The following is a 144,179-nucleotide window of genomic DNA, read 5'->3' on the forward strand; positions in this document are numbered from 1 at the left end:
GCCAAAGAGTTTTGTATTTGCTCCTGGAGGCATTAGGGAATTACTAAAGTTTATTGAGTAGGGAAGTGACATGGTAGGACCATTGTTGTAGGAAAATCAATTGAGTAGCTGAGTGCAGGAAGCATTAGAAGAGAGACTTGAGCCAGTCTGACCCACCTGCCGGCTACTGCAATAGTTCAGGTATGAGGGGATGAAGGCCTGTATTACAGTGATGGCAGTATCAGAGGAGAGAAGGGGGCATACACCAGAGATGTTGCAAAGGGATTTAAGTAGTAAAAGGAGAGGATAATGTACTTTAGGTATGAAGGTAGGAGATATAATACCACATTCAGGGAATGGTGAGTAAGCTAATCTAGATAAAATGCAGTGTGATGAATAAAATAATGTGAAATCAGCAAGGAAGGCAAGCTGGAGCCAGATAGAATAGGGTTTTCCTTGTTCATTTGAGCAGTTTTTATTTTATCCTAAAGGCAATAGCGAGCCAATGAAGGTGTTTCAGCATGGGAATGATGTAGTCAGACCAATGATTTCAGAAGGGATTGGAGAGAGTAAAAACTGAAAGCCAGGAATCTATGATTAAGCAGACTGAGTGTAAAGAAATGGAAAGATTCAAAAGACATTGTGGAGCTAGAATCAATAAAACTTGGCAATTGATTGGATATGGAAGCCAGAGGAGATGAAAGAATCAGGTATAAAATTGAGGTTGTTAATATGGATAGCAGAAAATTTAGCGGTGCCTTAATAGATATAGGAAAGTTTGGAGGAGGGGGAAGGATGCTACAGAGGTCAGGATAGAGTTTCATTTTGAGCAAATTTAATTAGTGATGTTGGTATCTAATGAGAGATGACCATCATGCAACTGGTGGTAAACTCCAATTTCATAACTCACTTAAGAAATGCTTATTGACTGACTGATTGAGATCTCCTGACCTAGTGCCACCCAATGGAGTTTGTTTCTGGTCAGTTGCTCCATTTAGTGTTTTTTGTGAGAGTCCAGTTAATTCTGGGACCATCGCAAGTGGTTGTGGGTGTTACTCCCAATGCTGGTCAACAGAGGGCACTCAGAGACTAGCCTGACTCTCACCTGGGGCAGCAAAGCTGTGGCTAATGGCAGGGGAGGGATCTGTGACCACAGAGATATTTCCCCATTTGTCACATTGCGCAATAACACTACGAATTTACATTTTTACAGTACAATTTCCATAACAAGCTTGTGAGTGAGGTAGTGGAGGCATTATTATTTCCATTTTACAGATGAAGAAACTGAGGCCTGGAAAGAAGAAGTAACCTTATCTCTAGACACAGGGTTAGTTAGGAGTTGGGCTTTGTTATGAATAAGCCACATTTTGTATCTGGTGGTTCTGTTGTCCCATCCTAATACTATAGAGGAAGTACTACTACGATGTTCTAAATACTTTTCATCTGGGTGAATTAAAAAAAAATTTTTTTCCAGGGGCTGTTTGTGAGGAGTTGGTTGGCCAGACAGGAAACTTCAGGCACTTTAGTTTGCAAGCTGGGTGTGAGTATGGAAATACCCACAATGTCCCAGCTTTCCTTACTGTTTCCTTCTCCACAGAGAATCTGAAAGTGTACCAGTCATCGAGAGCTCTAAGAGTCCTTAACGGAAGGAAGGAAGAGATGAAAGAAGGAAGGAAAGAAGAGAGGAAGGAAGGAGGATAGAAGGTAGGAAGGAGAAAAGAAAGATCTTTATGAGAATGTGTGAGCAATAAGGAACCCGGAAATCCTAGTTATTGACCTTAGGCAAATTGCTTAACTTCTCTGAGATTCATTTTCTGTCATGTAAAATAAGAGAATTAGACATAATCTCTAAGGTCTCTTCCATACGTAACTCCTACACTCCTAATCTGACTTCTTCATTTTACATGGAGAAAAGGAGGACCAGAGAGATTAAGTCTCTTGCCAAATATCACATTTGGTTAGTGGCAGAGTCAATACCCAAGTCTTGTAACTTTTCTTTAGGGTTCCATAGTAACACAATACAATGATTCCACCAAATGGCTTAGATATTCTGTAGGAATCGTTCTTCTCCATGGAGGATGGCTCATGTTATTTACTGTTCCTTTTCTAAACTAAAGCCTTTTGCTTCATGCTTTCAAATCTGGCCTCAGACACTTACTAGCTATGTGACTAAGACAACCTCTCCTTGTCTTAGTTTCCCCAGCTGTTATATTGGGTGGACAACAACATCTCCTGCCTCTCCAGGTTGCTGGAGAATCAAATGAGATAATAAAGTGCTTAGCACAATATATTGCACATAGTAGATACTTAATAAATGTTCCTTCCTCCCTCCCTCCCTCCCTCCTTCCCTCCCTCCCTCCCTCCCTCCCTTCCTCCCTTCCTCCCTTCCTCCCTTCCTCCCTTCCTTCCTTCCTTCCTTCCTTCCTTCCTTCCTTCCTTCCTTCCTTCCTTCCTTCTTCTTTCTTCCTTTTTTCTGTCCCTTCTTCCCTCCCTCTCAATAACAAAGATCATCAGGATGACCATTTCTTGAAGACTATGACTTTGACCTATAACATTGACCACAGTGTTCCTAGCAGTCTGTTGCATTTGGGGAATGCTCTATTTGTCATCAACTTCCAACTTGGCATCAAGGGAAAAATGCTGAGCTTGAAAATAGAAGACCTGGGTTCAAATGTCAGCTGTAGCACAGTGTGACCATGAAGAAATTGCTTAACTTTCCTCCACATCACTTTAATTGTCAGTATAACAGAGCTAAGAAAACTTTACATACTCATACTTAGGGAGGTGTTACAAGGGAGGAGCTTAATAAACTTTGAAACATCTATAACCCAAGTCCCAAGTTCTCTTCAAGAATAGCAGAGTGGCCAGGCTTCTGGCCCCAACCTCCTGCTTCCCCTTCCTAGAAGGAAATAAGTCTCCTTTGGAGAAGGGTCGGGGAAGAAGAGACTAGTGGTGTCTATTTTGCCCCCCTTTGAACCACATGACAATACCCTCCATGCTACGCAGAAGAAACAGATTTGCTCCACAATAATATTTTTATATTGAGCCAAAAGCTGCCTCCGTTGATGCTAGTACTGTCATCAGGGGCAAAGCAGACCAGGTTAATCTGTCTTTCACATGGTAGCCCTTCAGATATTGAAGAAGTGATCATATCCCTTACTCCTCCCTTTTCAGCTTCTAGTTTCTTCAACCACTGCCATGGTCTTCCATCCTTTTACCATCCTATTTGCCACCCCCTGGCTCCTGCTTTTTCAAGGACCTTCCTAAAATATGGCACCCAGAACTGAATATGACATGTAACATATTCCCAACGTGGTCTATCCAGGACAGAGTCCTGAGGGCATTAATACTTCCTTCATTCTAGAAATTAAATTAAACAAATACTATCTAATTTTGTCCCCAAAAGACAATTTTTAAAAAATACAATGAGAAAATCCTTCCTTCTCAGAGAAAAGGAATGCTTAACCAGGCCCCATCAACCCTCTAAAACAAGAGGTCTTAATGTAGGGTCTGTGATTTTTCTTTTAAATATCTTGATTACGATATTTTGATATAATAGATCTCTTTGGTGATGTTATTTACTTTAAAAACAGTATTCTGTGAGACTATAATCCTTATCTAACTATTGAAGGAATCATTAGCAAAAAAGTCGAAGGACACTTACCTTAAAAATAAAACTCAGTTTAGTGCCCACGAAATTAGAGTAGTTTGGCTTACCTCACTGGCTATCAATGGACTCTGAGGATGCTTGCCCCTAGCCTGCCTCCTTTTAGTGTAATGAAATGTTCTTATGAAATTCTTTGGGTTCATTTCTTGAAAGAAGCAGCAGGATTTGGCGATCATTTAGCCTGGCCCATAAGAAGACTTTTGAGGTCAGTAGTCATCATATGAATTAAGAACTACTCCCAGAGCAAGCAGCTGATTCTCTTTATATCAGTCATCTCCGGATGCATTTTTTGGCTCAAATAGGACATCCTCCCAAGATTTTTTTTTACTTCTGGCTGGGTAGAAGTAAAAAGCAACATGTAGGGATATTTCTATTGGGGATTTTCTTTTATGATTCACCATCAGTTTTAGGTACTTGCATTTAGGATACAATGGAACCCAAGTGAATGAAGCAACCCCTTTCACAGAGAACTAGTAGCATTAAATTCCTATTGCTTAGGGCCAGATTTTTTGGGTTGGGAGAGAAGGGGACCAGATCTGTGTTTTATCCATGAGGATTTCTTCACTCCTGATGAGAAAATTACCTCCACTCAGTTTACCTTGTATCTGCTATTTCTCAAGAGAGAGACTTGAATTGGATGTAAGGACTGGGGAATCACTTTCAAAGAGATGCTAACTGATACAAGGAAGCTGATGAGATTACCAAATGAGAGAGTATAAGGAAGAAAGAGGAGAGAACCCAGGGCAGAGTCTTCCAACCTATCATAGTCTGGACAATGGGCGTTCTTCATCCATCAGGGCAGCTGGATGGCACAATAAATGGAGTCAGGAAGACCTGAGTTCAAATCTGCCCTCAAAAACTTACTAGCTATGTGACCCTGGACAAGTCATTTAGCTTCAGCTTGCCTCAGTTTCCTTATTTGTAAAATGGGGATAATAATAGCACCTGTATCTCAGGGTTATTGTAAGAATCAAAATAAGTCAATAATTGTAGTAAGGACAATATAAATTTTAGCTATTCACTATACAGAGTAACAGCAATTCTGTAATGATGATCAGCTATGAAATACTTAGCTAGTCTGATCAGTACAAGGATCTAAGATAATTCCAAAAGACTCATGCTGAAAAGTGCTGTCTACTCCAGAGGTATGACTGACAAAATCTGAATTCAGATTGAAGCTTATTCTTCACTTTTAAATTTTTCTTGCTTTTTAAAAAAATCAACATAGCTGATTTAAATAGGAAATATGTTTTGCACGACTTTACATCTATAATGTGTATCCTATTCAGCTTCTCAGTGGGTCAGGAGCTAGAGGGAGGAAGTTATTTTGGAACTGACAATAAAGAAAAATGTCTTAACAAATAAATTTTAGCTGTTATTATTATCCATTGGCTTTTTCTGTGTTATAATTAGGCCAAAGTCATCTGAATGGTAATGCATCTCACTAAGGAAACTCTGTGATATTACAGGACTTAATACCATCAGTCTAATAAAATCTAGAAACAGGAATCTGGAAGACCTTGAGTACTATTTGAACTCCGTGCTAGAGATCTGCCATGATGATGGTAAACACCTTTATCCTGGTCCCCCTAATTCTATGCCTCTCCTTAAAGCAAGTCAGAGAATTATCAAATAAAGTTATTTTTGTTTTTGCATATTAAGAATCTTGCATGATTTTCACAGATGCATAGGGAGCTTTAAAGAAGTATTTTGTTTTCTGATCAAATATTTTTTAAAAGTCAGTAAGCAATAAGTAGAGAGGAATCTCTTCCGTGCACCAGTCAAGTGTGTGACTGCAAGACTGGGATCTGCTGTAAGAATACTGCTCAAAAATTTCTCCTTCTTTTCTCAAGCTTCATCAAGAAATCTTCATTCCACATGTAGATTGCTTTCATAAACATTTAATGGAGATGAGAAATAGGCAGATGGCTTAGTAGCTAGGAATATTCTCTCATTCATCTCTTTTCTTTGTTTGTTTTGGTAAATCATAAGGTTCAAGATTTTTTCTAAGCCTCTGGTACCTTGAGATACAAGACACCTTGTAGACTGATCCCTCCAAACTCTTAAAATTGTGTCAACATAAGCATGGAACTCTTCGGTGTCTACTTCTACTGTTCTTTCCTCCCTTGTTTTCTTTGGCATTCTTTCTATTTCCTCATGTCAGGAACTGTTATGTTCAAGTCCAAATGTCATGGTTCCAGTATAATTTATTGCAAAAATAGTTTGTTGTAAAATATTTGCAGATCATTTTCAATTTTTTGTCTATTTCTTGTTTCCTCTTCCGGTTTCTTCCCTAAATACCTTTAAAACAGGTTCTTATCATTTAAGGGATCATGCATCCCTTTGGTAAAATAGTGAACTATGAAAAACTCAAAAAGACCCTCCAAATTAAATCAATATATACTTAATGATTTTAATTCAAAGTTGGACATAGGGGAGAATGGTGGAAAATATACTGGAAAATATGATTTACCTGTAAGAAGAAAAGGAAATTCCATGTGCCCTAAGCTGGTCTTTGGACAGTAGTCATACCCTGTTGTTGGAACCAAAGTTGAAGCTTCTCTAGAATGGAGAGACCTGCCTGAGCTTGTATGGCTCTGGCATGGGACAACACAGGATGAAGCACTGGAGTAAGACTTTGTGAAGGCCTTCACTAATTAGATTATAAACACCTTAAAGGCAAGGACTCAGAGTGAAGGGATTTTAGAGCTAGAAAAGATCTCAGAGAGAATCTGTTGAAAAAGGATTTTTGTTTTCATAGCACTCACTGGAGTTTTTACTCCTTTCCCCACTTCCCCATTGCTTGGCTATCACAGGTGCATTGACTCTGCAATAGAAATGGACCAGATTCTGAGATTCCTAAGGAAACTGTAGGTGGAGGGGTAGGAATGTATGGTATAATGGAAATTGATCAGAATAGTCTTTTGATTAATTTAATGAAATTGCAGAACATGGTCCTTTGGTAACAGAGAGTACTTCTCGTAGTTCATATAGGCCTTAGGCCTTTGTACTATTGGCTAGGAGGACTTAAGTGACCCGGCCTGCCTTACTAAAGCCCAGGATGATGGCCCAGGAGCTGTGAAATGGCTACCCTTTCTTAGCTGTCATCCTGTATCTCCTCCTCTTTTGTCTCTTTTGTGGTTTAACTCCTTGAGAAAGTCATCTGCAATATGTGCTTCCACTCTCTTAACTCTTTGCAGTCTGACTTCTGACCTCTTTATTCAACTGAAACTACTCTCTCCTAAGTCACTAATGATCCTTAAATTGCTAAATATAGTTGTCTGCTTTTAACCCTCATCCTTTCGGACATCTCTGCAGTCTTTGACACTATCCATCACCCTCTTCTCTGTGCTCTCTACTTTCTAAGTTTTCATGACAATGTTCTTTCTTAGTTCTTCTCTGCTTGTCTCATCACTACTTCTCCCACTCTTGTGGATCTTTGTCCAAGTCATGTCTGTTAACTGTGTGTTCCCCAAGGCCACTTACCTCCCTCCATGATATTTCTTGGTGATCTCATCAACTTTCAAGGATTTCATTATCATCTTTATGCAACTGAGATCAATTTGTCCAGTCCTAACCTCTCTCCTGAACTCTAGGCTTGCATCTGCAGCTGCCTATCATGAACTGGATGTCCTATACATGTCTTAAACTCAACACATCCAAAACTAAACTCTTTAGTTTTTCCTCCAAACCTCCCTTCTTCCAAATTTCCCTATTAATGTTAAGTGTATCACCATCCTCCCAGTCCTCTAGATCTGGAACCTAGGTGTCATCCTTGACCCTTTACTCCCCCCTCCCCGTCCCACCCCCATATCTAGTCTTCTGCCAAGGCTGGCCAATTTTACCTTTGTAATATCTCTTGTACAGGCCCACTTCTCTCCTCTCACACTGTCAGTACCTTAGTGCAGGGTCTCATCCCTTGACATCTAGACTATTACAAAAGCCAGGTGATTACCATCCCTGCCTCCATGCTCTCCCCACTCCAATCTATCCCTCATTCAGCTGGCAAATTGATCTTTCTAAAACCCAGGTCCTCTGGACTGGTCACCCTCCTCCTCACCCCTACCCCTTATTCAATGAACTCTAGTGTTTCCCTATAACTTCTGAGATCAAACATGAAATCCTCCATTTGGCTTTTAAAGTTCTTCAAAACCTGGTCCCCTAATTTTTGTCTTCTCCTTACTGCCTTCCACATACTAGGAATCCAGTGACAGTGGCATCCTTGCTGTTTTTTGTATGTCTCCTTACTCCAAGCTCTTTGTGGCTGTCCTCCATGCCTAGAATGCTCTTCCTCCTGGTTTCTGCCTCCAGACTTCACTGGCTTCCTTCAAGTTTCAACTACAGATTTGCTCTCTTCAAGAAGTCTCCCCAGTCCTTTTCAATCTTGGGGCCTTCCCTCTGAGATATCACCAATTTATCATCTATCTTTCTATCTATCTATCTATCTATCTATCCACATACATGTATATTTACATATATACATATATACATACACATAAACACACACACATATATATATATTTCAAATATAGTTGTTTGGATATCAACACCTCCCTTAGACTGAGAGCGTCTTGAGCCAATTACCTTTGTGCCTTTCTCTGTGTACTCAGCACTTAGCACAGTGCCTGGCACATAGTAGGTAATAAACACTTGTTGACTTGACTGACCAGAAATTTCTAAAGATTATCCAAATTTTTAACGGTGATCATATCTGGCTACTTCTCAATTACGAACTCATTAAAGATCTTTCTCTTACCATCTTTGCCTGTTCTTCCTCTACCTCCTTGAAAAATGGCCTTTAGCCTCTAGAATTAGATTAATGTGGGACCTGGGGAAGTTTTCTTCCCATTCTCTTATTTATAATGATGGCTGACATTTGTGTAGAGCTTTAAAGTTTACACAATACATTTTGTGCATTATCTCATTTAAGCCTTAGGACAACTTTTTGAGGTAAATGTTTTATGATTCTCATTTTATAGATAAGGAAACTCAGATTCGGGAAATGATTTAATTTTTAAAAGCATTTCTTACATGTTTATTATGTGCCAAGTGCTGGAGATACACACACAAAGGCAAAAGCCAAGATAGTCCTTGCCCTGCTAGAGCTTTCATACTAATGGGGGAGAGCAGTAGCCAAAGAGGGACACTTTGGTCCTGAAAATTACTGGGATGGACCATATAGGAACAAATTTGTAATTCCATCTGGGAAAAATGGTAGGGTTGATTGGATTATGGTTCCAGAATTGAAGTGGGAGATGGGGAGGAAAGGTGCATAGGGGTAGCACTAAACTTTTCTAGGGTTCAGATATGGCCAGAAAGTAGGGAATGAGGTGAAGTATGACTAGGCATGCCTGAAATAATGTGATAGGTGAGACAGATACCAATGAGGACAGGAGGCCTCAGGGAGGAAATTCCAGAGGTGGAAGGGTTGAAACTTCCATGATTAATAACTTGCCCATGGTTATACAGCTAGTAAGTCTCTGAGGGCACATTCGAACCCAGGTCTTCCTGATTCTAGATCCATCACTCTACCTACTACTCCAAGCTTTGTCTCTTGTTGTTTACACATTCTTCGTCAATACTCTGTGTGTTTATGCAAACCTGTTTAGTATTTTCTGACACTGGAAGGTATTTACTTCCTGTATTATTGGGGAGAGCCAACAGGCTCCTATGCCCTATCAAGTCATCTGTATAAACATTCTGTGACTCATGGGAAAAATCTACATATTTGAGTGTCAGGACTATTGACTTGCCCTCCCTACAGATTAAGACATGGCCAGATGTGATGAAATTTCTATTATGTTCATTTTCCCTAATTCTCTTCTCTCTCCATCCCCACCCCCATTGGAGCTGATTTCTGAGACAATATTGGAATGGAGGTCAGAATTTTAAAAAGAAGGAGGGGGTGAAAAACCCTCTTCCTCTAAATTGACGCATTTAGCACATATGTAAATTGTAGCCACCTTCACTTAAAAAATAAATCACTTAATTCATTCTGTGAAATCCAGAGAATCTTCAAGCTTTCTTTCCTTCTCCCACAAGCTTAGTCTAAGAACACTTCTTCAGTGAAAATGAGAAACTTTTGCACTAAACTGAAGTTCGAATTTGCCTTGAAACATTTAATTTATTTAAAAATAGAAACATAATCTGTATGTTTTCCCCCTGCTCAGCAGCTCTCTCTTTACTCTGGACTGACTGACTCATTAACAAATTAACATGTTGTGATTCTGCTGTGAAAAGTTGCAAGATAATTGTTACAGCTCCAGTCCCGGGGCTCAGGAATTGTGGTTCCAAAACACTTTTATAGGCTACAAATTGGATGCTTTTCATATACGCTATCTAATTTTAATTAAAATTCACCCTGAAGCCATCCTCAACTCCTTTGAAGTTATTGGAGTTTTGTCATCTTTGGGTGGTGAACATTTTCAGACGATCTTGTCAAATTATGTACCCATGGAAACTGATTTCCAACAGCTCCTTCATTATACAAGCTCCAATCTGCTGGAGTTTGATTTCAAGTAGGTTAAAGGGGCATTATCTCCACAGTGGAGTTCAGTTTAGGCTTAGACAAAAAAATCCAGTCTGGAATGTTAAATGGATGCAGAGAATTGGTAGCTCAGTGGATCCTCTCACATGGTATGAGAAGTTTTCACTCTAATTTAGAAAGAATGTACTTCCTTCTGCCTTTTCCACCCCCTACCTCTCTGCCCCAATTGCACTTCTATTTCTCCCATCTGTATGCTGCTAAATCTAGTTTTTCCTCACTTTTTAGAAAGAGATTGATTGGTAAAATTTAAAAAGCTTTGGGCTTCAAAGTTTTCAAAAAGTCAAAAAATTATGTTGTCCAAATCCACCAAACCAAACACCTCTTTTCCAAAGGCTGAAAAAATGGCATATTCCAAACATATGTTATACAAAAGGTATTTGCTGGAAAGTGACCATGGGTTCTTGAAGGCTATGTTGGTGCAGGACAAAATCTTATAGGTCATACCAATTGGAAAAATTCTGATGGTCTACATGTCAGTTGTCCAAAGACCTACCTCACTAAGCTGAGAGAAGATCAAAAACATGGCTCTGATACTGTTGCCTTCTATGAGGAGCCTTTCCTGATCCCGAGCACCTTTATGCCCCCAATAGAAGGAAAACTTCTTGAGGGTTGGAATTGTTTTGATTTTGTATTGCAATCCTCATGGCATAACACAGTGCATTCCACTTAATAACTGCTTGATAACTGTGTGCTGAATTGAACTGAAGGTTGGCTTCATTTTTCTGTTCAGAGGGATAAGATTTACTAATACAGAAGTTGGGATACATATCAGTATAGGGAGAGAATTGCCACACTAAAGATATCATATCTCCTTAAATATTGAAGTAGATGTATTAAAATAAGTACCATGGGAAAAAATAATTATCATCTGTACACCAAGTATTTATTAAGCATGCTATACTTAATATTGGTCTGGAAGGATAGGTAGCATTTGTATAGTGTTTTAAGGTTTATGAAGCATTTTACAAATATCATCCCACTTTATCTATCCTCACAACCCTGAGAGGTTGGTGCTATTACACATGAGGATACTGAGGTACTGAACTTGCCCAGGGCCATACAGCTAGTATGATTCTAGGTCCAGAATTCTAACCACTGCATCACCTAAGGTACATTCCAAAATAAAGTATTTTATAATAAGACCTTCCAAAATGTCTCTGTTCTCAGTTAGGTTGCCTGACTAGTGCTTACTGGAATACTTCAAGGATCCATGATTTCATTTCTGGGATTACTCCTTCATCCTATCCAGATCCTAATTCTTCCATATCTTACTTAGTCAATGGTCCTTGTAGCATGCTCTGATCTCCTTCCCAGACCCCAAATATTTAGCAACTTCTAAAGCTTAGATTGAAGAAGAGGTAAAAACATTAATTTCTTTGGAAAAATTTATATGACAACATATGAGTGTATCAGCCTTAGGAAATAAGCAAAGGCAAGATTGGGAAGTACCATTATGGAGTGATGGAAAAGGACTAGGTATCAAATAGCATGGGTTTGAACCCTGGGCTGTATCACTTACTGTCTCTGTATGACTTTGGGCAAATCACTTCTTCTCCTCCGTGCATAAGGTTCCTCCTCTGTAAAATTAGGGGGGTGGACTAAGTGGCCTCTGAGGTCCCTTCAAGCTCCAATGTGTCATTGATTCTGAGATGTTGTATGGCTCTAATTCACTCTACTTCAGTTTTCTGGCTGGTGAACGGGAGCAAAAACACATCCTGGGCTTTGTGAGGCTTAATAAACTGTTGTGAAGTGCCCTAAGGTGAGTGGATGAGAATTGCTCATTATTATCATTATTACTAGATCAATTAATAATCTTCAGGGCATGACCACATAATGTAGAAGGAAGGAGAATGTCTGTTTAGAGCAGCAGAGAAGGCACGATGGTCTCCACTAATCAGAGCTGACATTTATGTAGCTCTCTAAGGTTTGCCAAGTGCTTTAGACAAATTCTCTCATTTGAGCCTCTCAATAGCTCATGAGGTTAGTACTTTAGGCAAATTATCCCCATTTTACAGGAGAAGAAACTGAGACCCAGAGAATGAAAATGACTTGCCTGGAGCCATACAGTTAATTAGTTATCAGAGACAGTGTTTGAACAAGTCATATTGCTCTCCTGTGAAGGGAAATTGCATGAGTTTAGCCTTTAGAAGGTGAGGCATTGGGGAGAGATGACACATGGTGTTTGTTTCAGAGATCCAGAGAGAAGCCTGTGAGGCAATAAAGAGATATTTGCATTTGGAATTTTGAAGGTCTAGGTTTAATTCCTGCTCTTCTAATCCCTAACTTTATGACTTTGGGTGAATAAAAAAAAATTAATTGAAAAACCTTTTTAAGCCTTGGTAAACTCATCCATAAAATGGGGATAATACTTATATTCCCTATCTTATGATGAGGAGAATGTTTTATAAATGTGAGTTATTATTCTTATTCAGGGGCAAAAGAGAACTGAGGAACAACATGGTGTGACATAAGGAACACAAATTTGATCTTAGGATTTGGATTCTTACTTAACTAGTTGGGTGACCATAGCCAAGTCCTTTCACCCTGTCAGCCTTGGTTTCTTTATAAAGTAGGATTGATGAGACCACCTGCATCACCTCATTTACAGGTAAGGTAATGTAGAAAGTGCTACAGAAATGTGAGTTACTATTATTGGCTCTAAGTCTTAAATGTTATCATTAAGGACTGAGGCCCAGAGAGGGCAAACGAGTTGACCTTCTAGATCAGTGGTATCTAAACTTTTTTTTTTTATTGCTTGCCTTATCAACTTAAATATACATGTGCAGATAGATAGATGATAGAAAGGTAGATGAAAGAGAACAAGGCATTCAGATAGAAAGATATAGATAGATGATAGAGAGAGATGAAAGATAGGTAGAAAGATTATAAATTGATAGATAATAGGTGATAGATAAAGATAGATAGAAAGGTTATAGACAGAGGAAAGATAGACAGATATAGATATAATGGATTATTATAGACTATATAGACATAATAGACTATAAGAGATTAGATAGCTAGCTGGATAGATGGATGGATGGATGGATGGATGATAAATGGATAACATTTTTTCCCTGATAAATATGGTGGGAGGGAAGGTAGGACATATTTTTCCCATTGGCACAAGTGCAGCTGCTATAGAAGTTAGAGGATAGGTTGTAACTGCACCGAGGGACTGGTCCCTAGTTTAGAAGACAGGAGATTGGGAATTCATCCATCTATGGGAGGAGGGGTTGGGAGGGAGTATTGGATTATAATGGGTGAAGGGTAGTTGAGTTTGTGATGGAGACAAGTTCCATATTGTGTATTGCAAGAAGGGCGGGATATGCCCCATCATTCCAATTCCAAATGACCGATCACTGGGCTCATGGCATAGACTAGAGACCCTGACTCCCACTATAGGAACTAGGTCTATCAGACCTAAGGTAAAGAGAATGAAATTCTAGTATTCTGTTATTGAGTCCCTGTATCACCTTGGGCCCAGTCATTTTATCTCTCTGGGCCTAAGTCTTTCCATCTGTAAAGTGGGTATACCTGTCCTACCTAAAAGGCAAGTTGGTGCAAAGCTCAAACAGGTATCAAATGTTTTAACTTTCTAGGAGTGAACACTTTTTATGTTATGTTTTAAAGAAGCAAAATAGCATTGTAGATAAAATGTTCAACTTGGAATCAAGAAGGCTTGGGTTCAGGTCCTGCCTCTGACATTTACTAGCTATGTGACCAGGGCAAGTCATTTAATCTTCCGGAGCCTCAGGTAATTCTGTAAGACCTTAATTTATAGATGAATTTCAATCTGATCAGTGCAGATAATTGTTGATGAAATCACAGATTCAGGACTTTGACATAAAGGACTTTTAAGAAAATGTCAAGAGATGGGTCAGGCTTTGGTGTTATGATGTTTCTCCTAAGCCTGTTTTATAGTGTTGGTACTGATATATGAGAGAATTTCTCCAGCAGCAATTATCTTACAGAAATTCATATCACCGCTACCAAGACGTAAAAGATTTGGAGGGAGGGTATGGCCTCCCTACTGGCTCTAAGAAAGTAGCTAAGTAAGGTCTTATTCCAAGAGTAAAACAGAACTTTCATTTATGCATTTTGCTAGCAAGGGTCAGTGTTTCAACTACGATGGCAGCAGGCAAACAGTACACAGCAGTGTGGCATCCTGAATGGGGAGGATGTTGATGGAAGACACTGCCTAAGTCTAGACTTCATTGAAACTTGGGGTGGTCCCACAAGTTTGGGACCATTTTTTATGAAGTTGCCTATGCCTTAAGTGATGGGTACAGATGAAGAAGATGTCCAATCATTCATTCTTCTCTGTCCTACTCAAAGGAGAAAGAGCCCTGGTCTAGTAGTCTCATGATGTGAGTTCAAATCCCAGCTCTACTACTTACATTATTTCTGTGGGCTTTGGTAAAACATTTCGCTCCTCCAGCATCTATTTCTCTTCTCTAAAATGAGAGAATTGGTCTAAATCTCTAAAGTTCCTTTTGAGCTCTAATGATCTGTAAATCTGAGAAAGTTCTTTGTGGCTTCAGAGAAAAGTTCTTCCACTTTTACATAGGATCATAAGATCATAGATTTAGGGTTAAAATGGACCTCAGAGTCAATTTAATCTAACCTTATTACCTAATAGATGAGGAAAATAAAGTCCCATAAAAACCAAACCTACCCAAGGCAGAGGGTAGCAGAGATAAGGTTCCAACATAAAACCTTTAACACTCAATCAAGTAGCTCCTAGATTACCTTACTGAACTGCCCAGTGGTTCCCTCAAACCACATGGTACCATAGGATCATAGGGCTAGAGCTGGAAGAGACTTGAGATATCATCTAGTCAAACTCTTCAATTTTATACATGCTGAGGTTCAAAGAAGTTAGTTGTCTTACCCAAAGTTGCAAAGATGTCAGGGAATGAAAGAAGAAAAGGCATGAAGGGAAAGGGAATAAACATGAATAGAGTGCCTATTATGTGCCAGTCACACTGTGTGAGGTGCTTTTTAAAAATATTATTTCATTTGATCCTTACAACAACCCTGCAAGGTAAGGATTCTTATTATTTTCATTTTACAGTTGAAGAAACTGAGGCAAAGATTAGGTGACAAGACTACAATCACACAGCTAGTGTCTGAGGTCACATCTGAACTCAGGTCTTCCTGATTACAGGCCCAGCACTACAAGCTGCCTCCAGTATAAAGTAGGGGTTTGAAGTCAGGTCCTGAGACTTCAAGCTCAGCATGCTTTTCCATTGTCTCTACCATAGACTATACTTACCCTTGCCCACTGGCCAATCTCTCTTACCCCAAACATGAGATTTCAATCTTCTAGATTCAAGCATTGGCTGGGAACTCTAAAACAGGTAAAGCTCCTAAGCCAATGACACAGAAAGAATTACTAGGAAGGCTATTTTTTATGAGAATTCACTATACTTGACCAAGTTTAGATAATCCAAGAAAACCAAGGAGAGAATATAATGTTTTCTTTGCTTATAAATGAAACATTCCAGGATTCTTCTGGGTCTTCTGGGGATAGGGCAACATGATATAGTAGAAAAACTATGCTATACCTACTTATAGGGTCAGAAGCACTGGGTTCAAATACTGATTCTTTTAATTAATCCCTTCCCTTCTCCATATTCTAGCCTATTATGATTTTGATCCCTTATCTTTAATAATTTATGGGGAAGAATTAAGACTTGCTTTTTTATTTGGATAGTTTTAGTGCTTGAGTCTACCCCATTTGTTTGTAGCAACTTTGCCCAAAAAACAAAAGCCATAAAAGTCACCAAATTCACCTTTGAGAATACAACAGTTATTGAATTGACTGCCTCTTCCACTTCTTTCTCTTTTTCCCCTTTCTTCTCCTTCTCTTCTTCCTCCTCCTTCTTTCCCACTTTACTTTTCATCTCACTAGAAGAACAAAGTACCTGCGAAGAGCAAACTGATCTAACCACAGGGAAGTCAGCTTAGTGCAGTGGGAAGAGCGATGTCTACAATCAGAAGACCTGAGTTTAAATCCTTGATCTAGTGCTTACTGTCTGTGTGATCTTGGGCAAGTCACTTAAGTTCTGTTGACCCCAGTTTCCTCCATCTCTAAAACTATGATCCTGCTTTAGCATTAAAACACCCCTCCCTAACAATAGGGGAATTGACAGTTTGATTTATTTTAGTCCCCTAAACCTGATTGTAGACCACATGATTTTTCAATCAACTTTTACTGAATGTTGTCAAATCCCCTGATGTGTTTTTGATGAGACAATGACAAGCGTGATGATATATGTCTACTGAGTTAATTAGGGTCTCCTATTAGTGGTCTTAGATGCCCCTCCAGCAAAGTCTTTAATGTTGATTGTGGTTGGTGGAATGATTTCTGAGAAAAACCTACTTGAAAGATTGATTCTAAACTCTTTCTAAGCCAAGGTTTGGGAAAGCCAGTTCTTCCAGCAGAAGGAGTTCCAGATCCATGCAACAATTTATTGAAGGGAGGTGACAATAGGTACAGTGGGAGGGGACAGGGAGGTCGATGACACAAAGCTAGGTGAGGAAAGGGAATAATGCATGTTTCTGGAACAGACTACAATTGACTTGTACTGGAAGTAGTGTGGTGAAGAGAAGCAACCCTGGCCATGGAGGCAGGGCACAGGGTTCAAATTTTGGCTCTGCTTTGTGCTACCAGCATGACTCAGTAGATGCCCCTCCCCCTCTCTGGACCTTAGTTTCCTCATTTGTAAAATGAAAGGCTTGGACTAGTTATTCTCTAACATCCCCTTAAAGGCTCCAAATCCATGATTCTATGAAAGTACCAAGATACATTTTGCCAAAATAACTTATTCTTAGCTTTTTTTAAAAAATTAAGCCCTCATGTGAGAAAATCCAGTCCCCATGTTTCTGAATCATTTATATTTAACTCATCAAACAGTGGCTCTTACAAGAGCTATTTCATGTTTGAAAAGCTTTTTTGGAAAAAAAAATAGCATCTTAAATCCTTTTTTTTCCTTAGAAAAAGGAAGTTGGTTTTTGCCAAGAGTAAATGAACTTAAGTCCCCCAAAGTTCATGTGGGGTTGAAAACTTCCAGAGCCCTGGAGGTTTGAGTGAGTTCTCAAGTTGGCTAGAAACTCCCTCCCTCTCCCCTCCCCCATCCTCTCCTTGTACCCCCCAGGGCACCTACAGTTCCCAGTGTCTCCCTTTCCCTTGGCATCCCACAAGTAGCTGTTACCGGGGAGTGGAAGCAAGCTGGTGGAACAGCCATGCATACGGGCCTGCCTCTCCCAGAGACAGATTAACACTGCTGACATAAAAGCCAAAGTGGAGGCTTGAATGTCAATCATCAGAAAAAAAAAATATCTCATAATGAGTACTTAAAAGGAGGGGAAAAAAACCTAGTAGCTTTGGGGTTTGAAAGATTTTCTGTGAGAAGGCTGACCACCCCACTGCTCTGCTTAACCCTTTAATCTTCCCCTCCCCCATAATTAACAGTGTCAACATGTGAATGACATATGTCTTTAAACCAGTGGCCAGCTCATACTTGTTACCTTTTTAGAATAACTTTATGTATCAGTAATTATGCCTTTTTTGGGGGTGGGGAGGAAGCCTGTGAACAAACTACCTGCAATTTATCTCTGGAAACAGGCTGATTCATCTAAGGAAAAGTACAAGTAGTTAGTCCATCAACAAACGTATTTATTAAGTACTTAATATGTGCCAGGTGGTTGATCTATTTCCTTTTAATTCCATTCTCTCAAATCCTTGATGGGAGAAGCTTCCAGTGTAGGATACCTCCTCTTTCCTGTTCCCCACAAATGCCCTTTCTATGTGCAAAGCTCTGTGAGAAGTTCGAAAGATACAAGCATTTGAGGTGAGAATTCATTGTAGAGAGGGTGCCCATCTTTCTCATCAACACCAAAAACAATTGCTGACCAACTGACGCCAACAGGCACAGGAACTCCAGGAGTGGCAACATCTCCCTAATCCTATACTCAGCCTAGCCTTCACTGCCATCCTGGGGGAAGCTGTGCTGTGTTTGTCCTTGGTTTTTGAAGAGGACCATGACATCAGTGAGAGGATGACATGACTTGCAGCTGACTTTGATTTGAGTGAGAGAGGGCTGTGCAAGGTCACCAATCTCATTTTCTCTTCCAGAGCCATCTGGGTCCAGTGACCAGATATTCATCAGGACGACTGGAGATGGCCTAGGATGTAATGGGAGACCCTTGCCCTTTTAGGCTAAAAGGCCTGGGGGAAGCAGCTCCTTTGGAGAAGAAACCAGCCATCCTCACCAACAGTCAACTAACTGCTACAATCAGGGCAAGCAAGTCAGCCTATCTAAAGCTGTAAGACACCATGAGGAAGAGACAGAAGCAGCATGTGCCAGGCAACACAGAAAACTGCTACCACCCACCTTGATCATATTTCTCATCATATCCTAAAAAAGACAGTCCAGGATTCTGAACTCAAGAGCCCTGGCAAGAGCCAAATTTTAAGCCCAATGCCCTTGGCCATCATCTTGGGAAGTAACCCTTGTAGTGATGTGGCTTGGCACCTTGTTGTACAAATGCTACAAGCACGGTGCCTTAAGACCCAGAAAAGAGTACTCTTGCCACCAAAGTCCTTGGCGCTGTTCAGCATCAGAAACTGATGGAAATGACATCAAAGCAGAAGCATTAGCATCTTTATTTTTCCTTTTACACCCTGGGGACCTAGGAACCTTTCATGTGACTTGAGGATGATACCTTTCATATGTATTGTTTCTCCATTAGAATGCAAACTCCTTGAAGGCACAGAATGCCCTAACTTTTCTATTCTGAAAGCTCAGAATGGTGCTTCTGCAAAAGTTATTGGGAGTCACATTATTTTATTCATGCATTCAAGTCAGTCAGTCATTTATTAAATGCCTTCAATGTGCCAGGAATACCAAGACAATCAAACAGTCTCTACCTTCGAAGAGTTTATAGTCTAGTAGGGGAGATAGGCATAGACAGAATTAATCAAAGATTTCTTCTTACTAGTAATTAGATTAGAAGCAAAGCTGACCTAACTGCCTTAAGAGAGGCATCATCCAAGTTCTGAGGCACACTTGGAAATTCCAGAGCACTACAGTGCGATGAAAGGACTTGGAGGTAAAAGTGACCATTTTAATTCCAACTCTGACATTAGCTGTGTAACTTCTGGGAAGTTACTCTATCTCTCTAATCATTAGTTTCTTTAGCTGGAAAATGAGATAATGAGACTTGCACTACCTTCCACATTCTCTGTAAACTCTAAAAAAATATATTTTAAATAGCTTTTTATTTTTTCTAACTACATGTAAAAGCAATTTTTAACATTCATTGAAAAAAAATTAGTTCCAAATTTTTCTCCCTACCTTTCTTCCTTTTCCTCTCCTTAAAATATTAAGCAATTTAATGTAAATTACACATAGGCAATCATGTAAAACATAGTTCTATACTAGTCATGTTGTGAAAGAAGAAAGAGACCAAAAGAAAAAACACAGAAAAAACAGAGTGAAAATGGTATACTTCCTTCTACATTCAGACTTTCATCAGTTCTTTCTCTAAACGTGGGTAGCATTTTCCATCGTGAGTCCTTTGGAATTATCTTGATCATTATATTGCTGAGAAGAGCTAAGTCATTCATAGTTTTACAATATTGCTGTTACTGTATACAGTGTTCTCCTGGTTCTGCTCATTTCGCTTTTTTTTTCACATTTCACTCATTTTCACTTTTGTTCAGGTTTTTCTGAAGTCCCCCTGTTCATTATTTCTTCTAGCACAATAGTATTCCTTTACATTCTTGTGCCACAACTTATTCAGTCATTCCCCAGTTGATGGGCATCCCTTCGATTTTCAGTTCTTGGCCACTACAAAAAGATCTGCTATAAATATTTTTGTACATGTGGGTCCTTTTCCCATTTTTATGGTCTCTTTGGGCTACAGACCTAGTAGTGGTATTGCTGGATCAAAGGGTATGCACAGTTTGATTGCCCTTTGGGCATCTGGAAGTTCTGTAACAGCAATAGGTAGAAATATGATTTGTTATTATTTTTATTTCTAGCCTCTGTGCTTGAACGTGAAAATGAGATTTTTGTGTGTTGAGTTGTTTAACCTATAGCATATCAGCAATGCTTTACTTATTGAGAGAAGTGGTATGAACAATATCAAGGACATTTGTGACCACAAGGGGAAGTGAACAGGCATCCTCTCGTAACTTCTACCTGTTAAAATCCTTATCTTTATTCAATGCCCAGTTTGAGTGCCACTCCCTACATGGAACATTCCTTAATCTCCTCAACCCAAAACGTTCTCTCCTCAATTGTTCCTAAAACTCTTTGTTCAGATCTTTCTCTTTGTTCTTATAATATTCCATACGGTAAAAGGGGGATAATAATACCTACTTCACATAGTTGTTGTGAAGATCAAATAAGCTAATATTTGTAAAGTGCTTATAGGTGCACATAATAGGCTCATGGTAAACTTAATAAATGCTTATTCCCTTCACTTTATCTTCTTGTATTCTCAAGTGTTATATTCTATCTTGATTGTGCTGTGTTCTACGCTGAAGTATTGTATTCTATATTGGTGTATTCTTGAGTAGCTATAATCTCATTTTAGTACGGTGTGGAGGAAATATTTAAACCTGAGTACTGTGAATTCAGGGGAAACATCTTCTCCCCGGAAAAAGTAACCTTAAAGGTCAAAGAAACAGAACTATAGTATTGTGTAAAAAAAGACTCTCAGACTAGCAAGGACAGGATGAGCCTGACTGATCCCATCTTAAAGGTCTCCATTATCTTAGAGATTTTCAGGATATTTTGATAAGATTAACAACAGAGAAAACATCCCCTTGGAATGAATCTGATCTTTGGCAACTACTGAGACCCTGAGAAGGTTAACATATTCCCCCCCCTCCAATCACGTGACAGCCTGTCCCTATTACTCATTCTCTCAAATAAAGTGACTGAGCAGCCTGATAGATTCCTTTTACTGCCCAGAGCATCCCCTTCAGGCTGTGTAAAATCCTATATATGTGTATATTTCCCTTTGTTCAACGCATTGCCAACCACCTGGCAACCACTAGGTTGAGGGATTCTCCATCAACTTCCACCAGTTATCATAGTGTTTTATGCATGGTAGACACAAATGTTTGTGGAGTTGAATTATGGAAAGAAGTGGATACTAGATAGACAGTCTAAGGGTTATAATGAAATATTAAAGGAACCAGGGACAGTCCTTTTTCTGGTGAAGTTGATTTTCTATGAAGGATACGAAGGTGTGGAGAAAATATTTATTATGTTTATAGGCTCTTGACCTTGGATATGTAAGAGACATTCTGGAGGCCAACTGGTCCAACTTCTGTTTTACAAATGAGGAAACTGAAGCCCAGTTCAAGTTCACATGCTAGTAAGTTGTAAAGCTGTGATTCAAATTCAGATCTTTTGCCTGCAAAATTAGTGCTCATTCCATAGTACCATGATGAAAGCATGATCCGTTGGAGTATGTCTGGCATTATTGTGCATAAACTATTTATCTCATAACTTGGAGCTTATCTTCAAATATTTCCTTTTTCTGAACAGACTTAAGAATGCTTAGTATTTATTGCAGTATAAGAAATGACAAGCAGGATGATTTCAGAAAAACCTGGAAAAACTTACATGAACTGATGCAAAGTGAAATGAACAGAACCAGGAGAACACTGTACACAGTAACAACAATATTGTACAATGTCCATCTGTGAATAACCTAGCTATTCTCAACAATGCAATGATCTAAGACAATACCTGAAAGACTTATGAAAAATGCCATCCATCTCCAGAGAAATAACTGATGAAGTCTGAATGAAGATCAAAGCATACTTTTTTAAACTTTTTCTTGTGTTTTGGTCCATGTTTTTTTCACAACATGACTAATATGGAAATATGTTTTGCAAGACTGCACATGTATGACCTATATCCAATTGCTTGCCTTCTCAACGAGGAAGGAGGGGATGGAAGGAGAAAGAGACTGTGGAATTCAAAATTTTTAAAAGCAAAAGTTAAAAAGAAAGAATGCTCAGTATCAATTCATTGAAGACTGATCCATAATAGTGAAAATTCAGCGAGGTACATTAATACCTTAATATATTAAGATAATATATCTTACAGTATAGTGTAGTGGGATGTATATATGTGCATACTCTTGACAAAGTGCCCTTCCTTTCTCCTAAAGTGTATCCTGCTTCCACTCCCCAGTCTTATCCATCCCAAGCTACTTCTTTTAGAAACTTCCCCAAGTACTGCTGGCTAAAGTGAACTCTCCTCTGAGCTGTATTATCTCTTTGGCAATAAATGGTATACTGCCATATCACTTCTCTTGACTGGCTATTAACTCTATATAATCTGTACCTTAGCTTCCCAGCTAGATTGTAAATTCCTTGAAGATAAAGAGTATGCCTTATTCTTCTTCATCTGATCCTTGAGGGCCAGAGGGAGAGGTATAGACTAGATAATAATATCATTACTCTTCTAACTGGTTGAATGACCAGACCCAAAGGGTAGTGATCAGTATTTATTTGGGCAGCATTCTCTAGTAAAGTACAAGGATCTTTCTTTGATCAGATACTATCAACTATTTTTATCAATGATTTATATAAAGGCATGGATAGCACCCTCAGTAGATGTACAGATGACACAAAGTTTGGTGAGACTGCTAACATATTGGTGAAAGCCCCATCTAAGTCCTGTTCTGGTACTTTACTGTGAAATGGAGTCAGCATGATGTAGTGGAAAGAGAAATGGTTGTCAGATCATGGAACCTGTGTTTAAATCCCAGCTCTGTGACTTACAATCTGTATGACTTTGGACAAGTCACTAAACCTTTCTGAGCTTTGATTTCCTCATCTGAAAGTAAGAATGTTCAGCAAATTACATTTAAGGTCCTTTTTAAATCTGGGATCCTGTGACCCTGGATCTTAGTGCCATTCAAGGTCCTCAAAGAAGCTGCCCTTCTAGAAAGGTAAGTGGCACAGTGGATAGAGTAGTGGACCTGACTCAGAAGAAAGAGTCATCTTCCTGAGTTCTAATCTGACCTCTGACGCTTACTAGCTGTGTGACTCTGAGCAAGTTACTTAATCCATTTGGCTCAGTTTCTTCATTTGTAAAATGAGCTGGAGAAATAAATGGCAAAATCACTCCAGTATCTTTGCTAAGAAGATACAAAATGGGGTCACAAAGAGTCAGAGGTGACTGAAATGACTGAACAGCAACAGAAAAAAGATCCTCAAAAACTATCCTAGTAGAGTATAAAGACAGACTTTGGATGCCAACCCAATAGCAGACCATTCCACTCTCCAAGGTCCAGTTTACCTAAGTAAGGGATTCACCTGCAGTGTTCACCTCATTCCTCCACCCTCATCAACACCATGCCTTCCCAATTTGACCCTAACAAAATTAAAGTCACATTTTTAAGAGGCACTGGTGGCAAAGTTGGTGACATCTACTCTGATCCCTTTCCCCAAATTGATCCATTGGATTTGTCTTCCCAAAAGTTTGTTGATAACGTTGCCAAGACAACTGGTGATTGGAAAGGGTTAAGGCTCACAGAGAAACTTATCATTCAAAACAGTCAGACCCAGATTGAAGGTTTACCTTCTGCCTCAACCTTGATAATCAAAAGTCTAAAAGAGCCTCCCCAGGACAGAAAGAAGCAGAGATATATTAAACATAGCAAAAATGTCATTCTTAATAAGGAGAGCAATACTACTCAACAACTGAAACACTGATCTCTGGCTTTGAAGCCACTAAAGAGACACTTGGATGGCCCAGTCTGTAGACTGAAACATTTATGGCAGACAGCTTCATGATGTCCTTATGACATTCATAGTGATGTTGTGCAAGATTCAGCTGGATCCTGCCATTGTCTGAACATAATGAGTAGAAGTTCAAACTTATGGCAGTAAAGGAGAGAGAGCCAAAACACCTCAAAGGGTGCTAGAACTTTGATGTAGCCTTTTTGGCTTTTAGGGCCAAAACTTATTTGCTTCAACTGAATTGATCTAAGCCTTCATGAAATGAGGCTCAGTGTTCAAACTGAGGGAAATGATCATTATTTTTTGTATACTTCCTAATTAGACTGGGATATCATAGCACTTCTGGTGACATATTTTAGGAAAGACATTGGGAAGTTGGAGGAGAGCATCAAGATTAGAGCAACCAAAATATTAGAGACTAAAAGCCATTCATTTATTCATTCCTTCATCGAAAAACCTTGTATTAAGTACCTACCATGTGCCAGGCACTGGGAATACAAATACAAGCACAAAGAAAAGCAGTCCCTATCCTGAAGGAGCTTATATTCTTTTTTTTAATGTAAACAGTATTTTATTTTTTCCAATTACATGTAAGACAGTTTTTAACATTGATTTTTTTTTTTTAAGATTTTGGTTTCAATTTTCTCTCACCTTTTCTCTTCTCTCTCCCTAAGAGAGCAAGCAATCTGATATAAATTATACATGTGCAACCATGTAAAAGATGTTATGTTATGAAAGAAGAAACAGAACAGCAGGAAAAAAATGAAAAAAACCCCTGAAGAATGTGAAAATAGTATACTTTGCAGTCAGACTCCATCATTCTTTCTCTAGATCATCATGAGTCCATGATGAGTTTCCTTCATAAGTCTTTTGGAATTGTCTTGGATCATTGTATTGCTGATGATCAAAGATAAAATGATCATCACACAATGCTGCTGTTACTGTGTACAATGTTCTTCTGGTACTGCTTACTTCACTTTGCATCAGTTCATGTAAGTCTTTCCAGGTTTTTCTGAAATCGGCTTGCTCACCATTTCTTACAGCACAATAATATAAGTTTATATTCTAATGGGAAAGACCGTACAGAAAAGGAAGCTGTAAAGGGTGGGAAGGGGATAAGGAGGGGAATTAAGAGAGTGATAAGTGTAGGCTGAAGAATGAAAAAATGGTGATACAGAGTAATCTCACTATTATACCTGGAAGTAACCTTTGAATCAGAAAAAGATGCAGCCAAGGTGGAGAATAATTTCAATGTCTGAATTCCAGGACTGAGTGAGCTTCCAGGATGAAGAAATTTCTGGAGAATATTAGAGAAAAGTTCTAGAGCAACCCAGAGTTGAGGATGCAAAGACAAAATGTTCTGGCCCTCAAGGAATTGACATTTTAACAGCAGGTACACAAAGAAGGATATACAGAATACATATAGTTTTCAAAAATGATAATAAGTACAAAGCAGTTAATGAGAAGTTTCTTTAGGAGGAGGTCAGAAAGGGTGGTACTTGAGATGTCTTTTTTTTTTTTTAATATAAACTCATTTTATTGCCAAACTACAAAATATGAAGTTGGCACTGGTGGAGGATGATGGCAAATGAGAGCTTAAAGGGAAGGGCACACAAACAATCACATGGCACAAGACTTTTAACATTTGGTAAGTTATTATCGATGTTAAAAAAAAAAAAAGCAAACCAAAATTTAAAATGGCGATAAGAAACAGCAGCAAAAAATACACAATTTCTTTGTACTACAGTATTACTGTTGTCTTTTATTACTTGAGCTGAGTCTTAAAGGAAGAGGAGATTCTATAAGACCAAGGTGAAGAATCAGTGAATTCCACTTCAGATTCAGGGGATGGATGATCAATGCAAGCGCACGAAGACCAGAGATAGGATATCTTGTATGAGGAATAGAGAGATGGCCAATTTTGCTGGATCACAGAGTATAAGAGAAAGCACAATGTACAATAAGCCTGAAAAGATAAGGTGGAAGCAAGCTTGGGAAGAGTCTTAAAAGCTAAAGAAAGGGATTTCTATTGTGTTCTAGAGGTTATATGTAGAGTATTGCTTTCCATAGAGGTATCATTGGAGATTTTCAAGTGGAGGCTCACATAGCATTTAGGTTGTGAGACTGTAAAGGCAGCTATGTGGTGCAGTGGATATATAAAATGCTATGCCTACAGTCAATAACACCTGGGTTCAAATTCAAATTCAGCCTCCAGCACCTTACTATCTGCATGACTCTGGGCAGGTCACTTAGCTTCTCCTAAGCTCAGTTTTTTCCATCCCTGGAACTGTCTTTCTCCTCATCTACACCTCCTAGCTTCCCTGGCTTTCTTAAGTTTCATCTTCCAGGGGGTGAAGCCAAATAACAGAGTAGAAACAAGGACTGTTTGAGCCCTCCCCACAAAGCCCTTATAATACCTGTAAAAAATGACTTTAAACAAATTTTAGATCAGCAGAAGCCACAAAATGACAGAGTGAAACTGATTTTCAACCTGGAAAGGTCTGTTGCACCAGACTTGGAGCAAAGCACAGTCCAGCATGGGTCATTCTAGCACAGAAGAGACTGGAGCAGAATTCAGGACACTGTTTCATGGGCTGCTGCGGCAGTTTCCAAATTTCTCAACTCACAAACACCAAAGACTGCTTCAAAGGTCTGGGTGAGAAAGTAATGTGGTCCGGCCCCAGAACCAGCCCCAGCCCCAAGGTGGAGGAAGCTACTGCCACAGCAGCAGCCACTTCTGGAGCACTCGGCTTACCGATGCTGGGGGAATTGAGTGCTGATATGGGTCTCCGTCCTCAGTGGTGATCCTAGGGTGAGGAGTAGCACTGACATAGTAGAACTGGTGGCAGCCGTTGAGAGGGAATCCTACTAGCAGTGCCAGGGCAGAAAAGAGTGCTTTTGGTTGCTCACAGACCAGAGTATAGGCCAGGAGAGGGGTAAAACACCTCTCTCTAGATTATGCCACTTTGGAGTAACTGAGAACTTACAGGTGCCTAGAGATATGTCAGAGAACAGCTACACAAATCCTCTGAAGCCTGGGATAGTATGTCCTCCACTTGACAAAGGACTCAAAAGTCAACTGAGAAAATGCCCCAAAAGGGGAGAAAAATAAGACTATGCTTACTTTCTTGGTGAAAAGGTATTTTCTTCCATCCTTCTGGATGAGGAAGACCAAAGCATACAACCAGAGGAAGACAGAAAATTCAAGACTCCTACATCCAAAGCCTCCCCCAAAAATATGAAATGGTCTCAGACCATGGAAGAGCTCAAAAAGAATTTTGAAAATCAAGTAAGAGAAGTGGAGGAAAAAATTAGGAAGAGAAATGAGAGTGATGAAAGAAAATCATGAGAAATGAGTCAACAGCTCCAAAAATTGCCAAAGAAAATAACAATTTTAAAAATAGACTAACCCAAATGGCAAAAGAGGTTCAAAAAGCCAATGAGAATAATACCTTAAAGAGCAGAATATTACAAATGGAAAAGGAGGTCCAAAAGCTCACTGAAGAAAACAGCTCTTTAAAAATTAGAATGGATCAGATGGAAGCTAATGACTTTATGAGAAATCAAGAAATTCTAAAACAAAACCAAAAGAATGAAAAAAAATAGAAGACAGTGAAATATCTCATTGAAAAAACAACTGATGTGGAAAACAGATCCAGAAGAGATAATTTAAAAATTATTGGTCTACCTGAAAACCATGATCAAAAAAAGAGCCTAGACATCATCTTCCAAGAAATTATCAAGGAAAACTGCCTTGATATTCTAGAACCAGAGGGTAAAATAAATATTGAAAGAATCCACTGATCACCTCCTGAAAGAGTTGCCAAAAGGAAAAAGCCTAGGAATATTGTAGCCAAATTCCAGAGTTCCAGGTCAAGTAGCCAGAAAGAAACAATTCAAGTATTGTGGAAATACAATGAGGATAACACAGAATTTAGCAGCTTCTACACTAAGGGATCTGAGGGCTTGATATATGATATTCCAGAGGTCAAAGGAGCTAGGATTAAAACCAAGAATCACTCAGCAAAACTTCGAGAATAGTACTTCAGGGGAAAAAATGGAATTTCAGTGAAATAGAGAACTTCCAAGCATTCTTGTTGAAAAAACCAGAGCTGAATAGAAAATTTGACTTTCAAACACAAGAATCAAGAGAAACATGAAAAGATAAACAGGAAAGAGAAACCATAAGGAACTCATTAAAGTTGAACTCTTTATATTCTTGCATGGAAAGATGATATTTGTAACTTGTAAGACCTTTTTTAGTATTAGGGTAGTTAGAGGGAAGATATATATATATATATATTTGTGTGTGTGTGTAGGTGTGTATGTGTATATATGTATATATATATTATATATGTGTATGTATATCGTAGGTACATATTTGTGTGTACATATGTATATATACATATGCATATATAGAGACAGAAAGAGAGGCATATTTTTATGTATATGTGTATATATGTGTATATATGTGTATGTATATATGTACATGTATACATATATATACACACACACATATACACATACACATAGAGGGCACAGGGTGAGCTGAATATGAAGGGAGAATACCTAAAAAATAAAATTTACTGTTGAGTGGAATATACTAGGAGAAAGAGAAAGGGAGAGGCAGAATTTAGCAAAACATCTCACATAAAGGAGACAAGAAAGAGCTTTTACAATGGAGGGGAAGAGGGGGGAGATGAAAGGGAATAAGTGAACCTCACTATAATGCGATTTGAGTCAAGGAGGGAATAACAGGTACTCAAGTGGGTATGGAAATCTATTTTACCCTGCAGGAAGGCAGGGGAGAAGTAGATAGGAGAGGGAAGATGATAGAAGGGACTACAAATTGGGGTAAGGGATAATCAGAAGAAAACACTATTGTGAGGGGACAGGTCAAGGGAGAGAATGGAATAAATGGAGGGCAGGACAAGACAGGGGGAAATGTGGTTAGTCTTTTGTAACATGACTGTTATAGAAGTGTTTTGCATGGTTACACATGTATGACATATATTGAATTGCTTGCTTTCTCAGTGAGGGTGGGTGGGGAGGGAGGAAAGAAAAGAATGTAGAACTCAAAGCTTTAAAAATGAATGTTAATGAATGCATTGTTTTTGCATGAAACTAGGAAATAAGATGTACAGGCAATGGGATATAGAAATCTATTTTTTTCCTGCAGTAAACTAGAGGCCAGGGGAATGGAAGAAAGAGGGTGAAAGAAGGGAAGACAGAGTGGGACAAGGGGTGGATGGGGTACATGCTATCCTGGGGTGGGAGGTGGAAAGAAATGGGGGGAAAATTTTAAATTCAAATTCTTGTGGAAGTGCATGCTGAAAACTTAAAAATAAATAAATTTTATATATATATATAAAGTTTCACCTTCCGCATAAGTCTTTCTTTGTCATCCTTAACCTTAGTGCCTTCCTTCTGATACTACCCTCAATTTATCCTGTCCATATCTTGTTTGTACAAAGTTGCTTGCATGTTGTCTCCATTAACTTGAAGGATCCTTGAGAGCAGGGACTTGCCCCCCTTTTCTTTGTATTCCTAGAGCTATAACTTTCTAGAGTTTCCTTCCTTCCTTCCTTCCTTCCTTTCTTCCTTCCTTCCTTCCTTCCTTCCTTCCTTCCTTCCTTCCTTCCTTCCTCCCTTCCTCCCTTCCTCCCTTCCTCCCTTCCTCCCTTCCTTCCTTCCTTCCTTCCTTCCTTCCTTCCTTCCTTCCTTCCTTCCTTCCTTCCTTCCTTCCTTCCTTCCTTTCTTCCTTCCTTCCTTCCTTCCTTTTTTCCCTCCTCCTCTCCCTTTCTCCTTCACGCCCTCTTCTGTCTCCCTCCTCTCCCTCTGTCCACATAAGGAATCATACCCTTACCTAAGGATACCCTTACCCAAAGGTATATAAGTTTTGATCATGGAAACCTGGCAAGATATCTTGGGGTTTACAGGCTAGATTTCTTTTTGAAGGACCATGCCTTAAATCCAAATCACTCGGGCTCTCGTTGATTGGTCAACAATAGGTTCCAATTCAAGCCTCACTTGGTCATTGTTTGGGCTCTGACGGCTCAAAGTGAAGTAAGTGTAAATAGCAATTGTTTTTGTTTTGGTCAGAAACCCTGAGGGTCTTAATTTTTTTTTTTTTGAGTAGGTAAAAGAGGCCATCTTTGGCCTCATTTCTTACCTAGCCTTAATCACTGAATAGGCATTACTTCAGACAAACTGAAACCTAGGAAAGACCTTAACTTAGAGGCCAAAGTCTCCCACTGCATCTGGAGTCATCTCCAGTCATCCTGATCCATATGTTTTCACCGAACCTAGATGGTTCTAGAGGAGAGAGTGAAACTGGTGACTGTGCATAGCCCTGCTTCACTTAAATCCAATTCACTTGCAGGTCATGGCATCACCTTCATGATGTCGTGGTCCTCTTCAAAAACGAAGGACAAACAACGAACAAACAAAGGAGAGCTATAACACAGTGCTTAGCACATAGTAGACATTTAATGAATGCTAGTCAATGACTACCTCACAGGATTTTTTTGAGAACCAAGTGAGATAACATTTGTAAGTCGTTTTAAAAAGTGTTGTATAAATGCTATTTATCTTCTACTTAGGGATCTATATGAGGTCCTTTCTAACTCTGAGATTCTGAAATCACGTGACTGCACTTCTCACAGGAGGATGCAGCAGAAACTCAATAAACATTTGCTCATTGAACGTCATTTATTTTTACTTTTGTTTTTCCTCTAGCCTCCATTAACTACCACATTACTCCTTGGTTCGACAGAGTTCCATGGCTTCAGGATTCTGAATATTGGGTTGCTGTGACTCCTCAGGGAACAGAGAACAAACTTCTTTAGCAAAGTTGTATGGAGACGGGAGAAAACTCAGTTCCTCCTGCCCAGAAGTGTCACAGGCTTTTTTTTTTCCTTTTTCTGTTACATTTAAAAATTGTAACAATTATAATGGGGGCAGCCAGGTGGCACAGTAGATAGAGCACTGGACTTGGAGTCAGGAACACTCATCTTCCTGAGTTCAAATCTGGTCTCGGACACTTACTAGTTATGTCATCCTGGGCAAGTAATTTAATCCTGTTTGCCTCAGTTTCCTCATCTGTAAAATAGAGAAGGAAATAGCAAACTACTCCAGTATCTCTGCCAAGAAAACCCCAAATGGGGTCACAAAGAGTCAGACGCAACTGAAATTATTGAACAACAACAAAACCTACCTCCATACTAACACCCAATTATAGAGTGGTTATCATCAAAACAACTGGCTAAGAAATAGAATAGTGGAACAGTGGAAAAGATTAGGCACACACAATGCACGGTAGTAAATGACAGTAGTAATCTAGTGTTTGATAAATCCAAAGACCCCGGCTTTGGGGACAAGAACTCACTATTTGAGAAAACCTGCTAGGAAAACTGGAAAACAGTATGGCAGAAACTAGGTATAGACCAACATCTTACACTGTATACCAAGATAAGGTTTAAATGGGTGGATATTTGAACATAAAGGGTAAGACCATAACAGATTAGGAGAGCAAGGAATAGTTTATCTGTCAGATCTATAGATAAGGGGAGAATTTACTACCAAAGAAAAGATAGAGAGGATTATGTGATGCTGTAATGGCAATGAGAGTTAAAGATCTTTCCTACCCATTGATGGACCTGCCCATTAAGGAAAGCTTGATTAGGGGAGGCCCACACTTTTTCTTAATTACTAATGAGGCACTGGTTCTCAAGGGTTGTGATGACCTCTGGCTCTGAAAAATGTATAAATGCTCTGAGATGAGGTTTTACTTTGAGTCTTACTCATTGGAAGTGTTTGTTTGGCCTGATGAGACTCTGGGCAGCTGCTAAGGAGAACTTTAGCTTTGAAAACCCAGATGTTGGTGCTTCTCTCTCTGGTAACCATGTATGTATGGTCAGATGGTTGGATCTCTCTGTTGATCTGTGATGTATGTATTGCTTATGGTGAGACAGTTGGAAGCCCTGTCTGTTGGCTGATCTTTGTTTCTCTGTGTATTTTCTCTGAAGTTCAGGGTGTTTTTTCCCCTGAACTAAGTGAATGATAGATGTGCTTGATTAAAGTAGGTTGTTAATCATTCAAAAGTTGCTTTCCTTTTAGAAAAACATATCTAAGAACCTGTACAGTAGGCCTTCCTGTTTATATTGGGTTCCTTTCTGTTACAGATATAAAATGGATTATTTTAACTATGTTACATTAAAAAGGTTTTGCTCAAACAAAACCAATACAACCAAGATTAGAAGGAAAGCAGAAAGCTAGGGGGAAATTTTTTCAGCAAGTGTCTTAGATAAAGGCTTCTTTTCTTTTCTTTAAGATTTGAATTTATTTACTTATTTTAACTTTTCAACATTCATTTCCACAAGATTTTGAGTTCCAAATTTTCTCCCCATCTTTTCTGTCCCCTGCCCCAAGATGGCACACATTCTGATTACCTCTTACCCCAGTCTGCCCTCTCTTTTATCACGCCCCCCCTCTTATCCCCTTCCCCTTTACTTTCTTGAAGGGCAAGATAGAGTTCTATACCCCGTTGCCTGTATATCTTATTTCCCAGTTGCATATAAAAACAAATTTTTAACATTTTAAAACTTTAAGTTTCAAATTATCTCCCTTCTTCCTTCCCCATCTACCCTCATTGAGAAGGCAAGCAATTCAATATAGATTATACATGTGTAGCTATGCAAAACACTTCCATAATAATGATGTTGTGAAAGACTAACTGTATTTCCCTCCATCCTATCCTACCCCCCAATTATTCTATTTTTTCCTTTGACCTTGTTTCTTTTTTAAGATAAAGACTTCTTTTCTCAAATATATGGAGAACTGAGTCAAAATTATAAGAATTTATATAAGAATACAAGTCATTCCCCAATTGATAAATGGTCAAAGGATATGAATAGACAGTTTTCAGAAGGAGAAATCAATGCTATCTACAATCAGATTAAAAAATGCTCTAAATCACTATTGATTAGAGAAAAGTAAATTAAACCACTCCACATTGATCAGATTGGCTAATGTGATAGAAAAGGAAAATGATAAATATTGGAGGGAATGTGGGAAAATTGGGGCACTAATGTATTGTTGGTGGACTTGTGAATTAATAGAACCATTCTGGAGAACTATTTGGAACTATGATCAAAGGGTGATAAAACTGGGAATTTCAACCAGCAATACCACTACTATGTCTATATCCCAAAAAAGATTTTTTAAAAAGAGAAAAAACAAAAATATTTATAACAGTTCTTTTTGTGGTAGCAAATAATTGAAAACTAAGGGAATGCCCATCAATTGGGGAATGGATGAACAAATGATAAGTAGGATGATTTCAGAAAAACCTGGATAGATTTACAAGAATTGATGCAGAACCAAGAGAATATTGTTCACAATAACAGCAAAATCGTATGATGATCCAAGACAGTTCTAAAGGACTCACAATGAAAAATTCTATCAACCTCCTGATGGAATTCAAATGCAAATCAATGCATACTATTTTTTTTATTTTATATTTTGTGGGATCTTTTTGTCTATTTTCTTTCACAATATGGAAATAGATTTTGCATGATTACAGATGCATAACCTATATTAAATTGATTATCATCTCAAGGAGGGAGAGGAGAAGGATGGAGGTAAAGAATTTGAAACTCAAAATTTTTAAAAATGAATGTAAAAATTGTTTTTACATATCATTGGGAAAAAAATAAAATATTGTTAAAAGAACAACAATAAACAAACCGTAATGATACCCTGTGAAAGAATAGCAAAAGTGATCAAAGACCTATTTCGGTGACTAGAGTCATCTTATCCTTTGCCTACTTGTGAAAAACAAAATTAATTTACAAACAGTTCCTTTATTTACAGAGGGGTCACAAGGACATTGTAGTGTAGTAAAGAGAGTACTAGACTAGGGGGTCCCATGACCTGTTTTTAAACCTTATCTCTATTACTTACTACCTTTATGACCTTGGACAAGTAACTCAACCTCTTTGGGTCTCAATTTTCTCATCTGTAAAATGAGATGATTGGACCGAATGACCTCTAAATCCCTGCCAGCTCTAAATTTTTATTGTTATAGATCCATGATTGACCTAAAGTTCTGGTACACAATGCAATTCAAGTTTAGTCCAATAAATATTTATACAAAGTACTATAACAGGTAAGTACAGGAGAATCCAAAGTTTGACATCATTCCCGCCCTCTCTGAGCTTACTGTTTAGGATTATCTCTTCGAATATTGTTTTTAATGTTATTAAAGCTTTGCCTGTTTCTCTTCAGCCTCAACTACTTCTATTTTGGCTTATCATTGTATTAAATGTTACATTAAATTAAAGTAAATATATAAAATGGGCAATCATTGTATTAAATATTTTATTATAATGTTGAACATCCATATTAGTAACTCTTGCTCAAAAACTATTTCCAGTTAAATTAATTGATTTCAACACAATATAGTGTCATAATATTAGTTCAGTCTCTCTGTTTAAGTCTCCATCAGAATTGTTTCTCCTTTGCTTGTCATTGAGTTTTCCCTCCTATGACTGTAGTTACTCTGTGCTTCAGTCTTTCATTCTACTTTTTTAGGATTTATGTTATTTCATTAAAAGTCTTTCCAGATCTCTTTGGATTTCTTCTGTGTCTTGGTTTGTGAGGACATAATATTATTCCATAACATTAATATTCCCAAACTGACTTACCCATTTCCCTTTTGTTGAACATTTAGAGCTTGTTTTTGCTGTTTGGAAATTAGGGATGTTCTGGAGCTAGCTTTTACCGGAGAATGAGTGAGTGTGAAATTTTCAGTTTGAGTTATTTACATGGCAGAAATCAGCAAATGCTATAAAGTAGGGCTTGATTTATTGTTTTGTTGATTTTCTAGACTTAAAAAAGGGATGGAAAAAATGTTAATGATTCCAAATAAACTTAAAAGTGTGTCGTGTGTACAATTGTTCCCCCTTGAGAGCCAGTCGTTAAACATTTGCCAGCACACATGCTGCTACCTACATTGCGTTAATAGTTACTTGCATACATGCTCTATCCCCATCTGCCCTCAGGCAATATAGAAGCTCATTGAGTGGACAGACTATGTCATTTTAATCTCTATATGGCCAGCCCCTAGCGTAATACCTTGCACATGGTAGACATTAAACAATCTTTTGCTGAAAACATACACTATTAATTAGACCTCACAAGATGAGTACATCAGAGAGGTATAAATTTTGATCTCTAAAGTTCCTTCAAGCTCTAAACCTATGAGCAAATATGAGTAGGCACTATGGAGGGGGCAGAGAGTGAAGGGAAAGGTCTGGTTGGCAAAAAATTGGCTTTACAGGGTAAATAGCTTTTTCTCCTTCAGGCTGTCATTCAGTAACTCTTTTTATTTTTCCTGAAACTCAGATGATCTTGTGAAATGTTAAAGAGTCAGATTTTAGAGTGAGAATATATATATATGTATATATATATACATACACACATATGTATATATATATGTATATGTATGTGTGTATGTGTGTATACATATATACATTTATATATATACATATATATATATTTATACAGGCCATGATCAATTAACTGCAGATATACTTAATAACACATATGCAAAAACCTTGGTTTTCTACCTGTACATACAGATGACTCCATAGGATGCATGTTTTTGCAGGTTGTCTTTGATTTAGACAGTTAAAGATTAAAATCTGTAACTCCTCTTACTCTAGATAGAAACATGTTGAGTGTTCTGAGGATGGGGGTATAAGCTTCGAGCTGTGAACCATTCTGGAGCAGAGGAATGGCTTATGCAGACAGACAAGTTTTGAGAATGACTTCTGACAAATATTGAGCTGTGTGGGGGATTGTCTGTTTTCACACTGTTCGGTGACCTTTGACCTGAACATACCACTTAAGGTCACACTGACATCAAAAACCACATTCAAAAGAATTCTTTCCAACAGCAGGTACTTACTGACCTAGATTAAGTTGCCTCAAACGTCAAAGGCCTAGATGGGAGAAGCTAAATTTGACCCAAATGACTTGAGGCATAAACTGTGACCAAAGAAATCGTATCACATCATACATCGCAAAGAAACCCAAGGCAGAAATTGGAAGGATAAAAGGGAAACTCAAATTTTTGTGACTTGGGGGGGAAGGGTTCTCACTACAATGAATATTCTCACGTTGGTCCTGGTGGAAATAAGACTGTGTTTTAGCTACTGTGCTTAATGTTCTGATTTTTTTTAAATTAAAGAAAAAAGGGGGTTGAAAAGAAGGTCGACAAATCCATTTGTACTTGTTTGTTTCAGAATTTTGTACTGTCTTAAAGAGAATTTAGTACGTAAAAATAATAGTCTATAAAACACTGAATATAAAAGAATTCTGTTAGGATGCCAAAGACTATTTCTATATGAATTCCATTTAGAAAGAGGAAATCAAGATGAGAATATGAATCATAGACACTGAAAAGAAGGCAGAGGATTGATAGACATTGTTAGAGCACATGACAAATAAGTTTTTTTGTTTTTTTTTTTAAGTACAGGAATCCTTTTAAAATGGGTAGACCAATTCAGTAAGCAGTAGTGAATGTTCGTAAAAGATATATGCCCTTGAATCTGTCAACACTAAAAATTCCTCCCAATGAAGCCTATAAAACAACAAAAATCCAAAAATGGAATAAAAAAATCTCTCCATGGGCAACATCTATAAGTATTTGTACAACAACGTGTACACAAGGAGGTGTTAAAAAAATTAGCTGCCTCAGGAGAATTTGTTTGTGGAAACAGAAGGGTTTATGATGGAAATTCAGGGCTGAGTCATTGCTATCAGAAAATACAGAAGGCTTATTCTTAAAGAACCAGAACTTCGTGATCAGTGGGTTATTCAAGTACTGTAGATGCCCTACCACTGTCTTCACTTTCTGAATTGGCTCATTCCCCCCAGTCTATACCCAGAAGATTTCCTAGACAGGGTAATGGCCGCTATACAACTAACTCTCCCAGGATTCTAGGGGTAACTGCTGGACACCTACCATTGCACACTTAAAGCTCTGGAGCCCACACCACTATATTTCTTATTTGACTAATCAGTCAACTGACCCCATTAACTCTTAATCAAATCTCTTAATGAACAGAAGACAAAGCAAGAATGTATGAGAGCATGACATTTCACTCCTAAATCCATTGATTGGTGTACTTTCTCATGGATGCACCTAGTGTTCTTGAGGGAGAATTAACATAAACTGTGAGGCACAGATATAGGGAAAATGGGTCCAGAACAACTCACAAATCTGAAAATGCAAGTCAGTAATAGTCCATACAATAGTCCATACAAAAAAAAGGTCATTGCTAGGCACTGCATTGGTGTTGATAGGTGGCCATGCTGCTAAGCTGAGTTGCTTCATGACCGGACAGCTCCACTGCTAAAATGGGCTGCTCCTCTTTGCTACTGAGGTCATGTTGTGCTCATTCCAAAAGGGCAGAAACACTTAGCCTGAGACTTCAAAGATTTACTTACCACTTCTGACCTCTGAGAGTCATGGAACCTGAGAGGCAGCAGAGAGCAAAGAGAAAGGAAAAGTCAGCTTTTCTAGGCAGTAGATGGAAGTATAGGGAAAGATAAAATGTTTTTTCCATCAGGCTCTGAGATCAGTTATTAGATCCCCCAAAGAGGGGTCACTTCGCTGAGAACCCTCACGTCTAACTCATGCTGACTGACCAAATACTCATTTATGCTAACTAAACAATAACTAAGCAATGCACATTTGTCCAATAATCTCAAAATAGTTCTAGGGTTCAGTGTTTCCCAGTTTTAAATCCCAAAGTTCTCCTATAGGACACTGTAGTTATCTTTACCCTGAGAAAGTGCCTTGTCTGTGATGATTGTTTTCGTAGTTTCCCCCCCCCCCCAATACAGAAGTCTGACATTTTACTTTCTTTTTGCCCCTTTCAATTAGCAAAATTATCAAATTATGAAAAAGGCATTTCATTATAGAAGGAAACAGTAGGGACAGTGCATCATATCACTGCAGCTTGTAAAAAAAAATTAGCACCTAGTGAATCCATAAGGAGATATGACTTGGTGGCTAGAATTCTGTATCAAGAATTCTTTCATTGACCGATAGATGACAAATCCCCATACTACAAATATAGACCTCAAAATATCATAGAGAACTTGGCCAATAAACTGTTCTGGAATTAGAATATTATCATAGATTAGACTGTTACAATTGCCTCTTCATCATAAAAACAACATCATAAAGACTTAGACATGATGGACTGTCCCCACTGTATCCTTCTATAATGAAATGCCTTTTTCACAATTTGACAATTTTGCTAATTGAAAGGGGCAAAAAGAAAGTAAAATGTCAGAAATAGAACTTGCTTGATAATATCAAGACAATGCATATAAAATATTTACAACCTTTAAAGGGCTAGCCAACATCAGTCATTGTTCCAGATATTTCAAGCAGGGGGACATTGCCTATATTCTAGAGCTAACTGGAGAGTATGATCATTAAATCATCATTTCTTTCAATAGTAAAATATTTTAATTTTGATGTGTCTAGGCTGGGGGGGCGGGCTCCCTTCAATGGTGCAGGTGGTGCCCTCCCCCCATGCCTTCTCATTTTGAGTCATTCCTTAAATTCTCCATCAAGAGTTGGTACAACCAAAATGTTGGTACAATACAACAACATTTCACTTGCAGGAAAAATCATTAAAAAAGTTTTCCCCAGTTCCCTAGATTTCCAGATTGTTTACCCAGTCACTGACAAATCACAGAGGAGAGGGACTTCTCTGTTCTGCAATGGTGCCTGTCCTGTTCAACCTAAATGCAACATCTTGAACTCGAAAGATAAAACAGTGAAGCATGGTCTCTCTTGGTTCTCTTTCTCTACCCTGCCCCCACCTCACAAGCTGATTTAATGACTTTTGACAGTTATTTGTATAATCTGAGTTATGTGGCATCAGTGAGATTTTTCCACTGGGGAACGTTATATGAGAATGTTTTGACAGCTTTCACTGAAGGGGTGATATTTAATATATAACAGTTCGTAAAACATCTGAGAATACCTTCAGCTGGGGTCAGGGGCAGGAAAGTGGTGAATTCTATTTATGCTTGGCTATCTTATCATAGAGAAATTCATTTTTAATATAGTAAACTAAAAAATACCAAGGGGAGGGGTGTTAGGAACTAGATTCATATGTCCTGCTTTATGAACTTAGGTATATAATTTTGGGTAAACTTCTTCATTTTCTTGAGTCTCAGTTTCTCTAATTATATGACGACAGGATAGGTTGGTCAGGGGTAGGGAACCTGCAGCCTCGAGGCTAGGTCCTCAAGTACAGCCCTTTAACTGAATCCAAACTTCACAGAACAAATCCCCTTAATAAAAGGATTTGTTCTATAAAACTTGGACTCAGTCAAAAGACCCCACCCAAGGACCTAGAGGGCCATATGTGACTGGAGACTGAAGGCTCCCCACCCCGGTAATCTCTAAGCTCCCTTTCTACCCTGAATCTTGTGATCCCATGAATTTATTAACAATTAGAACTGTGGGAGAAAAAAAAGTTGTCTGGTGAAGTAGTGAGCTTCCAGTCCCTGGAACTTCTTAAGCAAAGGTTAAACCTTTCCTCTATAAGGTAAGGAGGGAATGAGACTAAAACATCCCTGCCCTCTTTTTCAACACCAAAAATTCCATGACTTTGAAATTTTTGGGGGGCAGAAATAAAGAGCATTTTGGTATTCATTTATATAAGTTGTTGATAACATTTGGAGGATGTTAGTTTTTTTTCTAATTAATTAAATGGCATCCTGAAATGCTACTAAGAGCTTTCTCTGTTGCTGATTTTACTGAATGGATTTTTATAAAATTCCTAAATCAATGAACTATCTCTCTTTAAAACCTTACATCTCCCCCAGGCCCATACCTCTCATTTTTTTCTCTGTCATTGTTTGGATGATCTGTTATAGTTTTTCAGGCCTGTTATGCATTTTAAAATAAGACCTATAAAAAAAAAAAAAAGAGCTTTAGATTCAAAACACTGTGGGAGGAGGGACTTAGCAGGGCTTTATTCTAATAAGAAACTACTACTCTTTATGAAATCATTCAAATCAAAGGTAAGAGCCAGAAGGGCCCTCAAAAATCGTTTAGAGTTTCTAGTTCGATATTGAAAACAGAAGATGAGTGTGGAGAAGTTGTGATCTACTTGCAGGGATATTGTTAAGCTAAAATGAGATAATGGATTTAAAGCATTTTTCAGGCCTTAAAGTGCTAAAGAAATGCCATCATTATTATAATTATTATCATAAATATGATTAGCTTGCAGTCAGCACACAGCCAGTCGGGTGATGACTTTTATTCATTCCCAGAGTCTTCTATCTCACTCCTCTAAGAGCTTCGGTAATGTTTGCAGAGCAGTTCAGGGGTGTGCTGCTAAATGGTTAATAACTAGCTTGGAGGGGAAATGTATGCACACATTTTAAAGTTTAATCTTCATTATGAACACTTTCTTAAGTCTAGATGGTCAACAAAACAAGAGATCACACTGTGATTTGTAGGGATCATGGATCTCTGAGGTGTAAATGCTCACTCTGAACATTTAACAGAGGTGGGTTAGAGCTGGTTCCAGCACAGCCAGGTTTACTTGCCTGGTCTTACAGGAAAGAAGTAGCCCAGGTGGGATTCAAAGCCAGGGTTTCTGACTCTAAGTACAGGACTCTTTCAAATTCAAAGACAAGAAGCATTTATTAAGCACCTACTATGTGCATGGCACTGTGGTAGGGCCTTAAGATACAAAGAAAATCAAACGAAAATATTTGCCCTCAGGAAGTTCACAATCTAATGAGAGGTACAACATGCAGAGAGCTATACACAAACAAGATATATTTAGGATAAATTGGAAATAAACTAAGAGGTCAAGCACTAGCATTAAGGGAGACAGGCAAAAGGTAGGACTTTAGCTGAGAGTTGAAGGAAGTCAGGAAAGCAGGGAGAGGTTAATGAGGAAGGAGAGCATTCCACGCCATGGGGACAGCCAGTGAAAATGAACCCAGTTGTGAGACTGAGCGTCAGTGTTTGAGGACCCAAAAAGAGGCCCATGTCATTGGATCTAGAGTACATGGAGGGAAGTGGGGCATAAAAAGACTAGAAAGGTGGGAGGGATCAGGTTGTAAAAGGCTTTAAAAGCCAGAGGATTTTATATTTGTTCTTAAGACTTAAGCTTGGGCACCTAGGTGGTGCAGTGGATACTGAAGCTGGAGTCAGGCAGGTTCATCTTCCTGAATTCAAATCCAGCTTCGGACACTTACTAGCTATGTGACCTTGGGCAAGTCACTTAACCCTGTTTACCTCAGTTTCCTCATCTGTAAAATGAGCTGGAGAAGAAAATGGCAAACCACTGGAGTATCTTTGCCAAGAAAACCCGAAATGGGGCATGAAGAGTTGGACACAACTGAAGAACGATTGAACGACAAGAACATAGTTAGCTGATAAGAAGTTTATGGAGTGGGGATGGGGTTGGTCCAGTACTGTAGGAAAATCATTTTGATGGTTGCATGGGGAATAGTCTAGAGTGGGGAGAGACATGATCAAGCAGAAAGCTGTTACAATAATGGAGGGAGGAGGTAACAAAGGTCTACACTAAAGTGTTGGCAGTTTAAGAGATGTTGTAAAGGTAGAATTGATGGGATTTGGCAAGGGACTGAGTATGGGAGGTGGGGTGAGAGTGAAGAATATAAGTCTATATCTAGATTTCAAGCCTGGGCTATCAGAAGGATGGTAGTATCCTTCATGATAATAGGGATGTTAGGGTGAGGGAAGTGTTCTGGGAAATCCATAATGAGTTCTATTTCCATTACACCAGCTGGAACAACCACTAAGGAACTCTAAAATCGTGACTTGATTCCTACAGTTGTGAGGAGGTCATTTGACAAGTTCTGCTTACCAGCTGCATCAAGTGAATCACAGGATTTAAACAATGGCAATTTATAGAGCCCTTAGAACCAATTCACATTACAGAGTGGGAAACTGTCATTTAGAACAAGGAACAAGTACAATCTGGAGCAACCTCATGGCCCTCCCTGAATGCAGCATGTTTGAATAAGTGTCTCAGTCCTGGCCATCTCCCTCCTCCTTTTCTTTTTTGAAAGCCATCCCCTATATGTGATCACCATCCCTCCTCACCTTCTACCTTCTTGAAATTCCTATCTCCAGTCCAAACTGGTTCATGTGCCTCCATAATTCCTTTCTGATTCCCTGCCAGGGATTACCAGGCTTCTCCTCTCACCACATTACTGTGGGCTCACACTGTACTTATTACGTACTTACTTATCTTTGTACATGTTGTTCCTCAGTAGATGTAAGCTCCGGAAGGTCAGAGATTGTTTTGTTTTCATCCTTATATTCTCAGTGCCTTGCATAATTCCCACCAAGCAGTCTATGATTAATAAACGGTTAGGTAACCCTTGTCTCAAAGGGCTATTTGCATAAGACTCTCCTCATTGGTGGAGATTGATTACTGCATGCTTTGTGCCTGAGTAAGGGGCAGTGATGGTTAGAACTGGGGAGAAGAGACATTTTTTGTTTTATGGAACATTGAGTAATCAGCTTCCACCAATGGGGAAAGCCATGTGCAAATAGTCCTTTGAGTCAAAGGTCGACATTTATTAAGTTGAATCAGTGCTTCTCCTTAGGTCCGGAATACCATCCCCCCTACTTTTTGTACTCCTCCAGTCTCTACCTTTTGAAATCCTTTTAAGTCTCAGCCCTAAATTCCATCTCCTCCAGGAAGGATTCTCTGATTCCCACAGTGGATCATGATTCTTCTCCCTACCTTGGACTTCATGTAGCATTACTTTACTTATTTTCATTAGCTGTGTGATCCTGGGAAAGTCGCCTGAACTTTCTAGGCCTTGGTTAGCTGATCCATAAAATGAGAGACTTGGACTAGATGTTTCCTAAGATCCCTTTCAGCAAAAGCCCTATGAATCCAGAGTATAGTTTTGTTTGTATGGTAGTCATTTACATGTGTATTACTCACTACCAGATTATGAGTTACATGAGTGAAGAAGAAAACATTCATTCACTGTGCTGAGCATTTTACAAATATTATCATATTTGATCATCACCACAACCCTGGGAAGTAGGTGCTATTATTATCTCCACTTTATAGTTGAGGAAACTGAGGTAAACAGAGGAGACCCACCAAGCTAGCTCTGGGCAACTAGAGACTTCTGAGGACAGGGATTCATTTTATTTTTTAATTAATTTATTTGTTTTCAGTTTTAAACAATCACTTCCATAAGTTTTAAATTTTCTCCCCCTTCCCCCTGCCAGAGATGGCATGCAGTCTTATATGGGTTCTACACATACATTCTTATTAAACACATTTTCACATTAGTCATGTTGCATAGAAGAATTAAAACGAATGAGAGAAACCATGAGAAAAACCCAAACCAAAACATAACACAAGAGAAAATAGTCTGCTTCATTCTGCATTCTGATTTCATAGTTCTTTCTCTGAATGTGGATGGCATTTTGCATCAATAGTCCTTGGGGAATGTTTTAGGTAGGTCCTTGCATTGCTCTGAAAGAATAAGAAGGACTCATTTTATTTAATCCTTGCATTTAGAATTATAGATTTAGAACTGAGAAGGAATTTAGGGGTCCTCTAGTCTAACCTTTTATTTTATAGATCAGGAAACTGAGGCCCAGAGAATTTAAGTGACTTTCTAAGGTCATATAGCTAGTAACTATCAGAGCTAGGATTTGAACCCAGGCCTTCCAGTGCCAAAGCTAATCTTTTTTTTCCACTATACCACAGTATCTTCCTTGCAAGAATAGTATACATACATACATATACATACATATACACATACATACACATATGTGTGTATGTATGTGTATATATACACATATATATATATGAAATAAATTTGCCCTAGGTTATAAAACTAGCTAGCAAAAAAGTCAGGACTCCAAAGGAGTTTCCTAACTCCTACATCAGGGCTCTTTCCACTAAAAGGGAATAAATTGTTACTACCTACAGGGGGGAAAAGAGATAATTTTTTAAATATTAAAATAATGCCTCATATTCCTAAAATATTTTACCATCAAAGGATCATAGATTTAAAGGTAGAAATAAACTTAGCAGGTATCTAACCCAACCCTCTCATTTTACAGATGAGGAAACTGTAACTTGGGAGGGTTAAGTCACTGGCCAGGGTTGCATAGGTAGTAATAATAACAGTTAAGATTCAAACCTACATCTCCTTACTCCAAATCCAGGGGTCTTCCCATTATGTTGCTGAGCAAGAAGCATTTATTTAAGACTAGAAATATAATTTTTGTTTGTTTTGAGCTAGTCCTGTAACATTTTCCATGAAAGGGGATCTTCCTGAACGGGGATATTAAAGTTTGTAGTAAATCTGATTCTTCATTTAGCCTGACTATGCACATGGGAAAAAGCAAGTGGATGAAAGATGTCTATTACCCAAAGCATAATATATGAAGTTGGACAGACAACCTATTAGCAGATAAATATAACTGGGAAAGTCAGTGCAAATGGACAAAAAAAAAATGGACCTAGAATTAAATAGGAGGAGAAGGACTGTGGGCTGGCTTGTCTTCAGGAAATGGCAAAGTTCTTTTAATACTATCAAACTTCTACCAGATACAACAACTCATCTTCTTGACACTGATATTACAGCAGTTTTGTTCTGACATTTCACAGCCATCTAGAAGAAATAAAAATTATTATCACACCAAATGCAGTGGAAAAACAATATGGTGGGCCCAGGCAGGCCCCTGCATAGATCAAATGAAGCACTTTGAAGGAGAGTAAAAGTGTCATGGGGAAATGTATGATTGAATAAGAAAGTGAACTGATCATATGACAAGGGCAAAGGATGACATGTGGGTCAGCCACAGTGCTCCACTGGTATACTTTCCAATCTTAGAAGGCTCGGCATTCCCCTAGCATGTTGGGTAGGTCAACTGTATTGAATTTATGAATTGAGTAGAAATGATGGGTTGACATGGAGCAGAATCTCACAGACTGGGCAGGCATGAATGGGTTACCTTCTGCAGACTTTTTCCTCAGTCTGCATTCCTCTTTATTATTGGTTGAAACAACCAAATCGATGAGATCCCAGCTCCATTTAAGTATCTGGATAGATTCAAGTTTTATAATTCTGGAAGAAGCAAGTTACTCACTGAAATTACGGGCAGCTTGCCCAACCCCTGGCTATACTAGTATACTCTCAGGAAATCTAGAAAACATGAAATTTTGTCTCCAGGCTATACCAGTAAGCTCTAGGGAATCTTAGAAAACATGAATTTGTCACTGCAACCTTCCACTCCAACTTCAAAGGATCTTAAATCTCTTAAGAGGATTTACATTTAAGCCCTGGGGAAAGCGGGTAAATGGGTACCTACAGAGATCTTCCCTCTAGCACCGTTTGTCAAATCTTTTTGGCAACAGACACAAACCTGACCGAGTTTCATAGGCTGATGGTCTTTGGTAATAGGCTGGGAGAGACCTAAGGAATCACTTTCTCCTACTGGGCTCTGGGGCATGTAGTCAGACATTAAAACTTTTTGCAATGAGCAAAGTGCACCTAACCTACTGATGTATTCCAGGGCAGCCCAGCTAAGATATATTTCTCTGTGTCTATACTAAATGCCACCTATACAACAGTGTTACTCAGGTGCACCTCACAGAGCCTACGCTAAAGGCTATTCTGCTGTTGTCATTTTTCAGTTGTGTCCAACTCTTTGCAACCCCATTTGAGGTTTTCTTGGCAAAGATATTGGAGTGATCTTGTCATTTCCTTCTCCAACTCATTTTACAAATGAGGAAACTGAGGCAAAAAGGGTTAAATAACTAGTCCAGGGTCACACAGTTATTAAGTGTCCGAGGCCAGATTTGAACTCAGGAAGATGGGTCTTCCTGACCCCAGCACTCTATCCACAGTGCTGCCAAACGCCATCTACAATAGCGTTACTGGTCCTTCCTTGTAGACTAGTTTTGTAATATATGTATATATCCTTATGGGGAAAAATAAATGCCATGCCTTTCCTCTTAAGCCTCCCATGGCTTGTGAAGCAGGCATGCTTGCAGATCTTGGACTCTGGTGTAGCGTAGCTGTGTTTCACTGGAAAAGTCATTTAACTCTGTGGGTCTCAGGGTCCTCATCTCTAAAACGAGAGGGTTGTGATAAGACAAACTCAGTCTTCTTCCGGCTCTGAGAGTCTACAGTTTTATAATGTGATTCGTTGATAAAAAACAGTTAACATCCATAGACGTCTTTTGTTTTTTGCTACCCACATTTAGCTTTAATGCCAACATGCCCCATAGCCCAAGACTAACCAAATTATCCTTTTTGAAAGCATGCTCTTTCTGTTCTCTTTTCGCTTTCTTGTTTGCCTTGGAGCGAGCCTGAGCGATAATGTGGATAACTTGAAATCCTGCACTCCGATGGGCAGCGCTTTCTTTCCCTCCACTCTCAATTCTAGCTCTGGGCGAAATGGAGGTGTGTGCAGAAGGGTGGACTTCGGGGGCAGGTCTCAGGGCCTCCCGGAGTTCTGCTTTGGTGCGGGGCCATAGACGGTAAAGAGAGAAGGACCTCTTCGAACCCAGAGATGACACATTTCCCTTTGAGCAATGACACTAATCCCTGCTAAGGAAGAAAAAAAATGCAGGGGTTTTACACTCGATGACAGAAAGACAGACGCATGAATTTTTCCTGCCTGGCTTTCAGGGGCAAAGGAGCGGAAATGAACAGGGATAAGGAGAGAAAAGGGGTCCTCTGTGGATCCCCGAGGCTAGGCTGGAAATGAGGAGAGGTAAAAAACTATCTGACATTTATGTGGAGCTTTAAGATAGACAAAGCACCTTACATAAGTTGTCTCATTTGATCCTCAGAGAAGATCTGTGACATTAGACAAGGCAGACATTATTATCCCCATTTTACAGATAAAGAAATTAAGGTTCAGAAAGGAAAGTGACTTACCCAGTGTCACAAAGTTTTGAAATAACTGAGCTAGAATTCAAACCCAAGTGATCTGATTCTAAATCCAAGGTTCATTATACATACCTGTACTATGATACTTGTCTGGATAAGGAGGCATCTTTCTTGGTCTAAAAAGTATCCTCACAATCCTGAGCATATGAGCTGACTTGGTTAAATAAAAGCCCTAGTCTAGTTAGTCTAATGCATAGAGTCATAGATTTAGAGCTGGAAAAGTCCTAAGAGTTTTTCCAACCCAACTCTCTCATTTTATAGATGAGTAAACTGAGTGCTAGAGAAGTTAAATGATTTGCTCAAGATCACAAAGGTAGCAAATGACAAAATCGAGATTTAAATTTAGGACCTGTGACTGCAGTTCAGGATTTTGTACTCTGTACCACATTCTGACAATTCATCAAAAGTTTCATAGAAAGTTAAAACTGGACAAAATGTTAGATCCAAGAATATAGAATGTCAGAGCTAGGTAGGACATAAGAATATAAAATGATGTGCATTTCCATGGAGCTGTAAGATTTACAAAAATTTCCTTATAATAACTCTACAAGAGGAGTATTAGATCTATCTTATAGATGAAGAAACAATCTCAGAGGGTTTAAGTGACTTGAAGGCAGCATGATATAGCAGAGAGAGTGCTAGATTTAGAACCAGATGATCCAGGTTCCAATTCTGTCTCTACTATTTACTAGCTGTGTGATGTTAGCAATTCATTTCAACTTCGTGGACCTCAGTTTCCTTATTTAAGAAATGAGATGGAGTGGGGCTGGACTAGATGAAGACTCAGGCCCCTTCTAGCTCTAGACCTAGGATCCACGTGAATATGACTAGTAGGTGTCATGGGACCCAAACACAAATCTGTCAACTTCAGGTCTAAGGTTCTTACCACTCCATTCTGCTTGGGTCAGCCTAATGACAAAAGGTTGGGATTCCTTGGTTTGTGTGTGTTCATCCTTCGCTGCTGAAGAAGACCATGCCATCAGAGAAATAATGACATGACTTGCACTTGACTTTGTTTTGAGTGGGGGAGGGCTGTGCAGGTCACCAGCCTCACTTCTCCTCTAGAGTCATCTGGATCCAGTGACCAGATATTCATCAGGATGACTAGAGACGACCCAGGATGAGGCAACTGGGGTTAAGTGACTTACCCAAGGTCATAACAGCTAGTGAGTGTCAAGTGTCTGAGGTGAGATTTGAACTCAGTTCCTCTTGACTCTTGCTCTTATCTGGTGCACTACCTAGCTGCTGTGGTTTATAACTGGACAGAATGAAGAGTTTCTTTTTATTGACTGTAGCATTTTGTGTGACACTAGATCATCTCCAAACTTAGTCAGACCTAAAGTTTTTTTACTTCCTCTAAGAGAGAAAACAATGTCAGAGGCAAGATTGGGTATGCACCCAAGGTGCATCTTTTTAAGACTTTCAGATTGTTCTTTGAAGTGTAAAAATCTGTCTTGTAGTTTGTTACTAAATTGTTTTTTCAGTTGTATGTAACTCTTAGTGGAATTCTTTTGGCAAAGATATAGGAACAATCTAACATTTCCTTCTCTAGCCCAATTTACATATGAAGAAACTGAGGCAAACAGAGTTAGATGACTTGCCCAGGGTCACCCAGATAGTAAGTATCTGAGGCCAGATTTGAATTCAAGAAGAGGAGTCTTCCTGACTCTAGGCCTGGTACTTTATCCACTATGTCACCTAGCTACCACATAGTAGGGTGTTTGTTGGATTGACATGTACTCGTTGATAGATTCAGTCTATCATTATTTCTTAAATGTAATGGAAAGAGTGTTCAATGTAGAGTAAGAAGACCCTGGGTCCAGCAATCTGACATCATTCCTTGTTAGTGGTGTCACTTCTGCTATCTGATTTTCTGTTTCATCCTCCATAAAATTGGGGAGGGAGTGTGGGATTTGAATAAGCTGATCTAAGCCCTCTTCCACCCCTGAGTCCTAATGATCCAAAAGCTTGAAAAATGCGAGCTTGTTTCTTCTGAACACAATTTTCTGGTTTAAATGAATGTGTCTCCTTGCAACCTGTACACAACACACAACATATTGAGGTGGAAGGGTGGGGTGCGGGGATCTCAGCTCTCCTTAGTATTTTCTAGGGCTGCTGTTGGTATTGAGTGTTTACTCAGTGTTACAGTCTCGGGTGACTGGCCCTCAAAGGAAGCCTCAGTTACCTGCAACAGACGACTTGACAAATTGTGTCCTCACATGGAATGTGACACTGCTTTCCCCTGACTCTTAGGTAAACGGATCAACCTTAGCATGGCATGGGCAGGGCCTTGGGGCTGATAAATGATGGTATTTGTTCTGGTGAGTCAGTTCCATTACATTCTACACAGGTTCTTCTTCTCCATTGCACTGAGCCAGGCTTTGTGGACCAGGGCAACCATGAAACCTATAATCATAGAACTTTAGAGTTGGAAGGGATCTTAGTGGCCTTCATTTTACATATGGAGAAATGGGGTCCAGGAGAGGCGATGTGACTCACCCAAGGTCACACAGTCTGTAGTGTAGCCCCAGGACTCAAACCCAGAACTTCTGCTCCCAAGGTCAGGACTTTTTCTACTATACTTACCACTCTATCTGTTTTTCTTTTACTATCAAATGATGGTGAGGGATTCTTTCTAATGACTGACCAGTTATTGGCTACTTTAGTGACCATTTTGGTTGTTGCTGTTCAGTTGTTTTTAGTCATGTCTGACTCTTTTAGACCCCATTTGGGGTTTTCTTGGCAAAGATACTGCAATAGTCTGCCATTTCCTTCTCCAGCTCATTTTACAGATGAGGAAACTGAGACAAATAGGGTCAAGTGACTTGCCCAGGGTCACACAGCTAGTAAGTGTCTGAGGCCAGATTTGCACTCACTTCAGGCCAAGCACTGCACCACCTATCTGCCCCTTAGTGACCATAAGATCATTAAATGGAACTAAGTGGGACCTTCAGGATTATATAGTCCAACCAGGGGTGCCCTGGTCTCAAACTGCTTCATTAAAACCAATTGTTAAATTTTCAGTGTTAGCATTTACACCTCAGATATCACAAATCAAGGCTTAATTTGTTGTTTTGTTGATTGTCTAGATTAAGTGATGGAAAAAAGTGTTACTACTGCATATTAAACTTAAAAGTATGTCATATTGTACATTTTTCTCCCCCAGAGAGCTGGTTGTTAAACATTTACCAACATATCCCTGGGTCCAACTCTGTCATTTTACAGATGAGGGAACTAAGACCGATAAAAGTAAAATGAGATCAAATGAACCAATGTATATATGGCAATTTTTAAACTTTATAGTGTTATGTAAATGTCAGTTGTTATAGTTATTGTTATGTTTGCTTAAGGTCACATAGGCAATATAGACCAACATCAGAACTTGAATCCAATTGAACACATTTTGTCCAAATAAAAGAGATTATGTTTTCTGGTAACTTTTCCTAGTATTCTCTAGTATCACCTGGCCACCTTAGCAGAAGAGAGCCTGGAATGATAAGATGTCTGTGAAAGAGAGTACTATTCTTAAATTGATTATTGTCTTATGGCATCTCGATTTGCACAGTGGAAATTTGTCTATCTATCTCCTTCCCAGAGGAGTTACTGATGATCTTAGCTCTCTCTTAGATACCATATTTATCCTATCTTCTATAATCTCAGAAAAATTAACTTTGCAGTTGCCATAACCCAGAATACCAGATCCCAAAGTGTGATGTCAAAATTATTCATTGAATTAGAGGAAACTCTTCTCACACTTGTGACTGCATGATAAACTTAACAGTGTCCTTTTCTAAAGTCCATCCTTCTGCAAGCATAATGATGACATGATCATAACTCCCATTTTACTAGCACTTCACTATAGCAGCTCTATGAGGCAGATTGTACATATATTTTTATAGATGAGGAAACTGAGGGCCCAAGACAATTTGGATAACTTGCCCAAAGTCACATAGGTAGTCAGAGCCAGGAGTCTGACTCCAAGTACAACAGTCTCCCTACTATGCCAGACAGGCCACAATTTGGAATAATGTATACAGCTCCGAGCTCCCAGAGAAGGGCAACCAATATGACAAAAGGGCCTTGATATCATGCCATGATCATGGTCATGACTGATTGAAGGAACTGGGGATAGTTAACCTAGAAAAGAGACTTGGGGATGAAGAAATGACTCTCTTCAAGTATTTGAAGGGGGAATAAACTTTGGAAAGTGATGAGAGCAATGCAAAGAAGCTTATTTAGGTGAGGGAGAAGAAAACACTCTCCCTAACATTAGGGCTGTTCAAAAAGGCAATGAGCTACTTCAGTTGGTGGTAGGTTGCCTATCTCTTGAGATTTTCAAGTGAAAACTAGATGACCACTTATTAAGTATGTTATAGAGGGAGTGTCTTGATCAGTTTGGACTAGATGGCTTACAATGTCCCTTCTGACTGACATTCTGGGCTTTCACTAAGTTCCTCTAAAAAAACAACAGATAGATATTCTTATCCCAACCATAAGGGAGCTTCTTTCCATGCATTTAATTTAATAGACATTTATAAAGCCTCTGCTATATGTAAGATTATGTGTTAGGTTCTGTGGAACAAAAGAGAAATAAGCATAGGTCAGACTAGGAAAGAAAGAACATGAGTAGTTTCCCGTTGGTTGAAATTAAAGATAAGTAAGGCCATAGCTAGAGATGACAGAGGGTGAAGAAGATGGAGAGGGCACTTGAAACCATGTCATGAGATCATTGATTGAAAATACTTGGAATATTTAGCCTGAAAAAGAGAAGACATACAAGGGATATGAAAATTGCCTTCAAATATTTGAAGACCTGGTATATTAGTAACAGATTGGCCTTATTTTGCTTATCAGCAGAGGGCAGAACTAGAAACCATAGGAAGTTGTATAAAGTTAGATTTCTGCTAGATATGAGGGAAAATTCTAACAATTAAAACTATTCAAATCTGGAATAAGTTACCTCAGGAAGGGAGTAAATGTTTTAGAGATCTCTGGAATCTTTAAGACAGAGGCTGGATGATCACATGCTGGAGAGAGTAGAGAAGGGTGTTCTGTTCAGATTTTGGATGAATTAAATGCCATCTGAGGTTTCTTCCAACAAGAAAATCCTATGATTTCTGGAACATTGTATTTGGCTCAGGGCAGAGGGTAGTTGACCAGTATATAGCCTGCACTTCAAAGAAGAAAATGATGCTGGAGAGATGGTGGCAAGGACCAGGCTCTGGACATGACATTGGGGATGCAAGAGCGATGACAACCTCACCTCCTGCTTCTGTACATTGGAGTAAATTCATGAAGTAGCTAATAATTTCATAGGAGCACTTTGTTTTGCAAAAACACTTTACGTAATGCGATATCTGTCTTGAATCTCACAATGACTACGTGAGACAACTACTCCAGCAATGAGCCTTCACAATTTACAGAAGAGAAAATGGAGACTTAGAGAAGGCAAATAACTTACTCACAGTCATGCAGCATGTAGGTGTCAGAGGCAGATCAGGTCTTTTCATGTGGTGTAGCCATGCTGATCAACTTACTATTTCTTTAAAGGCTCCATGATTCCTGATTCAGGACCCTTTCTACTTTACCACACTTTAGGAGTTTTGAAGCAGAGATAGAGTCTCACCAACAACACTTGTCCACTTTCTGTTCTTCACACACTCATACAACTCTCCATCTTCTGTACTGGCTGTCCTCCATGCACAGAAATGCTCTTCCTCTTCACCTCTACCTCTTGGAACACTTGGCTTTCCTCAAGACTTAACTTAAATCCCAATTTTTGCATGAAGCCTTTACTAGCTGCTAGTGCCTTTCCCTCCAAGGTTACATGATACATATATATGTATATGTATATGTATATGTATGTATATATATATATATATATGCTTTGTATGTGTTTTGTAGAGATCTATATTCATATGTATATATGTATACATTGTCTTTCCTGTGAGAATATAAGCTCCTTGAGGGCAAGGACTATTCCACTTTTGCCTTTGTATCCCCAGTGCTTAGCACAATCCCTGATACATAGTTGGTGCTCAGTAAATGCTTGATTTATCAGTATAAGACAACTGTGTTGGAGGTTGAATGGGGACTCAGAGAACTTGGTCCCCATCTGAACAATCCATCTGAAAGAATAAATGCTCATCTTCAAGTCAAGTAGGCTTTAAAGGCAAAAGAATTAGAAGCACTTACAGAAAGTTTAATTTGGGATTGTAGTGTTGGCTTTCTTTAATATACTATTGCATAACTGACCCAGAAACTTCCTATGGACCCTGATGGGCTGAGGGTTGCCCAGATTGGGCTTGCTGGGTTGCTAAGTCTAGGACTTACACCTCCAAGGATCAACAAAGAGTCAAAAAAAAGCAAAAGATATATCTGGAAATGACTGAGATATAAGAGCAAAAGACACCAATCACTCTCCCTTTTAAAAAAAACTAGATGCTTGGCACAAAGGAAATACCTTGTGATTATCTGGAGAAAAACAAATAAAACCAAACCCAGGCATACTTCTGTATTTATGCAAGTCAGGTCTGAATCCTAAAGACCGTTGGATTCAGCCACTACTTGAGTTGCCTGCTACTGGTTCTGTCTGTCCAAGTATCTCTCATTGCTCTTCTCCCTTCTGCACTTTATCTGGGTGTTTTCTCAAGACTTCTTCATTTTGGGAAGTTCACTTTTAAAAAAAAAATGCATCCATATTTCATCAGTCCTCTCTGGATCCACTCCTTTGGCTAATTTTTTAAAAGTTCCCATGATCCTTTCTAATTGATTAAGGGCTTATCCATACCTTAATTGATTTGACTTGATTTATTTTTATTGATTTTAAATCAGTTTAATTTGATCAATTTATTTGAGATGTCTGGGTTTTTTGCGAGTAATTGTCATACTTACAGAGGTTATAAAGGATAACTACAAGATAAGCACAAGGTAGCTAGCAAGGAAAGGCATGAGCCATTGGGTGTAGTGGGAGAAGAAAGGGTTACCTGTAGAAGGTTATGCTGGAGCTGAGTCTTGAAGCAAGTTAGAAGTTTTTGTGAGGTGCAGGCAAGGAGGCGTAAGTTCCAGACATGAGGGATGGTCACTGCAAAGTCAGGAGACAGGAAATGGAATGAAGGGTGTGGGTTTGCACATTGGAAAGAGCACTGGATCTAGAGTCAAGGGACCTGGTTCAAATCCTAACCCAGATACTTGCTGCCTTTGTGACCTTAGAAAACTTACTTCACTTTGTCTGAGACTCAAAAATGGTACGAGAAAAGTACTTTTTTTTTAAGCCTATGGAAAAGTATGGGGTACACCATTAGGTCTGTATTACTAATGGCTGGAGGAAGAGTCAGACAAATCCAGGCTACGGGGTTTTAGGAGAAGAGATCACTTTGGACTGGGGCCATCAGTCAGGGGTCAGTGAATAATACCTTGATTATCTATGAGAATTAATGGCTCTTCCAAAGTACAAGAGCCTCAGTGACTGATGTATGGGAAGTAAGTGATTCAGCTGGTGTGTGTGCATGGTGTGATGGGGGGTGCTTTGTTTAGTATCTGCCTAAATCTTATCTGCTAAGCAAATACTAGTGGAGGGAAATATTCTACTTGAAAGCAAGCATATAAATGTACACGTCTCTCCTGGGTCTGCTACCTATGGAGACATCAGAGAATGAATAGAGTAGGAAGATATTATTTCCTCATCTCCTCCCTCCCCCTGAACACACACACACACACACACACACACACACACACACACACACACTCCCTAGATCTCCTAGGCTGATTTTTTTTCCTAAGGATCATAAAGTTAGAGGTAGAAGAGATCTCAAAGGTCATCTCATCTAATATCACATTTTTCAGATAAAGAAACTGAGTCCCAGAGAAGTTAGATGACTGGCCCAATGTCATGCAAGCAGCAAGTAGCAGAGCTGGGATTCAAAGTCAGGTCCTATGCTTCCAAACCCAGTATTCCTTCCACGCATTGGCTTTAATATCCTTTCCATTTTGGAATCTCTACCCGGCTTTGGTCAACTTGGCAAGCACTCTGAGCACAGTGTGCTAGAGATGGAGGGTGGGATTCCAAGGAAATATGACATAATCCATTGGCCTAAGGCATACAAACAAGTCTCTATGTGATGAAGACTCAAGTCTTTGAGTTAGTAGAATTAGAGATGTACTTGGAGTCAAAATACCCTAATTGTTGTCCTGTCTCTACCAAAGAATTGCAGCACAATTCTAGGCAAATTGGTTCTCCTGTCTGGACCTCATTCGAGAACATGAGTCTTACTAGAACTGAAGTAATTATTATTTTGGATTATTGATTATTTTGGAGTAATGGAAGATAAAGTTGGAAGAGTATGGTCATGGAGGACTTCAGAGAGAGCTTTGAATGCTAGGCTAAGGGGTTGGAGCTTTATCCTGCAGGGAATGGGGAGTAATCTGATAAAAGGGAAAACTATATGCCAGATAGATTGGAAGGAGGAGAATCTAGAGTCAGGAAGACCAGTTTGGACCGCTGTTGCAATAATTCTTGATTTGAGGTAATGAGGTTACTGGGGTGGTGGCTGCGGGAATAGAAAGGATGAGATGATTGTGGGAGATACTCTGAAGGAGGAACAACATGACCTGATGACTGATTAGACAATGGTGGAAGGGAAGGACTTCCAGGTCCGAATCACGAACCACGGCTTCCTGTCTTGGCTCTGTCATTACCCTGCTGTGTGACCTTGGGTTCATCCCTTTAGGTCTCTGTGTCTCAATATTATTTTTTCCCTTTCAAATAGTTGTCAATGACTAAATTATTCACAGTATTATAAACACTCAAATCAATTACAAAATTCCTGTGGAGGAAGATGCTATCCACCTCCACAGAAAGAACTGATAACCAGAAGTATGTATAGTATGACTTTACATATATGTATGTTTGTAAATACATATGTAATACATTATGCATGTAATGACATACACATTAATACATACATAATACATATGTTTGTAAACATGTGTGTTGCACATGCATGTATGTCTGTGAAATAGTGCCTTTCTCTAGTGCAGGGTGAGGAGAGCGAGCGGGAGACAGGAACTTAAAAAGTAACAAAAAGTTAAACTGAAATTTTAAAAAATCAACCCATCAATTCTTTATCAAGTTCCTATAATGTGCCAGGCCCTAGGGATATAAAACCAAAACCAAAATAATCCCTGCCCTCAAGGGTTTTACTTATATACTGGAAATCAAATTTGCCCATGTAAAGTACATGCAAAGTAATTTTGACAGATGGAAATATTGGGAGTAGGGCTAAAACAAACACCAAAACCCTTTTATGGGAGCCTTACATGGGCCATAAAGGAAATGAAACTAGGGATTTTAAGAGAAGAAGGGAAGAAAGAACTGCAATCCTGGCATAGGGCACAGCCTGTGCAAAGGTTTGGAAGTGGACAAAGAGCAGCAAGAAGGCCATTTTGGAAGGATCCCAGAGTGCCTGAAGTAGAGGCATGAACCAGCAAAGGTAGTCTGGACTCAGACAGGGAAAGGTTTTAAATGTCAAATTAGGAGTCTGTGTTTATCCTAGAGGTAACAGGGAGCCATGGCTTGGATTCATCCCATAAGGTGTGGTGAGATAATATATGTGAAAGCATTTTGAAAGATGATAAAGCGTTGTATAATATTTCCATTGTCCGAGTTGTTAAGTTGTTGAGATCAAAAGTACTCTGACGCCTAGAAGCATCACACAAGTGCACAACTACTGTCATTTTTATTACTGTTGGGCCTATGTCATGAATATTTTGTGCTCACAGAGATAATGCTCTACGTCTAGTGAAAGCAGCACTAGTTAGAACATGGCAGTCTGGGTCCTAGACTCTGATAGGTGACCCTGGACAACTCACACGAGTTCTCTGGGTCTGTTTACTCAGTAAAATAAGGGATGAATAAGTCAATCAACAAGTATTTATTAAGCACCTACTATTGCCGGTCACTGGACTAGGTGCTAAAGATACAAGTGCAAAGAATGAAACAATCCCTATTCATAGTACATTTTAATGGGGGAGACGAGTATATACACGCACACACACACACACACACACACACACACATATACACATGTGTATATCTCTATTATGTATATACACATATATATGCAAAGTTAATAGATCCAAATATGTACCAAGTAGTTTAAATACAAGGAGGGAGGGTATCAACAGTTGGGGGAATTAGGGACTTTATGAGACAAAAGTAAAAAGGGAATGCATTCCAGGCATGGGGGCTGCTAGTGAAAAGGTGCAGAGCTCTGTGCGTGAGGAACAGAGAGACGCTCAGTCTGGCTGAACTGCAGAGTGAGGAAGGGTGAGTGATGTCCAATGAAGAGTAGGAAGAGGGTTGAGCCAAGGAGACCTCGATAATGAGACACCTCCTCCCCCCTTCCCATAATTCAGTCTTGGAATCACAACATAGACCTCTTTAAAGTTATAATAAACCTCTTTAAAGTAAAGACAATTTCCCCACTCGGAAATCAGTGGCCAAGTCAGCCAAATCGCCAACGCCTTTGGAATCTAAAGCTGGAAATCAGCGCACGTTTTAGAGCCAACAATTCGAAGGGGGTTGCCCCTGATGCCAAAGGCTCTGAACCCTGCCCTGTGCCTGTTGCCTCCTAGGGCATGTCACCACACATTCAGGATTGCAAGAGGAAGGCAGCTGTGCCATGTGGATGCGGAGGGCGTTTTCTCTACCTCTTAGCTGTTTATTTCCCCAGTTACCAGTATCACTGTGTCCCCCCCCCCACCCCCCACTGCCTGCTACCCTGCCCAGTCAGAACGGGTCACTGAACTCTTGTAGAAAAATGAAAAAGCCAAAGGGGTTCCCAGGGACCCTGGGGTAGCACCCCCTCCCCCAATCATGTCAGGGTCACCCTCACCTTCCTTACCTCTTATGAGTGATCACTATCTGCTTGGCACTGGTTCCACCTGTGTTCTTACTTCGATAGACAAAAACAAAGGGATTAGAGAGGAGAAGATGCTATCAGTTCCTTCTCCTGAGGATCCTCCTGAGGCTTCAGAGAGATTTGAGAAGTTGAGGCCCACTGGGCCACCTTTCTGATTTGCTCCTTGACTGATTTTTTTTTCAGTTTACCTTTCCTTAAGCACCTCTGTCTTGTCTCTCAGTCCAAAAGAAATTTAATCCCATCTGCCACCTTTTTTTTCTTTCAGATTCATGAGAGACAGTGTGGTACAATGGAGACAGGAACCTGGGTTCAAATCCCTGTTTTAGTTCTTACTACTGTGTAACCCCAGGAAACAACTTCTGCAGGGTGCTTTTTTTTATATGTAAAATGAGTACTGAAGAACCTCTGAGTTCCCTTCCAGCTATAGATCTATTATCCTACCATAGTTCTTTGAAATGATGGCAACTGTTCAGCTGTTTTCTGAGGGTAAGAAAAAAGGCAGTTGTAAGCCCAACCGACACCTAGTGTTTGTTAATAGCACTAGTTATTAACACCCCGTTTTGTTAAGCACTTAGTGCTCTATCCACTAGGACACCTGGCCGTCTAGAAAGAGTACTGAGCTCAGTTAGGAAGACTTGGGTTCAAATCCTGCTGCACATATTTTCTAGCTGGGTAACCCTGGGCAAATCACTTAAACCTCTCTGGGTCACAGTTTCCTCATCTGTAAAATGAAGGGGTTGAACTCAACAGCCTCTCAGGTCCCTTCTTGGCTCTACATCTATGATCTTTTGATGATTTCAGTGTTGGATATGCTAAGTCTGGGAAACTGGGTGGGGAAGTAGGAAAGGTGACTGTCCATTACCACCCTTTTAAACATTTACACCTGTTTCTCTTCCTGTTTTCTTAACCTCTGTTTGACAAGTGTTAAGATTTATATTTCTCCTTTAGCTGACACAGGACTAAAAAGAACTGGAGAGCAAGTCAAGAGAACTTGGTGTGGTTAGTTGGGAGTATTCTTTGGAGTTTTCCAAAGTAAAGTGCTGGCTATTAAATGGGCCAGGATTCTCATCTTGCAGGAAAGCTGGGAGACTGGCTAGTTTTAATTAAATTGGATGCTTTAGTTTCAATCTAATTGAAGAAACATGTATCATGCCCCGATGTATCAAGGCCGTGAGGAGATAGAACGTTTTGATTAAATAAAATACCTGCCCCTTCCTTAATAGGGCTTAAAGTTAAGGAGGCTGAAAAGGAACAAACATATACCGTGTAACAAGCACATTTTCAGGGGAACCAAACTCGTGATTTCATTGTTGTAGAGAACTCCTGGTAAAGAAATTCTCTGCCAGTGCAGGTTGGTACTTGCTCTGAAACTTCTGGTCTAAGAGAGTTACCTAGGATGCTGAGGTCTAAGGGCTTTGCCCTGTCCAACAGGCAGTATATGGGAGGTGTGGGTCTTTCCATCTCTGAGATCAGCATCTGTATCCACAATGTCAACTGCTTCTCTAATGAGGACATTGGAGAGGTACAAACAAGATCAGAGAGGGAAAGTTGATAGAAAAACCTTCCTATAGGAGGTGGAATTTAGTTGGACCTTAACGGATGAGAACTCAGTGGATGAAAAGAGGCATAGAGGACAGGCCCCACAAAGGGGCTTGAGCCAAGACAAGACAGGCTAAGAAGCCAGAGAGGAATTGCAGGAGATGATGAGGGAAAAGGAGGAGAGAATGGTCTAACCTGCCTTAAGAGGAATAATATGAGCTAAGTCTGGAAAAGGTAAGAGTACTACCAAATTATGGAAGTTGTTGATGCGAGGCAGAGTAGTTTGAATTTTACTTGGGAGGTAACAAAGAACTACTGGATTTCTTTGAGTGAAGTAGTCAAATTCAAAATGTGGGAATAAAACAGAAAACTGGTTCAACATGAGTCAAATTAGAACCCCTCCAGCTGTCAAAAAAATATAAAGAAATGGCTAACTATGAACCAGAGAAGTTAGAGATATCAGCTACCCAGACCTGCTACTTAGCATCCTTTCCTTCCTTCTTTTCTTCCTTCCTTCCTTCCTTCCTTCCTTCCTTCCTTCCTTCCTTCCTTCCTTCCTTCCTTCTTTCCTTCCTTCATTCTTTCCTCCCTCCTCTCTCTGTCTGTCTCTCTCTCCCTCCTTCTTTCTTTCATTTTCTTTTTCTTGACTGGACATTTGATTTTATGGATGAGGGAACTCTCAGTAAACACATTCTCTTTACCAATAATGATCAGTCACTTTTTTGTAATTTATAAAATGAGAGCATTGCCTAGCATATTGGCAGGTTAAGTGACTTACCCAAGGTCACACATGTACCATCAGAGGCAACATGTGAACCTAGGTTTTCTTGATTCTAAGCTCAGCTCTTCCATTCTGCCATTGCTTCCTCACTCCTACCTTTTATTTGTTCAGGACTTCCAGCTTTTCCCAAGCACTTTCTCAGTGGTATAATAAAAGCAGTAGAGTTGTAGATACTGTAGGAATCTGGGCTTTAATACTCATTAGTTATATGACATTAGGCAAGTCAGTTAGCCTGTGCGATCCTCAGGTTTCTCATCTACAAAATGGGGTTGTTAATATCTGCCTTTTTACCTTCACATAATTGTGAGGAAATTGCTATATGAATGTCTTCTCTAATTTTCATGTGATCCTTAGAACATCCGTGTGAGGAGTGTAGGGCAGGTGTGTGTTAATATGGCCAGTGGGCTAAGAGGATTTGCCCTAAGAGAATGTGAACTTCTTGAGAGCAGAGGTTCTTTCATTCTTTGTATTTGTGTTACTGGTATTTAGTACAGTCCCTGACACTCATAGGTGCTTAATAAATGCTTGTTGATTGATCGCATAAGGTCAGTGAGCTAAAAAATATTGCAGTGAGGATTTGTACCCAGCTTCTCTGACTCCAGATCCACTTAAATAATGGAGGAGCCTAATTTCCAATCTCTTGCACTTTCTTCTAAAGAATCAACAACTGGGTGGTGCAGTGGATAGAGCACCAGACCTGGAGTCAGGGAGAGCTGAGTTTGAGTCTAGCCTCAGAAACTGTGTGACCCTGGGTAAGTCATTTACCTACTTTCTGCCTTAGCTTCCTCATCTGTAAAGTGGGGATAATAGCACTTATTTCCTAGGGTTGTCTCAAAGCTCAAGAGAGATATTTATAAAGTGCTTTATAAGCCTTAAAGTGCTATGTAAATGCTGGCCATTAGATGACACTCTCACTAATCATCTCATTTTTTTTCCTTTAGCACTTACTCTTAAAGGGACAATGGGTCCCAATATTCTAAGACAAAATAAAAACAGTCATAAAGTGCGTTTTATGGTGCTGGGGTAGCTTTTCAGCTAAGTAAGGTCAGGCAGGAGGTCTCTTTGTGAAAAGAAAGCTATTCTGGAGTCCTGCATAGAGAAAGAAACATTTTGACCACCTCCTCGAGAGCCCTGGGGAAGAGGGATCGGTCAACTGTCACGTGGTGAGGAAATATCTTGTTTTATTCATTAACTCCTCAAGTTTTCATTCCAGTGTTGAGTTCAGGGACAACCCTCCCTCATTCCCAGCGTAGGAAATCTCTGTGGCTCAGAATTATGGGAGCATCTTTCAAACTTGAAGGGACCTTTGAGGTTTTATACTCCAACCCCCTTCATTTTTACAGATGAAGAAACTGAGCCCCAGATAGGTTAATAAGTGATTTACTCAAGATCAGAGAAACAGACAGCAGAACAGGATGTGAACCCAGGTTTTCTGACTCCAAATCCAGAATCCTTTCCATAGTACCACAATTCCTCACTAACAGCCCAGATACACTTAAGAAACTACATAAGTGGGAGGTGGGATGCCAAAAATTATAGTCGATATTTTATGCTCATAGAATCATTTTGCTTTTGTTCAATTGTATCTGACTCTTCATGACTCCGTTTTGGGTTTTCTTGGCAAAGATGCCGAAGTGGTTTGCCATTTCCTTCTATAACTCGTTTTATAGATGAGGAAACTGAGGCAAAGTTAGGTGACTTGCTCAGGGTCACAGAGCTAGTAAGTGTCTGGGGCTGTATTTGAACTCAGCTTTCTGACTCCACACCTGGTACTCTATCCACTCTATCCACTGTGCCATGCAACTGCATAGAATCATAGAGTTGGATGGGACCTTCGAGGTCCCTGAGTCCAATCCCCTTATTTCATACATAAGGAAACCAGAGATTTGCCCACAGTCACATAATTGGAATTTAAAACCTGAGACCTGAACTAAGTTTTCTTTGGCTAACTCCTGCACTCTTTCCACTAAATAAACCCTGTAAACACGTGAGCTATCATGATTATTACTTCAGACATAAAGAACAGTACGAACAAAAGTCTCAGAGATGAGTCAGTACATGACAGGACTTGATGGAAAATGGGGCAGGGAGAGTGGGGTTAAGAATACGTCCCTTAGTCTGGCTGAAGGGAGAGGGTGAAAGGTTGGGGAATTAGACTGGAGATAGATTATGGAAAGCAGTAATGATAAACTGGGGAAAACTGCCATTGTTGACGCTTCTTTATAGGAGCCTGGATTTCGAGCTAAAACAGACCTCAGAGATCATCTGCTCTAACTCTTTCTTTTTACAGATAAGGAAATTAAGACCTAGAGATGTCAGTGACTTTATTGAGTTTACATAACATATAAATGTCTAAGGCAGGATTCAAACCCAGATCTTCTGGACTGCAAGTCTAGTGTTCAATCTACTCCACATGAGGTGTTGAAAACTCTGCACCACACACTTAATACTATCCACCCAGACCAAATTAAAAGAGAATTGAAAAATGTTTAACAAAATAAATAAGTTATAACAGAACATTGATAATGTTAATATGTGGTTTCCTAAGTCAATATGCAACTGGCAAGGATCCACACATATAGTTTAGCAGTTCCATTTCTATCTGAATGTGATACTATACTGTCCTTAGCTGAGCTCTATAAACACTCTCTAAGCCATTCTTTCACCACCTGACATCCACTGTGAATCCCATCCGTGCATATGACTCCTCTAAGCTACATTCACAGGCCACACTAGTGACAGATCAAGGGCCACAGTCTGGGGCTCCTGACAACCAGTCCAATCTAATGGCTTCACAGAGATACATAAGAGTATGTTGTTCTGGTTCGTTCACTCTCTGTGACCCCATTTGGCGTTTTCTTGGCAAAGATACTGGAATGGTTTTCCATTTCCTTTTCCAGCTCATTTTATACATAAGGAAACTGAGGCAAACAGGGTTGAGTGACTCGTCCAAGGTCACAAATCCAGTAAGTGTCTGAGACCAGATTTGAACTCAGGAAGATGAGTTTTCCTAGCTTCATGCTTGGTATTCTATCTTAGTTGCCCCTGCACATGAGTATAGCAAGAAGTATACTAGTTTTGGGAGTCAAAAGATGTAGGTAAATACTGATATTATCCTTTATTTGTGAGACTTTGGGCAAAAACACTTCATCATCTCTGAATCTCATTTTCCACATCTATAAAATGGGGAGAATGACTCACTTGTACTCCTTTCCTACTTGGATTTTTGTGAGTGAAGCGTTTTGTTAAACTAAAAGCACTATAGATAAGAGCTACCATTATGATATGGTCCAAATCCTGGTGGAATAAATCTGTCAGGTTTTCCTAATGGTCAAGTCCTTGATGCAATGAATAGAAGCTAGAGGACACTGCCTTGTAGATACCCAAAGAAATTTTTTTTTTTTGTTCATGAGGATAGGGATTCTTAGAATATTCTTCAACACCCAGGCAGTTAGGGAACCTAAATACTACTGAGTCACTAGAAGTCAGAGGAGTAACTCACTATGTAGGTTTGCACAAGATGCCTCCCATTTAGGAGTTTCCTCCTCTGTAAAATGCGAGATATGGACCCTCAGAGGTTCTTAATCTTTGTGTGTGTGTGTGTGTGTGTGCGTGTGTGTGTCATACACCCCTTTTGTTGCCTGGTAAACCCTATGGAGTCCTTCTCAGAATAATATTTTTAAACCTATAAAGTAAAATACATAAGGTTATAAAGGAAGCCAATTATACAATTACCAAGATATTTTTTAAAAAGAGAATAAGTTCGTGAAGCCCAACTTAAGAACCTCTAGAAAAAAAAAGCCTTTTAAATTACCTGCTGGCCCTAATAATCCATGGTGATAGAATCCTGTATCTATCCAGTAGAGGTCAGTAGCAGACATGTACATGACAAATTCCAGCTTTTCCCAATCCATAAAGTGACAGTCATACCTGAGGCTAGTCAGGCCACCTCATGGTAGCTGAATGAGTAGGAAGGTCATTATTGCCACTTTGATGTATGACATAACCAGCATGCTTCTGATATATTCATAGATTATTAGAGCTGGGTCTCAGAGATATACATGCTCATTAGATCACAGGATCATAGATTTAGAACTAAAAGGGATCTCCAAGATCATTCAGTCCAACCACTCCACTTGCCAATTGAGGAAACTGAGACCTAGGGACAGTGGTGTACTAAAACTGACTTGCACTGGCTTATGAAAGCCTGTTATTAAACTTTCAGTGTGAACATTTGCACTTTTGAACACAGCACAGGTTATAAATTGGGGCGTGATTTATTGGTTGTCTACACTTAAGAAAATTATGAAGAAAATATTAATAATGCAGATAGATTAATCTGCATAATTTAAGATTATAAAAGTATGTCTTGGGGCAGCTAGGTGGTGGGTGAAGTGGATTGAATGTAGAGCCTGGAATCATGGGGATCTGAGTTCAGTCTGATTTTAGACACTTACTAGTTGTGTGACCCTGGGCAAGTCACTTAAGCCTGTTTGCCTAAAAAAAAAAAGTATGTCTTGTATACATTTTTTTTTTCTCACAGAGCCAATTGTTAAATATTTACCACCATACCTCTAGCCTGGGAAGCTTTGATTTTAGAATCTCAGACTCTGAAATTCAGTGTTCTTCCCATTGCAATAATTAATAATGAAGATGGTGGGGGGGGTGGTGATAACTAACTTTATATAGTGCGTACTATGTGCCAGTCACTGTGGTAAATACTTTACAGTTATCTCATTTGACCCTCACCACAACCCTTGGAAGTAGGTGGTGTTATTATTATCCCCATTTTATAGATGAGGAAACTGAGGTAAATGGAGGTTAAGTGACTTGTCCAGGGTCACTCACTAATAGCTAACAATTATGTAGCACTTACTGTGTGCCAGGAACTGTGCTAAGTGCTTTACATTATTATCTCAATGGCCCTCACCACAACCCTGGGAGGTCAGCAATTTGGGCTGTGCAGTATATTCCATCACTTTATTAGGTATGCTCTATGGTTTGCATGGTGCCCTGGATTGCTTTTCCCTTTACTCCTCTTTACCTACTCACTATCATTACCCTAGGTGGCAGAGGAAAAGAACAGAGCCTGGGAAGGAGTGGAGGCCCCTGGCCTGGGGTATATACAGTATCCTTAAGAGTATGTAACTTGGGGTAGAGGAAAAAAACATTACCTTAGAAGGAAGAAGCCTGGGTTCCAGGCACAGCTCCCCAACCCACTGTTCTAGTTAGGGCTATTACGTAATAGTCGATAAACTGCCTCATCTGAATAATGACAACATCTAACATTGAAATACTACTTTAAGATTTGCAAAATGATTTATGTATGTGATCTCTTTTGAGACTCAAAACAGTTGTGAGAGAAGTAAGACAGATATTGCCATTTTACAGAGGAGGAAACAGAGGCTAGGAGGGGTTGTCACCCATGGTCAGACAACAATTAAGTGTTAGGGGTAGGATTTGAACCCAGGACTCTATAGGTGAGTCCAAAACTCTTTCCACTCTTATGTTACACAGATGCTACCTCTCCGTATCTGAAAACACTTGTAAAGACCCTTTACCTTGTTTGTTGGCATTGACTGGTCTGAGGGCATGTACGTATGCTTTGTGTTCAGAACCAAGGCTACAGTGAAGTAACCATGCAGTACAGACAAACACTGCCAGAAACATCTCAGCTTCGTTACGTGTTTGATTTTTAATTAATTTTTGGTCATTGCGCATTTAGAATCTTTTTACTGTTGCCAATTTTTTTTGTTACTTCATATAGGGTCAAGACCCACAGTTTAAGAAGCACTGGTCACTGGTCACTCTCTCTGATCTTTTAGAGTTCTAAGCTTTGAGATCTGTGAGTCTAAAATCTAGCTAATAGCTACACAGTTAAAAAATTCCCTATGAGTTACCATTTCTAAAGTCCTTGTAAAGGTCAAAAATAGGAATGGGTGGTAATATGTGTATAGTACTTTGGAAAGCAGATATGCTTGTCATTTTAAGTAAGAAGGCATGAGGAAAAAAAGGGATGACAGAGGTCAAAGTTGGTATGAAATTTCATAGTAAACCAATGATGAAGATGAGGCCAGGAATCAGAACTTAGTGTGCCTTTATGGAATGTGGCAGTGATGCCTGTGCAAATATTTTTATTTGGAATGATCAGTCATAGATCTCTGGGTCTGAGCGTGAAAGGACAATGGAGATCCTCTAGTCCAATTCCTCATTTTTTCCTCATAACACTATTTTACCGATGAGAAACCTGGGCCTTAAAGAGGAATAGCTACTTTTTCAGTGTCCTACAGTGAAGTAATGGTGGAATGAGGCCTAGTTTTCTGATGTTTGATTCCATGCTTTTTCAACGATTCTCATAGATTTAGATTTGGAAGCAAGATCTTACAATAGGGAGGGGTTCCTAATTTTTTGTGTGTCATGGACTTCATCAGTGTAGTGAAGTCCTTGGACCCCTTCTCAGAATGTTTGCAAATGCATGAAACAAAATACATAGGATTACAAAGGAAACCAAAGGTTAGTGAAAATAAAGATGTGATTTTTTTTCCCATTTAAGTTCATTGATTCTAAAATAGGTTTGTGAACTCCAGATGAAGGACCTCCCACTTTCAGAGATACCTAAGCCAACCCCTTTATTTTACACTGGAGGGATCATGGGCCCAGCAAAGAGAACTGACTTGCCCAAGGTCATATAGACAGTAAGTAACAAAGCTGGGATTTGAAAGCAGCTTCTCTGTCTCCAGATTGAGACACCATCTTTTACTTTTTATTTTACACCTTTTACTCCTTTCCTTTAGACTGTCCTCAAACACATCTCTTTCTTTGTAACTCCTTCTCCCCATTTATGAGAACAAGTAACCCTACTTTCACTTTACTCTTGAAAATAATGGAGCTGAACATCCTTTTAGATTTCACATTTGAGGGAGGAGAACTGAAACACTTGTCTCTATTTACCTTCCAGAAACGTATGCCCCTCCCCACCAGAGATTCACAGTAATTCACTCTACCAGCAAATGAACGGTGCAACTGTAAAGCCTGAGTATATTCCTTCAAGAACTTCAGCAATGATTTGTTTCCGCGCCGGGAGAGCTATGACCTGTTATTAGGCATTACTTATGTTAACTTTGAATCTACTATTTAATTTTCCACCTGTATCATTAGGCTGGCAAAGCATTTTGTGATCCATCTATATGAGAGACTCACCCATAAAAAATCAGTTTTATGGCAATTATTTCATCATCTAAATGGTAAATGGGGCTGCTTGATCAAAATACCTACCCAGCATTCCTTGATGTGCAGCCAGCTTGCTCGATAGCCTGATTTACTTAATAATTTAAAAAAAAAAAACTGTTCTTAGCCTTATTCCCAGTCACTATGCACAAGAAGGGGGTGCTTTGAAACACCACCAGTAAAACCAAAGCCCAGACTTACATGACTAGGCAGATTTCAAGAATGAATTAGATTCCATTGCATAATTGGGCCATGCCAATTAAAGATTCCCTTTGCAGATAATTACACCAGACTCCTAACTCTTGAGAACTTGCCCCACTGCTGCTGAACTCATGTTAAAGACAGTGACAATATTGGTTTGGAGAAGAGATGATGAAACACCCATCCCTTCTCCTCTCAATATAGAAGTAGGGGGCTTCAGCTGCCAAATGCTGCAAACTGTCGGATGTACTCGGTAGGTCAATTTGTTTTTGCTTAGTTGTATTTCTTTGAGACAAAGGAAGAGGTTTGGGAGGGGAGCAAAGAAGAGGGGAGGAAACATTATATTAGGAAATATCTAGTGTAACAAACCAAAGCACCAAGAAATTTAAAATAAATAAATGGAAGACTTGAATATCTGAATCATCTGGGATGTTAGTACAACAGAATGATCTATGGTGTTGGTTGGGGAAGCACCTGATGTGCTGGAAGAACACTGGAACAACACAGCCCTTTAGAAGATGAACTGGGTATCTCTCCAGAGGCCTGCTCTGTGAATTGTGCCTCAAGGCCTTCATTGCTCCTGCCTTTCTCTCTCCCTCCTCTTCTCCATGTTCTCCCCTCCCCTTCTCTCTCCTCTCCTCTCCTCTATTCTCAGGCCCTTTCCAAATTCTGCTGTGGGAATAAATTTCAATTAGACTCCACAGATATTTATCAGGACCCAATTCAATTCAATTCCCATCCCCTTCCAGGAAAGTTTTCACTCTAACTCTCACTGATGTCCCCTTCTACTCAATGCCACCAGTAGTTACAGTAGGGGGCCATGCAATTTAGTTCCTAATTAGTCTTCTGATCCTGGCTATTTATGTGAGCTCATGTCTTCCACCTCTGTATTCCCCATAGCACCTACACAGTAGGTGTACCACAGCCTAGTACCCTGCACACAGTAGGTGCCCAGTTAATGTTGATGAAATGACGGTTTAATATACTGGAGAAAAGTGGGTCAAGGGGATACCTGAGTTGCCTTTTATTCTGGGTTGATTTTTGCCTCTTTCCTCATCCTCATGTGTCCTATCCAGTCAACCACCAAGTCCCGCCCAATCCATCTCTAATACAGCTTTTGCTTCTTACCTCCTTTTGCTGTCCCTAGTACTTGCACCCTAGGACACCCTCATTGTCACATACTTGGGTCAATTGCAATGATCTCCTAGCAGAGCTTCTGTTCAGTTCTTTCTTGATTTTTTTCCCTTAATGTTTACCAACATCCTGCTGGAACTTCACATAGAATTTTATTTGGCACCTCTGTCATACACTTACTTACTGTATCATATCATATCATATCATATCATATCATATCATATCATGTCATATCATATCATATCATGTCATGATGATATTGTGTCATATCATGTATGATAATGATCTCTGATGGAGTCTTCTCCACTTCCCCATGTCCCTATCCTCCCTGAACTTCAGAGAGAAGAATCAATTCTTTATTCTTCATCTCTTCCCTAGTGCCTAAGAAAGATTTCCATATACAGGAGGCACTCAACAAATGTTTTGCCATATGCTACTTATTTGTTGCACTGAATAGGATCAAAGAATCCTAGAGCTGAAAGGGACATCAGCGGTCATATTGTCCAGCCATTACATGAATAGGAATCCTCTCTAAAAATGGTTGCTACATACAATGTCCCTTAGAAGTGGCCTTCTACCTAAATGATGGGGAACCTGGTACCTCCTGAGAAAGTTCATTCCAGTTTTGGAGGACACATAATTAAGAAGTTGTTTGCTTTTTCCCCCTTTTATTTTTGATGTATAGTGATCACATTGACATAGTCACTCCCTCCAGGGGCAGAGCATGTATCTATGCCTTTTCATCCTCTTCTACTTTTGTCCATGTCCTCCTTATAAATCCTCCACAGGGGTCTGCCCTGCAATGCTGAGGACTTTTCCGTAGACATCTTGACTTTGTATGGGTACCAATGGAACAGATGAGCTGTATATTAGAAGTTCTTCACTCTTACCCAACTCACCTCCTCTTCTATTCATTCACTTCTTTGATAATATTTTTTACACTGTATCTCCTAATTTGTCAATATACAATGCCCTGCTTATGCCCACCAGGCAATTGTTCAACATTTTTTTCTTTGGATGACCAATAGTTAAGCCTTTGGAGATTGTAGCGATCCATATATTTCATACCCACCAGAAGAATGGTGATATTTTTAAAATGGGCTTTTATTTCAGACCTGAGATCATTAAAAATTTGGTACAATTTCCTAAACGTAATCCAAAATGACAAAAGGGCAGCTGGGTGGCCCAGTGGATAGAGTGCCAGGCCTAGAGTCAGGAAGACTCATCTTCCTGAGTTCAAATCTGGCCTCAGACACTTACTAGCTATATGACCCTGGGCAAGTCACTTGAACCTGTTTGCCTCAGTTTCCTTGTGTGTAAAATGAGCTGAAGAAGGAAATGACAAACCATTCTAGTATCTTTGCCAAGAAAATCCCAAGTGGGTCATGAAGAGTCAGATATGACTGAAAAAAAAGACTGAACAATAGTAACAATCCAGCATGGTAATGAGATATCATGGAAAGAGAATTGCCTCCAGAATCAGCAGACCTGGGTTCAAATCCTACCTCTGAGGATTACCACTGAGTGACCTTGGGGAAGTCACCTAATATCCTTGGACCTTAGTTCCTCATCTGTAAAACTGGGGAGGAATAGACTACATGGCCCACTTTAGAATTTACAAAACTTTTTACAAATGTCTCCTTTGATCCCCACCAGTAACCAAGGTAGGAGTTATTATTATCCCAATTTTACAGATGAAGAAACTGAGACAATCAGAGGTTAAGTGACTTGCCCAGAGTCACACTGCTACTAAGCGTCTGAGGCTGGACTCAGAACTTCCTTACTCCAGCTCATCATGCTATCTCCTGTACCACCTACCTGCCTTTAGAAGGAGATGGTTCACTGGGGCTAAGGGAGAGAGTCATAGGTTCTTAGATCCTTAGCTAGAATAGACCGCAGAGGTCACCTGGTTCAAACCCCTCATTTTACAGAAGACAATAGAGGCCTGGAGATTTGTTAGGGGTAGTAAGTGAGAAGGCTGTGATTCAAACCCTAGGTCCTCCCACTCCAAATCCAACGTTCTTTTGCACTGTTACACAACACCTTAGAAATAAAATATATTGAAACAGGCTCATGAAATATTCGGCTTTCAACTTTCCTTCCCCACTCTCTTTCCATAAAATGGTTTCTCAATTTGACATCAGGATGCCCTATTTTAATATTGGAACAGGAATTAGACCAAGGAAATTGCATTCTTCCTGTGGAGCAATTAACCAAACAGCCCCAAAAGAGGAGAGTTGATGGATTTATCTAGTGTTTCTTGAGCATGCCAAGGAAATGGAGGGCTTGAGGTGGGAGATGACCATCAGTCTGGGAAAATAAACCGGAAACTTCAAAGTGAGGGCTAAAGGAGAAAACAGGATCTGCTTGTGAGATCATCTGGATATTGACTGAGGAAGAAGGAGGACTTGGTGTCTCCATCCCTCAGCCTTGAGGCAACCTTGATTCTGATGAAGAAAACTGGTGGCAATATAGAGGAAAACTTAAGGGTGGGGCCTAAGCCAGATTAAAATATAATAAGGAAATGTTTAACAAAAGTAGTAAAAATAGAATGCAACATAGATAATACTAATTTGTGGTTTTCTAAGTCAATGTGTGGCCTGTAGGGATCCTTTTCTAATTTAATTTGATGTCACTGGAGTAAAGTTCTAATCTGGTCTCGTCTATTTCCTGAGGATGTGACCCTGGATGAATTACTTCAGACCATTAGGTGGTTGCAGTGGTTACAATTCTGGGTTTGGAGTCAGAACTCCTAGTATCTGTGTGAGCCTGGGCAATGGTCACTAATCTCTCTCAGTCTCAGTTTCCTCATCTGTAATATGAGGGTCTTGAACTTGATGACTGCTAAAGATCCTTCTTGCTAATAAGTCCTGCCTTGGAGAATGTCTTCAGGGTCAAGGGAAGTAATATTAGTGTTATAAAGCTCAGCTATAGCATCGTTTACATGTTCCAGAGATTTGGGGTTTTGTTTTGAGCAAAATAATCCATTTGAAAGACAGTATTGGTCAGTTTAATTATTATTTGGAAATTCATTGCAAATCCACCATTAAATTTTATAGAGTTTTAGTAGCAGAAGAAATTTTAGTGATCAGTTAGTCCAAATCCCACATTTTACAGAGTAGGAAATCAAGATCTGCCTTCCTCTCCCAAGGGAAGTTGCCTGCCTAAGATCACACAGTCAAGTGGCTAATTACCTGGGACTAGAATCCTAGTCTTCTGACTCTACCTACTTTGCTTTGGCTCTTTCGGAATAATGCTGAGTTTGGGAGGCAGATCTGATGCAACCTCTTCCCTGACAGCTTGACCATATTATATGAGTACCTTTTTATGTGATGTCAAGCTTAGGATGTACACAGCTGACCATGTGGTCTGTCCAAATCTTTGGTTAAGGAGTTTGGGTGATCCTTCACTTAAGAATTCTTATCTGAAAGCAGGAAGGTACTAATACAGTATCCCAGGTGCTTTTGACACTGGTCCTCTAATTTAGCCAATTTTTTAAATTTTAATCATGTTTGAAATGTTGTCTTGGGCCCTCTTTGCCTTAGAATGACATATGGAAGAAAATTAATCAGTCTTCCATAAGTAGCTATAATTAGATTAAAAGTCTATTTCCCCTAAAGTACAAAGTAAGGTAATTCAAATTGCATAATTAGATGTTCATATATCTGACAAACAATGTTTTAATGAGAAATCTCTCTTTCTCCCATGTGTCCTTCAATTTCTTAGTCTCTTCTAAATCCTATTCCATTCTAGGCTTTTATTTGGGGCTGCTGACTAGCCTTCCTTCAGGTTGTTCATGCTAAATGGCTAACTCCCCCAGTCCCTAGCTCCAAAAATACTTTTCCACAATAGAAACGTGTAGGTTAGGTCAGCTGTCCATAATTCAAAGAAGCTATACTCCACAAAATCCACCAAAACATTTTTTTTGTTGTATACTCCATACTAGTAGATACTGCATAGGGGACACTAGCAAAAAGGACAGTCAATCAATTAATCAGCAAGAATTTATTAAGCACCTGTAGTAAGAATAAGTTTTAGTACATTAATGAGATAGAAGGAATAAGTTTGTTAGCTTAATGTAACCGATTCCATTTTGTTTTAAGTCTCCATTTTGTGATTGTACTATTTTGAGTAAGCTGTGTTGAATAAGTTGGTTCTTCTCAACAATATGATAATCACCTGTTTTGTGACTTAACAAGCAACATGTATGTATTCTTAAACCACTAATGTGGACTGCCTGATAAGACAGACCACCAGTAAAAAATATTATAAACAACCTTATCAGTAGTTCATGTAGTAAACTACCAATCAAGGTATGTGGTAAACAGCTTAAGGACACCTATAACTAAAAATGTAAAATAAAAAATCCCCAAAACTCTGAGAACCCAATCATCAGCCTGTCCCTAGGGACAGGACTATGATTTAGGACTGACTCCTGTGTTTCCCATGCCTAAGACTCAAGCAGTCCATTTTCACTTGAGAGTAAAGATAATGGACAGAGGCTTGCCAGATGACTACTTCAGGGGGATCCACTTGGTCTCCAGTTGGGCAAAGAAGGAATCTTGTCATGGGTCCAATATGAAAGAAATCTATTAGAACCTCTAAGTATCAGGTTGCTGGTTTGTCCTTGGTGGAGGATGTTGTTTTCACACTTTGATTAATAAAATTTGATTGTATACATTGAGAAAGTATAAGTCTAACATATTAGTTAGTAAAAGTAATAGTAAATCAGATATACACATGCACTGTTATTGCATCTACCATGTTTCAATTACTGTGCCTGGTGCTGGGTATACAAAGAAAAAATTAAATAGTCCCTGCCCTCAAGGTGCTTATATTCTATTGCAGAAGATAAGATGTTTACATATAAATATATACAAAATAATTCAACATAACTTGATAGGGAGGGGGAGAAGTAAAATCAAATCTATTTTTGGAAATACTTTATTTTCCCTTCAATTTTAGCTCCCCCAAGACTCATCAATATCTGGGTTAGGGTCAGTAAGTTCCTTTCAATTCCCATTATGCTACAAGTCTTGCTCACATTATAGGGGAAAAGAGATACACAGCAAAAGAGGAAAGGTCCCAGACTCTTCATTTACCTGCTTCACTTTCCTTAGGGAAATATACTGCTAGGGTTCAAGGCTTAGTCTCCATACTTGTCTATACTGACCACCTTCTTGTACATGAAAACCCAGAACATACCCTCACCAAAATCTCTAGCCCTCTCCTTCTGTACTGATGTGCTTATAACTCTCAGTTTGTCTTCACAGCTCTCAAAAATGGCAACCCAGTCCCCTGGCTAGTTCCTGATATATCTGGGGTAGATTTGGAGTATACCTCATGGAGCATGGCTAGGGATGGACCTGCACTGGAGCATGTGTTAAGACCCCTAGCTAAAAGTATTGGGCACTTTGGGATGAAACAGGAATCCTTTGGTCCCTGTAATAGTTGCAGGGGCAGGAATCAAAAGAGGACTGGCTACTGAGCCAGGAAATCATCCCCTCTAGACTTTAAAGGAAAAAAATCACTTTTCTGAATTTCTTCATACTCCTTCTAGAATGTGTAGCATGGAACTCTCTCTGCAACTTTCTAAGGGTGGATGTGGGTGGGCAGAGTGCTTCTCCCCTCAGGTCCCTTGTTCTCCCTGGCTCCTCACCCCACCTCCCACCTCCCCACCACCCTGCGATCAATGGATACTCCTTGTACATAGGAGTTAGAAAATGTGTTGTTTGGGTGATGCTAAGCCTGGACCTCAGGCCCCTGGATGCTCCTTCTGTTTTATGTTTCTCTCCCTAATAATGAGAGATAGCATTTTTAGGAGTGGCTCCCTCAGACATTTAGTATCTGCTGGGCTATTTAATCAGAGTCAGCTGCACCGTGCGAGGTCGCTCTTGTACCTGCTACAAAGCTCCTTAGAATAGAAGATGGCCACTAACAGAATGGGGAGCCCAAGCCTTCCCTGACTGGCTTTGGGCCTTGAGGGACTAGTCTAGACACACAGAGGTAAGTTAAAGGTGAAGTGCCTATTCCACAATCCTTCTAAATGTTCCATGTTTTAAGTGTCAACTTCTTTGGAGCACATAATGGGAGTCATAGGTGACTTCATCATGTTTTAGATCTCCATCAACGTATGCTTTGTCAATGAATCTTTCGTGTTTGAAGCATTTTTTTTGAGTGCAAAAAATAAATAACTGTCCTCTACCTGGTCTACAATGTATATTGGTTATCTGTCTGTACCTTTTTGGAGAGACCTTAGACATGAACCAAACCTAAACTTTAAGTGATTTTTCCCAGGACTCTGGGGTAGAGACGTAAAGAGTAACACATAATGAAAAAGATCCTGACTCTTCCCTGTAGAAAGCATGCTTCCATAAGACTGAACCCAGGGCTGGCTCTTTTTAGCTGGAAAGGGCAAAAGCCCCAGTCTTTCTGGACCCAAAGGGTCTGTTATTATATTGACAAAAAAAAAATCTAGTGGAAGAATATAAAACATAGAATCAGAGAATAAGGGAATACTGACTTATATAGTAATACTGCTGATAGCGTTTATATAGCACTTTTTTTGAGGTTTGCAAAGCACTTTAAAAAATATCTCATTTTAACTTCACAACCGTCCTGGAAGGTAGGTGTTATTTAACAGATTTTTTACAGATGAGGAAGCTGAGATAGAGGTTAAGTGACTTGCCCAGTGTCACTTAGCTAGTAAGTGCCCAAAGCTACAACTGAACTCAGATCTTCTCAAAGCTAGGTCCAGCACTCTACCCACTGTACCAACTGACTGCCTGGTAATCTTGCCTCACATTCTTAGACCTACCTCCTATGTGTTTGTTAAAATCAAGGGCAGATTACTGGGAGGTTGGGGGTGCTTAAGGACTAGAAGAAAAACAGGCAGATATTATCCTTCCACAGAAGGAATTCCTCCTGATCTCCTAATACTGACAATAATGGGACCTTAGAGACTAAATCAGGGAGACCTGAGTTCAAATCTCTCTTTAGGAACTTACTAGCTGTGTGACCCTGGGCAAGTCACTTAAGCTTGTTTGCTTCAGTTTCATTATCTGTAAAATGAGCTGGAGAAGGAAATGGCAAACCCACTCTAACATCTTTGGCAAAGATACTGTCAAAGACCCAAAAGGGGGTCACAGAGAGTGGGACACAACTGAAATGACCTAACCACAGAAACTAATTCCTTACTTTGAAGATTGGAAAACAGGGCACCCTGGAGGTAAAGTGATTTGTCCAGACCATATAGGATAGGATAGGCTTGGGTTCGACTCTTAGACTAACAAAATATTAACATTTGGTCTAGTTTAGTTTGGTTTGGCAAATAATAAAAGCACAGTGGCCTGAACAAGGAGGGTCAGAACATCTGTATATTCCACTGGGTCAGATACCGAATAGCCTTCGCTCCCCTAACTAGTAAGGTGCCAGTTGAGGGCATCACATTTTAGGAGGGACATACACAAGTCAGACTTCACCAGAGGAGGACACCTAGATTGATGATAGGACTGGAAGGATCGATTAAAACATGTCAAGTTTGGAAAAGAAAAGATTTCAGGGTTGAGGGGCAGGGCAGAATATGATCAGAGGGAGCTAGGAGATGTGGTGAATAAAGTGCTGTATTTGGAGTCAAGAAGACTGCCTCAGACACTTAGTATTTACTGTGTGATGCTGGGCAAGACAAACTCAGTTTTCTTTTCTATAAAATGGGGTTGGATTTGGTAGTCTAAGGTCCCTTTGAGTTCTAAATCTATAATCCTATCAGACTTGCTCTGTTTGACCCCAAAGGAAAGAACTAAGAGGATCCAGGGGAAGTCACAAAGAAGCAGATTTTGTTTGGAACTAAGGGAAAACTTCCTTACAATTAGCCTTGTTCAAAAGTAGATGTGCTGCCTTTGAGAGCAGTGAGTTCCCCAACATGGGGTCCTTCAGTGGAGGCTGAATGGTGATTCATCAGGGATGTGGTAGAAGGGAATCCAGGTTGGACTAATGCCTTCTGGCATCGGGGTCCTTCCCATTTTCAAAGTCTGGGACTGTGAAATTTCCTGCAGGTTGTGCTGGCCTTAGGTTCAGTCCTGGAATCTGCCGGGTCTTTGGGCCTTTGTTGGAAGAGCACCTGGGGCTCCTGTTTTCTGGAATGCACAATTTTTCTATCTTCCTCTACATCAATGGGAGTGCTCCTAAGCAGCATTTCTGCGGGTATTTTTTAGGGCCTGTAGGAGAAAGCAGATGGGGTTGTTGTTGCCTTGATCACTATCACCATTATTATTAATAGACTGCCTTGGGTGTAGACAAGATTTCACCAACCCATGTAGGCACAGACACACACACACAGACACACACACATGCACACACGGGTGGTGTCCTAGAGATCAGCTTTTCTGTTTGCTTCTCTCGCTAACTCAGCTATGGGACAGAGACCTGATCACACACAGTATGTTGAATTGTGGGGAGAAGAACAAGAAAATTGCTTTGGTTTAAAAAAAAAAGCCTCTACTGAAGGTGAGGGAAGGGGGGGTGGAGGTTGCCTATGAACACTCAGGGTGTTGTGGCTCTTGGCATGATTGATGAAGAGGGGGAGGTGAAGGGCTCGGAAAGCTCAGAGGGGTGTGAGAACCAGGAAGGCTTCACAGACTCCCATTGTCCATGGAGAGATAGAAAACGGATTATTATTGGTTAATCTCAAAACCCATTGGTAAAATGGCATTTGGTTGGTTTCCTGCGGAGTCTTTGAAGATGAATGACATTTATACAGCTAACCTATGCCAGTGGTTTCTCTACTCTGTAACAGATTGTGGGATAGCTTTTTGTGTGTGTGTGGGGGGGAGTGTTGAGGGGGAAAGAATCTGGTTCTGCTGATGAACTCCAAACCTGGCCTGGAAGAGATGCCTGGAGGGCAGACGCAGACTTCATGAGACCCTCATTCTCTTAGAGACTAGCCCCTTTGAGATGGATTGTTTGAAAAACACTGACTTTCTCTATAATAATGAGAAGCCCTTTCAGACAAATGACTCTGAATTTGCAGGAGCATAAGATCATAGATTTTTTTTTGTGCATATATTTCCAAGTTTTATTAATATATCTCTTGTTTTTAATATCAATGATTTTCTGTCTTTCTCCACTAACCTGAGAACCATTCCTTGTAACAAAGAATAATGAAAAGATTTGGTACTGGAAGTCACCTCAGAAGTCACTTAGCCCAACCCCCTCATTCTATGGTAGAAGAGACTGAAAAGGGGAGTGACCAGCCTGGGATCCAGAAGGCAGCAAATGAGAGAGCCCAGGGCGGTACACAGGGCCTTTGTCCCCAAGGCCTGGCCTCTTTCTTCTGTATCCACCATCAAAAGGCCAATGCCAACTCATCTCCCTTATCTCCCTGTTTCCTGACCTGCTGGTTTGCTGGCATTAATTTTATAGTGTGTCCCAACTGCTGATGGTAATCACAAGTTCTTTGAGCAGACAGAAACTTCTGACACCTGACAAAGACTACTATTTTAGAACAGGGTCCTTTAATGTGATGTGACCATAAACCCAGACTTCTCAAAAGATCCATTGAAATTAACTAGTTGACCTTGAAGTATTTTACCTAGTGACTCTAGCTGGCCCATGCTTCTTCCCTGGAGCTGATAGGGTTTCCCTACAATGAGGGCAGTGTGTCATCCCACCTCCTACCCATTTGTCCCCCATAAGTGATTTGACCTTTATTCTATCCCATTCCCCTACTCCCTTACCTCACCACAGTATTTACATGCACAGATATATCCTTATCATAAAACTTTAGGACAATTCAATACTTAGGACAATAATAATAGCTAACATTTATTTTTAAAAAATCTGTAGTATACAAGGCTCTACACTAAGTGCTTTACAAATATTACATTAATCTTCACAACAACCCCAAAAGGTAGGTGCTATTATTATGCCATTTTGTAGATGAGGAAAGTGAGGCAGACAAGGGTTAACTGACTTGCCCAGGGTCACAGAGCTATTAAGTGTCTGAGATCGAATTTGAACTCAGGTCTTACTGACTGGGGCTGCTAGGTGGTTCAGTGGATAGAGTACCAGGTCTGAAGTCAGGAAGATTTGTTTTCCTGAGTTCAAATCTGGCCTCAGACATTTACTAGTCATGTGACCTTGGGCAAGTCTTTTAACCCTGTTTGCCTCAGTTTGCTCATCTGAAAAATGGGCTGGAGAAGGAAATGATCAACCGCTCCAGTATCTTTGCCCAGAAAACCCCAGTGAAGTCACAAAGAGTCAGACACGACTGAAATGACTCAACAACAGTAACAACTTCCTGACTCCCGGTCTGGTGCTGCATGCATTCTACCACCTAGTTACCTAAGAGAGCTGCTATTCATCAAAAGGCATAATATTATTATTCATCTTAAGCAAAACTATAGACGTATGCGGGACTTAGAGTTTAAAGGGACCTAACAATCAATATTAAAGGCAGCAAGGTGGTGCAGTGTATAGAGCACTGGGGCTTGGAGTTCAAATCCATCCTCAGACACATGAATTATATAACCCTAGACAGGTCACTTAACCTGTCTACCTCAGTCTCCTCAACATAAATAGCACCTACCTCCCAGGGTTGTTGTGAGGATCAAATGTGGTAATATTTGTATAACACTTCACCCAGTATGTGGCACATAATACAGGCTTCATATAAATGCTAGCTGTTATTAGTGCCATCATTTTATAAACGAGGATGCTGCAGACCCGTCAGTGATAAAAGTGACTTGTCTAAAGTCAGGCAGAAGATCACAAAGCTGGGCTTTAGATGCATGTTTTTCTGACTCTAAATCCATCATCCTCCCCATGATACCAAGCTCAAAATGTAAGCATGGAAGGGCCTCAGGGTTAGTCCTGCCCAGACACTACTTGAATATATGGTCCTGGACAAGTCAATTCCCTTTTCTGGACTTTCACTGTCTTACCTGACAATGATACTGGGGTGGGGAGGTCCACCCAAATGGTCCCTAAAGTAAGACTTTCTATGTTCTATGTCCTAAGGTTCCTTCTAGCCTAAACAATGTGTGGCTTGTTCTAGGGACCCTTTCAATTTAATTCAGTTCAATTTATTCAACAAGTCTACTAAGACTTGTACCAGGCATTGCATTGTGATCTGGGGGTGGGAAGATAGAAACAAAATAGCCCCAGCCCTCAAGGAGCTTATTATCTTCAGGGGACCAAATCTGTAGAGCTGGAAGGAACCTCAGAGATCATTGAGTCTAACCTTCCCACTTTATAGATGGGGAAATTGAGACCTAGAAAAAAGAAATGACTTGTGCAAGGCCACAAGTAGTCAAGCCAGAATTTGAGCCCCGGTCCCTATTCTAACTCTGACATCTTAATAATAGTGCTTATATAGTGCTTTAGAGTTTCCAAAATATCTCCTTCGATCCTCACTAAGACCCCTGAAAGATAGGTACAATTATTATCCCTGCTTTGTAGATGAAGAAACTTGAGGCAGACCTTTTCCCAAGGTCACACAGCTGGCAGGTGGCAGAAGCTAGATTAGAACTCATGTCTTCCTGATTCCAGATCTATCACTCTACTCATTGCACCATCTAGTTTCCAGAAAGGATTCTTTTAGGGCATTATAAACAAAGTCTTGACTACTACCTATATCTTACAGGGAAGTATGGAAAATTAGCTGCAGAATTACCCAGAACTGCTTACTCTTGAAATCAAAGGCTGAAACTGACAGTTTCTGCTTTCCCATCCAAACCATGTGCGCCAACATCCAATTTTCATGGCTCTGACAGCTTAAACACTGCCCTCTTCCTTGTGGGCAGAGCCCATAGCTTGTTAGTAGCTCTGCAGAGACATTTTTTTTTGTCACTCTTTTCACATTGCCCTTTTAAAATTAAACAGAATATGGAAACAGTGGAATAACACTTGCTAACTTGCTTTCAACAGTCCTTGTTTTCATGCAAGGAATTAATTTCAAAAAATAATAATAAAGCTACCATGAGGACTGTTCATTTTTCAACTGGAAACTCATTTCTTTTACTCTCTGGGCATGACATTGGTGTTCCATGAAGACCTTGATAGAAAATGGAATCTTTTCACTTCTTTTGTGAGTTCTCCACCCTCAGGTTTTTGTATCTTTAACAAGATGAGTGACCAAACAGTATTTATTACTCTATCAGCCTAGATTTAAATGAGTATTCAAAGGCCATAGACTCCCTGGGATTCCACCTTCAGCAGAGGGAGCTTCATCACTAGATCAACCTAGGAATAGCAGCCTGCAAACTGTCTTGGCTAAGGGTCTAGGACAAATCCATCTTCCACAAAACATTTGGAGCACTGAAAGCTGACCTTAGGATAGAGGGAAATATGCTGGAGACCAAGAGGGAAATATGCTGGAGACCAAGATTCCTACTTTTCTCCATTGATATTTTCTAAGGTGAACCTTGTGACGACAAGCAATGATTAACCCTCTGAAAGCCCCAAGTAATAAATAGAAACATCACCCATTTTTGAAAGAAACATCATCCATTTCTGTGGTTGGGCAAATCCCAATGACAGAAAAATTCTGAATACTTTCCATTCATTCAGAGTAGTCATACTTTAGGAAAATATTTATTTACATCATTTAACGATGCAGCTAGTTAGATCAGGACCTTTCACCCAGAGAACCAGGAGGGCAGGTTCATAAAAACTGCTAGTGTGCCTGATAAATATTTGTGACTGCATACTCTGAATCCAAAAGAATTCTCTCCACTCTTACATTTAGGTTTATCTGACCTACTCATGATAGGTATATTCAAGGATTCTTCATTTCTAGCCATTCTAGCCATTGATGTCTTTATAAGACTCTTCATCTTTCTTTGTCTAACACAGTATAGAAGCACAAAGTTCCTAACATCTGTGGGCCATCTGACGGTCATGTTATGTTTGGATAGAGTTGACTTTCTGCAAGGAGGGCATGGTCTCCTTTTCTTATGCCAGCCAGAGACTGGGGCCCAGTAGATGGCAACAGAATAGGATTTAATTCAATTTGGCAAGCATTCAGATGTTAACTATATGCAAGCACAGAGCTAAGCACTGAAGACACGAAAACCAAAATGGTAATGAACTGGGCTCAAAAAGCTTGCAACCTACTGAAACAATTTGTGTACAGATAAATAAATACCCCCCCAAAATGAGCTAAATAAAAGCTAACTGTGGGAGAATGGAGAACCTCAAAAGCTAAGAATCAGAAAAGGTAGAGGAGGTGGTGAACTGAGTCTTGAAGGGAACTTGAGATTTCAAGAAAAAAAGATGGGAGAGAGAACTTCCAGGCAAAGGCATAGGAAGAGGAGATGGAATTTTGGGAATGGAGAAGATAAGACCAGTACAGTTAAAGCATAGAAACTATCAGTAGGAATAATATGAAATTGGTCTGGAAAGGAAGGTGGGAGACAGATTATAAAGGGCTTTATATGCCAAACAGAAGAATTTCTATTTCATCCTATGGGCAACAAGGAGACACTAAAATCTTCTTGATCAGGTAAGTGACATTGTCAGACCTGTATGAGTAAAACAAAATTGTTTCATATGCTTTCAATAAAATGCAGTTAGATTAACTGAGTGTGAAATGGTTTCTGTTCTTTGAAATTTTAGACACGATTTACCTCCCCTTATTTAGTCTTCATCCAAATATCCCCTGTATTTACAGATGAGGACGTTGAGAGAAAAGGAAATAATAAGTTACAGAGAAAATGTCTTGAAAGGCATCTTCTCTGGGATGGTTTTAACTGTTAAGAAGTTTTTTCCTTACATTGCACTGAAATATGCCACTTTACATCTTCTTCCATTGCAATTAATTCTCCTGTCTTGTGTGGTCAGGTCAAATTCTTTTTCTAGTAGTTCCTTCGGTCCTTGTACAGCGTGGTTTCTAATTTCCTCACCATTCTCATCATATTCCTCTGGACCTGCTCTGTATTGTCAATTTTGTCCCAAAATGTGGTACCTGGACCTGAATACTGTCCTCCAGATGTGATCTGCGTGCAGTTGGACTAAAGTTTTTCTTTATCTGAAGACTAGACTGCCATTAATACAGCCAAAAGACAGCACTAGCTTCTTGGCTATGAGTGTCCACTGCTGACTCACAGTGAAGTTAGATTCCACTAATACCGTAGTTCCTTCTTTCATATGAACTGTTCAACTACATGGACAGTTGCTTCTTTGAGTTCAAGTGCAGCACTTTCATATTCATGCCTACTAACATTTCATCCTACTATATCCAGGTTATTTGGGTTAGTGCAAGGGGTCCTTTAGGTCCTCAAGTGTGGTCCTTTGACTGAATCCACACTTCACAGAACAAATCCCCTTAATAAAAGATTTGTTCTGTAAAACTTGGACTCAGTCAAAAGGCTGCACCCAAGGACCTAGAAGGCCACATGTGGCCTGGAGCCCCCAGGCTCCCCACCCTGTCTGTCAGGAACTTTAGGGATCCCAACTCGGTCATCCATTGTGTTAGAGCTCTCCCTCCCAGCCTTGTGTCACTCTCCACTTTAATTTTCTTAAAGAGAAGAGGGGATTTGTTTTGTTTTAATTTTGCTTTGCTTCACTTCCCACCCCCATTGCCCACCTCCCCCACCAATTTCCAATTTTTTCAGTGTTTTTAGAAACAAGCAAAGGTTTTTTTCCCTGATTTTGTCTGGCTTTAACCAGGTGTTTCCATTTTGAGCAGTTGGAAATGGACATTTTTCTTGCGCTCTATTCTCGGATACATCTTTGGCTCCATTAAATGCTCTACTCAGGCTTTCCCCAGTTGCCTCCTACAACCTGTTATTTGGAAAAGGAGGACTTTCTTAGACTTAATTTCCTCCAAACTGAGGTGTAAAGATTTCATTCTGACTAGAAAACAGTTTTGAAATCCGAGAAGTCACAACACAAGGAGATCTCATTATTATCGTGTATTCTAAATAAGACAATGATTTTACAATAAGACATTTGTTCTAGTGATGGTCTTTGGAGTGGACTGGTCATGTACACAGGTTAAGTAATGGCCAGAATGCTGCCTTGGTCCCTGTTGAGACTCCATCAGGAAGGCCCAAATGTAGGGGAAAACCTCATATGGGGGACTTATGGGAAGATACAAGACAAGAGTGGCAGAAGGTGAAAAGGCATGGGTAGTCTTCCACTTGTGATGTTGGAAGGCATAGGCCCATGGTTAAATCACAGACCTATCTATTAAAGTGATTCCTAGGATGGAGGAGAGGAGAGGTAGTGAACAAAGATAATAGCTAGCATTTATGTAGCATCTTAAGATTGTCAAAGCACTTTGCATGTTAACTCATTTTATCCTCGTATCAACCCTGTGAGGCAGGTGTTTCTATTACTCTCATTTATCAATGAGGAAACTGAGTCTTAGGCATTTTCTGTGATGCTGAGAAGTCCTCTCTGACCTTCCAAAAATTTTCCTCACGGTAGCTGATAGTTTAAATTATAACCTGAGAGATTTATTTGTTGAACTTAAGGTTTGATATGTGATAGAGCAGAAAGAGCTCTGGATTTGGATTTGCATAATCCCAGAACTTCAGAATTGGAGAGCACCATCTAGTTCAACTCGTACTGGAAGAAAGGAAATAAGCATTTACATAGTCCCTACTATGTGTCAGGCGCTGTACTAAGGGGCTTTTGTAAATATTCTCTTAATTACTCCTCACAATCACCCAGCAAGGGAGATGCTTTAATTATCCTGATTTTGCAGTTGTGGAAACTGAGGCAAACAGATCAAGTGAGTTGCCCAGGGTCACATAGCTAATAAGTGTCTGAGGCCAGATTTGAACTTCAGTCTTCCTGACTCTAAAGCTAGCACTCAGTCCATCCTAGATGCCTAATAATAGTTGAAATTAATAGCTCATATTCATATAGGGCATTAGGGTTTGTGAAATACTTAACATCCATACATTTTTTTTCATTTGATCCTTGTAACCCTGAGAGATAGGTGTTGCTATTCTCATCATTTTACAGATGAGAAAATGAACATTCCAAGCAGCTCTAACTTGCTCAGGTTCACATATTTTGTACATGCTGGAGGCAAGATTTGAAGCCTGTAGTTCCCTGATAAATTGGTTTATCTTACCAGCAGTTCTGGAATCTTGGATTGTTGATACCTCTTCTTATAGAAGTTGTAGACCTGTTCAATGGTACTTTTGATGTGAGGAAGCAGGAAAACAAGTTTTTATTGCTTGTTTTCAGGCTAAGCCTTTACAAATATCCCATGTAATGTTCACAATAACACTGGAAGATAAATGCGATCTTACAGATGAGGAAACTGAGGCAGAGATTAGTGGACTTGTCCAGTATCACACAGCTAGTGAGTAACAGAGGCTGGATTTGAATTCATGTCTTCTTGACTGCCCAGTGCTCTAGACACTGCTCTATCTGGCAGCCTCCAAGGAAAACACCTAATTATTCCTTAGTGACTGGCATTATCCCCAAATGAACTGGTTGGGTTGGAAATGCCTCCTTGGCCTCTCCTGTGGGATAAGTTTCAGTGACTAAGGTCATGCCCAAGATCTCTGGTTGGGTGTAGACTCATGGGAGAATGGGTTTTGTTGGAAGGAGTCATTATGCCACATTGGGCAGATTTTTGTCCTTTTCCTTCCACCATTTTTTCTAAACAGAATGTACCAGGTGGAGATTGGGGAGAATTTATCCCTCTGCCTCCGTAGGAGTTGTTAAGGTCTGCCCCAGGACAGGAGGACATCAGAGTTTATAGACAATGTCCTTCATGAACCTCCACTCTTAGTTAAAGGAGGAACAGAAATTCATATATGATCATAGAATCCAGTCTTTTAGTTAGAGAAGGGAAGTTTTTTAGCATTAGCCTTAGTGGCTATCTCATGAATTCCACAAAGTTTGAGAATTCAGGGAGTAGGCTTCCTACTTGGAGAAGATGAATTTCCAGAGAAGGTAGTCAGTCATAAAGGCCTAAAATCACAACATGGAGGAAGAAGAGATTAAGACCTTCTTATCCCTCTCCATATTATTTCAGTAGTACTCAGTATAGATTTGATGGGAAGGAGGTTGCCAAAATGTGTTATACTTCTGGGGGTAGTCCAAGACCTCAAAAGATCTCTGTGGGATGTAAATGGTGGGACCTACCACACAGAGAGAAAACAATCATGTTGATTGTGTATGGGTTACTGTGAGTCCTTTTATGTGCTTTCTATATTTGTCTAATGGCTCCAGTGAGTTCTTTGGGATATGTGGGACTAAATAAAGGTTGTTCTATACCCAATATGCAACTATTACCTTGCATGGGAGCTGGAAACGATGTTACTCATATTTGTAGAAACTTAAACATGAGTTGGATTTAACATACATTTAGCAATTTTCCAGAGTAAACTCTGGGTCAGGGTAATAACAAACCAAAGAGTTGTTGATTTGAGAGGTTAGCCCTAAGATGAGACCTGGATCATGTGAGCCCAGCATTTAATGGTGGGGTGATGGTGGAGAGCACTGAGCCATGGGTTGAGGTGGGCTAACTTTGGTCTCATGGTATGTCTTGTCTGGGAAATCAGCATCAACTAATAAATATTAGCTAACATTTAGTGCAAGGTTTGCAAAGCACTTTACATGAAAGGAATTTTTTTGCTCCTCTTACCATTAATATCTTTGCCTCTGGTCCTTCTCCACAGGTGAATGACATCCCCATAACAAGGTAGACAGATTTCTCACACTGAGACTTCAAACTCAATGTGGTCCTGTGTCCTATAACCCTGCCCAACATATTTCATCATCTCCATTTCTCAAGAAGGCAATCCCTTTTAAAAATGAAGTCAAGAATAGCCAAGTAACTGGACCAGAAATTTTAAGCCAATGGGAGGTTGATTGAGGATAAAACAAAAACAAAACCAAAAACAACAATAAAAGAAAAAAAAACAGTTCAGGAAAACTAACCAATATATCAAAAAAATCTAGCATTAAATGTATATTCATTACAACATCATTCACCCTTTCAGTCACTGGGGAAGATTTTTATTAGTAAAAACTCTCCCAGCAATGCAAAAACAATTTTAGTATAATTTATTTCTTTATAGCAATAATCATGTTGACAGTTTCCACATATATGTATATACATATACATATATACACATGTATATACACATACATATACACATGTACATATACAGATATAGAGATAGATAGATACAGATATATAAATAATACTTTCTTCACAACCCCGGGTGGTAGGAGCAAGCATTATTTTTTTCATTTGATAGATAAGGAAACTGAGCCTCAAAGAAGGGAACAGACTAAGCCAAGGTCACACAGCTGGAAAATGGCAGAGCGGGACTGAATCCATTTCTTTTGATACTGAACCAAGTATATCTTGCTGCCAAGAGGCTAAGGAATAGTTTTGGATCATTCAGTCAGCAAAGGACTTAACATGCACCTCTGTATGGGCAGGATACTACAAGATTTCCCTATGTGAGAAGCCAAGTAGGAGACTAGTTCCTATCCAAAGAAATCTTGTTAGGGAGACAAGGCTTGTGCACATACAGAAAATAATGCAATGGCATGGTATAATTAAGTGCTGAGCTGTTCAGTTAAGGTCATAAGCATGACAGAAGTTCCAATGAGAGGGAGGAAGTGACTGAGGGCTATGGTCATCTAGAAAGACTTTCTGGAGAAAGTGGGACTTAGAGTGGACCTTGGAAATGGTGAAAGGATTGGGTTTGGGAAACAGGAAGAAACGCATGCAAATGAACAAAAGACTTCACACAGACAATCCTGCAAGCTCAGGACCTCAGGTCTTTCCTCCCTCCCAAGAGCTCCCTCCATTTGATTGCACCTTCTTTGCACATTTCCTGGTGCTGTGTGTAGGGACAGAGTTTAAGGAGGACCAGAGGTTCACTTCCTGAAAGAGAAAAAGGGGCTGTGCTCTGGGGGCCCCTTAATTTGAAGAGAAAACCAATAGCTTATATATATATAAATTAGCTCACAGAGATCTCTCTGGTGATGAAGGGGCACATACACTGTCTTAGGCACTGTCTTAGGTCGATGGATTAAAGAATATGGAGCTGTCAAGAAGGAAGATGCTGGAAGGAGAGAACATAAAGACAAAGGCTTCTATATTTCCCCAGCTGCAGATGAATTCTTTCCTAATGATTAAAAATTTGGCTGGACCTGACTCTTCTTCTTCCTCCTTTCTCTGTGATGTGTCTCCACAAGGGGTTTCATCTGTTGCCTTAGAAGAATGTGGGAGCTGCTCTGCAAGGAATCTGTGCCTAGATTGGGAGCCAGATATCCCAGGAGTCTTGGGAGTGCCTGTGGTTGTAAGCTCAGGGCTTACTGCCCAAGTCTACAGTTCTTATCTGTGTCCTTGCCTGTTGCCAGGTATTAAAGTCAACAAGCAAGCCTATAGCATGTGCTTACGATATGCCAGGATCTGTGCTAAGCTTCAGAGACATAAGAAAAAATCATAAACAATCCCCATCCTCAAAAAGCTCACAGTCTTTCATGGGAGATAACATGCCAACAACTGTGCGGAAACAAGATAAAGATAGGATAACTTGGAGGGAATGTCCAAGTGAAGATACCAGCATCAAAGGGGATGGGGAAGGACAGTCAGGAAAATTATAAGCACTGAGATCTATTTCTGAAAATATATGTCCATTCAGAAGAGAAGGGAAGTTGTACCATCAGTAATCCAAAATTATGCATCGCATGACCAAATGAAAATGATTAAGGGTTGTGTGTGTGTGTGTGTGTGTGTGTGTGTGTGTGTGTATGTGGGGTGGGGGGGATTGGATCTGTGATTTCTTTGGTACAGAGAACTCCCTCTACCAATGCAGATCTGAACTTTTACTGAAAAGAGAATTGACTGGGGACACTGAGAGGTGAAGGGACTTGTCTAGGATCATGCAACTGGTATGTGCCCAAGGTGAGACCTAGACTCAGATCTCCCTTATTCTAGCCCTCTATCCACTAGGCACTCTACCTCTAGGTTAGAGATGAGCATTATCCTTTTGCTAAGATTTATACTCTTAAATTTATTTTGCTTAGGCTAGCAGTATGGTATAATGGATAGCAAGGATAGCTCTGGAGTCAGGATTGTGTTCATCCTTCATTGCCAAAGAAGACCACGCCATCAGAGAAATGATGACACGACTTGTACATGACTTTGTTCTGAGTCAGGGAGGGCTGTGCAGGTCACCAGGGCTGTGCAGGTCACCAGCCTCACTTCTCCTCCTGTGGAGTTAGCAAGATCAAAGTTGAAGTTTAGCTTTGGACATGATAGTTGGTAATCATGGGCCAGTGTCCTCCCACCCCAAGAAACTCTCCCAGATTATATTTTACAGGCAATTGATTGGAATTGATGTAGACATTTCTATACCAAGAAATCCCTGGTGAAATCATAATTCTGAACCAAGAAAATAAGTATAAATACATATCTAAAGTGGCACAGTGGATAGATTGCTAGGCCTGGAGTCAGGAAGGTTTGAGTTCAAATGTGACCTCAGATACTTAGTAGATATATGACTTCAGGCAAGTCACTAAACCCTGCTTGCCTCAGTTTCCTCATCTGTAAAATGTGCTACAGAAGGAAATGGCAAACCACTTCAGTATCTTTGCTATGAAAACCCCAAAAAGGGGTCACAAGGAGTTAGAAGTGACTGAAAATGACTAAACACCAACAGAACAGAACAAATACACTGACATAAATGAATTTGCAACTCTTGAGTGCTTGGGGACTTTTGGGGGGCAGTTGGAAGACGGGCTCAGTAGACACTTGAGCAGATGCTGTAGAAAAAACAAAAAATAATTCTACTGTAGTATCTACTATAATTGTCATGAATGAATACATTTTTCCACAGTGTTTGGAAAAAACATTTCAGCCCCTGCATGAGGTGGGACATGCCGCACTATTGCCACAATACAATACTCTTAAGGACAGGCAACCAACACTACCATGGCAGAAGAAATGTGAGAGAAATTTCCAGAATCTCTGGAAAGGCAGGGAATCAGTATCTACTGTTGTTACACTGAGTAGCAACCAGGTGGCACAGTGGATATAACACAGGGCTTCAGGTTAGAAAGACCTGAGTTCAAATCCAGCCTCTGACTGGAGGCTGTGAGAGTTAAACGACTTACCCAAGGTCTCATAGAGACTATCTGAGCAAAGCTTCAAGCTCATGCCTTCCTGACTCTAAAACTGGCACTCACCTGCATCCTACACTGGTGACCCTTGCAAATAGAGGCCAATTACGTGTTTATATGTTTTGTTCTCAGCTTGCAAAAATGAAGGAAAAAATTCATAAACATTCACAAGAAAAGAATATATTGGTTAAGGAGCAGCATCAGAAAGTCCCAGGAGTGTAAAGGCCAGCCTTATCTTTTATATAATTATTATCTGAGATATCCTCAAAGATTTCTCCATCTATATTGTATGTGTATATGCATATATAGACATACATAAATACATGCATGTGTGTGTATACTTCTTTTGTTCCTTGTTATAAAGTCTTTGACTCATTCAGCTTTGTACTCATGCCGTTTCCAGATAAGGCAAATATATAAAGTAGGTTCCCTCATCAAGAGCTCTCTATACCAAGGAAATCGCAGATCCAATCCCAAATTTTTTTCTAAATAATTTTCACTAGGGCATTCGATATGTTCATGGAAAGCTTCTGCATTTAAAGTATGGCACAAACATAGTAATGTCTAAAACAATTCATATAAAACATGACATTTTTGAGGAAGACAATTTAACTACATTATGCTTCTTTCTGCCTAATCTTAAATCCATTATTTCTCCTAAATAGAAGTTTGAAACTGCTGAGTGGCAGCGGAAACTAGGCTGGATTAAAAGCATGTTAGAGTTGATCTACAAAGCTGATAATAATGGTTCACACTTATATCATCCTTCAAGGTTTTTGAAATGCTTTAAATACATTATCTCATTTAATCCTCATAATAATCCGGTGAGAAAGTGCTATTATTATCCTCTTTTTACAGATCAGAAAACTGGGCTTGGAGTGATTGTGACTCACCCAGGGTCCTATAGCTAATAAGCGTCAGAGGTAGCATTTGAACCCAGGCCATTCTGACTCAAAATTCAGTGCTCTATCCACTATGCCATGCACTGTTAGCTAAATTAAACAGAGATGTGGGCTTTCATTCATTCATTCATCCTTTCTTTCTTTAAATAAATCTTTTCTTAGGACATCATGTCAGAAAGCAGCACAGCTCAGGCACTATCTATTACATGAAGCGTTTCCTAATACCTCCCATTGCTAATACCCTTTCACCCCTTTGTATATATTTGATTTTATTTACTGACTATTTATACTGCATATAGCTTTACATGTACTTGTTTCCCCCATTAGAATGTAAACTTTTGGAAGTAAGGATTTCTTTTAGTTAGCACGTATTACTATTGCCTTAATACTCGTTGATTGATTGACACCAGAAGAAAAAAAATGCAAAACATAACCTCTGCCATTGAGGAACTTGAAATCTCAATGGGGTGATGGAATTTGCCCAGGAGCACAGCTAGGCCTAGTGTCAAGGCATACAGTTGGATAGAGGCAATTTGCAGGGGCATGAAGCAAGGGATGGATTTTTTTTTTAAAGTACACATTTTTAATGCCAGAAAAAATTCCACTCTTCATGACAACGTAAGTATTTATTACATAATGTGTAACAAGATCAGTGATGCAGTAAGGATACAATTTTTTTAACTTTGCCTGTTTTGTCCCTGCTTTGCACAAGGAGAACAGATCAATAATACAAAATTTATATTTTTAATATAGAGACAAAGGGGCAGAGGGTAATCAGTGCTGCCTGAGGCCAGCACAAAAGGTCATGGTTTTCAGACCTGAATGATCTTACAGGTCATATAGTATAACTTCCTCATTGTACAAATGAAGAAACTGAGACCCCCAGAGGAGAAATGGCTTCCCTAACCACTCACAGATGGTAAGTGGTAAAGGTAGGATTCAGATCAAGGTTTCTTCTGACTCCAAAGCTGATGCCCTTTCCACCATACCATGAAAGTCTTTGAAGGAACTTAAAGAGGCTTCCATTTGGCTATTGGGATGGGCATCAAGGTAGTATAATGGAGAGAGCACTGGGCTCAGAGTCAGGAAGACCTGAGTTTGAATTCTGTCTCAGACACTTAGTAGCTATGTGGGTCACTTAACCTCTCTGGGATTCAGTTTCCTCATCTACAAAATGAGGATAGCAGTACCTATCTCAAAGGGTTGTCAGGACCAAATGAAATAATATACATACAGCCCTTTGCAAACTCTAAAGCACTTTATAAGTGCTAACTATTATCATCATTATGGGAAAAAAAGCACACAGGGGAACTGAATTCCTAAGCCAGAAGTGAATATGGTACATGTATATGGAAAAGTGAGGATCTACACTTGACTGGAGTATCTTTGGGGGAGCAGTAGAGACATAAAGCTGCTGGAGAAGTAGGGTGCAGGTACTTCCAATAGGTAGCCATTCCCTTTCCTCTCTTGGGCCCGAGCCCCTGGAATACCACTCTTCCTCCATCAGCCAAAATGTGTTGTGGTATTCAGAGTAGTTATCGGCACTGGAGATTCTGAATGAGTTCATGGAAGTTTCCCATACAAGCTGTAGCAGGGCTATAATTATAGAAACAATGATTACTGCTGACAGGCAGAAGAGGAACTGGGGATGCCCTGTTGGAAACTGAAGCCATAGCCTGGGGAAGTCACTTAATCTGCTTTTGGCCTCAGTTTCCCCTTCAGTAGAAAAAAGGCCAGGCAATATTGAGTGGCATAATTAGGATTTGTTTATGGTGAGCTTTGAGATGCTTGGATGAAAGGCTTGATGTGAATGTTACATTTTATTATTATAATCACAGCAAACTCAGAATTCAAAGAGATGCTTTAGAACTCAAATTATAGGAGTGAAAGTCCTCAGTGGAAGGAGGAGGATATCAGGATAATTAATGATGAAACTCTTCATAGGAACCTTCCAATAGGCCCACATCCCCAGAGTAAGGCTGGGAGAGTTAAGTAAATGAAAATTTTCCCTCATTAAAAAGAGCAATTGCTGTCTCCTTAGGTCAATGGGAGATACTCTATTAAGCTGGTCAGCATTTACTCAGGCAAAATGGAGAGTGAATATCTGAGTCAATTTATGGGTGAATCTAGATAGTTTATTCCATTTCTGTTGAAGGCAGCAGCCATTTCTGAAGCACCTGTTACATGCAGGATGTTTAAAAACCTATGTAATCAGCCTCTGACCCATCTCTCCAAATTGAGTTTATGTTTCTTCCAGTCAAGCTGACCTTAGATATTCAACCTGCCACCTCTGTGTCTTTGAACAGGCTATCTTCTATGTCTGAAATTCTCCTCCTCCTCAACTAACTGTGCCTCTTGTCATCCCAAGTTCCATTCATAGCTCATTTCATGCTACTTCCTCCACTAGATCTTTCCTAACTCCCCCAGTGACTAGCACTTCCCCAACACCTGAATTCTGAAGTGATTCTGTATTTCTCCTGTATATATTTTGGATTTATTCTATGTCTCCATACTGTTTGCCCTGCTTTGCCTAAAAGTAAGTTCTTTGAGGAAAGAAATTTTTAATTTATATTTTAATATCTTTAGAGTCCACTATCAGTAGATCCTGGCACTTATTAGGTACTTAGTAAATGGTTATTGAATTGAATTACATCTGAGATGCTTTCAAGTCTAAGTACTTTTAAACAAGCATCATGACTTAGGGGAAAATTCCAAGCTTAGCTCTCCCACTTATTTGCCATGCAACTTTGGAATTGGTGCATCTCCTTGGTTTCTTCCTCTGTCAGATGGGGTAAGGGGATGATCTAGATGATCTTGAAGACCTTTTTCAGTTAACATTTTATGTCCTAGAGTCTCTGAAATTCCATAATCTGTATTCTGTCTAATAACTTTCTATGTTCTAAAGTCCTTTCCAGCTCTTCTCTTCCATAATGTAAGATTTCTTTCAGTTCTTACAATCTATGTTCTTACATTCTATGCTCCAACGTACTTTTGGGGCCTGGAAATCTGCAGTTTCTTGAATGAACAGGAAGAAATTCAGAAAGTGGAGAAGTTCTGTGACTTTGGAAAGAAGGTAACTAGTCCTCAAGGCTTTGCAGTCACAGATGAGTGTTGATGGATTGATGGACAAACATGTTTCTCTTTCTCAAATAACCTTTCATTCAATTGATTATGGTTCATTTGGTTAGTTTGGGTGTAGTCCTACCCAAAGGCAGAAAATGATGGCCAAAATGACCTCTCAGGGTACTTTGCTTTCCTGAGAGTCAGTGGTGCTGAAGTGGACATTATTCTCCGACACCCCCCCCCCCAGAGCCCCTGGGTTGAGAAATGTCTGTTGAGTTTCTAGGCAGGGTTGGGCCCCCTCCTTTGCCTAGTAGCCACTTTCTGTTGTGCCCCCCTTGCCTAGCAGCCACTTTCTGTTGTGCCCCCTTGCCTAGCAACAATTTGGGCCCCTGTCAAAACTGTCTGTGAGATACATTTGCTGTTGAAACCACAAGGCTTTACTGGGTGCTTAAAAGGCATGCACATACCTTAGTTTGGGGCTGCCTCCTCTGGGTTTTTCCATGAGACAGCCGCTGGCCCGGCTAAAAAAGACGCTCTCAAAATTCCCAATTGACTCTTGCCTGTGTTTTTCTCAGTCCATCCATTTCAGTGCAATGAGGTGACCTAATAAACATTTGTAAAAATGTTTGAGGCTTCTTAGATCAAAGGTGATACAAACAGAAGGAATTATTACTTTGGGGGATATGGGAAGGTAGGCTATTTATATGATATCATAAAAAGTTGCATAATCAATTTGTCTTTTCCAAATCTTTATGGGAGAGCAGATTTTTTACCTTATTACACTCCAGCAACTTCCCACATTAACAAATTCTGGTCTTATTCAAAGTGTTAACCATTGCGAAAGTATAGTACTTATAAGAAGTACTTACAAGGGAAAGACACAGGTAAATATCTCCTGGTGTGACACTTTCCTCTGGATATACCAGCAACTCAATCAGGAGAGTAACCCTGTGAGTGTTGCCTAAAAGAAAAGTGTCTCTGTCTTGTGAAATATAAATATATTCATGTAAAACATCAGAATTTACCTTATCTGTGATCAGGACCTCCAAGTCTTTAATACCATGGAATGAAATGAGAAAGAATACTCACAGCTTTTTAAATTGCAATATAGATTTAACAGAGTGACACACTGATGATAGAATTTCAGATATCAGCAAAATAGGAGGATTGAGTGTGGGTGTGGGGTTGAGGTAGAAAGGAGTCCACTAGACACAAGGCTGGTCTTGGAGTTAGGAGGTAAGTCACAGTTCTGATATGTATGTAACTAGCTCCATGACTCTGGGTAAATCACTTAACCTGAGCCCCAGTATTCTCAACTGTAAAAGGTGGGGAAACATTTGCTTGCCTTCCTCAGAGAATCCACTGAGTATGCCCCCTGCTCCCATCAAGATGGACATAGACTCCTAATATAGATGTAACGTATATAAACTATTTAATTATCATAAAATGGTATGTGAATATATCTGTCTGGTGGTGCTGCTTTTGCTGTCCTCATCTTCCTATTTATTAGCCCTTTGACCTTAGGAAAATTGATTAACTTCTCTGGACCTCAGTTTCTTCTTTTGTAAAAGGAGGGAGATAGATGATAACCTCCAAGGTACCCTCCAACTTTAAATCTGCAAGTGGTCTTAGAGACTTGACCATAATGTACTAGCACCAGAATTATTTAGAAGGCATAGGAGACTTCCAGTGCCAAGATGGCAGAGTGAGGAAGGAACATTCTGAAGCCTTCCCAAATTCCCCTCCAAACAACAAGCAAATTACATCAGAATTGATGTAGGAGCAGGAAAGCCACTTAACAGTGAAGTAGAAAAGGTCTGTCTCACTCTAATGGGAAGAGAGAGAAGTCCAAGAGCAGCATCAGCAACCAACCTCACACAGAGAGCCTTCAGCAAGGTTCTAAGGCTGGGGCAATCCACCAGAGAGACCCTGTCCTCCTGCAAACCAGCAGCCCCCTAGGCAAGTGAGTAGTCTGTGCAATGCAGCAAATACCCCAGTAATCCCAACCCCAGCACAAGCCACAAGGGAGAACTCAACCTTATTGTAGACCAACAGTGAAGCCCCTCCCTAGGGTTGATCAACAGTGAGACCCTGCCTCTGAGGCCTATCAGCAGAGAGACTGTAGCAGGGACCCATCCAGGGAACAGGCCAGCAACTAAACCCCACACCCAGAGGAGGCCAACAGGGAGACCCCACCCCCCAGTACAAACCAGAAGGGAAGTCTATCCTCCAGAGAAAGGAAGCCATTAAGTCCTAAAGCCCAGTGAAAGCCAGCAGTAAGACCCAGAGCCTCAGCACAAAAAAGCTCTGGATAGTGCAGGACCAGAGCCCAAATCTCACATTTGAAACACTGTCACCAAAAAAGGCAGAAAAGATGAGCAAAGGACAAACAAACAAAAAAGAGTTTGACTATAAAAAACTGTTATAGTGATAGGGAAAAGCAAGGCATAAACTTAGGACAGGACAATAATGTCAAAATTGCTTTATGTGAAGCTTCAAAGAAAAATGTTGTTTGGTCTCAGGTTCAAAAAGAATTCCTGGTAGAACTTAAAAAGCAAATTAAATAAGTAGAAGAAAAATTGGGAAAAGAAATGAGAGCAATGCAAGAGAATCATTAAAAAAAGAGTCAATAGAAAGGGAAAAGATATACAAAAATTTACTGAGGAAAATAACACCTAAAAAATAGAACTGGCTGAATGGAAAAGGAAGTGCAAAAGCTTGCTGAAGAAAATAATTCCTAAAAAATTAGAATTGAACAAGAGGAAACCAATGCCTCTAGGAGATGTAGGTATGATAAAACAAAATTTAAAAGTTTTAAAAAATAGAAGAAAATGTGACATTTCTCATTGAAAAAAAATAGATCCAGGAGAGATAGTTGTAAGAGTTATTTGACTACCTGAAAGTCATGATTAAAAAAACAACCTGGACAACATCTTTCAAAAGATTATTAAAGAAACCTGTCTGATATATTAGAATCAGAGGGCAAAATAAAAAATGAAAGAATCTACCAATTGCCACCTAAAAGAGATCCCAAAATGAAAACTCCCAGGAACATCATAGCCAAATTTCAGACCTCAAGGAGAAAATATTGCAAGCAACCTTAAAGGAAACAATTCAAATATTGTGAAGCTACAGTCAGGATTACACAGGATTTGGCAGCTTCCACATTGAAGAATCAGAGGCTTGAAATATGATATACCAAAAGGCAAAGGAGTTACCTGCTCAGCAAAACTGAATATAATGTTTCAGGAAAAAATTGAATATTTAATGAAATAGAGGACTTCCAAACATTTCTAATTAATAAATCAGAGATGAATAAAATATTTTACCTCCAAATATAATACTCAAGGGAAACATAAAAAGGTAAAAAAGAAACAAGAAAGAGAAAACATAAGAAATTCAATATGGTTAAACTATTTAAATTTCAATATGGCAAGATAATATTTGTAACTTAGCAATTTTATTACTTTAAGAGTAATTATAAGAGTATATGTAGACAGAGGGTGTAAATATAAAATAACTTTGATGGGATGATACCCAAAAAAACAAAATAAGGGTGTGAGAAAGAAAATTGCCCTGTAAGAAGAGGGGAAGAGATTGAATGGGGTAAATTATCCCACATAGAAGAGGCATGAAAGAACTATTACAATGGAGAGAAAGATGGTGTGGTGGTGGCAGGTGAAACTTCCACCTTATGCTCATCAAAATTGTCTCAAAGAGGGAATAACATAATAGTTAGATATAGAAATCTATCTTAGCCTATAAGGAAGCCAAAATGGAGAGGGATAAAAGAAGGAGGAGGGGAGACTGATAAAAGGGAGGGTATATTGGGGAAGTCAGTGATCAGAAATAAAATACTTGTGAGGTGGGAAAGGGTGGGGTGTAAGAGAGAGGGGGATAAACAAGTGAAAATAGTATGGAGGGAAATACACAGTTATCAACAGCTACAAATGTGGATGAGATTAATTTACCCATAAAACAGAAGCAACTAACAGAATGGGTTAAAAACAAGAATACTGCAATACGTTGTTTACAAGAAGCATATATGAAGCAGAGAGATATGCAGAGGGTAAAGGTAAGGGTCTGGAGCTAAAATCTATTATGCTTCAGGTAAAGCAAAGAAAGCTGAGGTAGTGATCATAATCTCAGACAAAACACAGGCAAAAGTAGATCTAATTAGAAGAGACAGAGAAGGAAAATATATTTTGCTGAAAGTTACCAAATGGTATAGGATCTAAATTTTTGAAGAAGTTGTATGAATTATAGGAGGAAATAGATAATAAAACTGTATTAGTGGGGGACCTTAACTTTTCCCTTTCAGAACTAGATAAATCTAACCAAGAAATAAACAAAAAGGAAGTTAAGAAGTTGAATAAAATTTTGGAAAAGTTAGATATAATAGATCTCCAGAGAAAATCAAATAGGAAGGAATATACCTTTTTCTTAGCAGTATATGACACCTACACAAAAATTGACCATATACAAGGACATAAAATTCTCACAACCAAATGAAGAAAAGTAGAAATAACAAACACATCTTTTTTAGATCATAATGCAATAAAAATTACATTCAATAATGGACAATGAAAAGAGAGATTAAAAACTAATTGGAAATTAAATAATTTAATCCTAAAACACAAGGGGTCAAAGAATAAATCATAGAAACAATAGATAATTTCATTAAAGAAAATGACAACAATGAAATAACATACCAAAATTTATGGGATGCAGCTAAAATGGTACTTAGGGGAAAATTTATATCTCTAATTGCTTATATCAATGAAATAGAGAAAAGACAGATCACTGAATGGGTCATTGTAACTTTAAAAAAAACCAGAAAAAGAACAAATTTAAAATCCCCAATTAAACCCTAAACTAGAAATCCTGAAAATCAAAAGAGAGATTAGTAAAATTGAAAATAAGAAAGCCATTTAACTAATAAAACTAGAAGCTGGTTGGTTTTATGAGGAAAAAAAACAATAAAATGATGAACCATTGATTAATCAGATTTAAAAAAGGAAAGAATTACCAAATTGCTACTATGAAAAATGAAAGGGGTGAATTCACCACCAATGAAGATGAAATTAAGACAGCTCTTAGGAGTTCCAACTACATGGAAAAATAGGCAAAGAAGGAGTCCTACCAAAATCCTTTTGCGACATAGATATGAGGCTGATACTTAAACAAGGAAAAGCCAAAACAGAAAAAAACGATCATAGAACAATTTCCTTAATGAATATTGATTCAGAAATTTTAAATAAAATACTAGCAAAGAGATTATAGCAATATATCATAAGGATCATACATTATGACCAGGTGGTATTTATACCAGGAATGCAGGGTTGGTTCAGTATTAGAAAAACTATCAACATATTGACCATATCAATAACAAATCCAACAGAATCACAATTCTCTCAATGGATGCAGAAAAAGCCTTTGAGAAAATGCAGCACCCACTCCTATTAAAAACACCAGCAAGCATAGGAAAAAATGGATCTTAACTTAAAATGATAACATATTTAATATTTATCTAAAACCATCAGCAAGCATTATCTGTAATGGGGATATGCTAGAAGCCTTCCCAATGCAATTGGGGTGATGCAAGGATGCCCACTATCACCTCTATTATTTAATATTATATTTGAAATGTTAGCTATAAAACAAGAGGAGAAAAAGGTACTAAAGGAATTAGAATAAGGAACGAGGAAAAAAAATTATCACTCTTTGCAGATGACATGATGATATACTTGTATAATCCTAGAGAATCAACTAAGAACTTATTTGAAATTATCAACAACTTTAGCAAAGTTGCAGGATATAAAATAAATCCATATAAGTCATCTGCATTTCTATATATTACCAAGAAAGTCTAGCAGCAAGAGATAGAAAGAGAAAGTCCATTTGAAATAATTACAGACAATACAAAATACTTGGAAGTTTACTTGCCAAGACCAAGCCAGGAACAATATGATCACAACTATAAAACACTTTTCACTCAAATAAAGTCAGATTTAACAACTGGAAAAATATTAATTGCACATGGGTAAACTGAGTCAATATTATAAAAATGACAATTATATCTAAATTAATCTATTTATTCAGTGCCATACCAATCAAACAATCAAAAATATTTTACAGAGCTAGAAAAGATAATAGCAAAATTCATCTGGAGAAATAAAAGATCAAGGATGAAAAAAACGTGAAGGATGAAAACAAAACATGCAAAAGACAGTAGTCTAGCTGTACCAGATTTCAAACTGTATTATAAAGTGATAATCCTCAAAACAATCTGCTAGTAGCTAAGAAATAGATTGGTGGATCATTGGAATAGATTATGTAGAAACTATATTATAGTAAATGATCATAGTAATCTAGTATATGATACACCCAAAGATCCAGACTTTTGGAACAAAAACTCATTATTTGACAAAAAACTGCTGGGAAAGCTGGAAAATTGTATGGCAGAAACTAGGTATAATCAACATCTCACACTGTGTACCAAGATAAGGTCAAAATGAGTAAATGATTTACACATAAAGGGTGATACCATAGGCAAATAAAGAGAGCATGAAATAGTTTATCTGTCATACTTATGAATAAGAGAAGAATTTAAATAAACAACAGAGAGCATTAAAATTTTAAAATAGATAATTTTGATTATATAAAACTAAAATGTTTTTGCACAAACAAGACCAATACAACCAAAATTATGAGGAAAACAGAAAATTGGGGTGTGTGGATTTTAAACAAGTATCGTAGATAAAGGCCTCATCTCTCAAATATATAGAGAATTGTGTCAGCTTTATAAAAATACAAGTCATCCCCCCCCAATTGATAAATGGTCAAAGGACGTGAACAGTCAGTTTTCAGACAAAGAAATCAAAGCTCTCTATAATCATAATAAAAAAAATGCTCTAAATCACTATTGATCAAAAAAATGCAAATTAAAACAACTTTGAGGTACCACCTCACACCTATCAGACTGGTTAATATAACAAAAAAGGAAAATGTTGGATATGGGAGGGGATGTGGGAAAATTGAGATACTTATGCACTGTTGGTGGAATTGTGAACAGATCCAACCATTCTGGACAACAATTTGGAACTACATCCAAAAGGCTATAAAACTGCACATGTCCCTTTGATTCAGTAACACCACCACTCGCTGCTAGGTCTATATACCAAAAACATCCATTAAAAAAGGGAAAAGGACTCATTTGCACAAAAATATTTATAGCAGCTCTTTTTGTGGTGACTAAGAATTAAAATTCCCAATTAAACCCCAAACTAGAAATCCTGAAAATCAAAGGAGAGATTAATAAAATTGAAAATAAGAATGGGATGCCCATCAATTGGGGAATGGTTAAATAAGCTGAGGGATATAATTGTAATGGAATATTATGGTGCTATAAGAAATAACAAGCAGGATGATCTCAAAAAAAAAACCTGGAAAGATTTACATGAACTAATGTATAGTGAAGTGAACAGACTCAGGAGAAAAGAGAACTGTACAACAATCAACTGTAAATGACTTAGCTACTCTCAGCAATGTAATGATCCAAGATAATCCCAAAGGACTAATGATGAAACATACTATCTGCCTCCAGAGAAAGAACTGCTATTGATTGGATACAGGCTGAAGCATGCTATTTTCCCCTCCCTCCCTCTCTTCCTTCCTTCTTTCCTTCCTTCCTTTTTTCTTCTTTCCTTCCTTCCTTTCTTTTCTTTCTTTCTTCCTTTCATTTTTTCTTTTATTAGAATCTCCTTGTATAAAATGATTAATATGGAAATGTTTTACATAATTGCACATGCATAACCTATATCTGATTGCTTACTATCTCAGAAAGAGAAGAGGGAAGGAAGAAGAGATAGAATTTGGAACTCAAAACTTAAAATAAAAATATTTTTTAAAATTGGAAAAAATACAAAAAATAAAAAAGAAGACATAGGGATAGATTTTTCCATGTTTTGTGTAAGCACACTGCAGCATGAGTGCAAATAACATGGAAAGTGGTTCCTGAATGGTCTGGATCAGTCAACACCAATTAACTTTAAAAAAAGAGTATTTCTCCCAGGGAAGCATTTCCGGCCAACTGGTCTGGTTCTACATCATGACTGATTTTTATAATTCTGGGCCCATGAGAGTTTTTCTGACATCTAATATGACAAATGATCACAGAATTCATATAATGTCCCCAATGGATATTAAGATCATTTCCGCTAACCTCATCTTTTTATAAAGCAGGAAACTGAGGCCCAAAGAGGTTAGGAGACTTGCTCAAGGTCATACAAAGGACTCCAAAAGAGGAATCCAAATCCAGACCCTCAGATTCCAAGACTAGTGCTCTTTCCTCTTTACTTCCCTGGCACTAAGAGGACTTTAGGGACTTGCCCAAGGCCATGAGTTCAGATCCTACCAAGCTGGGATTTGAACTCAAGTCCTCTTCTTCTAGAGTCAGGATTCTATCACTGTGCTATGGAACAAGCTTTAGCTTTTAAACTTTGCTCCAAATGCCTCAACCTAAGCTCTGCCTCAGACTCATGATGCAAAGTAGAAATGGAAAGTAGTTCATAGGTCATAGGATCAGAATCTGAAAGGGAACTGAAAAATGGATCTCAGTCCCATTTCATCATTTTAGAGGCAAGGAAAAGGAGGCCAAGAGAGGTTGAATCACTTAGTCAAGGTCACCGGTCACAGATAGAAGAACCTAAAGTCACATCTTTAACTCTTGCAATACTTTCCAGTTAACAGTAAATTGCTTGAAAAGGAAACATGTGAAAACTTGCCTGGGCTTTGTCGGTTTCTCCTTAGAATGCACAGGAAGCAACTCAGAAAGTAGAATTGTGGGTCCTTGGAAAGAAAGTGGTAGGTAGTGCCCAAGGCCTCAAAGGCATGGATGCTTGTTGACTGACTGATTGACAAAGGCTGGCTACTGTCTCCCTTGTGACATCTGCAGGCTCCAGAGGGTGCCAGATTTCCTGTGCGGTTCATTTGCATGCAGAAAAATGCAGGTGAGTCCTGGGTTTAAATACAAGGGAACATCACCCAAACAAACTTTTTATAAATGGCTGGCCCCAGGCTCTCAGGCAGAACCAGTTTGCTGGGACCTTGCCTGCCTGGGCCTCTTGCAACATGGCCACTTCTGGAGATCCTGTTTTAATTAGTGAAGTTATAGCTCTTTTTTGAGTGAAATGCTTTTATAATCTCTAAGAAAGGAACACTCTGTCCTGGGCTATATCCTTGGTTATGCAACTAATGGTTAGAACCATTGTCTCCCCTTCCTCACCCCCACCTCCACTCCCCAAGGAACCGCATGAATCTCATTAAGCGATCAGGATATCTCTAAATCTTCATTTGGATCCAGACTCATTGTCCTAGACAGCCCTTCATGCCCTCCTTATTCCTCGGGTCCCCCAACAAATCTATTGTCTCTGGTTAATGAATTTCACATTGGCTGGTATCTCTAGGCTGAGGAGGAGTACTTGTGAGCTGTTTAAACCAGAAGAGGGCAGCTTTTTCCCTCCTAAGGCAAAGGAGAACCTCAAGGAAGGAAAGTTCTTGTGTGTGTGTGTGTGTGTGTGTGTGTGTGTGTGTGTGTGTGTGTGTGTGTGTGTGTGTGTGTGTGTGTGCGTGTGCGCAGTTTTCCCATCCCAAACAACCTGTTTTAAATACCCACTTGGGAAGAGTGTCCAGAAATGGCAAAACTGTACATCTCTCTTGATTACAATGATCGAATTTTAGACATAGTAGGGAACTCGGGGAAGGCGGCCACGTACTCCAACTTCCTCACTTTACAGAGAAGACAAATGATGTCCAGAGAAGGGAAATGGTTTTCCCAAAAGCATACAGGCTGGTTTAGTTAGAATTTAAACTCACACCTTTACTCCGGATTGTTCCACTAGATAAAACTGAAAAGTCCTATCCAGAGGTAGAAGAACAGAGAAATTAGGCTAAGTGAGGAGCCTCAGACACTACAAATAAGATTTAGGGGAGTGGGCAAGGAGAGACAGGTTTCTATTTATTTATTGTAATGATTTATAAAATGTTAGTTTCCTGTGACTCAGTTTCCAAAACCCAGCTGGAAGTAAGACAGTGAAGCATAAAGCATTTGAAGAAATTCTGGTATTTTTTTTTTTAAGGATTGAATTTCTGTTAGATTTGCTAGAAGTGAAAGCCATTAAACATAGGTTGAGAGTATGTACCCCACAGTTTTTTTAACCCCACTTTACTTTATGTAAGGAATTCTGAGCTCTTTCAGTCTGAAAGGCTGCATAGGGCTAGTGTCGACACAAAATTGCCTTCCTGTTGTCTCAGATGCATACAGGAAAAAATGAGGAAGATTATAACAGAAGTAAAAATAAATAAACTGTGTCCTGAAAAAAATTCACAGGGGGCAACTAGGTGGTACAGTAAATAGAGCATTGGCCTTGGAGTCAGGAGGATCAAAGGCCAAATGTGGCCTGAGGCACTTACTAGCTGTATGACCCTGGGCAAGGAAAGGAGGAAAGAAAGAAAGGAAGGAAGGAAGGAAGGAAGGAAGGAAGGAAGGAAGGAAGGAAGGAAGGAAGGAAGGAAGGAAGGAAGGAAGGAAAAGAAAAAGAAAATCCACAGAATCATAGAATATATTAGAGCTATAAAGGACCTTGGGGGACACCTAGCCCACCACAATCATTGCACAGAGGGGAATTGAGGGTCCCAAGAGGGGGGGCTATTTACACAAGACTGCATGACTAAGGAATTTCAGAAGCAGAATTTGAACCCAAGTCCTCCCTGCAGTGTAGTGCAGAGGAAAATTGTAGAACTTGGAGTCAGACGACCTAGATTCCAACTCTGACCTTGATACTACTTGTGAGATGTTGTTCAGACCATTAACCCCTCTGAGTTTAGAGATGGGGCCTCTAATGTCCCTTCCTGCACCGGATCTATAATCCTAAATCTGCTGTATTCTGTAGCTATGGGCAGAAGAGTGAGAGGTAGAAAGAACTCTCCTTACAAAGAAGACTGTGCCATGATCAGAATATGTCCAAATATTTAACCGGTTTAAACTCACAACTTCGGGATAGGAATAAACATACAAACACACATGATGGTTCTAGTGAATTCCTTTGACAGCAAATACCAAGAAAACTCCCTGAGGGAGTGACCTGCATTGAGGTTGGGCACTGTGGCCACAGGCAGGGGGGAGCCTTCCTGATTGAAGGGTTGTCTCAAGGATACATTGGAGTCTTCTCCCTATTGCCGCTAAAGACCATGGTTCAAAGTGAAATACAACTTTCACTTTCCAAACTTTGGAAAGGCTAAGATGGGGAACTGGTTTGGAGAGCTGATGCCAAATGGCAAGGGAGCTGTTAGGTAGCTATAAGTATATCAGATCAAAGAGGCACAGATCTAGAACTATAAGAAAACACAAAGTCTAGCCCTCTCATTGGAGAGAAGAAACTGAGGTACATGAAAGTTAAGTGATTTGCCCAAATTCACACAGGTATAAGAGGTGGGATCTCATTCCTGATCCTTATTCCTCTCATTCCTGAGCCAGTGTTCTTTGCATTGTACTATGGCTGACTCCACTGGACTTGAAATCAGAAAACCTAGGCTGAAGTTCTGGCTTCCCCACTTGTTAATTATCCATGTGACCATGAGCAAGTGTCATCATTTGGAGCCTTAGTTTCCTTCTCTGTAAAATGCATGCAGAAATAAGCAATCAACCTTACCAGACTGTGGTGAAGAAAGTATGCATTATCAAATTGAAATATTTAGCTGGAAGAAAGGAAGGAAAGAAAGAAGGAAGGAAACAAGAAAGAAGGATGGCAGAAAGTGTTAGGAAGACTGCAGAAGTATCTCTTTTGGCCTGCATGGTCTGGAGAGAGAGAACTGCCCCAACTGATGGAGTAGACTGACTTTTGAGCTACCTTCTTTGGGAATTAGACTGGAAGGGAAGAAAACTTTGAGAGTAACAGAGACACATAAATTGAAAGTCAGTGCAATTATTCTGTGTCCATCAACAACGCAAATAAAGAACTATTCCAAGTCACCATCCTTCTCAAATCATTTTTGACTTGGGTTTTCTTTTACTTGTGGTCAGCAGCAAGCTAGGGTCCTCTTTAGAGAGCACTGGGCAAATAAACATGAGAGAGGGTGTAAATTTAGCTTTCCCTCCAAGAATTTCTGGATTTTGCTGCAGAATCATTGAAATGATCCTATTTTAAAATCTCAATGAGACGGTGATTTTTAAAGCCTCTTGTAGTCAGCCCCCTCACCCCTCAAAAAAGAGGGTTAGGGAGCCTAATTTTTTTATTTTCTTCAAATAGGACTAGCAATGGCCTCTTTTAGCTGAGCATTATGATTTCTATCAGGGCACAATTCTCAATCATAACAATATTCTATTGCACAATCATTGACAGGATGCCCTTTGGGAGTTATCAACGACCCATACTACATGTGAAGAAGGGAACAGAAATGCCCTATTCCCTAGGGCATTTCTACTAACAGCTTAAATCTGAAAAATTTGGATCAGAAAAGCAGGGCTCCAGTGAATTATAAATGAACGAATCTTGAGATTGAATTTCAAAGATGGTTTGTAGCCCTGAGATCATGCATTTTACTTGTAAACAGCTACAAACCAGAGTCATTGGCGTGGAGATTCTTTGGACTTAAAGGGACAAAGCTCAATGCCAATTTCAAATCTATTTAGCAGAGCTGAAAGCATAAATAAGCTCTGAGGACTAGCAGCAGATCGCCCCCCCCCCCAAAACCATTTGTTTTTTATTACTGTCCCATTTGTCCCCCATCTGGGATGGAGACAATGACTGGTGCGCCTTGGGTTACTCCTTACCTCCAAGTCTCCCTGGAGAAGTTCAGAGATGTTCTTATACAGACTTGTTTAGATTCTTCCTGGGATTTGTGATCTCATTGATATGGGCACTCCCTCTGCAGGGAGGTGCAGATCATAGATATCCACACCCTCTCTTCCTGTGATGCATGTCCCTGTCTTTCCGTAGCTCCTCCACAGAGGATAACACCCAATACTCTAGAGCTCTTCTTTGATTTCTTTGTAACATTCTTGTAGCTCCCAATGCAGACCCATCTATTACCCCTCATTCTTCTTCCATGACTGACCCACAGTCTTTTCTGGTTATATAACCAAAAGGTAAAAACATTCACTCTAACAGTGAGGATTCTATGCTAAGGGTTTCTGTGCATCAAGGCAGCTTCACACAAGTACTTTCCCTCCTGTGAAACCTGAAAACAGAGAAAAGAAGGTGTTAAGGTCCTACGAGACTATCTCATGTTATATGGTTGACAGCTCAAGTTTTAGCTTCACATCTGAAGAATGTCACCTTTGGTAGTTAAGCTTCTGATACCATATTACAGTCTTGGCAAAGGCAAAGTATCCGGGTTCCTTAGCCAGGAACTTTCTAAACTAAGGCACATGGAATTACTGGCCTGTCTAATATTGTTATCAGAGAGCAGGCACAAGTCTGAGACTTATTCTCTTTGCTCACCAACCTAGCAAAGTGTACCCAACTTCAATGACTTGAAATATCCAAAGAGAGGGAGTCCCTGTGTTTGAATCTTGGCTCCATAACTTGCTATCTATGTGACCTTGGGCAAGTCACAACCTCTTTGGGCTCCAGTTTCCTCAGCTAGAAAAAAAATGCTAAACTAGATGAGATCTAAGTTCCCTTCCAACTCTAATATCCTATGTTCTATATTCTTTGATTCCTACCAGTTCTTCTATCTAATGACTCTAGAAAATCAGGATTTCTTTTTCTATCCTCAGGATGATAGTTAATGATAAGGATAATGACAAGGGTTTGGATGAGACATGTTCCCTTCCAGGAGTTCCATAACTCTAATTTTAGAATGTTGGAAAACCTTGGTCTGGACCCTAGTTCCACCAGGTTAACAGATATGAGATTTTGGACAAGTCCCTTCCCCTCTCTGACCTTGATTTCCTCCTCCATAAAATGTTGATAATACTTGAATTGCCTACTTACCAGGGTTGTTTAAAGGGTCAAATAAGGTTGGGGATGTAAAGCAATTTTAAATGATAAAACTATTAAATATAAGCTATTATTAATGGTACTGGTGCCTGGCACTTTGCCTTGTATAATCTTAAGAAGTATTTGGTGAACTGAATTAGTTTGGAAATATCCTCTACCCATGAGCCTAACAGAGAATCTTTTAACAGTGAGCACTGAAGAAATGTCTGTGGAATGAATAAAATGTTGGCAGAGGAGCTTATAACATAAGAGAGGCAACAATGAAGTGTCTAAAGCAGCAGCCTGATAAAAGTAAGTAGCTGTTCAATAAATACTTGATGAGGAAGAGGAGATAGAAGAGATAAACATGAAGATGGCATAAAATTTTTCCAATTGTGTGATTTCCAGTGTGACTAATAATAACTCACATTTTCATAGTACTTTAAGGTATACAGAGTGAGATAAGAAACGTGATTATTACAATCTTTACTTCATATATATGGAAGTTGGGACTCAAAAAGTTTAGGTTACTTGCCTGAGTTTCTGTATACTGGAACCTAGATCCCCTGATTCTATGAGTCCACTACAATATGCTGTAAAGGGGTTAGTACCACAAGCACCTGTCACAAATGCTTCCTCACCCCCTGATGTGATACCTGGAATTCTAGCTATAATATTTCTTACCTTTCACTTAACACTTTAGCCCCAATCAAAATTGAAAGGAAGATGTCATGCTCTAAGCTGTTCTCAGTTATGGACAGCTGAGTGAATGAAAGTTCTGAAGGTAGATTTTGATGGTGGGAAGGGACCTGTTAACAAGCAAGATGGCATTGAAATGGAAAAATCTAGGGTCATGAATTGTCCACTGCCCAGCAAGTTCTGAGAAGGCACCTAGACAATGGCCTAGAATACACATCAAAGGAAGGAATGCCCAAGTTGGTGTGTAACTATTTCTATTACATACAAGGAAAGGTTAAGTTTAGCAAATGTGCATAAAACCATTTTTAGCAGCAACCTTAACAAGGTGTACAAATGACTTCTTCTCCCATGGCTTTGCAGTGTTCTCTAAGAGTAGCCTAACCATGAAGGACCTAAGTCCTTGACCAGGCTTTACAACTCATCAGAGATGAGACCATTTTAGAATTCCAGTCGAAGGCTCCAATCTACTGCCTCACCAGGATTCTTAACTTGGGGTCCATGAACTCAGACGTAAGGAATGTCAAAAAGTATGAAGAATGCAAAGAAATTAACTTAAGGAAGATTTACATGAAGTGATACAGAACAAAGCAAACAGAAATGGGAGAATGGCATGCAATAAACATGATTAATGTAAAGGAAAACAACAGACTTCAAAATTCTGATCATTGCAATGAATTGACAAGGCTGACAAAGAAAGATCGACAGAATTGACAATTGCAGGATTGACAAGGAAGGATACTCTCTGTCAGAGGGTTGGTCAACTCTAGGTATGGAAAGAAGCCTACATCTTTAGTAGTGACCAACATGTTACTTTGTTGTGCTTGACTGAACTTATCTGTTACAAAGGAATACACTACTGTAGGAAATGAGGAATCTTTGAGAAGTGAGAGTAAAACTTTTTTAAAAGGTCATGTCAGAAGAAGCTTGGAGACCTCCTTCTTAATGGTAGTTACCTTGTCTTTTTGACTGGGAGATGATTCTGTTCCAGAATTAGACATGAAAGGGGAATGGTGCAAAGCAAGAATACTCACCTTAAAATGAAGAATTGGGCTGAAGGAATTCTTATAGCCCAAGTTTCAATCGTCCACATTGAAGTCTACAAATCAATCACCATCCCAGTGATGTCTTAACAGGAGAACATCTGTAAAAGATCTGAGAGTTTTAAAGGGTTACACACTCAAGATTACTCAACAATGTCCAAAAAAGCTAATACAAAATTGGACTATATTAAGAGAGGCACACTATCTAGGAAAAAAAGTCTTCTGGTATTAAGACCCAGTCAGACTACACTTGGAGTGTTGTGTTCACTTCTAGGCACCACATTTTGGAAAGGACACTAATAAACTGGAGAGTATTCAAAGAAAGACAACTAGGATAGTGAATAGCATTGAGCTTGTGACATATGAGAATTGGCTGATGAAAATGGAGATGATAGAAGAGAAGGGAAGAGGAGAAAAGAGAAGAAAATGCAACATACAACATATGGGGAATCTTAATCAATCAATCAATTAGCATTTATTAAATCTCTAATATGTGTCAGACTCTGAGGGTGCAAAATACAAAGTAATACAGTTTCAAGAAGCTTATTCTGCTGGAGGAAATAACATGTTTACAGATAAGTAAATATAGGATTTATAGGAAATAAACACAAAGTGATTTTGGGAAAGGCATACTAATAACAAAAATAGAGAAAATCCTCTTTAAAGAGGTGGCATTCTGGTAGTTAAAGCATTGCTATGTGGAATGAACAAATTAAAAAGCATTTATTAAGCACTTACTATGTGTTAAATGCAGCAAAGCACAAAGAACAGAAATAGAAAAAAACAAGATAAGCCCTCCTATCAAGGAGGTCACACTCTAATGGAGGAGACACATAATAGAAAGTTCAGCCCCAAGGTGAATGGAAAGATCTGGGAAACCTAAAAGTGGTGGCCCCAATCTAATTGGGGTTTGTGATATCCATCTTATCCAAACCATGCGAGCAGCCAAAGCAAACAGCCCAGAAGGGTTCTGGTTGGCACAAGCCTGAGGGATAGCAGGAGAGGAGAAAATAATTGAGGAAGGGGACTTCCATTGATAGAAAAAGGATTAGAATTGTGCTTGGTTCTAGAAAGTAGGAAGAGGAGCAACAGGTTTCTAAGAGGCAGATTCTGGTTCAATATCAGGAAAAACATCCAAAAAGTGCATAGGAGTGCAGTTGGAGGTAGCAGGTCCTTACTAGAGGTCTTCAAACAAAGGCTGGATGGCAGCTGACTGTTCATGGAATATACTGAAAAAGAAGTGCCTGTTCAAGCTTTGATATGTGATCACACCTGTCCCTTCTAGCTCTGAAAATTATGTGATACTGCAAAAATTTCTGCTTTTCAAAATAAATCTCCAAGTCTCCACCAAAACTTATTTACCACAGGCAGTTTGCTATAAAATCATCCAGTTGAAACAAAAATTTAGAAAGTTCCTTAGAATGAGTTCAGTATTGTGGGATTGGGTTTTTGCTATGGGTTCCACTGACATTGTAAGTAGTATCATAGATTTGTACATTCATTCCCTGCACAAAGATGTGTTAAGCATGTGCAAAAAGGGAAAAGATACAAAGATTAGCAAAATTGAAAACTAGCTTTTAAGAACATAAGATGTAGGATAAGGAAGGATAAATTGCTGTGGTATGCAGCAGAAAGAACCTGGGCTTTGAAATTAGAAGACCCAGCTTCACATCTCAACACCTGTTTGTTGTGTGATCTTGGGAAAGTTGCTTCATCTTTCTGGGTCTCAGTTTACTATTTGATCTGCAAAATGAAGGTAATTGCATCAGATGGCCTCTGAGTTACCTTCTGGCTCTGAGACCTTGTGATCCTATAGTAAATTGACTATCTCTCTGAGCATTTATTTTCTCCATTTGTAAAATAAGTGTGATAATAATAGATTCGGACAGCAAGGAGGTAAAATCAGTCAATGCTTTAAAAAATTAATTTAGGCTATTCACTGCAAGGTAAAATACTGAAATTAAGCCTTAAATACTTTGGTCACATAATAAGAAGATAGGACTCATTGGAAAAGACCTTGATCTTGGGAACGATCGAAGGCAAAAGAAAAAGAAGATGGCAGAAGATGAGATGGATAAATACGATGTCGTGGAAACAATGAACATGAAGTTGTACAGACTTGGGGAGATAGTGGAGGACAAACAACAACAATGGATTGATGTAAAGCATATTGTATGCTGGAAAACACCATATAAATATCCATTATTATTATTGCTGTCTCATCTAGGGCATTCTCCTCTCTCACACATGGAGCCTGAAGAATGGGTACTGTAGATTCAAGTTACTCTGCAGGTTCACATCCATTTGAAAAGATAGCTCAAGAGCCTCTACTCAGCCAGAGGACACAATTAATTCAATGAAAAGGCAATTAATGTGAAAGCATTATAAAAAGATTTTTAATAGAACATTTCTCCCATAAACCTAGGATGTATTCTTCCACAATTTAGACACCATTAGTAAGAAAAGGGATTACACACAGGAATCACGCAAGAGGAGCCCAGAACACACACGAGGCATCCACATGTGGGAAATATGAGTGTGGAGTGGCAATTCACACTAGTGATGACTTCTGAAGATGTCGTGATGCTGCTCTCATCCCATCTGAACCACATAGCTCTGTTGGTGTAGCTTCTGCTAAGCCTGGCCCCTGCTATTTACTGTATTTTGGATTTATCTCTTCAGAGACACCTAAGCCACTTCTATTTTAGTGAGCTAGGATATAGTGGGTAGAACCTGATCAGGGCAGACTGCCAACTCCTTAGTCATTGCCACTAGATCCAACTAACAAAAACCAAGCAGAGTGCCTCCAGGTTATGATCAGGTCTTTTTCTTTTCAAACCTAGTGTCTGGGCAGAAATCAAAGCCTTGTATTAGAGATAACTGTCTAATTTAAAGGGAGCTGTTCTTAGATATTTCCTAAATCATCTTCAGTGTAGCATACAAATTCATTTGAGCTGGAACAAAAGATAAGCTGAGGAAGCATGGCCATTGATCTCCACTTACCTAGCCCATATTCCTGTCTTTATTATACATAGCTAATAACAGAAAAGCCTGATTTGAAAAATATCTCATTCTTCCTATATTATTATTCACAAAATTCACAAAATCTGTGAGCTGGAAAAAGTCATGCAATCAAACAAACATCTGACCCACAATTACTTCTAGCAAGCCACAACAAAGTACTTCCTGCTTGAACATCCTCAGTACAAGAAAGAACAGTCCCTAGAGTTGGCAGTTTCCACTTTGGCATAGCTTGATTTGGTAGGAGGTTTTTCCTTAAAGAGAAAGGGTTAGGGACTGGACCTATGATTTCATTAGTATAGGGAACTCTCAGGTTCTACAGATTCAAGCTATTAGCTGCTTTACAACTTACGAGTCTTAAAGAGTTTCCTCTAAGACTCATTGATTTGAGCAGGGTTACGCAGTAAATGTCAGAGGCAGTCCGTGACTGGCTTCAAGGTTTGTTCTCTAACCAATATATCACTCTGTCCATCTAAATCTGTCTCCCTGAAATTTCCACCCCATGCTCCTAGTTCTGTCCTCTACTTGGCATTCAAAGTTCTTCATAGCCTGCTCCCTCCTCACCTTTCCAGACTTCTTGCACCTTATGACTTCCCATTCCCCATATAACCTGTGATCTAGTGACACCAGCCACCTAGCTTTTCCTCACACAAAATGGTCCATCTCCAAACTCTGGACAGTTTTCCTGCCTGTTCCCCATCCCTAAAATGTTCTCTCTCTTCATCTCTTCCTCCTGGCTCCCTTCAAGCCCCAACTAAAATTCCCCTTTCTCTAGGAAGCCTTTCCAAGTCCCCCTTAATGTTGGTGACTTCCCTGTTGATTACCTCCCATTTATCCTGTATATAACTTGTTTGTACTGTTATTTGTAGGTTGTCTCCCCCATTAGACTGGGAGCTCTTTGAAGGCAGGGACTGTCTTCTGCTTTTCTTTGTATTCCCAGTGCTTAGCATCATGCCTGGTACAGAGTAGGTGCTTAATAAACGTTGGTTGACTGACTTGGGCAAAACAAGTCTAATTCCTCTTCCAAATGACAATCTTTCAAATACTTGAAGACAGTGATGTAATGTATACTCTACGCCTTTTCTTCTTCTCACCCCAACCCCCCCCCAAACATTCTCATTTCCTAAAACTGACTCTCCTATTGCATAACTTCTGGTCCTTTCACTATCCTGGTGAGAGCACACACCAGCTTGTTGATGCCCTTTCTAAAAAGTATCACCATGAGTTAAACCCAGCTCTCAGCCTTTGCAAAGCACTTGTTCGATTGTTTTAATTGTTTTCAACTCTGTGACTCCATTTGGGGTTTTCTTGACAAAGATAGTGGAGTGGTTTGCTATTTCCTTCTCTAGCTCATTTTACATAGGAGGACACTGAGGTAAACAGGGTTAAGTGACTTGCCCAGGGTCACACAACTTGTAAGTATCTGGGGTCAGATTTGAACTCAGGTCTTTCCAAGACCTAATCCAGAACTCTATACCCCAAGTCACATTGCTGCCCTATATAAAACTTAGCAGATTGTAAAATGTCTCAAATAGGCTAAAACCTATTTAGCATCAGAGACAGTACTCAACTGCTAAAGTAGGTGGAGAAACAGTAACTACATGGGCACACCAAATACTCTCTAGAGAAGGAATGAGGGGAAGACAGACTTAGACTAATGGGAAATAGGTCACAGAATCTCAAAGCTTTGCTTTGTAATCCTTACTGTTCCTTTTAAAAAATCATCTAGTCATGAGAGATGATCTGTAAGTTCTTCTGTTTTAATGTTCCATCCCTCAAACCTGCTGTCTTGTTAACAGTGGAGAGGTGGCAGTGCTTACAACTAAACTGTGCTGAACTATGAGAGGGAAAATATTCCTATAAAACAGAGGATCTTAACCTGGGGTCAGAGAACTTATTTTTATATATATACATACATAGATATGTGAGTATATACATGTGTGTATATATACACATATATACGTATATAACTGTATTTCAACATAATTTGTTTCCTAGGCAATTTTATGCATTGTATTTTTGTTAGTGTAAAAAATCATTCTGGCTACACATGGTGGCACACACCTGAAATCCCTCCTACTGGAGTTGTCCAAGCTGGTGGGTTGCTTGAACTCAGGGATTCTGAGGTACAGGAGAATAAAACCAATTGGGTGCCCATGTTAAGTCTGGCACCAAGACAGTGAGCCCCTGGGAGTGGAGGAGGTTATTTGCGGAGAGGCAAACTAGTCCAGGAAATGGTGCAGGCCAAAGTTCTTGTGCCAACTAGTGGGATCTGGCCCATGAGTGGTCACTGCACTTCCAAGGGAGATAAGGAGGTACGGTATTTTTTAAAAAAGACAAAAATGACATTATTTTGAGAAGGGGTCTAGAGGTTTGTCCAGACTGCCAAAAGGGATCATGGTTCAAAGAAAGGTGTAGAACAGGGCCCTGATTTCAAAGCTTCCCTTAGGTCATCAGAGAGTTGTCATGATATGGGATAACTAGACTCCCAGAGCTCTTGCCTCCATCACTTAGCTAGATATGTGATCTTGGCTAAGTCAGGCTACTTCCCTAGATTTCAGTGGTTGCATCTGTAAAATGAGGCTAATAATATCTTACCTGTCTGCAGACTGGGAATAGAACTCAATGAAATGAAATGTGATATAGTGGAAAGAATTCTGGCTCTTGGGCCCGGAGACATGGGAAAACACCTCTGTCTTTTTTGTCTCTTTTCTTTAGGGGGAGAAAGAGCACTTATCAGTGGAAGGGACTCTAGACAGCCATAGATGGTAGATGTCAGTGTTATCAGCATTTGATACTAGAAAGAACACTAATCATCTGAATTCTAAGGCTGGTTCAGACACTAAACAGCTATGTAATTTTTGAGCAAGTCATTTTACCTCTCTGAGTCTCAGGTTCCCAATCTGTAAAATGGGGACAGTTATATCTTGTTTTTGCATAGTTGTTGGCACTTTTTCCCCCATTAGACAATGAGTTTCTTGCAAACAGGGATAATTTTTTTTGCCTTTCTTTGTATCCCCAGAACTTAGCATGGTCTGACACATAATAAGAACTTAATAATTGCTTCTTGGCTTGACTTTATTTTATTTAAGCTATCAATTCCATAAACTTATTGTGAAGGAAGTTCATGTACACATTTAAACTCATTAGAAATGTGAAGTATTGTTATCATGTGTGTTTCTTTTAAACCCCACAAAATGGAACAGGAATCTCCAGTTACCGTAAAAGTGAATCAGTATCTTTTAATTCTGCCACCTCCATTTGTTTGAGAGGCAGAATGATATAATGGAAAAAGAGCTAAACTTGGGAGGTCTAGAAACTTGGCTTTAATATTATCTACCTGTGTGATCAGAGGCATATCATCAATTCTCAGAGCTTTAGTTTCCTCATCTGTAAAATAGGGGCAATATTTGAATTATTATTATGAACCTTCTGAATCTCCCCCAGTGGGTGACATGCAGCATAATAGTCATCCAAGGATAATAGCTCACATTTACAGAGTTCATTGAAGTTTTCAAAGTGCGTTCTCCACAACAATCCTGTTGGATAAGTATTGTTACCCTCATTTTACAGATGAGAAAATAAGGCTCATTGAATTGAATGACTTGCCCAAGGTTGCACAGCATAATGTTTGCTTGTTTGTTTCTTCTTTCCTTTTTTTCTTTTCTTCTTTCTTTCCTTCCTTTCATTCATTTTTTCTTTTTTCTTACCCTTTTTCCTTCTTTCTAACAAAAAATTCATTTATTCAATTCAATAGAAAAACAGAAATCAGAAAAAAGTAAATGTATGAGAATGAGAATATATCAGATTATGTGTACATATATAAATATATACATATATGTATATTTATTATATATATACATACATATATAGAAGGAGCTCTCATATTGGAAGCAAGGTAGCTCAGAGACGGAGAGAGAAAGGGGAAAATTTCCCCAAAGTCTCTAATGTGGCAAGCTGGGAATAGGTACATGATGGAAACTTTCAGTTCCTTTCATGTTGGCTTCTTCTCTGGTTATTTTTCTCCCTTCAGTGACCTGAAGAGAGTATTACCACATGTGTCTTCTCTCTCAAAGCTGAAAGTCAAAATTTAATCCAGGTCCCTTAAAGTCAATGCTTTTTCTACTATACTGTTATCTCTCAGAATATCGTATTGGTTTGACCTGTAAAATGGGGTATTGCGAATGGAGATCATAAAAGGTAAAGTAGATCATTTTAACTACGTAAAAATCTTTTGCATAAACAAAATCAATCAAGATAGAATTTGATGAGAAACAAGGAGTGGGAAAACACTTGTTGTAAATATCATCAATAGAAGTTTACTGTCAAAAGCATCTTATGGATGAGATTCCCAAACTAGATGACAGAGCAAGTTCACAGAAGCAGCACGGAGTATTTTAAATTTTCAGCAAAAACACTGTGATATTCAAGACCTAGTAGCTTGAGGTAGTTGACAGTTTCAACATTAAATTATGCTACATTCCTTTCCACAACTTTTTTGAATATTTAAGCTATGGTTTTGTTTACTTATATCTTTGGCTACATCACTAACTTCTCAAACTTTCTCATTTGTAACATCTTTGAGAAGCTGGGTTTTCAGTCATTACTGTAATAAAAAACAAATACCAAGAAAAAATCCACATGGATTTTGAGAGTGGTGGTATCCAATCCGATTCCAAGATTTTAGAAGTTGTAAAGTCCCCAATAGGACACATACATCTCATCATCTGGTTATTTAAGACTAAAATAAAAAGTTATTATTATTTTAATATATATGTATTATTTTCTCAAATGGATAACTTGTTAGGCATAAATTCTTATTAACTTGTTTGGACTTAACTACTTTAAAAATGAACTTGTTGGGTATTTCTTTTGTCCTAAGGGTCCCATGAGAAAATTCTGAGGCACAAGGTCACAGCGAATTGAGAAAGTTTGGAAACTTTTAATATAGGAAACTGATAAAGGTACAGAACAACAAGAGCCACCTTCTTCCCCCTCCCCCAACAGAGAAGTGATCAAAGGATATGAAGAAAGTTTTCATAAAAACCACAAATTACAAATGACCTCATGAAGACATGTAATAAATTACTGATACTAAGAGAAGTGCAAATTAAAACAACTTTGAATTTTCACTTTATGTTATGGAAATAAATGAGCAAAAATGCCCCAAAATAGTTGGAGGGGCTACTGGAAGATATTGGCAGAACTGAAATAATCCAAGCTTCTCGATATCAATTTGGAATTATGCGAAGAAAGGGAATAAAGTGTTCATACTCTTTGATGAAGCAGTCCCACAACTTGGCATTTATCCCAAGTAAGTTGAAGAGAGAAATAAAGATCCAATATGTGCCAAACTATTTATATCAGCACTCATTCTGGTAAGCAAAATACTGGAAACTAAGTAGCTGCCAATTGATTAGGGACTGGCTGAAAAGGCTATGGTATATGAATGTAATGTAATATTATTTTTTAGCAGGAAATAAAGATGAGGAATTCAGAGAAAGATGAGATTTATATGAAGGAATACAGAGCAAAATAACAGAACTAAGAAAAAATATATAATGACTATTACTATGTAAATGAAAGACCACTGAAAATAAGGAAGGCAAACTCTGAATCACTGAAAAACACCAACATAAGTCCTAGAGAAGAGATGATGAAACATATTTTCACAGCAAAAAAAGTTAAGGACAGAATATTATGTCAAATATCATTTGTTATCTAATGGTTTTTCTTTATCACAAAGTGGAGTTTGGGAGGCAGGATATTGAAATATCTGATTTCAAGAAAGAGTCATCAAGAAACCCTACTTCTGGGAGCCAAGATGGCAGAGCAAGCAGTAAATAGCTGTAACTCTCCTATATTCCCCTTCAACAACCATAAGACGGTCCCCCAGACAAATCCTGAAACAACAAAAAGATGGGGTGAAACAATCTTTTAGCCTGAGAAACTTGGAAGATTAGCAGGAGAGGTCTGTCTCACTTTGGTAAAAGGGGAACACACTTCCAGACAGGAAGAGTCCCAGTAAGCCAGCAGCAAGCTCCACCTCAACAAACCAATGGGAGATCCTGAGGCCCAGTGCAAAGGCCAACAGCAGGACCCCCCATGCACCTCAACATAGCCAGGGGAATGGCAGACTCCAGCTCCAAGAATTGCTATGTGCTTTAACACGGTCCCAGGCAAATAGGCAGTGTCCAGACCTCCTCCTTCTTCAGTATAACCCCTGGGAAAATGCAGAAACACCCTACTGGCCTCAGCACACTCCAGACACCAGTATTAGGATCCTGGCTCAGCACCAAGTAAGCTGCCAGGTCCTTACAGCCTCCAGCAGCCCCAGACACTTCCCACCATGCACCCTCAATACAGAACCAAACAGCAGGATCCCCCATGGGACTCAGGGCAACATCAGTGTAACACCAGGTAAACAGCCAGGGCCTACAATCTCTGGCACAAGACACCTAAGAGAGTGCTGCTTCCAACCCAGAAGCAAACCTCAAATTTAAAAGAAAGGGAAAAGTTCAAAAAAAACATGAGCAAAAGACAACAAAAAAAATTAATCTGACTATAGAAAATTATTATAGTAACAAGGAAGATATCAAGACACACACTCAGAAGAGGACAACAATGTCAAAACACCTCTGGGCAAAGCCCCAAACAAGCATGAGAAATGGTCTCAATCCCAGAAAGGACTCATGGAAGAGCTCAAAAAGGAGCTTAAAAATCATATAAGAGAGTTAGAAGAAAAATGGAGAAAAGAAAAGAGAGTTATGTAAGAGAATTATGAAAAAAGGAGTCAATAGCTTGGAAAAAGAAAACTGCTTCAAAAGTACAACTGGTCAAATAAGTACAAAAAAGTACAAAAGATAACTAAAGAATACACCTTAGAATTGAGCAAGTGGAAGCTAGTGACTATGAGGCATCAAGAATCAAACAAACAAATTCAGAAGAATGAAAAAATAGAAGAAAATGTAAAATACCTCATTGGAAAAACAACTGACCTGAAAAACAGATCTAGGAGAGACAATGCTGGAATCACGGGACTACCTGAAAGCCACAATCAAAAGGAGGACCTGAACAGCATATTTCAAGAGATTATTAAGGAAAACTACCCTGATATCCTGAAGCCAGAGGGCAAATTAGTCCTTCAAAGAATCCACTGATCATCTCAGGAAAGAGTTCCCAAAATAAAAACTCCAAGAAACATTATAGCCAAATTTCAGAATTATCAGGTCAAGAAAAAAATACCATACTTGGCCAGAAAGAAACAATTCAGATATTGGGAAGTCAAAATCAGGATTACACAGGACTTGACAGCAGCAACATTAAAGGACTGGAGGTTATGGAATATGGTATTCCAAAAGGCAAAGGAGCCAGGACTACAACAAAGAACCACCTACCTGGTGAAATTAAGCATAATTATTTCAAGGGGGAAAATGGGCATTCATTGAAATAGAAGGATTATAAGCTTTCATAAGAAGACCAGAACTGAACAAAAAATTTCATCTCTAATATCAGGACTCAGGAGAAGCCTAAAAAGGGGGAAAAAGGGAAAAGAAAATATAAGGGATTCAATGGAGCTGAACCATTTATATCCCTAGACAGAAAGATGATTCTTGTAATTCTTAAAAATTGTACCACTATGAGTGTGTGTGTGTGTGTGTTCGTCCTTTGTTGCCGAAGAAGACCATGCCATCAGAGAAATAATGACATAACTTGCACTTGACTTTGTTTTGAGTGAGGGAGGGCTGTGCAGGTCACCAGCCTCACTTCTCCTCCAGAGCCATCTGAATCCAGGGACCAGATATTCATCAGGATGACTGGAGATGACCCAGGATGAGGCAATTGAGGTTAAGTGACTTGCCCAAGATCACACAGTTAGTGAGTGTCAAGTGTCTGAGGTGAGATTTGAACTCAGGTCCTCCTGACTCTTGTACTGGTGCTCTATCCACTGCACCTCCTAGCTGCCCCATCCACTATTAGTACAGTTAGAAGGAATATACATAGACAAAAGGTATCAATATGAGGTGAATTTGAGGAAATGACATAAAAAAATTAAGGGATGAGAAAGAAGAGTACACTGGGTACAGAATGAAGGGAGAGAGAGAATGGAGTAAATTATTTCACAAGAAGAGGTGCAAAAAAACTATTACAGTGGAGGGAAAGATGGAAGGGTGTGTGATGGGCATTACTTGAACCCTTCTTTCATCAGTATTTGATCAAAGAGGGAATAATATAAAAAATCAATTGAATCCAGAAATCATCTTACCTGACATGGAAGTAAGAGGGGAGGAGATTAAATAAAAGTGTGTGTGGGGGACTCACAGAAGGGAGGGCAGACCTGTGGAAGCAGTAGACATAAGCAAGGGAAAGGGTGTCGAGGAGGGAAAGGGTGAAAGGAAAGAGAAAACAAAAAGGAGGAAAAATAGGATGGAGGGAAATACATATTTAGTAATCATAACTATGAATGTGAATAGGATGAACTCTCCCATAAAAACAGAAATGGATAGTAGAATGTATAAAAAACAGAATCTTGCAATATATTGTTTATAAGAAACATACTTGAAGCAGAGAGACATACTCAGAATAAAGGTGAAAGGCTGGAGTAGAATCTATTATGCTTTAGCATAGTTTAAAAAAAAATAAAAGCAGGGTTCCCCAATTGATAAATGGTCAAAGGATATGAACAGGCAGTTTTCAGAGGAAGAAATTAAAGATATCTATAGTTATATGAAAAATGTTGTAAATCACTTTTGATTAGAGAGATGAAAATCAAAACAACTCTGAGGTACCACATCACACCTATCAGATTGGCAAACATTGACAGAACAGGAAGATGATAAATGTTGGAGAGGATGTGGGACAGTTGGAACACTGATTCATTGTTGGTGGAGCTGTGAGCTGATCCAACCATTCTGGAGAGCAATTTGGAGCTATGGCCAAAGGGCTAAAAGAATATGCATACCTTTTGACTCAGCAATATCACTTCTATTACTGTATCCCCAAGAGATCATAAAAATGGGAAAGGGTCCCACATAAACAAAAATATTTATAACAGCATTCTTTGTGGTGGCCAAAAACTGGAAATCAAGGGAATGCCCATCAATTGGGGAATGGCTAAATAAATTATGGTATACGAATGTAATGCAATACTGCTGCACTATAAGAAATGATGAACAGGAAGACTTCAGAGAGGCCTGGAAAGACTTACATGATCTGATGCTGAGTGTAAGGAGCAGAACCAGGAGAACTTTGTGCACAGCAACGACCACAGGGTGCGAGAGTTTTTTCTGGTAGACTTGAAACTTCATTGCAATGCAAGGACTTGAAAAAATTCCCAATGATCTTTTAAGGGAAAATGCCTTCCACATCCAGAGAAGGAACTGTGGAATTCAATCACAGAATGTAGCAGATCATTTTTTTTTGTATTATGTTTTGATCTGTTATATGATTTCTCTCATTCATTTTAATTCTTCGACACAGCATGACTATAGTGAAAATGTATTTAATAGGAATGTATGTGTAGAACCTATATAAAATTGTATGCCATCTCGAGGAGGGAGGAAGGAGGGAGAGGGGAGGAAGGAGAAAAAATCTAAGTTATATGGTTATAATTATAGAACACTGAAAATAAATAAAACTAAAAAAAAATCAGAGGTAATAATCCTGATCTTAGACAAAAGTAAATAGACCTAATTAAAAGAGATAAGAAAGGAACCTGTATCTTGCTAAGAGGTACCATAGACAACGAAGTAATATCAATAGTAAACATGTATGCATCAAGTGGTATAGCATCCAGATTCTTGAAGGAGAAGTTAAGTGAGTTACAGGAAGAAATAGATTGCAAAACTATACTAACAGGGGAACTCAGCTGTCCCCTCTCAGAAAAGTAGCTTAATACACAAGACACAGTAGTAAATGTCCATAGTAACCTAGTGTTTGATAAACCCAAAGTCCCAACCTTTGAGATAAGAACTCACTATCTGACAAAAACTATGAAGAAAACTGGATAGGGCATAAACTAGGTGAAGACCAACACCTCACACCATATACCAAGATAAAATCAAAATGTGTCCATCATTTAAACATAAAGCAAATTAGAAGAGCAAGGAATAGTCTGTCAGATATATGAAGAAGGAAAGAATTCATGACCAAAGAAGGCATAGAGAGCATTATGAAATGTAAAATAGATAATTTTATTAAATTAAATTAAAACACTGTTGCACAAACAAAACCAATACAACCAGGATTTAAAGGAAGCAAAAAGCTGGGAAAAAATCTTTACAGCAGGTATCTCTGATAAAGGCCTCATTTCTCAAATATATAGAGAAGTGTGTCAAATTTATAAAAATATAAGCCATTCTCAACTTAATAAATGGTCAAAGGATATGAACAGGCATCTTTGGATAGGCATGTGAAGAAGTGTTCTAACTTCCTTTTGATTAGAGAAGTTCAAATTAAAATAACTCTGAGGTACCAGTTCACACCTACTAGATTGGCTAATATGACAAAAAGGGGAAATAGGAACAAAAAATGGGAAAACTGGGACACTAATACACTGTTAGTAGAACTGTGAACTTATCCAACCATTCTGGAGAGCAATTTGGAACTATGCCCAAAGGGCAACTAAATTATTCATACCCTTTGATCTAGCAATACCACTACTAGATCTGTATCCCAAAGAGATCATAAAAAAGGGAAGAGGACTTTGATTGCAAAAATATTTATAGCAGCTCTTTTCATGGTAGCAAAATATTGGAAATTGATGGAATGCCCGTCAATTGGAGAATGGATGAACAAGCTGTGGCATATGAATGCAATAGTATACAATAGTATGCAATGAGAAATGATGAATAGGCAGATTTCAGAAACATTTGGGTAGCCTTTTATAAACTGATGCAAAATGAAGTAAGCAGAACCAGATAAACATTGTAGATAGTATCAGCAACACTGTGTGATGATCCCCTATGAATGACTCAACTCTTCTCAGCAACCCAATGATCCCATACAAGTACAAAGGACTCTCAGAGGAAAATACTATCCATATCCAGATAAAGAACTGATGGACTCTGAATGCAGATCAAAGCATACTTTTTTTTACTAGCTTTATTCTTTTTCATGCTTTTTCCTCTTTTGATCTGTTTCTTCTTTCACAACTGTGGCTAATGTGGAAATATATTTTACATGATAACACACATATAACCTATATCAAATTGTCTACCATTTTAGGAAGAGGAGAGGGGAGAAGAGGAGGGAGAAAAACTTAGAACTCAAAATCTTGTCAAAGTGAATGCTAAAATTGTCTTTATATGTAATTGGGAAAAAATAATATACTATTTTGAAAAAAGAATCATCAATACAACATGCATTTTTTTTTTTAATGAAAGGTTTTTCTACAGTCATGTAATCAGCTCTGTCAGCTCCATGGGATAGTTTCATTGGTGGTGGTAGAGGTTATTGTGGTTGTTGTTTTGAAAAGTTAGAATATAAACCAAAAGGTTTATTACGCTTATGGGAAGACCAGCATGGACAGGTGTAGAAGAGCCTCATTGGACATTGACCGCTTTTCCTACTCATCTGAGAACTCCTGTGATCACCTCATGTAGTCTGTAAGTGGGCAGAAATGTCATCAAGAGTACAGGGCATGATTTTAAGGTGGTGCAGTGGATCGGTCACTGGATCTGTCTCAAATTCTAGGTCTCTTATTCATGGTAGACTGTGAGCTCCTTGAGAGAAGGGATTATTTTTTAAATACCTTTTTCTGTATCCCCAGAGCTTAACTAATATAGAGCCTGAAACATAGCAGGCATTTAATAAGCACCGTTTCATTGAATAACTACTAGCTATGGGATCCTGGGCAAGTAACAACTTCTATCTACCTCAGTTTCCTTTTCTGTAAAATGGGGATAATAATAGCATCTACCTTCCAAGACTGTTGTGAGATTAAATGAAATAAAATTTGTAAATCACTTTGCAATCCTTAAATCATCATGTAAATACTAGAGTACATAAATTTATAATAAATGCATAAATACTAAAATATAGAATTCTAAAATTATTCTAATACTTCTGGCATGCTTTTAATCCTATATGCACCTGACACCTATTTAAGATATCATTCCCAATTTTCAATGGAACAACTAATTTATTATTTATTAAAATTGTTTTAAATTCTAAACTCAGCAACCATCAGCCAAATCAAACATTCAAAGATACACTTTAAATGATTAAGGAAGAATGTGAGTTGCTATTTATAATTTCTTTTAAAATAAATATTAACTTGAACAAAATAATAATAACCTATTGTTCCTCAAACCCAAAGACCCCAGCCGTTGGGATAAGAACTCACTGTTTGACAAGAACTCTTAGTAAAACTGTAAAACAATAGGACACAAACTAGGTGAAGAGTAATATCTCACACTATATACCAAGATAAGACCAAAATGCATACATGATTTAGACATAAAAGGTGACTCCATAAGCAAATTAGAAGAGCAAGGAATGGTGCCCTACATGCTCCCATGTAGGGCACCATTCCTGATCTCATTTTCTTCTTTGTCTTTTTTGTCAGGCTTTATTGGGGGTATGTTTTTATATTCACGTTTATATGGTTGTTCCAATTCTGCTTTCTTCACTCTGTGACACTTCGAAGCAGAGGATTATCAATTTAGAGCTGGAAGGAACATTAAGAAGTCATCTAGCCCAACCCTCCTATTTTACAGAAGAGGAAAGTGAGAGGCAGAGAGGGAAAAATGACTTTTCTAAGGTTACATAGGATCCAGGTTCTCTTCCTCTGAATGCGATCCACTTTCCTCTGTGCTACAGTCATATAAATCTTCCAGTAGCTTTGGAGGCATTCATTATTGCCTTTCTTAGAAGAGAGAGAGGAAGGAGAGGGAGGAAGGGAGAGGGAGGACCAGGATCTCTGGATTTGTTGGAGCTTTTTTTTTTTTCTTTAGTAAAGAGAACTCCATGAGTAACCTCCTTCTACCGATATGGATTGACAATTTTTCTGCAGCTTCTAGATGTAGAGTATTATCTCAGGGTGCTGAGAGATTAAGTCAGTCAGTCAATACACATTGATTAAACACTTACTCTGCCCCCAGCACTGTGATAAGATACAAACAAAGGCAAGGCAGTCTGTGATCTATCTGAAGAGGGTAGACAAAATGCTAGAATTACATACATGATAGATTGGAAATAATGGAAGGAAGGTGACAGATTGAAGGGGGATTCAGGAAAGGCTTCCTGTAGTTGGTAATATTTTAGCTGGGACTTGAAAGAAACCAGGGAAGCCAGGAGACAATTGAGGGGGAACAGTCAGTGAAAATGTTCTGAGTCAGGGGATGGCATGTCTTGTTCAAGAAACAGCAAGGAAGCCTATGTCACTGGAGAGGCAGGCACATGGGAAGGAGGTCAGGTATAAGAAGACTTAAAAAGGTGGGGGTGGAGGCAGGTTATAAACAGTCAGCACGTGTCAGAAGCAAAACTTGTAACCAATCTTCCTGCCTCTAAGGTGGACTTCCTCTCCACCGCATCATTTCATTACACTCATATACTACAGTTTGGCCAGTCTCCAGTTTCTGGTTTTTGCTATTCTGAATAATGCTGTTGTAAATATTTTTGTACAGAGAGGTCTTTCTTCCCCCTTTTAATAATATCCTTAGAAAGTACAGTCTTAGTAGTGGGATTGCTGGGTCAAAGGATGCAATCAGTCTTGTAACTCTTATTGTATACAAATAATAAAATTATACCCAGTCACGGCTGAGCTTTGGAAACTGCTGCATCAGATGGTTTTCATTTTGGGTACTGGACTTATTTTTCTTTCCTTTTTTTTTTTTTTTTTTTTGCTTTTTAAAAAATAAGGAGTAAATGAGAGTCTGAAAATTCCTTAGGCAAAAAAAATATTCTTATGTATATTCTAAGTGCCAGTTTTACACATGAAACATGTCAGCAAGTTTAACTCACTCATTTTCTTTTCAGAAAATTTTATGTGAAGATAACTGAATGAAAGAATGGAAATAATAGCATTCAGAAAGCATGATTATTGTTATTCCTTCATCTTTATTTTTTAATTGATGTCTTTTACATCAAATTATTTATCCTTTTTTTGTAACAAAGATTTTTTTTTTTAAAAGAGGGGGAAAAAGTAGTTCAGCAAAGCCAATCAAAGCATTACATCTGGCAGCGTACACAATATCGCATGTGCTCTATCTGTGCAATGAAAAAAATGAAGTACATTTTATCAACTCTTCTCTGAGTCTGAATTGGGTCATTATAATGAGCCATGTTCAGTTTTATTTTGTTCTTTCCATCTATGTTGTTGAGTTTATTCTGCATATTATTTTTTTTCTTATTTTGCTTACTTTAGTCTGCATCAGTTCAGATTAATCTTCCCATGTTTTTTCTGAATCCTTCATATTAATCATTTGTTATGGTGTAGAAATAGTCCATTACATTCATGTAAAACAATTTGTTTAGCCATTACCCTCAATCAATGGGCACCTACTTCATTCCTTCTGGTTCTTTGCCACCACAAAAAGTGCTGCTGTGGCACACATGGGACCCTTCTTTCTGTCTTTGGCCTTCTTTGGGGTAAATGCTTGGCAGTGAGATCTCTGGGTATGGAAATTAGTCACTTTTCTGCATAATTCCAAATTTATTCCATTTCCTTTATCACAAAAAGGACATCTCAATTTCTTTCTAAAGATAGCAATCAAAACTAGAGGAACATTTGGATCAGAAATTGATTACAGTTTCCATATGCAAATAAAAATGTATTAGACATGTGACCTTGAGTCAATTACTTTCCCTTTGTTGGCTTCTATTTTGTCATCTGTGAGATGAGACAGTTTTGGGTATACTCAGAGATTTCTGTGACTCCTTCTGCTTCTGTGTTTTTTTGTTCAATAATCTAAAATCCTTCCCAGCTCTAACATTCTCAAATCCTATTGGGTTTCTCCACCCCCACCCCACCCCAACCCACAGCTAACTTTGGAAGAAATTTCAAGTATTTTGAAATTTACATTTTGTTTCTTGGAACAACCAATATAGAGGCGCAAAAAATTCAGCTGCTCTGGAGTCTGGCTTCTGAGGTGCATTCGATGATATTGCACCTGGATATTCCTGATGTGTAATGGGCAAATTTGAAAAGAAAAATGGTGTCCTTTTGGCTGTGTTTTATGAGAAATGTGCCCCTGGGGTCCTACAGAACAATTTCATCCCATGTAATACTAGGTTTTTTTTTTTTTTTGAAGGCCACAGAGCTGGTCTCTAGTGATACTTCCTTCTCCCTAACCAATAGTTAGAAATACCTTTCAGCATGCAAAGCTATATGAGATGAGCCTTTAGAATACCAATTTTGTGTGTGCAGATATCAAAAGTACAAAAAATATATCTTTGCTTTTTATTTAAGGCACAGATGTTTAATTTCAATAATGGGGAAAAAAACCCCAGCACCCAAAGAGTGTTTTAACATGGTGTTGTCCTGGGAGATTAAGAACTTTCTAATCAATGCGAAAAACGAGACAGAGAATGGAGCTCAACAAGCCCATTTTCTTTTCTCCCAAATGTAAGCTCTATTTAGCTCTGAATCCTTAAGCCAGAGCTTGTAAAAAGCTGTTTGTTGGGGACTGACCTTCTCCTTTTATGTAACATGATACTGCACGCTTCACCGAGCCCCGAATGCAGCTAAACATATGTCGTCAGCTGCGCGTTACTGCCCCTTCTATTAAAATGGATTCTGGTAGCATATGTGGGAATAGACTTGCCACATATACTCAAGGGAGATGAAGGAATACAAGGCAATTAGCAGGAGCAGTACCCAGACCTCACTGCTAAGCCTCAGTAGGAAGTACAAAGACTTATCTCATGAGCATGGAAACAATTTAAGGTCAACAAGTAATCGTGGAAAAGGAAACTTTAAAAAAACAAGAACCTGGTAAGTGACCTAGTAAACACCCCCCTCCCTGCCCCCCTGCCCGCATGGCATCTGGGGTTCACGTGTATAATCTTCCTGGCTTCTCTTCTCCCCCCCCCCCATAATGACTTCCCTTTGCAATTTCCTGGAGGAAGTTGTTGAAGTGATCTTCTAGTGATAAAATTATGTCCTTGCCTACGAAGAATCAGTCCCGCTTCTTATTCCCTGCCCGTTCTTCTAATTAAGGGATGTTAGAAAGCTCTAATGCATTCAAGAAGAGAAGGCACTTTCTCTTCCCAGATAAACTGGCATCAAATAGTCAGGCTTTGTAAAGGATTCGTTTTCACACTGTTCCTTCCAACTTTGGTTTGTCCTCAATGAGGCCTTCCCTCTTCTGCCTGAACAAATTCCAGGCCTCTGGATGGATGCTCCCCCTCAAAGGCAGAGGCATTCTTAGGATTTGGGAAGAGAAACTCATCCTGCTCTATCTTACTTTTCTCTTTGTACAGATCATTTCCAAACAGCACCAGTGAAATTAATTCTTTGATGGAGGAATGAACTTCTGTCATTTAATTACACGGTACATTTGGAGAGTCCTGTATCAACTAGCTGGGGTCCAGGAAAGTATTTGGGAATAAAGCCACAGAGGGCTTTGATGATACCTGGTGATAGTGTATATTCCTCTAGCGAGGCTTTTTTTGGCTTCCTCGTTCTTAAAATAATGTACTTGATACAAACTCCATAGACTTAAGGAACAAAGCCCTCAGTTTTGGAGAGGTTCTATAAAGTCCAATTCCTAGAGCAGATTCTTGCCAAAACTCAGAAACTACTGTTTGCCTTGGAAGTTTCTTAGTGTTCCAGGTTTCTGTTCATGTTTAGAGTAAACTTCTCAGGATATACTCAATTTCTCCTTTCCCTCCTCTCTTTCTTTTTAAAATTTTCTGTCTCCTTGTTTTTTTTCTTCTTTTCTTCTGTCCCTTTTCTACTCTCCTTCCTTCCTTCTTTCTCTCCCCTCCTCTGTTTTCTTCTTTTCTTCCTTTCTTGTTTTTCTCTTTTCTTCCTTTTTTCTTCCTTTTAAAAAGTTTTTCCTCTCCTTTCTCACTCCCTCTTTCCTTCCTTCTCTCTTTCCCTCCCTCCTTCATTCCTCTCTTCCTTCCTTCTTTCCTTCCTCTTTCTCCTCCTTCCTCCCTCTCTCCTTTTTTCTTCTTTTCTTCCCTCCCATCCTCCCCTCTCTCCCTCCTTGCTTCCTCCCTTCCTTTTTTTTCATCTAAATTACAACTTTAGACAAAAGTTATGCTAGAATAAGAACAGGCTTCAATTCCTAGGCTGTCTGATTCTCTGCCTCATAACTTTCCAGCTTGTTCTGAGAATGTTAAAACAAAACACAGTGCCAGAGAAGCATCAGACTTCTCCACTGTGATCATTTGATCTCTGTTGTCTGTTGGAGATGGGATTTTAAGTGGAGACAGTGGCAATGTCAGCAACTGCTGCCAATGGTGCTCCAAGTTCTCAGTCAGACTCTGAATTCCAGCTTCCAGAGGTAAAAAGGACCCTCAGCTCTGAAAAGGTAATGAATGCTCTGGGGAGGAAGTGCCCTGGAACAGCTTCTTTTGTTTCCTCCATCCCCACCAGAGGAAAAAAAATATAAACCTAAAAACTACATTCATCCAAGCAGCATGACAAAAAAAGACCCAAAGTCCTTGTCACTTGATTCCACTCTGGGCTTCGCAAAAGATGAGCTTGGAGGCGGCTGTGTTCAGACGGTGCATCACCGGAGGCGAAATCTGGCACAGAGTGAGTGTAACGCGCCATGACATCTGTCACAGCTTCTCGAAGAGAAGGCTGCAGTGATTGCTGTGACTGGGGAAGAAGACATCTGAAGTCAGGAATGGAGAAGACGAGTGATATTTCAGACAGAGTGGAGCCCACAGACAATGATGCATTTCGGTGGAAAGGGAAATGGTTTAGGAGTTCTCAATCCCACCAAATGTCTTAATTATAAACATCTCTTCAGGAAGGCCAATAGGGTCCAAGGGGAGGGGGAGGGGTGGGAACCTTTTTTAAGTAATAAAAATTAGGCAACATGTTGACTCTGTGAGGCATATGTATTGTGCGTGTGTGTGTGTGTGTGAGAGAGAGAGAGAGAGAGACAGAGAGACAGAGAGACAGAGAGAGAGAGAGAGAGAGAGACAGAGAGAGAGAGACAGAGACAGAGAAAGACAGAGACAGAGAGAGACAGAGACAGAGAGAGAGACAGAGACAGAGACAGAGAGAGAAAGACAGAGACAGAGACAGGAGAGAGATATAGAGGGAAACAGAGACAGAGAGAGATCAAGAGATAGAGACAGAAAGGATCACACAGAACTCTTTCTTAATCTATGTAGTGCAAAGAGCTCTATATTAGAAATCATTGGGCCCACAGATTTAAAGCTAAAAAGAAACCTTAAAAGTCATTTAGTCGAACCTCCTCATTATGAAAATGAGGAAACTGAAACCCAGAGAATTAAGCAGGTTACACAAGGTCACAGAGGTAGTGAGGAATCCAGCAGGGACCAGAACCTGGCCTCTTCTTCTCTGTATTAAGTCCGATGATCTCCATTGGGTTTTACCACTTACTGTTCCTATGCCCTTGGTCAAGTTGCCTAACCTCTGAACCTGGATTCTTTGTAAAATGGGAATGATATAACATAAGGTTATTGTCTAGATCAAGTTAGTGAATGTGACACATGTAGTATCTCTAAAGCACGATGCAAATGTCAGGAATAATTATCTCATTCTTTTCATTTTTTTTCAATGGGATGCAGATAGATATGATCCTGAGACAAATTTTTACACTGCTGTTATTTTATATTCAGCATTCCATGGCCCATGGGGCAAGTGGATAAAATAGGTTTTTTTTCATGGTTGCATAAAAGTGTTGGGAATGTGTAAGCTTTTCCTCTGTAGGCTCAATGAAAGTACAACTCTAGTAGCAGAGAAGGCAGCAGAGATTTTGCTCCCACAGGATCTTGATCACCTCTGCTGAATCTCTATATTTTGAAAAATTTTTAATTCTATGAATCTTGGAGATTATAACTTTTGGGGATGGCAAGATCTATTTAAAACATTGTTCTTAAGATGTTTTGCTGCTGCGGTTAACTGGGATACCTATTTCACACTGACTGGAAGTGAAGTAGGCGCTCATGTGTCCAATTCCGCTGTTAACCATCATGGGAACTTTGACCTGACCAAGCTTCTGATTTGGGCTGGTTTACCCCTCCTTAGGTGGTCACACCCCCTGCTCCTCTCAAGGGCTCATTGTATTTGTGCCAGACATGGTGTAGATACCTGATCAGCTTTAGCCCTACAAAAAATCCCAAGCTCAAATGACCTCTCAGTCTCAACTTCCCTGGTAACAGGGATTACAGGTGTGTACCACTAGCCTCATCATCATCATTCTCCTCCTCTTCTTCCTCCTCTCTCTCCCATCATCATCAAGTTGTCTCTCTGAAATATCAACTGGCATGTAACCATGTCCAGTTTGTAATGTTGAGCGGGTTTCTTCCCCTCTCTAGACCGCAGTTTCTTCCTCTGTAAAACTGAGGCTGAAGCAGGCTAAGGTCTTTAAGGTTGCTTCCAACTCTGGTGTTCTCTGATCCTAACTGCACAGGAGGAGGTACTGTAATGGTATTGGGGGGGGGGGGGTTAATATATACATAAATCAACAGAGCAGCACTTGCCCTAATCCAAGCTTGAGAAGGCAGAAGTGAATAGTAAAAAATCCCCATGGTAGCACGCTGGCTAATCGTGTTGTTATCATTTCCAGTCACTGTTCCCTATTAGCTAGAGAAGAACCTAAGACTGGCCGATGACTGACAATTGTTATACAGGGCAGTGGCCCCTGCGTCAACTTATTCACAACACCTGTCATCACTTGTTGTCAGCGATCTTGCTTTAGTTATGATTTAATTTATGCCTTGTGTGTCAGAAGCCAGTGCTTAGTGTTTTTAAGCCATCAAATGAACTCTTTTGTTGATCAGCCTCATTTCTCTGACAGATGCTAAAGTTTGACTGTTGCTGAGGAGATCTTAGCCATCGGCCAACAACTCTTAGCACTTAGGTCCAGGGGCTGCTGCCGGCAGATTTTAACTTCAGACCTCTATATATAATCATTGGTGGGTGGGGGTTGGGGGGGGGAAGAGAGAAAGAAAGAAAGAGAAAGGAAGGAAGGAAGGAAGGAAGGAAGAAAGAAAGAAAGAAAGAAAGAAAGAAAGAAAGAAAGAAAGAAAGAAAGAAAGAAAGAAAGAAAGAAAGAAAGAAAGAAAGAAAGAAAGAAAGAAAGAAAGAAAGAAAGAAAGAAAGAAAGGAAGAAAGAAAGGAAGAAAGAGCGAGCAAGCTTCAGGTATGGAACTGTATGCTAGCTGCCCACTGCTCTGCACATCCTACAACATGAAGCTGATGACGGAGCAGTCTTGATGGCTTTCAATCTGATTCTAAAAGGTTGCCATTGCCTGCTTAATTTTGTAGCTATCTGAATATGAATTTCACTATTGTGCTCTAGGCCAGATTCTCACAACATATCATCTTTCCTTGGTGGCAGTAAATTATACAGTCTCCTATATGCATTGAAATGTCAGTGCATAATTGATCTTTTAAAAAATGTCAGCAAATTGAAGTTCCAAATTTACCTTGTGAGGACTATATCCCCATTTGAAATTTAAAATGGGTCAGAGTGTATGGGCCCCTATATATACACATATTCCATGTGCATTAATCAGGAAAGGGGAGAGGTATTCAAAATAGTATGGTTATAGAATACTATTTATAGTTTAAACAGAGCTCAAACTTTCTGTTTTTGAATTCATTTCCTCTTGGCAAAAGAGTAACTTCCTGTTGGTTATTTACCCCCTTTCCCTGGAGTTAAAGATTCAAAGCAACTTGTGCATCAAATAGCTATTTCATAACGATTGTTTGAATCAGAAGTTGGTGTATTCAGTTCCCCCTTAAAATATACAAGGTTTTTACAAATTAAAGAGAGAGGAACTTGGCAAGATATTTGGGAGCTTAACTGAATTAAAATGTTTAAAATATCACTTGGGGCACTGGACAAACTAAACACATGCCTGAAGTCAATAGTTACAAGCTGGATGTTCCATATTATGATACACACTGAGAAAGGACCACAAATATTAATATAAATATATTTCTCTCATTTCCATATTATAGATCAACATCCATTCAATTCCATCCAATTCAATGTCAAAATACTTTGTATTTGGCTATTTTATTTTATGTATGCTTACACATGTTTTAGTTGTCTCCTTGTTAAAATGCAGCCTCTTTTTAAATAGGTATTGTTTCATATGATATATTTTTATTCCTATTTTATTCTCACACATAGTAGGTGTTTAACAAATGCTTATTAAGCACCTACTATATGCCATGTACTGTACTAGGCACTGAGGCACAAAGACTACCCCCACCCCCCAGAAAAAAACACTCTAATTTCAAGGATCTTATTCCAGTAGAATTAACTGAAGGAGTTTTCTTGACTCTACTACAGAAAAAGAAGACTTTTGATTTTAATAGATTAATCAGTAGTGGACTGTGGGGTAAAAACCCACATGGAATCTTTGAACTATCAAGGTTAGTCTCTTAGGGTTTGTTTTTTTTTTTAGTGGAAATATTATAACTATAAAAATAAACAAAATTTTATAAAACTATGAAAAATTTATCTCAATGTCAAATTCCTCTGATAAATGATTAAAAGAGAAAAAGTTTTCTCTTTCTTGGAATACCTGTCACTTAAAACAATCCTGTTTCCATTTATTGATGGCCAATCAAGCTTTTATAGTGCCTGCTGTATCCATTTCAGACAGGACATGATTTTTGAATAATAACACTGCCCTGGGTGTCATAAAGGAAAGACAACACAACCAAAGTTTGCAAAAACCAGAAGAGTTTTGTTTTTTTCTCCCAAAAATGCACTTTGAAAAGATCCCAAAATCCTTTCAGATCTATAACAAGCCCTGTCTATAATGAGTATTCACAGAGGAACAGACAGAGGAGAGACAGAGACAGAGGTTCTAGTTGCTTTTGTCAATTTCTGTCAGGTTGGAACCTTCCCATTTTTTGGAAACAAAAAGTACTCTTTGTCAGAATTTAAAGCAGGTTTAATGGGAACAACACAGATCTTATCACTTTTATACTGAGGCTGTATCCACCCAGGCAAATCAGGATGAAGAAATGGAGCAAGTGACCATGTGAATCAAGCCCAACTCCATTTAGGGAGGTTAAAGGTTAGAGAGCAGGGATTCCTTGGACCAAATAAGATGCTTCTTTTCTCCTGTTTGCTATGGCAACCTGTGTATGTTGCTTCAAACTTTTTGTTTAAGTTAACTATCACATGCTTTAAGGGCTACTAGAAAAGAAAGAAAATGGTGTTTATAAAGGTAAAGGCCAATCTGTTATCTTAGAGTTGGCTGAAAATAAGCTTCTCAGAATTTTATCCTGATCGTAAATTCTTAATTATCATGTCAGACACACTAGAATCAACCTATATATTTTAGGAAGAAAAGACCACTGTTTTCTAATTGGGCAAACGTGCACAAATGTTATAAATATAATATTTATGCAAACATTTTGCCAAACCACATTCCACTATAAAACACAAAGCAATAAATAGTTCCTAGTAGTAGTTCATGAGAGATGATTGGATTCTGGTTTGGGGAAGACTGTTTTGTTAGGTGCTGCTCTTATTCTCTATGCTGTTAGCATTACAGATCATGGGGCATATATATATATATATATATAACATGTAGAATACTTTAACTGAAAGGGATGATGCTGAGACTGTCAAGTCATTTTACAGATGAAACTACTGAGGCTCAGAAAAAAGTAGTATTATCAAGGCAACCCAGGTAGTCGGTGGCAGAGCCTACTCATATTATTAGGGTTAATTTAAAGTTATTGTATTGGGGGGTGGGATATTGTAAGTGTAATAATAATAACTCACATTTCTAGATTGATTTTACATTTATAAAATTCTCTGTTCACAACAATCCTGTGGGGGTAAAGTGTGCAGCCATTCTTATTTTACAGAGGAGAAAAATGAGCCATAGGGAGGCAAGTCAGCTGTTCAAGTTTACATAGTTAAGAAGTAGTATGGCTGGGACCTGCATCCATCTCTTCTGATTCCAAATCAGGTATACTTCTCACTATACCATATTGTCAGTCATATCTACACAGACATATAGTAAATAGCTCTTACATAGGGGCAGCTAGGTGGCACAATGGATACAGCACTGGCCGGGAGTCAGGAAGACTCATCTTTTTGAGTTCAAGTCAAGCTTCAGAAACTTACTAGCTGTGTGACCCTGCATGAGTCACTTAATCCTGTTTGCCTCAGTTTCCTCACCTGTAAAATGAGAAGGAAAGAAAAGGAAACAGCAAAGTACTCCAGTATCCTTGCCAAGAAAACCCCAAATGGGTTCACAAAGAGTCAGATATGACTGAAAGAACTGAACAACAAAAACTCCTACCAAGGAATGAAAGAATTTTTTATTTTTTACAGCAGGCCCTATCTAAGAAAGACTACTGCCTCTCTGCATCAAGACAAATAAATGCAAAGTGATTCTAAGTCACTTCATTTTAAATTCCTATGGAGCCAAGGAGAAGTAGCATGTCAGAGTGAACAAAGAAGTTGCTTCAAATCAAGATGACCTGGTCTGAGTCCAGCCATATCCTGGCTGTGTGACCTTGGGCAATTCCCTTCACTGTCTTCCCTCCCTCTTTCCAGAGTCCCAAGCAGCTTTCTAAGACTGTATGTGACAGAGAAGATGTTGACCGAGTAGCAGCATCCTCAGCTAAAACTTTCCTGTGCCAATGAAAACATGGGTCCAGTTCCTATCTCTAGGAACCTAAAATTTCTACTTGTAAAAAAACATATAAACTCACATAAACAAAGCTCAAACCTTGATCCCTCTCCTACTCTCCATTGTCTCAGCAATGTGGTACAAAGTATGGCTGGAATTCATTTGGGAATCCTTCCTGGAGGAAGTGATTTTTTTTTGGAGGGGGGAGTATTTTCATGTGGAAGAGGGAGGGAATTTGAAGAAGGGGGAAAGACAAGTGTAAAGAAAAGCATGGGATAAAATCAGAATCAGAAGGGACCTCAAAGCCATCCAGTCCAAATCTCTCATTTTACAGAAAAGGAAACTGGGGACCCCAAAAGTTAAGTGACATGTCCAGAACCACACAGATAGCTAGTGGCAGAGCCAGGATTGGAACCCTGCTTGTTATTCCCCAATTCAGGGCTCATTCCACTGCATCCTTCCTTAGAGGAAAGGCAATTCAGAGTCCTTAAGTGGAGACTACAGGGTACATCTTTTAGCATCACTCATTGTTGTGTTTGTCCTTCGTTCCTGAAGAAGACCATGACATCAGAGAAATGATGACATGACTTGCGCGTGACTTTGTTTTGAGTGAGAGAGGGCTGGGCAAGGTCACTGCGTATAGAAAAGAAAACAAAGCCCCAATACCTGTACTTAATGGGAAATGATATCCCAAGAGTAACAAGGAGTGAAAGTCTAGTAAAAAAAAAAAAAAGAGTTAACATTACCTCCCTGCTAGATAGTTCTTTGTAGGACAAAGACTAGCCACAACCTTTAGCCCACAGGTCCTTCACCTAAAAGTGAGAAGAAACAAAGACCTGCCACACAAAAAAAATATCAGCTCTGTTCTCAGAGCCTCTAAGAAAATGTCCAGCCCCTGGGATTTAGAAGACATCTAGTCTTCTAAAGTTATAATGATTTGGAATTGGCTTTCTAAGAGAAGAGCGGTGTCTATTCCATCTGTAGATGGGCTCCATTCTTCAGGAAGGACTCTGAAGAAGCCATCAATCTTATAAATGGCATAACATTTCTAGAGATTGAGCAGCTGGAGTCACTATGCCAGAAGATCTCTCCCACTCGTCCAGTCTCTCGAAGTTTCAGAGAGGATGTTGGTGGCTCAATATAAGACTCATAGAGCTAGAGCTAGAACTTTGAGACCATCTAGTTGAACCATTCCATTTGACAGATGAAGAAACTAAGTACAAGTTTAAGTAACTTGCTGAAGCATACAAAGGTAATAATTGTCATAGGTGGATTTTCCCACTGTACCACAATTGTTTTATTGTATCTGACTCTTCATGACCCCATTTGGGGTTTTTTTGGCAAAGATCCTACAGTGGTTTTCCATTTCCTTGTCCTGCTCATTTTACAGATGAGGAAACTGAGGCAAACAGGGTTGAGTGACTCACCCAGGGTCACATAGCTCATAAGTATCTGAAGCTGGATTTGAACTCAGGTCTTCCTGATTCCAGGCCTTCCGCTCTATTCTTTGTATCACCTAGCTGCCTTTCCTTCTGTTTAGAACCATTAAAAAGGTGAGTGAGTGTGAGTGTGTGTGTGTGTGTGTGTGTGTGTGTGTGTATGTATTATTTCAGTAGCTAGTGAACTTCTCATCACAGGAGGTCTTCAAATAGAAGACGAATGATTACTTGCCAAGGATATTGCAGAAACAGGGATGACAGAATCATAGAATGTTAGAGTTGGAAGGGACCTTAGAGAATACTTCATCTGATTTTCTCATTTAATAGGTGTAAATCATATGATTCTTAAGTCCATTTTCCACTACCCCAGATCTCTTTCAATTCTGAGATTCTATGATTCTAAGAATGGGGCAGCAAGGTGGCACAGTGGATAGAGCTTACAGTCAAGAAGACCTGAGTTTAAATCCAGTCTCAGACACTTACTAGCTGTATGATCCTAGGCAAGTCATTTGATCCTGTTTGCCTCAGTTTCTTCATCTGTAAAATGAGTTGGAGAAGGAAAAGGCAAACCACTGTAGGATCTTTCCCAAGAGAACTCCAAATAGTGTCATGAAGAGTCTGATACAACTGAAAACAACTAAACAACAATAACACTGCTTCTAAGAAGGCATCAGGACATCATAAACAGAACAGCAGGCAATGGAGGATGAGGGGTAGATCATTCTGTGGCTATGGACACAACAGGGGATATGAACAGGGTCTTGCTTTAGTCTTTGACTAATCAAGTGTAGAGTTTTATTGTATTCTCATTTTATTAAGTAATTATATTTTCAATTCTATTTTTTATTTCAATTTCAGGCCACATTGGGGAGAATTGTGGGCCTCCAGAGAACCAATATTCTCTAGAGTCTCTTCCAGTTCTAACCTGACACGATTTATGTTCTTCTGCCCCTTCCAGCTCTGACATTCTATATTCTAGGATCCTTTCCAGAGCTATCATTCTACAAGCAAAGGTGCTTTTCAGTATAAATGCTTTCTGTATTATGAGTTAACATCTCTTCAACCCTAAAGTCTGCAATTCCATTTCTCTCAGCCGGAGAAGCTTCTCCCTAGCTCTGGGCTGAGTTCAAATTCCAATTTTTTTTTGAAGTCATCTTTGCTGATTTGGGAGAGTCTTTACATCTATATATTTTTTCCTTTTTTCATACAATATATGCAAAGACTTAGATTTCTATAAAGATCAACCATTAATAATATGTATTTAAACTCTGGGCAAGCCTTCAAAAGAGAAACAGACTAGCCATCTTCTGTATTTCGCTCATGTTTTCTTAATTGCTGTATTTATGCTATTAGGTTTAGGGAGCCAGGGGGACAAGGAAGCAGAGTGTTCCTTGGGACTTTGGAATCATCCACAATGCTTCATCCACCAGAAATTTGATTTCACTTTTAAAATGCACTCTAAATATTAGCCAAGATAAAAAAAAATGTACATAAAGGTTTGTAATCAGAAATTACTCAGTGCCAAATGTAAACAGTAATAAAAAAATATTGTGACCACATTTATCCCTTTTGCTAAACAACTTCCTTATAGGGTGAAAGGTTACACTAATCAGACATAATTAAGTACAGCTGTAGCCAACCCTTTATGAAGAAAATGCTTAAAATAATTGGGCGACTCCTTGCAATGGCATCACTCCCATAACTTTGCATGAAGGGTTCCGATCAAGGGGCCAAAGGTGCTATGGAGTAGAAGAATCCATTAAATCTCACAAGTCCCAAATACCATCTTCATCTAATCCACATGGCTGACAGGAGCTGGATAATAACAATTGGACTTTAAGGTGTACCAAGTGCTTTCTTCCTAATAGTCTCGTGAGAAAAAAAGTGTAATTGTTTTTATCCCCATTCTACAGATGAGAAAATTAAGGCCTCAAGAGATTAACTGACTTGTTCATGGTTATAGAGTTATATAGGCATCTAGGACTCAAAGGCAGGCCTCTGAGAGTCATAGTTGGAAAGAGTATAATTGAATAGCAATCATCAAATGTTACAGTCAGAAAGGATTTTTGAGCTTGTAGTACATCCCCGTCAATTGACAGATGAGGAAACTGGGGCCCTGGCTTTCTGATGCCAAATCATCTTCTTTATTCTATACTTGATGTTTTTAAAAGATAATTTGGTTAAATTCCTTTATTGTATGGGGGTGGGGGTGAGACGGGAAATTAAGCCTCATAGAGTACTGATTTGCCCAAGGGTCACTCATATCATGAGTGGCAGGGCCAGAATTTGAATACAGGTCCTGCTAGTTAAAAACCCAATACAATTTCCAATACTCCACAGCGCTACACTTGCCCTTTGCCATTCTGAGCCTTGGGATGTTTCTTTCCCTAGCACAGGCTCTCAAGCCCACATGCAGGATTCCAGTCGGGAGAGAATAAAGTGACAGTTTGTGGAAAGAAGGCTCCCCTGTCTCCTGTTGACAGTATTGTGACGGTTTTCACTTTACCAATCTGGATGTTAATTCAAGTGTATGCATGTTTAGAAATGTGATTTTAAAACAGCTTATTGTTTTAATTTAAGCAGCTAGAAGCTGCCAACAGTTTTTGCTCCCCAGCCAAAAGAAATTTATCTTACAGATTTATTAAGTCATCATCGAGTTAATTACAATGGCTTTGTTGATACTGTAATAGAATGAACAGAGGGTTCTAACACGGCTGGGCTGTGTCAATGTTTTCATTATAAACCCTCGGCTGCTTTTGCACAAGCTCACACACCGGACAGGCTTGGACTTCGTACTGAAAAGCAAGCCTGGGAGTCAAATGAGACCCCCTTACCTTCACCCTGCACCCCCTACTCCTTCTAAAAATAGTCTCAATGATTTAGGGAGGAGTATGACAGGAGGGGAGATTGGGATGATAAACATGAGGGTTCACCATCCACTATGTAACTACCTTTGAGGTAGATTATCTGCTGAGGGAGACAGCAAGGCACCATAAGGACATCTTTCTTGCTGTAGGTCTATGTAGCCAAGGGCAAAGGGAGGCATTTGGACCACTCCTCCTCCATCTCAGATCTATTTGCCATGTATGAAAAGATAGCTCCACACAATCTGGTTCTAATTTACCTGTATAACCTGGTCTAATATACTCTGTGCTTCAGGTGTTCCATCTTTGAGCCAAACTGAACAATTCTCCCCTTCCTATTCTCATCCTTGCCTCTCTTGTCCCCCTCTCCCTCCTCCCTGTCCTGAATCTATTTCCCTACACCTATTAGAGTTTATTGGGTTTTTTTAATCAATTACTCAATCAACAAACATTCATAAAGAATTCACTATGTGTCAAGCACTGTGCAAGGAGCCAAGGCCACAAAGACAAAAATGAAACAGTCCCTGCCCTCAAGGCCATCACATTCTATTAGGGGAGACATGTATGTATATACATACACACATAGAGCATATGCATATATGTATAATGCATGTGTATATACATGTACCTATATGTATCTATACCTAGTTCCATATATTCAAAATTTATACAAAATTAATGTAAGATAATTTGAGATAAAGGCATTATCCGCTGGGAGGGACAAGAAAGGCTTTCACCTGAGCTGAACTTTAATGATTTAAGTCCTAGAGGAAACAGACAATAGAGGCTGCACCTGTGGTTTCATTAGGCATCTGAGGAAAATTCTTTGAACATATCAGCACCATCTCTACAACTTATAGTCTTCGAATTTGTGGCAAGGATTTTTATCATTCAGTTTAGGGCTGGGGGGGGGGACATGAGAAAGAGGGGAAACATGCTTATTAATTGAAAAGTAACCTAAACTTTATTGTCTCAGAGGGTTGCCAAGAGCACAGCAAAGTTCAGTGATGGGCCCAGGGTGAGGGCAAATAATCATGAGAAGCAGGACTTGAAGCCAGGCCCTGTGAGCCATCTCAAATTTTTCACTGCATTCTGGAGAGTGTGGTAAGGACAACGACAGAGTCATTTGCATTTATATCATCCCCCCACAAACACACTGGGAAGGGGGTGGGAGGATCTGTGTCATATCCATCATCTCATCCTCAGCACCTAGAATAGTGTCTTGCACCCAGCAGGGATTTAATAAATGTTTGTTGAATCTGAATTAACTAAAAGAGCTGTTGACTTATTGCAAAGAAGGTTTAATCTGGCTTTGACATTTCTTGACTCAGTGATAAGCTCCCAATTAGGAAGGCACCTCAGTGGAGTAGAAAGAGCATTGGACCTGGGTCCAACGATTATAGGAAAGTCACTTTGCCAGGCCCTTACTCACAGTTTCCTCATCTGGGATATGGGAACAAAATCTGTACTGCCCCTGTGCAGATTACTTCTATGCTTGTGTTTGCGGTCTGTCTATTCAGTAGAATATGAGCTCTTTGAGGGTAGGAACTGTTTTCTTTTTGACTTTGCATCTCCAGCAGTACTTAATAAGAGTTGAATTATCTACTTCACAGGGGTGCTGTGAGGAAGGTACTTTACAAATAGAAGTCATTAAAAAAAGAAAAAAACTTTCCTCACAGTTGCTGTGAAAAAAAAGTGCTTTATTTTTCATACACCATTAAGCATTATGTAAGTAATATTCATTCTATTTTGTGGGGAAAGAAAAGGACTCAGATGGGGTGGAATTACAACTCCATATACAGGGAAAAAAGAGCTGCATTTACACTATCACAGCAACTGGCCCGTGTATTTTCGCTCTAGGCTTAATTTTATCATCTTTATCCACACACCATAAATGGGAAGAAAGTGCTGTTCTGTTTCCCATCAATACTTCTTTCTTATATTGCCTGAATAAATACCTACTTTGGCTGGTAATGGGTTCAGACACACAAACGCCACCCTCCTGGATTCCACATTCTGTTGGTAAATTAAGACAATAAATGAAATTCCCTTTTAGTGGGTGTGAGGTCACCTGGGCCTTGTACAACGGGAAAGGTTTGATTTAATCAGAGTCTATGGGGCACTTCAGAGGCTACCACATGGAATAGATTGGAGTTTATCCCTTTTCTTAGGGTATTCTAGTATCTTCTCATCTCAAAATCCCAGAGGTATCTCATTCTGAAGAGGCAGCAGGATCTTGGGGGTTGAGGGGCTTTGGCTTTCAACCTTTGTAATAGAAGGATGCCACCCCCACCTTTACTTCTCCCCATGGTGTGCCCAGTCACAGAAAAGTTCATTTTGGGGGTCCTAAAGAAAAACTCCAGCTGCCTAGACTTTTTTGGGGGGGGAGGAGGTTGGAGTCAAAGGACATGGGTTCAAATTGAGACTCTGCTACTTGTTACCTGTAGAGGCATTGGTTAGGTCACTTAAACTCCCTGGGTCTCAGTTTCCTCATCTGAAAGTGAGAAGAGTGGGGTGCATGACCTGTAAGATCACATTCATATACCTTAAATTCCATGAGCTGCAACCTAAGATCTCATATTTCTCTCTTACGATGTGCCTTAAGGCCTACAAACAACCCTCCTTTCAACAACCCTGTGAGGCAGGCAGTGCAAAGATTCAAAGAACTTTTTGATGGAATATCAAGGTTAGAAAACACCGCAGAAGCCATTGAGACCAACATGGACATGAACAGCAAAGTCCCTCCACAACAGCCCGTATTCTGTCTGAAGACCTCTGCTGGGAGTGGGGGCTGGAGGAATCTATAACCTCTTAAGGCTTCCTAGTCCACTTCTGGATAGCTCTCATTGTCAGGAAATTTTCCCTGACAGCCCACTGAAATCTGCCCCGTTCTCTCTACTCATTGCTCCTACCTCTGCCCCCTGGAGCCCAGCAGAATAAGCTCAATCCCTTTCGCTCATGACAAATCCTAGAAGACAGCCATCATGTCCCCCTCCAACTATTTTCTTTTCTGGGCTAAAACATCTCCATTTCTTTCAAATGCTCCTCATGTGGCATGATCTCTAGTCCCCTCGCCGTTCAGTCCAGCTTCCTCTGGCTTATTCTTATCTCCACCTCAGTAAATGAGAAAACTGAGTGATGACATGACTTGGCAGTTGGCCCCATAGCTATAATGTCAGAATAAGGACACAAAGTGAGATCTCACTTCTGGGCCCATTTCTCTCCTCACTAAACCATGCAGTCTGAGAATCCTCTAATGCAGGAGGTCTCAACCTGAGGGTTTGTTTAAAAAGATTTTGATAATTGCATTTCAATTTAATTGACCATCTTTGTCATCGGATGTATTTTATTTCATTCATTTAAAAACATTGTCCTGGGGAGGAATCCATAGGCTTCATCAGATTGTCATAAAGGTCTGTCACAAAAAAGAAAAAATGTTGAGTCACTGGTCTAGGGGCAGCTAAGTGGGGCCGTGGATAGAATACCA

Source organism: Notamacropus eugenii, chromosome 1, assembly GCF_028372415.1.
Source record: "Notamacropus eugenii isolate mMacEug1 chromosome 1, mMacEug1.pri_v2, whole genome shotgun sequence".
NCBI lineage: Eukaryota > Metazoa > Chordata > Mammalia > Diprotodontia > Macropodidae > Notamacropus > Notamacropus eugenii.